The sequence below is a fragment of the Oryctolagus cuniculus genome, chromosome 6 (genome assembly GCF_051225735.1).
Source record: "Oryctolagus cuniculus isolate XC-2025 breed Fujian yellow rabbit chromosome 6, ASM5122573v1, whole genome shotgun sequence".
Lineage (NCBI taxonomy): Eukaryota > Metazoa > Chordata > Mammalia > Lagomorpha > Leporidae > Oryctolagus > Oryctolagus cuniculus.
Window position 1 is genome coordinate 71,589,271 of NC_142872.1, and position 144,179 is coordinate 71,733,449.

Sequence of the window (144,179 nt, forward strand, 5' to 3'; positions counted from 1 at the left end):
CTTTCATAAAACACCAAGCAAACCAGACCTGGAAGGAGTCTATTTCCTCAGGCATCCTTAGTATTGCACTCTTCTAAAGAGGCTGGACAATTTGAATGAGCTCAGACCTATTTTCAAATGGATGCCACTCTCTGTGGTCACAATGAAGCTTCCTAGCCAGTATTTGATCCCCCAGCCCTAGTGATTTTCTGTGAGGTCTTTTGCTCTATCGATAAGGTGGCCTGTTTCTGGGGCCCTGCATGCTGAAGATGGGAGATCTGATGCCAATTTGGGAGCATGGCTTTCAGGTGAGCTCTCTCACCTTCTTCTGGAGTTCTTGGGCATGGCTGCTATCATAGCCAGAGACACTGAACCCGTATTCGGGGAAGATGCGCTTTAAGCTGTGACCTCAACATCTCCCGAAGGGGCAGGATCCACGACTCAAGATGCAGTTTAGAGTCTGTTGGGTCCCTAACCTTGGCTTTTCATGGGTCTCCATACCTTGCTTGTTTCTTAGGGGTTTTCCCGAAGGAACATGCTAGAGTGTTTGGAAATGATACGAAAAGGAGGTTTGGGACCCAGCTGTCTGTCTGTCCGCAGGCTTAGGGCCCTGTCTACATTCAAGTCTCTTGAGGGAGCTGAGGAATGGCACTGTGTTTGTCTCCTTGTGTACAGTTAAGGGGATGATATTGTGGCAGCAGCCCAGAGGGGCCTTGGCATATCTTCTTAAGGGAAAGGCTCCACAGAATGGAACTTTGAAGATGTGACCTCACTTCCTTGGTGATAGAACTTACACTCTGATAGCAACAGTCCTTAGCGGCTCACTTGATGGGAGACGTTCAGGAGAAGACCATGTTCTCTCGTTGCTGCCAATCGTTGCCAGGCTCTGGCCTTTTCCGGCGCTTGAGACATTGGCTCCGCTCTCACACTGGGTGTCTGTGGCCTCTTACTGCAAGGCCACCCCAGGGAACAGAACAGCCCAGGAGGCAGCCCCAGGTAGCGGAACAGGCCCGTCCTGGCAGGGGATCACCTGTGACCCCATCTGGGTCTTCTTTGCCCCTCCCTTCACCATGACAGTGGCAGAAGAAGAGGGGCTCTTGCTGCCCAGCAACACGATTCACGTGTTGGAGCCTCCTGTGTCTTGCGTGTTCATATGCTATTTTGTGGACAGCTGGTTGGGCAAGTGGGTGTTGGGGGACCTCCTCTTGTCTTCTGGAGACCTCTCTGGCTGCACAAGGGTACAGAGGCCCTTACTTTCCCGACCTGGGTAACAGAATGCCTCATGGGGGGAATTATTCTCTGTGGGGACAGCCAAGCACGACACTGATGCCTCCGGTCTGGGCTGCCACACACTCTCTTTGCAGAGCTCCACACTCGAGTCCACAGACAGAACACATGAGGAAGCCACAGGCATCGTCAATGGACACGTGAGTCAGGCCAACAACGTGGCTAATGCCGGTGTGGAGGGAGCGAGGGGCCCAGGAGTACCCACATGTTGGGGCACGAGATGACCACGGTGTGCCTAGAACCACATCCTGAAGGGAGGAACGCCCCTGGCTTTTGGCCTCGTGATCTCCCACTCAGTGACTGACCCCCATCCCACTCTCAAAGAAATCTCAGCCCCTTGGCAACTGGGTGTTGGGAAACTCCCTGTTCACACAAGCATCGTGTGTGGCCATGGTGCTGAATGTTTGCCCACCTAGTCCAAGAATCCTGTGCAGTCCTTAGTCAGCTCCACTGCCTTCCAGGTCTTCTCCAAGCTTTAGGACTCAGTGATCCTACCAGGAAGGTTTTCCCACACAAAAGGGCAGAGGGTTCAACCAAAAGGCTGAAGATACCACACAGGACTGGAGCCTGGCCCCCACCTGTTCTATTCCATGGGACGACATTGCCCCTGTGGCCACACTTGCATGGCTGCTGGGAAGCACTGGGATTCAGCTGCATTGCCACGGCAGCGGTGCTGTAGGACACAGACTCACTGTCTCTCACGGAGCACAGTCAGCTAGGCTGCTCAAAGCACAGGAGCCCAGGTTGGGCAGCTCTCCCAACAGGAGTCGCTGTTCCCATTTCTGGTGGCTGCATGTCAGGGCATGGCCAAGGTGATTTCTCAGGAGGGCTCATTGCCATCTCCATTCCCAGTTTCATTTCCTATGCTCCCCTGGGCTTCTCTGTGCTCCTGTCGCATCTGCCAATGAGCACAGCAAGGTAATGGGATGGGGCCCACGCCATTTCTGGGGGTAAGGTCAATCACCTCCTTGCGGACTACTGGCCCAACTGCAGCAGTCACACTCAAGTGCTCTGGTGTCAGAACAACCCCACGTGTGTGTTGGGGATGGGGGCCACAATTCGGCTCTGAAAAGGCAGTGATGCCCTGCTGAGGACAAACTCCAAGGACCAGGCTGGCTGGGGACTGGCTCTACACATGTGTCGTTGTAATGCCTCAAGTCAGGTCACTTGGCAGAACGCCTGTGGTCATTACGCCACAGGCAGACACCTCTGACTATGGCTCTTTTCAGGATCTAGCCTCCCCTGGGGCTTCATATCCTACTCCGCCCACTTGTTTCCATTCTGCAGTCTGGTGGCAAAGCAAATCACACAGTTGCCCTCATTTCTAGCTCCCCCAAGGGGCACGGAATCATCTTTCACTGCTGGCCCCCTCAGAGGACTTTCTCATCCCTCAGTCCCTGTTCAGCCTCTTGGCCCCAACTGGGGTTTTCTCCCAACCCGGGTGTCTGCTCCCCTGTGCTCCCTGGAACTGCCACTGACTCACGTCCTTTCTGGTCCTCCCTAGTATGGAAATGGGTCCATGCTCTACTTGGCAGAGGTCTGTGCCATGCGGACCCTACAGCCAGACACTAAAGAGATGCTGCTGGATGCCCTGGTCCCGGGCCCCCTGGGAAAAAGGATCTGCTACTTCAACACCTTCCTGTGTACATACAGCGACTTCTCCACCATTCCGTATTACTTAGACCAGATATTCGACAGGTGGGTAGCTGCCTTTCAGCACTGCGGTGATGCAGAGATGAATCTTACATGTTTTAGATGACCTAAGCGACTTAAGACATGGCGGGCATGGAACGGGTGCCTTTCTCTGTGGACAGGGCTACTGGCACACTGCGTCACACCTCTTGATTTCCTTTCTCTGCACCCTCACGAACCAATGTTTCTACTCAGGTGGGAACCGGCCATGTGCCTCTATGGTTGGAAAACCTCCCAGATGGCAATCCTGCTTTCCCCTTTTTCAAGAATCAGAAATGTTTTCTTTCACAGGCAGAGTTAGACTGAGAGAAAGAGAGAATGCGTCCTTCTATCTGCTGGGTCACTCCCCAAATGGCTGCAAAAAGCAGGGCTCTGGGAAGCCGGGCTGAGGAGCCTGAAGCTCTATCTGGCCCCCTCAGGGGTGCCAGGGGTCCAACTACTTAGGCCATCATCCGGCACTTCCCCAGGCTCATTAGCAGGGAGCTGGACACCAAGGACAACAGCCAAGACTTGAACTGGCCAACCCTGATATGTCTTGCCAGCATCACATGTGGGCAGGGGCATTGGAAGCTGCTATGCCTTCGTACCGGCCACATTTCCTACTTGTTCCAGCTGCTCCTGTCCTCGATATATGCACAGAACAGCTGCCCTCAGGGTTGGTAGCAGTTGCCCAGACCCCTCATCGACCTGGCAGGTCTGCAAGGAATCATTCACTCTACACATATATGGGAAGCCCTTCCCTTGTGCACTTTTCCAGACACTTGCCACAAATCCAGTGAACAAAGCATTCAAGGGCCTCACAGTTGTGGGGAATCCGACCCTCACAGCCGAGATCCTATACAAGTCCTGTCCTGCAGCGGCAGAGCTGAGGCTTGCTGACCTCCTCAGGGAGTAGCTGCAACGTCCCCTACTCTGATCACAAGGAGAACCCCATGTCACACTAAGATGCAGGGAGATTGGGGTGCAGATGTGGCCTTCTGTCACTCGAAAGAGTGGCAGGAAAATGAGGGCTGAGGCAAGGCAGAGGCAGACAGTAGGTGCAACTCCAACTTCTGGCCCCAGCACATGCAAAGGAAGTGCTGAAGAGCAGTGCTATGGATAGGAGCAGACACGTTCTGCAGAGGAGCGGGCATGTTGGGGCTCACAGACAACACCCACATAGCCATGCCCAGGGCAGTTGCTTCCAGCTTTGCCTACCCTCCCTGACCACCCAACCCAACCCACCATCCCAGGAGCAACCTACTCCCAAGTCTGCTCAGAGCCAGAGCCTAGGGGCCTCCACCTGAGAAAACCATGGGAATGAATGGGAAGGCACTGAAAGGAACATGAGAAGGAAGCCATCCAAAGGAAAGCTACTGCCGGCAATGCCAGAATCCCTTGTGGGTGTTGGTTGGTGTCCCTGTTGTTGCAGTCCAGATTCAGCACCCTGCTCGGGGTCTGGGAAAACCAGGGGAACATGGTCCAAGCATTTGGACCTCTGCCACCCATGTGGGAGACCTGGATGGAGCTCCTCACTCCCCGCATGAGCCTGGCCCAGTGCTGTCCACTGCCCATCCGGGGAGTCAAGCAGTGGATGCAAGACCTCTGCCCCGGTGTGTGTCTCTCCCTCTCTCTCTGTAACTCTTGGGATTCACAGTCAAGAAATCGCCTTGGAAAACAGCAAAGCATGGCATTGTCTTTAAGAAGCTAGAGTTCACCGGCAGGCTCCGTGCCCCACCCCACACAGGGAGTCCTGGAAGGGCAGCAAGCAGGGTAAGGTCAAGTCTGACTCTGCTGCCCACTCTCCTTCCCCAGGAACATGGCTTCCTGTTTGCAAAGCTGCAAAGCCAAGTACAAGGCCGAATTCTGCGATCGCACGGATCTCCCGCTTCTAAAGATGAAGGTCGGATCCAAGCAGGTCCGCTTGCCCAGAGGAGACCTGCAGACCCATGCGTGCTTTCTGCGTGTCAGGATGGCCTACCCAAGTCCCACACAGGCAGAAGCAGTCGATAAGATGCACTGCACTCCGCGAGATTCTCTCGGTGGGCTTTGGGGCTGGAGCCCCTTTAGAGGCAATGGGATCGCGCCTGGCTTTGGAGAGGCCATTGGAAAGTGCTTGATGTTGCTGACCCTTTCTCTTCTCCCAGCTCCTGCTCTATTTGCCAGGCTGCAGTCATGCCAAACACTGGCTTTAGAGCCAGATCCCCCACTGCTCACAGAGCTAGAACCTCTTCTGGAGACAGGATCCATTTCAAAACTGAGGCTGCCACCATGCGCAGAATCAGCACCAAAGACAACTACCAAAGTCTCCTGCGCATGTCCGGGACCTGCAAACAACCAGCCTCGCAAGATGGCTAGCATCACCACATTCCCCGCCAAGCTGCTGGCGGAACAGTTCACACTGATGGACGCGGTGAGCAGCGGGCTTGTCTCGGCAGGGCCAGGCCCGAACACCCCTTTGGCACCAGCCTCCCCACAGCTGCCCTGACCAGAATCCAGTGGCCTGGCTGCAGTTCAGGCTTCAGGTCCCACCACCTATGTGACTGGACCAATGTCTTCACTCCCAAGGCTGCCTTTCTCCCATGGCTGGCAGAGAGGGCACCCAAACCACACCAGCTGCACAGTGACTCTGCAGATCAACTGACATGGGCCTGGCAGAAAGTAGGGCTGGATCTGACCCACAGGGTACTGGACGGGCCTAGGTGGAGGGCATCCAGGTCCACCCACTGCCTTCCCATCTGCCTGCGATGCCACAGCTGTCCTGGGTCCTAGCACACATATCCCAAACAGCAAGCACCTTGTTGGAGTTGTCACAGGGAGCAGCACTGGCACAGGGACAAGGACTCCAGGGCAGATGCCGAGAGAGCAGAAGGATGAGATACTGGGCGGGATGCCTGGGAGCACACACCTCTGTCTCTTTCCTCAAGGCTTGGGAGGGTTGGGATCTGGGCTGGCAGGAGTGAGGCGACCTCAGTGGCAGAACACATAGCCCAGCTGCTCCCATGTTGGGGAGCTGCATGCCAAACTACCTGAGCTGCAGCTTCGAGCACTGTCACTTGCCGGGGTGGCTGGGCTTCACTGCATTCGAGCTAGGCTGGCTGTGCCCATGGGATACCCTCTTGCCCCCAGGAGCTCTTCCAGAATGTGGTCCCCTATCAGTGCCACAGCTCCATCCGGATCCAGCAGAACAAGGAGGTCAATGCGCAGCTGCCCCCTACTGTTCTCGCTGTCATCATCCACTACCACCACGTGGCCCATTGTGTTACTACCACGTGCTTGGGGGACCCCAGCATGAAGGCAGCGGACAGGGCACGCGTGGTGGAACACTGGATCAAGGTGGCCAAGGTAAGCTGAGGCTGTCCCAGGGGCTCCCTCTCTGCACGGCAGGGACGTGCCACTTTGCTTCCTCAGCTCTCAGGTGTACAGTCTGTGGTCACAGATCCTGCCCAATCCCTGGGCTCTTGGGATCCACGAGGTGGCCTGATCTCACTCACTTGTCCCAGAACTACATGCTCACTTCCCGCCTAGGCCCCTGACATGGGTTGAAACCAATCTAGCCCATGTGAGCGTGGCTCAAGGGGGTCCCATCACTGACCTGCTCTGGCTCCCTGGCCAACTCTCTGATGCATGAGGGGGATGTCAGCACAGCTGGCTGAGCCTGGCTCAGGTGGGGCTCCAAGCCACCTACCTGCCATTCATCCGCTCCCTGCCCTAGGAGTGCCTGGCTCTCCGGAACTACTGCTCGGTCCACACCATCCTCTGCGCTCTGCAGAGCCACCCGGTACGCCAGCTGAAAACAACGTGGGGAGAAGTCTCCAGGTGGGTGTGCATCCCTCAAAGCACCTGGTGGACCCGGGACTACCCTCAGGCCTAAGCACTAATCCTCCAAGACTCACAGAGGCTGGTATCCTGGGACACAGGGAGAGGCGTGGACTGCCGGGGGCAGGGGTGGGGAGCACCATCTTTCAGCGGCCCTGGGACATGAGGACTGGGTTTCTGCCTCAGGATGACATTTCCATTAGTCAGGCACATGTGGCTTCCAAACTACATACTTGCGCCTGTGCACCACGCAGCACTGGACCTGCCTGGGCACTCCAACTCTGTAAACACTCACACACACACACACACACACACACACATACACACACACAATCGAAACAGAAGATACTACCAGGCAGGGTGGATCCTCTGATCTTTGTTCTTAAACCAAAGGGGTTTGATCCACCACCTCACCATTCCATCCAAATATCTCCTGGTTTTCCCCTCACAACAGAAAAAGTGCCAGGAAATTTCAGCGTCTTTGCACACAGGACAAAAAAGTCAACAGAGATGTGCCCATGAAGGTAAAGTGGGGGCTCAGGGACAGGGGTGAGGGCTTGGCAGGAGGGGAAGGGGTGTGGCTGTAAGGGCATCAGGGCAGAGGGGAGTTTTTGGTGTCACTGAAAGTGTGCTTGAAAAGAAAACCTGGGGTGTGCCTGCTAGGACAACAGGCCAAGAGAGGGCTGTCTTCACAGGTCGTGGGATGCAGTCGGGCTCAGAGGGCAATGGGAATGGGCTGCAGCGAGAGCAGCTTGGCTCTCAGAGGGGGCTGTGAGCACCCACAGGTCTCTGGCTCCCATGCTGTTCCTGCTTCCCCCAGGCTGTGAGGTGGATGCGGCAGCAAGGGCTTCCTTCCATCTGTGCTGGGGCCCTAGAGGTCCTTTGGAAACCAGGCCTGCTACAGGGTTCTCTGTTGCAGCCTTCCATGGGGAGGGCTGCCAAGCCTGCCCCACACATTGCACAGCTTGGGAATGCCAGGGGCTGAGCAGTCGAGTGGGATGCCAAGCATTGGGTCTTACTGGCTGCCCTGGGAGCAGAACTTCTGTCTTCTCGAGGAGAGAAGCAAGCAGCATGAGCCTGTCTCTCAGTCTGCACAGGGAGCCTCATGTGCATCCAGGGAGGCAGGGTATGGGGTGCTGGGCCTGACTTCCTCTCAGGGACACGCTGAGGCACAGGTCAGTCAAAGGATACTTAGCGCAAGGGGGACCTGAGGTGGGAGGGGAGGCCAGCACCCTCTCCAGCTGAGGAGCAGGCACAGGGAGGCGTGGTCAATCCCCCAAAGCCACCTTCCCAGTGGGAGCTGCATGAATCCATACAGAGCACGTTGTGGGAGGAGGGGAGTGCAGGGTGGGCATTATACCAATGGAAGTGAGCCAGACATGCAGGGCTCAAGTTGGTTTGCACAAATGTGGGCCGGTCAGGAAAGGACTATCTCCCTGAACGTGACCCTGACCCTGGCAGATGGCGATCTGCAGGTTGCCCGCCCGGGAGCAGAACCCCCAGAGAACACAGATGCGGCAGCGGCTGCAGAAGAAGGCAAGTGTGCCTGGGGAGGGGGGGGCAGGGGCTCCTGTCTCCCACTGGGGGCCCATGTCAAGGGAGCAGGGCCTTCTGCCTCCCTTGTTTGCCCACGCCCATCACCACAGTAGCTGAGAGAGCCCAGTTGAGAGACCAGAGCTGAGGGCCTGAGCTGAAGGGCTCCCAGCAGACTTGGGCCTGAGCTGGGGCTGGCACCCCACAAGCTGACTTGTTATCATGCCATCAGGGCTCCCAGGGTTGTCCGATTCTAGAGGCAGTTGGCTGGATGCAGGGAGAATTGGGAAAGGCACTTTAGGGGCGGGGAGCTTCCCAATGGGGAATGTGGCCAGGGCTCCAGCAGCTGGGGTGGAGTGCATCTCAGGGGCCGGGCCTTGGTGGCACCTGAGAACAGCTGCTCACCACCACCACCACCTCATGGCACAGGGAGCCGTCCCCTTCCTTGGCACTTTCATCATGTATCTGGATAGGCTGGACATCGCCATGAAGGACTTCGTAGATGTGAGTGAACTTGCCATGGGTGGGACAGGCTCCAGGACCCTGAGGCTTGGGGGGAGGGTCCTGGGCTGAGCTCTCAGCCCCCAGCTCCTTGCTGCCCATGTCTCCGGAGGCCTCACAAGCTGTCCCAGGGAGGAGGGCTCACCTGCATATCCCCTCTGAGTGCGGGAGCCTGCAACCAGGTGCCCATCCCTGTCCCCCAAGGGTTGAAGCTGCATAGCCAGAGTCCCTGACTGCAAAGCTGCACAAGGTCTTGGCTGAGCCTGCTCAGCCTCTGAGTTGGGTGGCACCCAAGGGAAGGAGAGAAATTGGGCCCCTGTGAGGTCAGGCAGCACCCACATGCCTCAGTGCACCCATCCATTCCCAGGCCTCACTTTCCCTGCCTGCCATCAGACATGGTGGGGACAGCAGTTCCCTGAGCCTCAGCCACCATGTCCCCTTCTGCAGAGCTAACAGCCTGTCCCAGGGACACCTTCTTTTCCTTCCTCTTACCCAGAGGGGAGGGCCAGGGGCTAGTCACAGGCCAGGGGCTGTTCTGATGGACTCTGCCTTCCAGGGAAAAAACAACATGCTGAAAATGACAAAGGTGAGCAGCTCTGCCCTATCTTCCAGGCACAGAGGGGATGGAGGGGTCAGAGATGCCCTGGGCAGAAAGCCCAGGCTCCAGCCCATGCGTGTCTGTCTGCTCTCTCCACTGGGATGGATACACACAGAAGGAGGAGAGCATCCCTAGGGAGGCTGTGGCTAAGGGACTGGAATCCAGGAGAACTTCCTTCCTGGGCGAGGGGCTGTGTGTATGCTACTCAGAAGACAGCTTGGAGCCTGGAAGGGATGGCCAGGGAAGGCTTCTCTAGCTAAAAGACCCAGAGGCCAGCCCCCTGCCCCTGCCACAGTCTGCCCCTCCAGCAGTCCCAGTGCAGGCCTGTCAGCATCCTCTCTGCCCCTCTTGCCCCAGGAGATAAAAGTTCTCCAAGAAATGCAGCGGCTCCAGGTGGCAGCCGGTCAATATACTTTGCTGCGCGACGCAGAGTTTGCACTGTGGTTCCAATCCATGGAGAGGCTCAGTGACACTAAGAGGTGAGTGCTGGGCAGGGATTGCGGGATGTCCAGGGTGGCAGATGGGGAAGGTTCTCCTGTTGTGCACTGAGGAGAGGGCTACCCATGGCTCCTTGGTCAGCAGAGGGCCTTACCCATGGGCAGTGCGGGGCTCCAGGACTGCGGCTGCAGGGCGGGCCCTGGAGGGAGCCTGAGATGAGCAAGAGTGCACTCATGGCTGCTTCTGTGTCCTGCAGCTACAACCTGTCCTGCCTACTCCAGCCCCTCTGCTAGAATGTCCACCTCATCCTCAAGGCCAAGAACATCAGGCCTTGGAGAACATCAGCATGACTGAGTCCCCCATGCAGGCAGAGAGTGGGGGCTGCAGAGTTCATCTGTGGGCTCGGGGACTGCACCGTGACACTCGCTCCGTTCCCCGCCGACCAAGCAACAACCCAGTGCCTGGGAGACTGGCCTCCCTCTCTCAGATGGGTGGTCACATCATCACCAATTTCATGGATTCCTCCTAGATTTTCCTATGTATATAGTTCACCATGATTAGTACCAGTTGGTTAGGCCTTTCATTAAAGTAGTATACATGGTAGACCATGAGTGTCCTTCTTCCTCTTTATCCCTTCCCTGCCCTGCTAATTAGAGACCATTCTCTAGATCCACAGACAAAGACATTCATGCAGATTCGAGAGGGGTGTGTCTCCCCATGCAAGGATGCCACACCATGAGTGCTCTTTCAGTTCTGAGGCTCCTACATGGAGCCCCATGCTGTCTCGTGGAGAGAGTCCCTCAGGGTCTGTTCTGAAGCGCAATTCATACATCCATCGGTATCTGGCGAGAACAACGCTCTCACTGCTTCTACACTTGCTCCCACGAGCTTTGGGAGTTTGCTGCTTAGGGCCCTTTAGGCTCAGATGGTGGTCCCCTCTATACAGTGTTTTCCAAATGATGTGTGTCACCAGTGACCAGCAAAATGTCCCAAGAACACAACTCAGCCCTAGTCACTAGAGAGAATTCCCTGTGAGATTCAGTGGGAAATGCACATAATAAAAGTGCACAATCTTGGGAAGCCAACACTGACAAAAATTTCATCGATGTATACATATATATACACAGAGATTTGTATGTATTCAGGTGAAGTATCCACCTGCAGCAAAGGCATCCCACATGGGTGCCCGTTTGAGTCCCAGCTGCTCTGCTTCCTACCCAGCTCCCTGCTAATGGCCAGGGAGAGACATGCAGCCTGGGAGACAGGAAGTGATATTTCAAACACCTGGGTCCCTGCCCCGCAGGTTGGAGACACATGCTGCGTTGGAGACACTGTACTTGACTCAAGTATTTGGGGACCGAACCAGCAGCTGGAACATCTCTGTGTCTCTGCCTTCCAACCAATGAGTCAGAATTCTTTCAAACATGAAAGCACAGGGGCTGCCACTGTGGCATAGCAGGGAAAGGTGATGCCTACAGTGCCGACATCCCATGGGGCCGCCTGTTCGAGGCCCGGCTGCTCCTCTTCTGATCCAGTACTCTGCTATGGCCTGGGAAAGCAGTAGGGTTTGGCACAAATGGTTTGGCCCCTGCACACTTGTAAGAGACAAGGCATAATCAACTGGCTCCTGGCTTTTGATCGGCTCACTCCCAGCCATTGCAGCCATTTGCAGAGGGAACCTGCAGATTGGAGGTCGCTCTCTCACTCTCCCAGCCTCCCTGTCACTCTGCCTTTAATAAATATATCTTGAAAATAATTGAAACACAAATAATGTACTAAAGGAGTAACTTGAGCCAAGAAAACCAAAGATCAGTCTAGTGGTCATGGTAAAACACTACTACAGAAACCACAGGTGCTCTAAATATATGCCATGATCATGGGAAAGGTATCTCATGTTCCTGTTTAGACAAATAAACAAACGTTTGACAATGTATGCCGAAACTGCAAAAATGTACAGTTTATACTGATATGGATTTGCCTTCTGGAAGCCTGGGATTCTAGGACAGGGTAGGAAGAAAGAACACCGAGTAGGAGCCCCAGTCAAAACCTGCCCTTTGAATAGCTAGAGCTCTCCAAGAAGAGCACAACTTCCATAGCTTGTCCATGTTAGGTGAATCTACTGGGAGACGAGCATGGGGAATTGATGACACAGCTTCCTCTCCTTTCCCTATAGCCCTGAGATGCCTCTACACCACATCTCCAGTGTCCTACAGATGAGCAAACCTGGGGGTGGTCCTGGCGACACCTAGAACCCCACAGATCCAAAACACTTGACAAACGCTAAGCAGAAAAACATACCAAAGCACGTCCCAATTAACTGCTGAAAACCACTAGCAACACCAAAACCTTCAAAGATCAAAAATGAGAAGCTTCAGCCTGACTCACAAAATCCTTGAGCTGAAAGACAATGCATCAGTGCCTTCAGAACTTGGGAAAAACCATTTCCAACCTAAAAGTACATACATGTTTTCAATCCTACATTACAGGACAGTAAGATCAAAGCATAGTTAGAGATGCCAAGCATCAAAAACGCTTCTGTATGCCATTGCTCAGAACCTGCCAGAAGATGTGCTCCAGAAAATCAAGCGTGGAGGGGCCTGCACCCTAGCTCACTTGGTTATTCCTCTGCCTGCGGTGCCAGCTTCCCATATGTATGCTGGGTTCTAGTCCCGGTTGCCCTCTTCCAGTCCAGCTCTCTGCTGTGGCCCGGGAGGGCAGTGAAGAATGGCCCAAGTGCTTGGGCCCTGCACCCGCATGGGAGACCTGGAAGAAGCACCTGGCTCCTGGCTTCAGATCAGCACAGCGCAGGCCATGGGGGCCATTTGGGGAGTGAACCAACAGAAGGAAGACCTTTCTCTCTGTCTCTGTCTCTCTCACTGTCGATAACTCTACCTGTCAACTAAATAAATATAAATAAATACATAAAACTTTTTACAAAATCAAGCGTGGAAAAAAAACTCTGAGGAAAACATGAAATGCAAGATCAAGGAGCACCATCAGCAAAGAAGTGAACACATTCCTAGAATGATGGGGAACAGAAACCCCAGGGTGACAACATCCACAAAGAGAAAAGCATCTTGAATCCACATTGGAGCAACTAGGAGGTGGTAGGGAAACATTCACCAAGAAAATGAAACTGAGAGAAAGTCTGTTAAGTATAGAAATGTTTATGAGACTGTAAGACAATGAAGAAATATGAGGATTCTATGAATGTTCAGCAAAATGACCTAAGAAAGGGTCAATATGGGGAGCAGGTGTTTCACGCATTGGTCAAGATGCCACTTGGGGATGCATACACCCCAGGGCAGAGGGCATGGGTTTGAGTCCTGGCTCCAATTCAGATTCCACCTTCTTGCTCATGTGCACCCAGAGAGGTGGTCAGAGAAGCCTCAAGTACCTGGAGCCCTGGCACACGAGTGCTAGACCCAAATGCAGTTTCAGGCTCCTGGATTCAGCCTGACCCAGCCCTTGGCTGCTGCGAGCATTCAGGGAATGAACCCAGCAGATGGACAATCTCTGGGCCCCACTGCCTTTCACACCAATACGTTTTTTTAAAAAATCCAAGTAACACAACTCATTGTTCAAGAGCATCATGATAATTAGCACTGGTCTTGATGATCAAGAGTCCTTATGGAATTACAATGATGTAAATGCTGCATTCTCAACTAAGCAAACCCTGACATATCTGTACTAGGGCCCTGGAGGGACAACCAAAGTTCATTGCCTAGTTGGCAGTGGAGAGTCAGGGGGGAGAGAGCTCCATATTTCCCCATGTTGAGAAGCACAGCACCAGCATGTGAGTTAAGGACCAAGGTGTGGAGCTCAAAAGAAAGCTCTGAGAGTGAAAAGGATGATCCCTGAGAAGGAACGGTGGGAGAAACACCAAAAGGCCTTGATGAACATATGTTATAAAAGAATAGGAGTTTCTGAAACGATCCATTCTTACCTTAGCAAACTCAGAGAGCCTGTCATCACTCGTCAAAGACTGCCGACTTGCACAAGAAGCACAGTCTGAGGGACCCACGGCACCCTTGCCATCTTCAAGCTCGTTACATTCACCAGCACCTTCCCTGTCCCTGTCGAGCTCCCAGTCAGGGAAATGCAATTCACCTAAAAAGGCACAAGTTGCAACTTACTTCATTTCAAATCATTAAATGGTTTACAACTATTTGTATTCTCAGTAGTTATCATAGCCCTGTTCCTGAATAAAGGTTAAAACTACATTCAGACAGTGAAAAAGTTATCCCTGGCCTCTTTTCTAGTCACTTGGTTTCTCGCATCTCGTAACCCCACCCAATCAAAGTTAACCACATTTGTTAGCTCTTGGATACCCTTGCCGAGTCTCCATTGCCTGTGCAAGTAACTAGCTTACTGTGCATGTTGTATTTACCTCCTTTCGTACAAACCATGATCTTTTTCACTTCACATCATTAAGGTGATTTTCCTTACCACTAAACAGGGAATGCCCTCAGTCCCAAATGTCCTTGTAAAAGGAGGATATTTTCAGCTCAGAAGACCCAGCAGATATCAAAGGAAATAACTCAGCCAAGTGCAAAAGAAAAAAGAATATTGGCCATCTTCTAGAGAGGCTGTCTGTACAAACCTAACTTGTTCATATTAAGCGTAAGTCGCTAATAGGAACGGTGAGGATGAAAAGTTACCAGCTTACTTTGAGTGCATTAAGATGTCTAAATAGTCTAGTTAAGCTATCTCTTTTAAGATTTGGAAAAGTACATGATTTCTACAATTCTTGTCTGTGTCTATCAACTGGGGTGTGTCCTTCAGGGGATGCCTCACCTCAGAAGACCTCTTTGGGAGTGTCCATGGGGACTGATGCTGTCACTGTAATGTACTGGGGAGACGTTGGAGAAACTCTAAAACTTTCTGCAACACACAGGAACGTCCACCTCCTCACGACAGAGGTATCTGGACCCAAGCGATAACAGTGCCAAGACTGAGAAACCCTATTTTCAACTGTCTAAACCATGAGGCAACACAAACTACTCACAGCAAACAAAACTGGTGAAAGTTACACTCCCATCACACATGCACTGTTCTAGTCTTGCCCAATAACCACAAGTTAGCCAGGCAGTAGTGTGGGTGTAGCATTCGGTAGGAGTTCAGAGAACTGGCTTTGAACTCAAGGGGATCTAACAATGAACCCCAACAGAGTTTACACATCCAAACTCAAGTTGTTACCAATAATACCAGTCCTAGCTCTTAGTCGTTACTGTAAGAAACATTACATCAGAAAGCATTTCGAAAGGCTTGGCACACAGGCTAAGCCTCACAAAAACATCAAAACCTATAATAACTTTGAGAATGAATTCTTTGCCCAATAATGAATCCAATATGGAACAAAACCTGACTTTCTGACAACATTAGAAACTTACCATCACTGGCCCCATCTTCTGGACCCAAAATATCCCCGTTCCAAAGCCTCTACATTCTAGAACCGTGTCCATTATCCCTATGTGATTCAGAGTGTGTCTTCACTTCATTTGACACATCGCTTCCATTGGAACTCCAAGTTACGTCAGTCAACACACTGTTACTCTTCGAAGTGAGAGTTTCTGACAATGAAAAAAGAAAACACATCAGTATGTCAGCCACTGTGGTCATTTATCTAAAGGAAATTGTAAGCATGCTACTTGCCACAATCACAAAGATACAAAACTCTGACAATACTGAAAGCAATGTCTTATGTCCAATCCTCTTGCCTCAAGTTTGAAGAACAACCTAAGATTCTTTGAGTTAAGGCCAAGTTACAACAAGAAAAAAAAGGAGAACTGGCTGAGATAGATTATCAATTGATAGTAGAAATGAAAGATCTCCGTGAGTGAGATCCCAGGGGAAAGAAGGAGCCATCCAAGAAGGAGGTACCTTCTTTCTCTGAATGCTGGAGAGAAATTCCGCTTGAAGGATGGCCTTATCTAAACAAGGGCAGAGTTTGTGAACTCAAGAGGCATCCATACCCTTAGCAGCTCGTCACAAGAGCCTCGGCTGATCACTGACATCATAAATAAGAGTGTCAATTGTTAAATCAACAACAGAAGTCACTGTGCACTTGCTCCTCCTGTAGGACCTCTGTCCTTAACGTGGTGTACTATGAGAATTCACGGTAACACTAGCCTTCAAACATTACTTTCCACTTTGCATGTCAGTGTGGGTGCAAGCTGTGAAAATCTTTACTGAGTATAGAGTTGGTCTCTATATAAAGATAATTAAAAATGAATCTTCATGAAGAATGGGATGTGAGAGGGAGTAGGGGGTGGGGTGGTTTGGGGGTGGGAGGGCAGGTAGGTGGGAAGAACAGCTACAATCTGAAAGCTGTACTTATGTAATTTATCTAGTAAATAAAAGCTTTCTATAAAAATAGATACTAGATATTAATAAGTAGAGCACAGATATAATAACAATAATAATAACAATAATAATAATAGAAAGAATCAAAACAGACTGAATGCTCCAACATGGGAAGTATTGCATATAGCAGCCTCCCAGAATGACAATGACCTCAAATAACACCCTGGCTCAGAATCAACCCTGAAGACATTCTGATGTGGCTAAAACACCTATGAGAGCATGTCAGGCATGGGAAGACAAAACACTGTGGCACACAGGGTTCCCCATGAAGCACTTCTGTGGGTAGACCCCAAGAGAAAGAAGTGGTCATCCACAAAGGATACACTTTATTCAGAAGGCACAAAAGAACTTCCTCTTCCCCGTGGCCCTGTCTAAATATGGAAGGAGTCAGTGGATTCCACAGGCTTCCACAGCTGAGGCAGCTCAGGTCAAGATCCTCAGGTGTTCGCTGATGTGCTAATTCTGAAATTCTCAACAGGGGTCACTGTGCACTGACTTCCCATGCAGGACCTCTCTGCTCAAAGAGTTGAGGTATGTGAGTTAACAGTACCACTTGGTCACAAAGATCTACCACACTTTCACGTGAATGACACCATCTATGGATTATAAGCTAGAAGAATGTCTCATGCTCGCAAAAGTCACACCGCCCTTGGGTTCTTCTCCAAAGTTAACTCACTCCACCGCAACAGATACTATAGACATACGTAAGTCAAATCGCAGAAAGCCTTACTTTCATTGAATTCAAAAGCACTTTCATCTCTTGTTTGTTGTAAAAACAAGCCTGCCGGTGTTCTAGTGCATAGTAGGGTAATAATACTTCACCAAACATACAGTCTTTTCTCAAAAGCTAGAAGAAAGACTTCTGAATGTACATACTACAAAGAAACCTTGAATAGGGAAGCGGTGGATGCGGATGACCTAATATGATCATTTAAATGTATGCATGTAGGGCAATATTACATTATACCACATCAATATGTACAGCTACTCTTTGTCAACAAATAGAGAAACACATCAAAAAGGAAATACATCATTGTTCAGTGAAATGCATCTCCAAATGCTCACTCTTTTTCATAGAAGTATATGCCATTCCAAAGTTTCCAAATACGTATAGTATTCAGCCCGTCATGTTTTGTTAATAAGTTCTAGGTAAATTCTACTCCTGTCAGAGAAGATGCCCCTAAAGGAGACAGAGGAGGAAGAGAGGTGGGAGGGCTGCTGTGAAGTTAGGTATGGTGGGAGAATCACTATGTTCCAAAAGCCGTGTTTAGGAAATGCATCAAGTTGGTATAGCTTCCATAAAAGGTGTCTGGGAAAAACTGGAAATAAAATAATCCAGGATTCCATGGCTGGCTGTGCACTGTGTAGAGAAAATCAGTGTCTACAGGGGCTCTTTGCTGTACACCCAGGGCAACGCTCTTTCCGTCTTTTCTCTAGAAGATCCCACTTGGGAAGAAATTATGGACATCTAGTAGTCTATTTTCCTGTCTCGTCTAGTAGTAGAGGGTGCACTGCGCTTCCAACAAATCCAAGGCTGATGCTTGCTTTTGTGGAGTGGGAAGTAAGGGTGTGACAGTCAAGGGATACTCTTAACAAAAGAAACATGGGTTGAGAAGGAATTTAGCCTAATGGCTTAGATGCTTTGATGGTGAGTTCCGATGCCCATTTCTCATATCAGAGTACCTGGTTTTGATACTCATCTCTGGAGCCTAACTCCAGTTTCTTACTAAAATACCTCTGGGGAAACAATGGTTCCTATAACAAGTTCCATGCTATTCACATGGGCGACCTGGGTGGAATTGCCAGTTCCCAGTTGCAGTCTGGCACATCTCAAGGCACTTGCAGGACTGGGAAGTGAATTAGCAGTTGGGAGCTCCTCTCCTCTCTCTCTGTCTCTGTTCCTTTATAATGTTAAGTTGGATAGAGTGGCAAAGGCCCTGCGAACTCGGAAACAAAATGCGTTAGTTATAAATGAAAAGGCTGTTATATTCAGCCACACACAAACCTTAATTCATGCATGGCAAACCAAGATAAAGGAAAAACAAATACCAACTAGGAAAGTGTAGTTGGTCTGCCTAGTATATCAAAACGAAAGAAACCTAACGTACACATTGTTCTTGGAAACGAGGGAGAAATGGCCAACATTCCAACAGAAAGATGGGCAAAGGACAAGGACAGTTGACAGGAAAAGGGACACAAGTGGCTTTTCTTCCAATGGAAAGAGCGCCACCTTTCTCCTGTGCAGGGCAATGCAAATAGAAACTGCACATCTCTCATTTGGCTACAATTCAAGTACTTGGCAGCATATATTGGAATAAGAAGACACTCCTCGAGGAGTGGTAATGAACATGCGAAACCATGCAACCTCTATCAAAGGGGAATCTAGCAATAGAGTTCTACAGTAGATCTGCCATTTGCACTGGCACTGTCACTTCTGGGAGTTAACTCCACAAGTATAGGGGCATATGTGGTTTCTGTGTTTGTGTTGCTAACACTCAATGCCTGAGACTGGATAATCTGTGAAGACCAGAAATTTATAGTTCTCACACCTAGAGCGCCTGGGAAGTCCAACATCAGGGCATCAGCATGCTTTGTCTGATGAAGGTCTTACTATTGCATTGTCACATGGTGCAAGGCTGAAGGCAGAAGGGCCAGAGAGCAAATCAGCTGAACACCACATGGAGCCTGTTTGACAGGGACCTCAATCCCCGGTTTCAGTAAGGCCCAGCCACGACCGTTGTGGGTATTTGGAGAGTGAATTAGTGGATAGAGATTCTCTCTCTCTCCGTTACTTTGCTTGTGTCTGTCAATGTGTGTGTGTGTGTGTGTGTTGTGTTTCCACATCTCAAGAAAACTGAACGAAGAATCCATCAAAGCCAACCATTATTCTACAGTGAATACTCTAAAATAGACAAAATTCACAGTCTGCTCAGTTCTTTAGAGGTGGACTAAATGCTGATATCATTTAAAGATGATGGTCCTCTTTCTAGAACACAGAAGGAAACAAACTCACCCAAAGCCTAATGACCCTCATTGTATTTTTATTTTTTAATATCTTTCCTGATTTCCTTGGAAGATTTCTGGGTTCATATTTCATATTTCTTGATTTAGTATAGAAAGGTAGAGTGACAGCGAGGGAAAGACAGAGTAGTTTCCATTCCCTGGTTCACTTCCCAAATCCTGCAACAGCCAGGGCTGGCTGGACTAAGCCAAAGCCAGGAGCCAGCACTTCAATCTGGGTCTTGGAATTGTGTGGCATTTTGTCATCCGTTGGGGCATAGTCTGTTTCACAGGTGTATCTGCAGGCTCTCTATCAGAAGCACAGAGGAACAAGGACTCCAAAAGGGGATATGAATGCCCCTTGTGGTACTTTAATCACTGGACCAGATGCCCACCACAAGAGTGATGATTTATTCCAGTCGATGTCTGCTAAGTCCTTTGTATGAGAGCAAATTAGGAAAACCTAACGTACACATTGTTCTTGGAAACGAGGGAGAAATGGCCAACATTCCAACAGAAAGATGGGCAAAGGACAAGGACAGTTGACAGGAAAAGGGACACAAGTGGCTTTTCTTCCAATGGAAAGAGCGCCACCTTTCTCCTGTGCAGGGCAATGCAAATAAAAACTGCACATCTCTCATTTGGCTACAAAGCAAAAGGAGAGAAGTCACTTTCCCAAAACTGGCTTAACGCACAGCATCACAATGTTCACCCACAACTTCACTTCAACAATGGCCAAGGGCAAGGACAGACATTTCTCCAAAGACGAACAGCACAAGAGCTATATTGAAAGGACACACTATTATTGGTCATTGGCCATCGCAAATCAAGTCTGCAATGAGATAGATACCCCTTCCAAACCACCTCGAGGCTATTCAAATTAACGTGAACCTGCTGTTGCATTCTCAACGAGCTATCTAAAAGAACCGGAAACAAGTTTGAAAAATATTTACCCAGAAGACTTCACAGGATTCACACTAGCCAAAACACAACCACAGCTCCAGTGTCCATCAGTAGATGAATGAATAAACACAATATGGTCTACTCGTATGATGGAATTCAGCATGAAGTAGAATACAAGTACTGATACGGGCTACCGCATAGGCAAAACTTGAAACCATGGTGCAAGTTGAGGGAATCCAGATACAGCAGAGAATAGTTTATAATGCTAGCTCTATGAAACATCTAGAGCATACTCACAGACCGAGAACTAATTGGCAGTTGCAATTGCTGGGGGAAGGGAGACTGGAAACTGGCTACTACTGGGTTTCGAGCTTGCTTTGCAGGTGATGTGATTCACTATTAGATGGTGGCCGAGGCGGTGGTGGGCAGGACTAAAGCTCTCAATAAACTTGCATACAGCCTTTTGGGAAAATTTTTCTGACTGCACCCACCAGTGAACTAGGGCCTCTCTGCTGCTATAGATTGGCTGGTCAAATTATTTTACTGTTTGAAAGGCAGAGTGCCAGAGAGACAGGCAGGGAGGAGGGAGACAGGGAGGTTGATCCAGTGAAACACACGAAAACCCCTTCAGCTGAAACCCCACAGTATCCACTGTGAACCAGACATGTCCTGTCCCCACAGCAAGTAGGAACAAAGTACAGCAGGTGGTATTGAACACACAGCAGGCCATCAGTACCTTTAGAGCACACCGCAAGTTGGGGGTGCACAGGATGTGTAGAAAATCACTCTCTAGGCATGACTGGTAGAAAGGGATACTTTGGTGACTTCAGTGGAAGAACATCTACCAGAGTTGACCAGGATTTCCTTCTCAAGAATTCTAGGTCTTGAATCCTCCCCCAGAGAATTATCAAAAGCGATGCATGAGAATCTACAAATTCGGTAAGACGATCAGGTTTCTCACAAGAAACTTTACAGGCCTGAAGCGTGTGAAAGCTTATCTTCATATAACTGAAGGAATAAACTTCCAACCAAAATGACATCTTCTTATGGACAAGTTAAGGGACAGCATCAGCATTAGACCTGCCTGACAGGGAAGCTCTATTGCCCTCTCCTGGAAGCAAATCGACACTACATGGCAGCAACACAGAACAACCAAAAAGTGGCAAAGCGCCCCAGGGTAAGAGAAAAGGAAAAGACACATACAGGATCTTCACTACCGCCATGGAATAGAAATCACTTTTACAACTTGGAATGAAATTTAAAGTAAAATCACAGAACTTGCAATGACTATACGGATCTCATGTGTATTTTGTAGCAAGTCATTTGGAACTACATTGCTTCTATGTGGATGAAGTGGAAGTCTAAACTAAATGTTTATAGGTGTGAATAGTTTATAGATTCCCATTGCAATGTGTCAGTAGATACCTGTAGATGATGCACAAAAGAAAATGAGAGATAAGAAGTCATTAGGAGGGGCTGGCACTGTAGTGTAGTAGGTTAAGCGCCCGCCTGCATCAATGGCATCGCATATGGGCACCAGTTTGAGGCCCGGCTGCTCCACTGCCTATCCAGCTCCCTGCTAATGGCCTGGGAAAGACGTACAGCCTGGAAAGACAGTCAGTGATGATTCAAATCCTTGGGTTCCTGCCACACAGGTTGTTGACCCAAATGGAGTCTGAGGCACTTTATTTGACTTAAGTTTTGGGGGACTGAACCAGCAGATGGAAAATCTCTGTGTCCCTGCCTTTCAAACAAATACATAGGAATTCTTTGAAAACAGAAAGCGCAATGGATGGCATGGCGACATCATAGGTCAAGGCACCTCCTGCAGTGCTGGCATCCCGTATGGGTGCAGGTCTGAGTCCCGGCTGCTCCTCTCCTGATCCAGCTCTCTACTGGGCCCAGGGAAAGCAGTGGATGATGGCCCAAATGCTTGGGCTCTGGCACCCGGTTGGGAGACCCAGAGCAGGCTCCTGGCTGCTGGAATTGCATCGGCACAGCTCCAATCATTGCGGCCATCTAGGGACTGAATCAAGGGATGGAAGAACTCTATTATCTATCTATCTATCTATCTATCTATCTATCTATCTATCTCTCTATCTATCTATCTATCTATTTATCTACCTAACTACCTACCTACGTACCTACCTACCTATCTATCTCTGTCTGTCTTCTTCTGCCTCCCTGTAACACTGACTTGAAATTAAATAAATAAATCTTACAAATGTACCCAAATGACTCCTGGCCTCGTTCATGACTTTCTTAATTCCCCAGTCTTATCGGTTGAAGCAGGGAGGACTAGGGCTCTTCCTATTGCTTGGAGGACATGGAAAAGAAAGCAGCTCACCCAAAACTCTAGGGATTACAAGCTAAGTCTAATGCCAAGTCCCTCACTTGACTCCCTAGCGAGGAAAATGATTTCGCCCATGTCCTCTGAGATTCTTTCATAAAACACCAAGCAAACCAGACCTGGAAGGAGTCTATTTCCTCAGGCATCCTTAGTATTGCACTCTTCTAAAGAGGCTGGACAATTGGAATGAGCTCAAACCTATTTTCAAATGGATGCCACTCTCTGTGGTCAGAATGAAGCTTCCTAGCCAGTATTTAATCCCCAGCCCTAGTGATTTTCTGTGAGGTCTTTTGCTCTATCGATAAGGTGGCCTGTTTCTGGGGCCCTGCATGCTGAAGATGGGAGATCTGATGCCAATTTGGGGACATGGCTTTCAGGTGAGCTCTCTCACCTTCTCCTGGAGTTCTTGGACATGGCTGCTATCATAGCCAGAGACACTGAACCCGTATTCGGGGAAGATGCGCTTTAAGCTGTGACCTCAACATCTCCCGAAGGGGCAGGATCCACGACTCAAGATGCAGTTTAGAGTCTGTTGGGTCCCTAACCTTGGCTTTTCATGGGTCTCCATACCTTGCTTGTTTCTTAGGGGTTTTCCCGAAGGAACATGCTAGAGTGTTTGGAAATGATACGAAAAGGAGGTTTGGGACCCAGCTGTCTGTCTGTCCGCAGGCTTAGGGCCCTGTCTACATTCAAGTCTCTTGAGGGAGCTGAGGAATGGCACTGTGTTTGTCTCCTTGTGTACAGTTAAGGGGATGATATTGTGGCAGCAGCCCAGAGGGGCCTTGGCATATCTTCTTAAGGGAAAGGCTCCACAGAATGGAACTTTGAAGATGTGACCTCACTTCCTTGGTGATAGAACTTACACTCTGATAGCAACAGTCCTTAGCGGCTCACTTGATGGGAGACGTTCAGGAGAAGACCATGTTCTCTCGTTGCTGCCAATCGTTGCCAGGCTCTGGCCTTTTCCGGCGCTTGAGACATTGGCTCCGCTCTCACACGGGGTGTCTGTGGCCTCTTACTGCAAGGCCACCCCAGGGAACAGAACAGCCCAGGAGGCAGCCCCAGGTAGCGGAACAGTCCCGTCCTGGCAGGGGATCACCTGTGACCCCATCTGGGTCTTCTTTGCCCCTCCCTTCACCATGACAGTGGCAGAAGAAGAGGGGCTCTTGCTGCCCAGCAACACGATTCACGTGTTGGAGCCTCCTGTGTCTTGCGTGTTCATACCCTATTTTGTGGACAGCTGGTTGGGCAAGTGGGTGTTGGGGGACCTCCTCTTGTCTTCTGGAGACCTCTCTGGCTGCACAAGGGTACAGAGGCCCTTACTTTCCCGACCTGGGTAACAGAATGCCTCATGGGGGGAATTATTCTCTGTGGGGACAGCCAAGCACAACACTGATGCCTCCGGTCTGGGCTGCCACACACTCTCTTTGCAGAGCTCCACACTCGAGTCCACAGACAGAACACATGAGGAAGCCACAGGCATCGTCAATGGACACGTGAGTCAGGCCAACAACGTGGCTAATGCTGGTGTGGAGTGAGCGAGGGGCCCAGGAGCACCCACGTGTTGGGGCACGAGATGACCACGGTGTGCCTAGAACCACATCCTGAAGGGAGGAACGCCCCTGGATTTTGGCCTCGTGATCTCCCACTCAGTGACTGACCCCCATCCCACTCTCAAAGAAATCTCAGCCCCTTGGCAACTGGGTGTTGGGAAACTCCCTGTTCACACAAGCATCGTGTGTGGCCATGGTGCTGAATGTTTGCCCACCTAGTCCAAGAATCCTGTGCAGTCCTTAGTCAGCTCCACTGCCTTCCAGGTCTTCTCCAAGCTTTAGGACTCAGTGATCCCACCAGGAAGGTTTTCCCACACAAAAGGGCAGAGGGTTCAACCAAAAGGCTGAAGATACCACACAGGACTGGAGCCTGGCCCCCACCTGTTCTATTCCATGGGACGACATTGCCCCTGTGGCCACACTTGCATGGCTGCTGGGAAGCACTGGGATTCAGCTGCATTGCCACGGCAGCGGTGCTGTAGGACACAGACTCACTGTCTCTCACGGAGCACAGTCAGCTAGGCTGCTCAAAGCACAGGAGCCCAGGTTGGGCAGCTCTCCCAACAGGAGTCGCTTGTTCCCATTTCTGGTGGCTGCATGTCAGGGCATGGCCAAGGTGATTTCTCAGGAGGGCTCATTGCCATCTCCATCCCCAGTTTCATTTCCTATGCTCCCCTGGGCTTCTCTGTGCCCCTGTCGCATCTGCCAATGAGCACAGCAAGGTAATGGGATGGGGCCCACGCCATTTCTGGGGGTAAGGTCAATCACCTCCTTGCGGACTACTGGCCCAACTGCAGCAGTCACACTCAAGTGCTCTGGTGTCAGAACAACCCCACGTGTGTGTTGGGGATGGGGGCCACAATTCGGCTCTGAAAAGGCAGTGATGCCCTGCTGAGGACAAACTCCAAGGACCAGGCTGGCTGGGGACTGGCTCTACACATGTGTCGTTGTAATGCCTCAAGTCAGGTCACTTGGCAGAACGCCTGTGGTCATTACGCCACAGGCAGACACCTCTGACTATGGCTCTTTTCAGGATCTAGCCTCCCCTGGGGCTTCATATCCTACTCCGCCCACTTGTTTCCATTCTGCAGTCTGGTGGCAAAGCAAATCACACAGTTGCCCTCATTTCTAGCTCCCCCAAGGGGCACGGAATCATCTTTCACTGCTGGCCCCCTCGCAGGACTTTCTCATCCCTCAGTCCCTGTTCAGCCTCTTGGCCCCAACTGGGGTTTTCTCCCAACCCGGGTGTCTGCTCCCCTGTGCTCCCTGGAACTGCCACTGACTCACGTCCTTTCTGGTCCTCCCTAGTATGGAAATGGGTCCATGCTCTACTTGGCAGAGGTCTGTGCCATGCGGACCCTACAGCCAGACACTAAAGAGATGCTGCTGGATGCCCTGGTCCCGGGCCCCCTGGGAAAAAGGATCTGCTACTTCAACACCTTCCTGTGTACATACAGCGACTTCTCCACCATTCCGTATTACTTAGACCAGATATTCGACAGGTGGGTAGCTGCCTTTCAGCACTGCGGTGATGCAGAGATGAATCTTACATGTTTTAGATGACCTAAGCGACTTAAGACATGGCGGGCATGGAACGGGTGCCTTTCTCTGTGGACAGGGCTACTGGCACACTGCGTCACACCTCTTGATTTCCTTTCTCTGCACCCTCACGAACCAATGTCTCTACTCAGGTGGGAACCGGCCATGTGCCTCTATGGTTGGAAAACCTCCCAGATGGCGATCCTGCTTTCCCCTTTTTCAAGAATCAGAAATGTTTTCTTTCACAGGCAGAGTTAGACTGAGAGAAAGAGAGAATGCGTCCTTCTATCTGCTGGGTCACTCCCCAAATGGCTGCAAAAAGCAGGGCTCTGGGAAGCCGGGCTGAGGAGCCTGAAGCTCTATCTGGCCCCCTCAGGGGTGCCAGGGGTCCAACTACTTAGGCCATCATCCGGCACTTCCCCAGGCTCATTAGCAGGGAGCTGGACACCAAGGACAACAGCCAAGACTTGAACTGGCCAACCCTGATATGGCTTGCCAGCATCACATGTGGGCAGGGGCATTGGAAGCTGCTATGCCTTCATACCGGCCACATTTCCTACTTGTTCCAGCTGCTCCTGTCCTCGATATATGCACAGAACAGCTGCCCTCAGGGTTGGTAGCAGTTGCCCAGACCCCTCATCGACCTGGCAGGTCTGCAAGGAATCATTCACTCTACACATATATGGGAAGCCCTTCCCTTGTGCAGTTTTCCAGACACTTGCCACAAATCCAGTGAACAAAGCATTCAAGGGCCTCACAGTTGTGGGGAATCAGACCCTCACAGCCAAGATCCTATACAAGTCCTGTCCTGCAGCGGCAGAGCTGAGGCTTGCTGACCTCCTCGGGGAGTAGCTGCAACGTCCCCTACTCTGATCACAAGGAGAACCCCATGTCACACTAAGATGCAGGGAGATTGGGGTGCAGATGTGGCCTTCTGTCACTCGAAAGAGTGGCAGGAAAATGAGGGCTGAGGCAAGGCAGAGGCAGACAGTAGGTGCAACTCCAACTTCTGGCCCCAGCACATGCAAAGGAAGTGCTGAAGAGCAGTGCTATGGATAGGAGCAGACACGTTCTGCAGAGGAGCGGGCATGTTGGGGCTCACAGACAACACCCACATAGCCATGCCCAGGGCAGTTGCTTCCAGCTTTGCCTACCCTCCCTGACCACCCAACCCAACCCACCATCCCAGGAGCAACCTACTCCCAAGTCTGCTCAGAGCCAGAGCCTAGGGGCCTCCACCTGAGAAAACCATGGGAATGAATGGGAAGGCACTGAAAGGAACATGAGAAGGAAGCCATCCAAAGGAAAGCTACTGCCGGCAATGCCAGAATCCCTTGTGGGTGTTGGTTGGTGTCCCTGTTGTTGCAGTCCAGATTCAGGACCCTGCTCGGGGGTCTGGGAAAACCAGGGGAACATGGTCCAAGCATTTGGACCTCTGCCACCCATGTGGGAGACCTGGATGGAGCTCCTCACTCCCCACATGAGCCTGGCCCAGTGCTGTCCACTGCCCATCCGGGGAGTCAAGCAGTGGATGCAAGACCTCTGCCCCGGTGTGTGTCTCTCCCTCTCTCTCTGCAACTCTTGGGATTCACAGTCAAGAAATCGCCTTGGAAAACAGCAAAGCATGGCATTGTCTTTAAGAAGCTAGAGTTCACCGGCAGGCTCCGTGCCCCACCCCACACAGGGAGTCCTGGAAGGGCAGCAAGCAGGGTAAGGTCAAGTCTGACTCTGCTGCCCACTCTCCTTCACCAGGAACATGGCTTCCTGTTTGCAAAGCTGCAAAGCCAAGTACAAGGCCGAATTCTGCGATCGCACGGATCTCCCGCTTCTAAAGATGAAGGTCGGATCCAAGCAGGTCCGCTTGCCCAGAGGAGACCTGCAGACCCATGCGTGCTTTCTGCGTGTCAGGATGGCCTACCCAAATCCCACACAGGCAGAAGCAGTCGGTAAGATGCACTGCACTCTGCGAGATTCTCTCGGTGGGCTTTGGGGCTGGAGCCCCTTTAGAGGCAATGGGATCGCGCCTGGCTTTGGAGAGGCCATTGGAAAGTGCTTGATGTTGCTGACCCTTTCTCTTCTCCCAGCTCCTGCTCTATTTGCCAGGCTGCAGTCATGCCAAACACTGGCTTTAGAGCCAGATTCCCCACTGCTCACAGAGCTAGAACCTCTTCTGGAGACAGGATCCATTTCAAAACTGAGGCTGCCACCATGCACAGAATCAGCACCAAAGACAACTACCAAAGTCTCCTGCGCATGTCCGGGACCTGCAAACAACCAGCCTCGCAAGATGGCTAGCATCACCACATTCCCCGCCAAGCTGCTGGCGGAACAGTTCACACTGATGGACGCGGTGAGCAGCGGGCTTGTCTCGGCAGGGCCAGGCCCGAACACCCCTTTGGCACCAGCCTCCCCACAGCTGCCCCGACCAGAATCCAGTGGCCTGGCTGCAGTTCAGGCTTCAGGTCCCACCACCTATGTGACTGGACCAATGTCTTCACTCCCAAGGCTGCCTTTCTCCCATGGCTGGCAGAGAGGGCACCCAAACCACACCAGCTGCACAGTGACTCTGCAGATCAACTGACATGGGCCTGGCAGAAAGTAGGGCTGGATCTGACCCACAGGGTACTGGACGGGCCTAGGTGGAGGGCATCCAGGTCCACCCACTGCCTTCCCATCTGCCTGCGATGCCACAGCTGTCCTGGGTCCTAGCACACATATCCCAAACAGCAAGCACCTTGTTGGAGTTGTCACAGGGAGCAGCACTGGCACAGGGACAAGGACTCCAGGGCAGATGCCGAGAGAGCAGAAGGATGAGATACTGGGCGGGATGCCTGGGAGCACACACCTCTGTCTCTTTCCTCAAGGCTTGGGAGGGTTGGGATCTGGGCTGGCAGGAGCGAGGCGACCTCAGTGGCAGAACACATAGCCCAGCTGCTCCCATGTTGGGGAGCTGCATGCCAAACTACCTGAGCTGCAGCTTCGAGCACTGTCACTTGCCGGGGTGGCTGGGCTTCACTGCATTCGAGCTAGGCTGGCTGTGCCCATGGGATACCCTCTTGCCCCCAGGAGCTCTTCCAGAATGTGGTCCCCTATCAGTGCCACAGCTCCATCCGGATCCAGCAGAACAAGGAGGTCAATGCGCAGCTGCCCCCTACTGTTCTCGCTGTCATCATCCACTACCACCACGTGGCCCATTGTGTTACTACCACGTGCTTGGGGGACCCCAGCATGAAAGCAGAGGACAGGGCCCGCGTGGTGGAACACTGGATCAAGGTGGCCAAGGTAAGCCGAGGCTGTCCCAGGGGCTCCCTCTCTGCACGGCAGGGACGTGCCACTTTGCTTCCTCAGCTCTCAGGTGTACAGTCTGTGGTCACAGATCCTGCCCAATCCCTGGGCTCTTGGGATCCACGAGGTGGCCTGATCTCACTCACTTGTCCCAGAACTACATGCTCACTTCCCGCCTAGGCCCCTGACATGGGTTGAAACCAATCTAGCCCATGTGAGCGTGGCTCAAGGGGGTCCCATCACTGACCTGCTCTGGCTCCCTGGCCAACTCTCTGATGCATGAGGGGGATGTCAGCACAGCTGGCTGAGCCTGGCTCAGGTGGGGCTCCAAGCCACCTACCTGCCATTCATCCGCTCCCTGCCCTAGGAGTGCCTGGCTCTCCGGAACTACTGCTCGGTCCACACCATCCTCTGCGCTCTGCAGAGCCACCCGGTACGCCAGCTGAAAACAACGTGGGGAGAAGTCTCCAGGTGGGTGTGCATCCCTCAAAGCACCTGGTGGACCCGGGACTACCCTCGGGCCTAAGCACTAATCCTCCAAGACTCACAGAGGCTGGTATCCTGGGACACAGGGAGAGGCGTGGACTGCCGGGGGCAGGGGTGGGGAGCACCATCTTTCAGCGGCCCTGGGACATGAGGACTGGGTTTCTGCCTCAGGATGACATTTCCATTAGTCAGGCACATGTGGCTTCCAAACTACATACTTGCGCCTGTGCACCACGCAGCACTGGACCTGCCTGGGCACTCCAACTCTGTAAACACTCACACACACACACACACACACACACACACATACACACACACAATCAAAACAGAAGATACTACCAGGCAGGGTGGATCCTCTGATCTTTGTTCTTAAACCAAAGGGGTTTGATCCACCACCTCACCATTCCATCCAAATATCTCCTGGTTTTCCCCTCACAACAGAAAAAGTGCCAGGAAATTTCAGCGTCTTTGCACACAGGACAAAAAAGTCAACAGAGATGTGCCCATGAAGGTAAAGTGGGGGCTCAGGGACAGGGGTGAGGGCTTGGCAGGAGGGGAAGGGGTGTGGCTGTAAGGGCATCAGGGCAGAGGGGAGTTTTTGGTGTCACTGAAAGTGTGCTTGAAAAGAAAACCTGGGGTGTGCCTGCTAGGACAACAGGCCAAGAGAGGGCTGTCTTCACAGGTCGTGGGATGCAGTCGGGCTCAGAGGGCAATGGGAATGGGCTGCAGCGAGAGCAGCTTGGCTCTCAGAGGGGGCTGTGAGCACCCACAGGTCTCTGGCTCCCATGCTGTTCCTGCTTCCCCCAGGCTGTGAGGTGGATGCGGCAGCAAGGGCTTCCTTCCATCTGTGCTGGGGCCCTAGAGGTCCTTTGGAAACCAGGCCTGCTACAGGGTTCTCTGTTGCAGCCTTCCATGGGGAGGGCTGCCAAGCCTGCCCCACACATTGCACAGCTTGGGAATGCCAGGGGCTGAGCAGTCGAGTGGGATGCCAAGCATTGGGTCTTACTGGCTGCCCTGGGAGCAGAACTTCTGTCTTCTCGAGGAGAGAAGCAAGCAGCATGAGCCTGTCTCTCAGTCTGCACAGGGAGCCTCATGTGCATCCAGGGAGGCAGGGTATGGGGTGCTGGGCCTGGCTTCCTCTCAGGGACACGCTGAGGCACAGGTCAGTCAAAGGATACTTAGCGCAAGGGGGACCTGAGGTGGGAGGGGAGGCCAGCACCCTCTCCAGCTGAGGAGCAGGCACAGGGAGGCGTGGTCAATCCCCCAAAGCCACCTTCCCAGTGGGAGCTGCATGAATCCATACAGAGCACGTTGTGGGAGGAGGGGAGTGCAGGGTGGGCATTATACCAATGGAAGTGAGCCAGACAGGCAGGGCTCAAGGTGGTTTGCACAAATGTGGGCCGGTCAGGAAAGGACTATCTCCCTGAACGTGACCCTGACCCTGGCAGATGGCGATCTGCAGGTTGCCCGCCCGGGAGCAGAACCCCCAGAGAACACAGATGCGGCAGTGGCTGCAGAAGAAGGCAAGTGTGCCTGGGGAGGGGGGGGCAGGGGCTCCTGTCTCCCACTGGGGGCCCATGTCAAGGGAGCAGGGCCTTCTGCCTCCCTTGTTTGCCCACGCCCATCACCACAGTAGCTGAGAGACCCCAGTTGAGAGACCAGAGCTGAGGGCCTGAGCTGAAGGGCTCCCAGCAGACTTGGGCCTGAGCTGGGGCTGGCACCCCACAAGCTGACTTGTTATCATGCCATCAGGGCTCCCAGGGTTGTCCGATTCTAGAGGCAGTTGGCTGGATGCAGGGAGAATTGGGAAAGGCACTTTAGGGGCGGGGAGCTTCCCAATGGGGAATGTGGCCAGGGCTCCAGCAGCTGGGGTGGAGTGCATCTCAGGGGCCGGGCCTTGGTGGCACCTGAGAACAGCTGCTCACCACCACCACCACCTCATGGCACAGGGAGCTGTCCCCTTCCTTGGCACTTTCATCATGTATCTGGATAGGCTGGACATCGCCATGAAGGACTTCGTAGATGTGAGTGAACTTGCCATGGGTGGGGCAGGCTCCAGGACCCTGAGGCTTGGGGGGAGGGTCCTGGGCTGAGCTCTCAGCCCCCAGCTCCTTGCTGCCCATGTCTCCGGAGGCCTCACAAGCTGTCCCAGGGAGGAGGGCTCACCTGCATATCCCCTCTGAGTGCGGGAGCCTGCAACCAGGTGCCCACCCCTGTCCCCCAACGGTTAAAGCTGCATAGCCAGAGTCCCTGACTGCAAAGCTGCACAAGGTCTTGGCTGAGCCTGCTCAGCCTCTGAGTTGGGTGGCACCCAAGGGAAGGAGAGAAATTGGGCCCCTGTGAGGTCAGGCAGCACCCACATGCCTCAGTGCACCCATCCATTCCCAGGCCTCACTTTCCCTGCCTGCCATCAGACATGGTGGGGACAGCAGTTCCCTGAGCCTCAGCCACCATGTCCCCTTCTGCAGAGCTAACAGCCTGTCCCAGGGACACCTTCTTTTCCTTCCTCTTACCCAGAGGGGAGGGCCAGGGGCTAGTCACAGGCCAGGGGCTGTTCTGATGGACTCTGCCTTCCAGGGAAAAAACAACATGCTGAAAATGACAAAGGTGAGCAGCTCTGCCCTATCTTCCAGGCACAGAGGGGATGGAGGGGTCAGAGATGCCCTGGGCAGAAAGCCCAGGCTCCAGCCCATGCGTGTCTGTCTGCTCTCTCCACTGGGATGGATACACACAGAAGGAGGAGAGCATCCCTAGGGAGGCTGTGGCTAAGGGACTGGAATCCAGGAGAACTTCCTTCCTGGGCGAGGGGCTGTGTGTATGCTACTCAGAAGACAGCTTGGAGCCTGGAAGGGATGGCCAGGGAAGGCTTCTCTAGCTAAAAGACCCAGAGGCCAGCCCCCTGCCCCTGCCACAGTCTGCCCCTCCAGCAGTCCCAGTGCAGGCCTGTCAGCATCCTCTCTGCCCCTCTTGCCCCAGGAGATAAAAGTTCTCCAAGAAATGCAGCGGCTCCAGGTGGCAGCCAGTCAATATACTTTGCTGCGCGACGCAGAGTTTGCACTGTGGTTCCAATCCATGGAGAGGCTCAGTGACACTAAGAGGTGAGTGCTGGGCAGGGATTGCGGGATGTCCAGGGTGGCAGATGGGGAAGGTTCTCCTGTTGTGCACTGAGGAGAAGGCTACCCATGGCTCCTTGGTCAGCAGAGGGCCTTACCCATGGGCAGTGCGGGGCTCCAGGACTGCGGCTGCAGGGCGGGCCCTGGAGGGAGCCTGAGATGAGCAAGAGTGCACTCATGGCTGCTTCTGTGTCCTGCAGCTACAACCTGTCCTGCCTACTCCAGCCCCTCTGCTAGAATGTCCACCTCATCCTCAAGGCCAAGAACATCAGGCCTTGGAGAACATCAGCATGACTGAGTCCCCCATGCAGGCAGAGAGTGGGGGCTGCAGAGTTCATCTGTGGGCTCGGGGACTGCACCGTGACACTCGCTCCGTTCCCCGCCGACCAAGCAACAACCCAGTGCCTGGGAGACTGGCCTCCCTCTCTCAGATGGGTGGTCACATCATCACCAATTTCACGGATTCCTCCTAGATTTTCCTATGTATATAGTTCACCATGATTAGTACCAGTTGGTTAGGCCTTTCATTAAAGTAGTATACATGGTAGACCATGAGTGTCCTTCTTCCTCTTTATCCCTTCCCTGCCCTGCTAATTAGAGACCATTCTCTAGATCCACAGACAAAGACATTCATGCAGATTCGAGAGGGGTGTGTCTCCCCATGCAAGGATGCCACACCATGAGTGCTCTTTCAGTTCTGAGGCTCCTACATGGAGCCCCATGCTGTCTCGTGGAGAGAGTCCCTCAGGGTCTGTTCTGAAGCGCAATTCATACATCCATCGGTATCTGGCGAGAACAACGCTCTCACTGCTTCTACACTTGCTCCCACGAGCTTTGGGAGTTTGCTGCTTAGGGCCCTTTAGGCTCAGATGGTGGTCCCCTCTATACAGTGTTTTCCAAATGATGTGTGTCACCAGTGACCAGCAAAATGTCCCAAGAACACAACTCAGCCCTAGTCACTAGAGAGAATTCCCTGTGAGATTCAGTGGGAAATGCACATAATAAAAGTGCACAATCTTGGGAAGCCAACACTGACAAAAATTTCATCGATGTATACATATATATACACAGAGATTTGTATGTATTCAGGTGAAGTATCCACCTGCAGCAAAGGCATCCCACATGGGTGCCCGTTTGAGTCCCAGCTGCTCTGCTTCCTACCCAGCTCCCTGCTAATGGCCAGGGAGAGACATACAGCCTGGGAGACAGGAAGTGATATTTCAAACACCTGGGTCCCTGCCCCGCAGGTTGGAGACACATGCTGCGTTGGAGACACTGTACTTGACTCAAGTATTTGGGGACCGAACCAGCAGCTGGAACATCTCTGTGTCTCTGCCTTCCAACCAATGAGTCAGAATTCTTTCAAACATGAAAGCACAGGGGCTGCCACTGTGGCATAGCAGGGAAAGGTGATGCCTACAGTGCCGACATCCCATGGGGCCGCCTGTTCGAGGCCCGGCTGCTCCTCTTCTGATCCAGTACTCTGCTATGGCCTGGGAAAGCAGTAGGGTTTGGCACAAATGGTTTGGCCCCTGCACACTTGTAGGCTTTCGATCAGCTCACTCCCAGCCATTGCAGCCATTTGCAGAGGGAACCTGCAGATTGGAGGTCACTCTCTCACTCTCCCAGCCTCCCTGTCACTCTACTTTAATAAATATATCTTGAAAACAATTAAAATACAAATAATGTTCTAAAGGAGTAACTTGAGCCAAGAAAACCAAAGATCGGTCCAGTGGTCATGGTAAAACACTACCACAGAAACCACAGGTGCTCTAAATATATGCCATGATCATGGGAAAGATATCTCATGTTCCTATTTAGACAAATGAACAGACATTGGACAATGTATGCCGAAACTGCAAAAATGTACAGTTTATACTGATATGGATTTGCCTTCTGGAAGCCTGGGATTCTAGGACAGGGTAGGAAGAGAGAACACTGAGTAGGAGCCCAGTCAAAACCTGCCCATTGAATAGCTAGAGCTCTCCAAGAAGAGCACAACTTCCATAGCTTGTCCATGTTAGGTGAATCTACTGGGAGACGAGCATGGGGAATTGATGACACAGCTTCCTCTCCTTTCCCTATAGCCCTGAGATGCCTCTACACCACATCTCCAGTGTCCTACAGATGAGCAAACCTGGGGGTGGTCCTGGCGACACCTAGAACCCCACAGATCCAAAACACTTGACAAACGCTAAGCAGAAAAACATACCAAAGCACGTCCCAATTAACTGCTGAAAACCACTAGCAACACCAAAACCTTCAAAGATCAAAAATGAGAAGCTTCAGCCTGACTCACAAAATCCTTGAGCTGAAAGACAATGCATCAGTGCCTTCAGAACTTGGGAAAAACCATTTCCAACCTAAAAGTACATACATGTTTTCAATCCTACATTACAGGACAGTAAGATCAAAGCATAGTTAGAGATGCCAAGCATCAAAAATGCTTCTGTATGCCATTGCTCAGAACCTGCCAGAAGATGTGCTCCAGAAAATCAAGCGTGGAGGGGCCTGCACCCTAGCTCACTTGGTTATTCCTCTGCCTGCTGTGCCGGCTTCCCATATGTATGCTGGGTTCTAGTCCCGGTTGCCCTCTTCCAGTCCAGCTCTCTGCTGTGGCCCGGGAGGGCAGTGAAGAATGGCCCAAGTGCTTGGGCCCTGCACCCGCATGGGAGACCTGGAAGAAGCACCTGGCTCCTGGCTTCAGATCAGCACAGCGCAGGCCATGGGGGCCATTTGGGGAGTGAACCAACAGAAGGAAGACCTTTCTCTCTGTCTCTGTCTCTCTCACTGTCGATAACTCTACCTGTCAAATAAATAAATATAAATAAATACATAAAACTTTTTACAAAATCAAGCGTGGAAAAAAAAACTCTGAGGAAAACATGAAATGCAAGATCAAGGAGCACCATCAGCAAAGAAGTGAACACATTCCTAGAATGATGGGGAACAGAAACCCCAGGGTGACAACATCCACAAAGAGAAAAGCATCTTGAATCCACATTGGAGCAACTAGGAGGTGGTAGGGAAACATTCACCAAGAAAATGAAACTGAGAGAAAGTCTGTTAAGTATAGAAATGTTTATGAGACTGTAAGACAATGAAGAAATATGAGGATTCTATGAATGTTCAGCAAAATGACCTAAGAAAGGGTCAATATGGGGAGCAGGTGTTTCACGCATTGGTCAAGATGCCACTTGGGGATGCATACACCCCAGGGCAGAGGGCATGGGTTTGAGTCCTGGCTCCAATTCAGATTCCACCTTCTTGCTCATGTGCACCCAGAGAGGTGGTCAGAGAAGCCTCAAGTACCTGGAGCCCTGGCACACGAGTGCTAGACCCAAATGCAGTTTCAGGCTCCTGGATTCAGCCTGACCCAGCCCTTGGCTGCTGCGAGCATTCAGGGAATGAACCCAGCAGATGGACAATCTCTGGGCCCCACTGCCTTTCACACCAATACGTTTTTTTAAAAAATCCAAGTAACACAACTCATTGTTCAAGAGCATCATGATAATTAGCACTGGTCTTGATGATCAAGAGTCCTTATGGAATTACAATGATGTAAATGCTGCATACTCAACTAAGCAAACCCTGACATATCTGTACTAGGGCCCTGGAGGGACAACCAAAGTTCATTGCCTAGTTGGCAGTGGAGAGTCAGGGGGGAGAGAGCTCCATATTTCCCCATGTTGAGAAGCACAGCACCAGCATGTGAGTTAAGGACCAAGGTGTGGAGCTCAAAAGAAAGCTCTGAGAGTGAAAAGGATGATCCCTGAGAAGGAACGGTGGGAGAAACACCAAAAGGCCTTGATGAACATATGTTATAAAAGAATAGGAGTTTCTGAAACGATCCATTCTTACCTTAGCAAACTCAGAGAGCCTGTCATCACTCGTCAAAGACTGCCGACTTGCACAAGAAGCACAGTCTGAGGGACCCACGGCACCCTTGCCATCTTCAAGCTCGTTACATTCACCAGAACCTTCCCTGTCCCTGTCGAGCTCCCAGTCAGGGAAATGCAATTCACCTAAAAAGGCACAAGTTGCAACTTACTTCATTTCAAATCATTAAATGGTTTACAACTATTTGTATTCTCAGTAGTTAGTATAGCCCTGTTCCTGAATAAAGGTTAAAACTACATTCAGACAGTGAAAAAGTTATCCCTGGCCTCTTTTCTAGTCACTTGGTTTCTCGCATCTCGTAACCCCACCCAACCAAACTTAACCACATTTGTTAGCTCTTGGATACCCTTGCCGAGTCTCCATTGCCTGTGCAAGTAACTAGCTAACTGTGCATGTTGTATTTACCTCCTTTCGTACATACCATGATCTTTTTCACTTCACATCATTAAGGTGATTGTCCTTACCACTAAACAGGGAATGCCCTCAGTCCCAAATGTCCTTGTAAAAGGAGGATATTTTCAGCTCAGAAGACCCAGCAGATATCAAAGGAAATAACTCAGCCAAGTGCAAAAGAAAAAAAGAATATTGGCCATCTTCTAGAGAGGCTGTCTCTACAAACCTAACTTGTTCATATTAAGCATAAGTCGCTAATAGGAACGGTGAGGATGAAAAGTTACCAGCTTACTTTGAGTGCATTAAGATGTCTAAATAGTCTAGTTAAGCTATCTCTTTTAAGATTTGGAAAAGTACATGATTTCTACAATTCTTGTCTGTGTCTATCAACTGGGGTGTGTCCTTCAGGGGATGCCTCACCTCAGAAGACCTCTTTGGGAGTGTCCACGGGGACTGATGCTGTCACTGTAATGTACTGGGGAGACGTTGGAGAAACTCTAAAACTTTCTGCAACACACAGGAACGTCCACCTCCTCACGACAGAGGTATCTGGACCCAAGCGATAACAGTGCCAAGACTGAGAAACCCTATTTTCAACTGTCTAAACCATGAGGCAACACAAACTACTCACAGCAAACAAAACTGGTGAAAGTTACACTCCCATCACACATGCACTGTTCTAGTCTTGTCCCAATAACCACAAGTTAGCCAGGCAGTAGTGTGGGTGTAGCATTCGGTAGAAGTTCAGAGAACTGGCTTTGAACTCAAGGGGATCTAACAATGAACCCCAACAGAGTTTACACATCCAAACTCAAGTTGTTACCAATAATACCAGTCCTAGCTCTTAGTCGTTACTGTAAGAAACATTACATCAGAAAGCATTTCGAAAGGCTTGGCACAGAGGCTAAGCCTCACAAAAACATCAAAACCTATAATAACTTTGAGAATGAATTCTTCGCCCAATAATGAATCCAATATGGAACAAAACCTGACTTTCTGACAACATTAGAAACTTACCATCACTGGCCCCATCTTCTAGACCCAAAATATCCCCGTTCCAAAGCCTCTACATTCTAGAACCGTGTCCATTATCCCTATGTGATTCAGAGTGTGTCTTCACTTCATTTGACACATCGCTTCCATTGGAACTCCAAGTTACGTCAGTCAACACACTGTTACTCTTCGAAGTGAGAGTTTCTGACAATGAAAAAAGAAAACACATCAGTATGTCAGCCACTGTGGTCATTTATCTAAAGGAAATTGTAAGCATGCTACTTGCCACAATCACAAAGATACAAAACTCTGACAATACTGAAAGCAATGTCTTATGTCCAATCCTCTTGCCTCAAGTTTGAAGAACAACCTAAGATTCTTTGAGTTAAGGCCAAGTTACAACAAGAAAAAAAAGGAGAACTGGCTGAGATAGATTATCAATTGATAGTAGAAATGAAAGCTCTCCGTGAGTGAGATCCCAGGGGAAAGAAGGAGCCATCCAAGAAGGAGGTACCTTCTTTCTCTGAATGCTGGAGAGAAATTCCGCTTGAAGGATGGCCTTATCTAAACGAGGGCAGAGTTTGTGAACTCAAGAGGCATCCATACCCTTAGCAGCTCGTCACAAGAGCCTCAGCTGATCACTGACATCATAAATAAGAGTGTCAATTGTTAAATCAACAACAGAAGTCACTGTGCACTTGCTCCTCCTGTAGGACCTCTGTCCTTAACGTGGTGTACTATGAGAATTCACGGTAACACTAGCCTTCAAACATTACTTTCCACTTTGCATGTCAGTGTGGGTGCAAGCTGTGAAAATCTTTACTGAGTATAGAGTTGGTCTCTATATAAAGATAATTAAAAATGAATCTTCATGAAGAATGGGATGTGAGAGGGAGTAGGGGGTGGGGTGGTTTGGGGGTGGGAGGGCAGGTAGGTGGGAAGAACAGCTACAATCTGAAAGCTGTACTTATGTAATTTATCTAGTAAATAAACGCTTTCTATAAAAATAGATACTAGATATTAATAAATAGAGCACAGATATAATAACAATAATAATAACAATAATAATAATAGAAAGAATCAAAACAGACTGAATGCTCCAACATGGGAAGTATTGCATATAGCAGCCTCCCAGAATGACAATGACCTCAAATAACACCCTGGCTCAGAATAAACCCTGAAGACATTCTGATGTGGCTAAAACACCTATGAGAGCATGTCAGGCATGGGAAGACAAAACACTGTGGCACACAGGGTTCCCCATGAAGCACTTCTGTGGGTAGACCCCAAGAGAAAGAAGTGGTCATCCACAAAGGATACACTTTATTCAGAAGGCACAAAAGAACTTCCTCTTCCCCGTGGCCCTGTCTAAATATGGAAGGAGTCAGTGGATTCCACAGGCTTCCACAGCTGAGGCAGCTCAGGTCAAGATCCTCAGGTGTTCGCTGATGTGCTAATTCTGAAATTCTCAGCAGGGGTCACTGTGCACTGACTTCCCATGCAGGACCTCTCTGCTCAAAGAGTTGAGGTATGTGAGTTAACAGTACCACTTGGTCACAAAGATCTACCACACTTTCACGTGAATGACACCATCTATGGATTATAAGCTAGAAGAATGTCTCATGCTCGCAAAAGTCACACCGCCCTTGGGTTCTTCTCCAAAGTTAACTCACTCCACCGCAACAGATACTATAGACATACGTAAGTCAAATCTCAGAAAGCCTTACTTTCATTGAATTCAAAAGCACTTTCATCTCTTGTTTGTTGTAAAAACAAGCCTGCCGGTGTTCTAGTGCATAGTAGGGTAATAATACTTCACCAAACATACAGTCTTTTCTCAAAAGCTAGAAGAAAGACTTCTGAATGTACATACTACAAAGAAACCTTGAATAGGGAAGCGGTGGATGCGGATGACCTAATATGATCATTTAAATGTATGCATGTAGGGCAATATTACATTATACCACATCAATATGTACAGCTACTCTTTGTCAACAAATAGAGAAACACATCAAAAAGGAAATACATCATTGTTCAGTGAAATGCATCTCCAAATGCTCACTCTTTTTCATAGAAGTATATGCCATTCCAAAGTTTCCAAATACGTATAGTATTCAGCCCGTCATGTTTTGTTAATAAGTTCTAGGTAAATTCTACTCCTGTCAGAGAAGATGCCCCTAAAGGAGACAGAGGAGGAAGAGAGGTGGGAGGGCTGCTGTGAAGTTAGGTATGGTGGGAGAATCACTATGTTCCGAAAGCCGTGTTTAGGAAATGCATCAAGTTGGTATAGCTTCCATAAAAGGTGTCTGGGAAAAACTGGAAATAAAATAATCCAGGATTCCATGGCTGGCTGTGCACTGTGTAGAGAAAATCAGTGTCTACAGGGGCTCTTTGCTGTACACCCAGGGCAACGCTCTTTCCGTCTTTTCTCTAGAAGATCCCACTTGGGAAGAAATTATGGACATCTAGTAGTCTATTTTCCTGTCTCGTCTAGTAGTAGAGGGTGCACTGCGCTCCCAACAAATCCAAGGCTGATGCTTGCTTTTGTGGAGTGGGAAGTAAGGGTGTGACAGTCAAGGGATACTCTTAACAAAAGAAACATGGGTTGAGAAGGAATTTAGCCTAATGGCTTAGATGCTTTGATGGTGAGTTCCGATGCCCATTTCTCATATCAGAGTACCTGGTTTTGATACTCATCTCTGGAGCCTAACTCCAGTTTCTTACTAAAATACCTCTGGGGAAACAATGGTTCCTATAACAAGTTCCATGCTATTCACATGGGCGACCTGGGTGGAATTGCCAGTTCCCAGTTGCAGTCTGGCACATCTCAAGGCACTTGCAGGACTGGGAAGTAAATTAGCAGTTGGGAGCTCCTCTCCTCTCTCTCTGTCTCTGTTCCTTTATAATGTTAAGATGGGAAGCGTGGCAAAGGCCCTGCGAACTCGGAAACAAAATGCGTTAGTTATAAATGAAAAGGCTGTTATATTCAGCCACACACAAACCTTAATTCATGCATGGCAAACCAAGATAAAGGAAAAACAAATACCAACTAGGAAAGTGTAGGTGGTCTGCCTAGTATATCAAAACGAAAGAAACCTAACGTACACATTGTTCTTGGAAACGAGGGAGAAATGGCCAACATTCCAACAGAAAGATGGGCAAAGGACAAGGACAGTTGACAGGAAAAGGGACACAAGTGGCTTTTCTTCCAATGGAAAGAGCGCCACCTTTCTCCTGTGCAGGGCAATGCAAATAGAAACTGCACATCTCTCATTTGGCTACAATTCAAGTACTTGGCAGCATATATTGGAATAAGAAGACACTCCTCGAGGAGTGGTAATGAACATGCGAAACCATGCAACCTCTATCAAAGGGGAATCTAGCAATAGAGTTCTACAGTAGATCTGCCATTTGCACTGGCACTGTCACTTCTGGGAGTTAACTCCACAAGTATAGGGGCATATGTGGTTTCTGTGTTTGTGTTGCTAACACTCAATGCCTGAGACTGGATAATCTGTGAAGACCAGAAATTTATAGTTCTCACACCTAGAGCGCCTGGGAAGTCCAACATCAGGGCATCAGCATGCTTTGTCTGATGAAGGTCTTACTATTGCATTGTCACATGGTGCAAGGCTGAAGGCAGAAGGGCCAGAGAGCAAATCAGCTGAACACCACATGGAGCCTGTTTGACAGGGACCTCAATCCCCGGTTTCAGTAAGGCCCAGCCACGACCGTTGTGGGTATTTGGAGAGTGAATTAGTGGATAGAGATTCTCTCTCTCTCCGTTACTTTGCTTGTGTCTGTCAATGTGTGTGTGTGTGTGTGTGTGTGTTGTGTGTGTTTCCACATCTCAAGAAAACTGAACGAAGAATCCATCAAAGCCAACCATTATTCTACAGTGAATACTCTAAAATAGACAAAATTCACAGTCTGCTCAGTTCTTTAGAGGTGGACTAAATGCTGATATCATTTAAAGATGATGGTCCTCTTTCTAGAACACAGAAGGAAACAAACTCACCCAAAGCCTAATGACCCTCATTGTATTTTTATTTTTTAATATCTTTCCTGATTTCCTTGGAAGATTTCTGGGTTCATATTTCATATTTCTTGATTTAGTATAGAAAGGTAGAGTGACAGCGAGGGAAAGACAGAGTAGTTTCCATTCCCTGGTTCACTTCCCAAATCCTGCAACAGCCAGGGCTGGCTGGACTAAGCCAAAGCCAGGAGCCAGCACTTCAATCTGGGTCTTGGAATTGTGTGGCATTTTGTCATCCGTTGGGGCATAGTCTGTTTCACAGGTGCATCTGCAGGCTCTTCTATCAGAAGCAGAGAGGAACAAGGACTCCAAAAGGGGATATGAATGCCCCTTGTGGTACTTTAATCACTGGACCAGATGCCCACCACAAGAGTGATGATTTATTCCAGCCGATGTCTGCTAAGTCCTTTGTATGAGAGCAAATTAGGAAAACCTAACGTACACATTGTTCTTGGAAACGAGGGAGAAATGGCCAACATTCCAACAGAAAGATGGGCAAAGGACAAGGACAGTTGACAGGAAAAGGGACACAAGTGGCTTTTCTTCCAATGGAAAGAGTGCCACCTTTCTCCTGTGCAGGGCAATGCAAATAGAAACTGCACATCTCTCATTTGGCTACAATTCAAGTACTTGGCAGCATATATTGGAATAAGAAGACACTCCTCGAGGAGTGGTAATGAACATGCGAAACCATGCAACCTCTATCAAAGGGGAATCTAGCAATAGAGTTCTACAGTAGATCTGCCATTTGCACTGGCACTGTCACTTCTGGGAGTTAACTCCACAAGTATAGGGGCATATGTGGTTTCTGTGTTTGTGTTGCTAACACTCAATGCCTGAGACTGGATAATCTGTGAAGATCAGAAATTTATAGTTCTCACACCTAGAGCGCCTGGGAAGTCCAACATCAGGGCATCAGCATGCTTTGTCTGATGAAGGTCTTACTATTGCATTGTCACATGGTGCAAGGCTGAAGGCAGAAGGGCCAGAGAGCAAATCAGCTGAACACCACATGGAGCCTGTTTGACAGGGACCTCAATCCCCGGTTTCAGTAAGGCCCAGCCACGACCGTTGTGGGTATTTGGAGAGTGAATTAGTGGATAGAGATTCTCTCTCTCTCCGTTACTTTGCTTGCGTCTGTCAATGTGTGTGTGTGTGTGTGTTGTGTGTGTTTCCACATCTCAAGGAAACTGAACGAAGAATCCATCAAAGCCAACCATTATTCTACAGTGAATACTCTAAAATAGACAAAATTCACAGTCTGCTCAGTTCTTTAGAGGTGGACTAAATGCTGATATCATTTAAAGATGATGGTCCTCTTTCTAGAACACAGAAGGAAACAAACTCACCCAAAGCCTAATGACCCTCATTGTATTTTTATTTTTTAATATCTTTCCTGATTTCCTTGGAAGATTTCTGGGTTCATATTTCATATTTCTTGATTTAGTATAGAAAGGTAGAGTGACAGCGAGGGAAAGACAGAGTAGTTTCCATTCCCTGGTTCACTTCCCAAATCCTGCAACAGCCAGGGCTGGCTGGACTAAGCCAAAGCCAGGAGCCAGCACTTCAATCTGGGTCTTGGAATTGTGTGGCATTTTGTCATCCGTTGGGGCATAGTCTGTTTCACAGGTGCATCTGCAGGCTCTTCTATCAGAAGCACAGAGGAACAAGGACTCCAAAAGGGGATATGAATGCCCCTTGTGGTACTTTAATCACTGGACCAGATGCCCACCACAAGAGTGATGATTTATTCCAGTCGATGTCTGCTAAGTCCTTTGTATGAGAGCAAATTAGGAAAACCTAACGTACACATTGTTCTTGGAAACGAGGGAGAAATGGCCAACATTCCAACAGAAAGATGGACAAAGGACAAGGACAGTTGACAGGAAAAGGGACACAAGTGGCTTTTCTTCCAATGGAAAGAGCGCCACCTTTCTCCTGTGCAGGGCAATGCAAATAAAAACTGCACATCTCTCATTTGGCTACAAAGCAAAAGGAGAGAAGTCACTTTCCCAAAACTGGCTTAACGCACAGCATCACAATGTTCACCCACAACTTCACTTCAACAATGGCCAAGGGCAAGGACAGACATTTCTCCAAAGACGAACAGCACAAGAGCTATATTGAAAGGACACACTATTATTGGTCATTGGCCATCACAAATCAAGTCTGCAATGAGATAGATACCCCTTACAAACCACCTCGAGGCTATTCAAATAACCATGAACCTGCAGTTGCATTCTCAACGAGCTATCTAAAAGAACCGGAAACAAGTTTGAAAAATATTTATCCAGAAGACTTCACAGGATTCACACTAGCCAAAACACAACCACAGCTCCAGTGTCCATCAGTAGATGAATGAATAAACACAATATGGTCTACTCGTATGATGGAATTCAGCATGAAGTAGAATACAAGTACTGATACGGGCTACCGCATAGGCAAAACTTGAAACCATGGTGCAAGTTGAGGGAATCCAGACACAGCAGAGAATAGTTTATAATGCTAGCTCTATGAAACATCTAGAGCATACTCACAGACCGAGAACTAATTGGCAGTTGCAATTGCTGGGGGAAGGGAGACTGGAAACTGGCTACTACTGGGTTTCGAGCTTGCTTTGCAGGTGATGTGATTCACTATTAGATGGTGGCCGAGGCGGTGGTGGGCAGGACTAAAGCTCTCAATAAACTTGCATACAGCCTTTTGGGAAAATTTTTCTGACTGCACCCACCAGTGAACTAGGGCCTCTCTGCTGCTATAGATTGGCTGGTCAAATTATTTTACTGTTTGAAAGGCAGAGTGCCAGAGAGACAGGCAGGGAGGAGGGAGACAGGGAGGTTGATCCAGTGAAACACACGAAAACCCCTTCAGCTGAAACCCCACAGTATCCACTGTGAACCAGACATGTCCTGTCCCCACAGCAAGTAGGAACAAAGTACAGCAGGTGGTATTGAACACACAGCAGGCCATCAGTACCTTTAGAGCACACCGCAAGTTGGGGGTGCACAGGATGTGTAGAAAATCACTCTCTAGGCATGACTGGTAGAAAGGGATACTTTGGTGACTTCAGTGGAAGAACATCTACCAGAGTTGACCAGGATTTCCTTCTCAAGAATTCTAGGTCTTGAATCCTCCCCCAGAGAATTATCAAAAGCGATGCATGAGAATCTACAAATTCGGTAAGACGATCAGGTTTCTCACAAGAAACTTTACAGGCCTGAAGCGTGTGAAAGCTTATCTTCACATAACTGAAGGAATAAACTTCCAACCAAAATGACATCTTCTTATGGACAAGTTAAGGGACAGCATCAGCATTAGACCTGCCTGACAGGGAAGCTCTATTGCCCTCTCCTGGAAGCAAATCGACACTACATGGCAGCAACACAGAACAACCAAAAAGTGGCAAAGCGCCCCAGGGTAAGAGAAAAGGAAAAGACACATACAGGATCTTCACTACCGCCATGGAATAGAAATCACTTTTACAACTTGGAATGAAATTTAAAGTAAAATCACAGAACTTGCAATGACTATACGGATCTCATGTGTATTTTGTAGCAAGTCATTTGGAACTACATTGCTTCTATGTGGATGAAGTGGAAGTCTAAACTAAATGTTTATAGGTGTGAATAGTTTATAGATTCCCATTGCAATGTGTCAGTAGATACCTGTAGATGATGCACAAAAGAAAATGAGAGATAAGAAGTCATTAGGAGGGGCTGGCACTGTAGTGTAGTAGGTTAAGCGCCCGCCTGCATCAATGGCATCGCATATGGGCACCAGTTTGAGGCCCGGCTGCTCCACTGCCTATCCAGCTCCCTGCTAATGGCCTGGGAAAGACGTACAGCCTGGAAAGACAGTCAGTGATGATTCAAATCCTTGGGTTCCTGCCACACAGGTTGTTGACCCAAATGGAGTCTGAGGCACTTTATTTGACTTAAGTTTTGGGGGACTGAACCAGCAGATGGAAAATCTCTGTGTCCCTGCCTTTCAAACAAATACATAGGAATTCTTTGAAAACAGAAAGCGCAATGGATGGCATGGCGACATCATAGGTCAAGGCACCTCCTGCAGTGCTGGCATCCCGTATGGGTGCAGGTCTGAGTCCCGGCTGCTCCTCTCCTGATCCAGCTCTCTACTGGGCCCAGGGAAAGCAGTGGATGATGGCCCAAATGCTTGGGCTCTGGCACCCGGTTGGGAGACCCAGAGCAGGCTCCTGGCTGCTGGAATTGCATCGGCACAGCTCCAATCATTGTGGCCATCTAGGGACTGAATCAAGGGATGGAAGAACTCTATTATCTATCTATCTATCTACCTGCCTACCTACGTACCTACCTACCTATCTATCTCTGTCTGTCTTCTTCTGCCTCCCTGTAACACTGACTTGAAATTAAATAAATAAATCTTACAAATGTACCCAAATGACTCCTGGCCTCGTTCATGACTTTCTTAATTCCCCAGTCTTATCGCTTGAAGCAGGGAGGACTAGGGCTCTTCCTATTGCTTGGAGGACATGGAAAAGAAAGCAGCTCACCCAAAACTCTAGGGATTACAAGCTAAGTCTAATGCCAAGTCCCTCACTTGACTCCCTAGCGAGGAAAATGATTTCACCCATGTCCTCTGAGATTCTTTCATAAAACACCAAGCAAACCAGACCTGGAAGGAGTCTATTTCCTCAGGCATCCTTAGTATTGCACTCTTCTAAAGAGGCTGGACAATTGGAATGAGCTCAGACCTATTTTCAAATGGATGCCACTCTCTGTGGTCACAATGAAGCTTCCTAGCCAGTATTTGATCCCCCAGCCCTAGTGATTTTCTGTGAGGTCTTTTGCTCTATCGATAAGGTGGCCTGTTTCTGGAGCCCTGCATGTTGAAGATGGGAGATCTGATGCCAATTTGGGGGCATGGCTTTCAGGTGAGCTCTCTCACCTTCTTCTGGAGTTCTTGGACATGGCTGCTATCATAGCCAGAGACACTGAACCCGTATTCGGGGAAGATGTGCTTTAAGCTGTGACCTCAACATCTCCCGAAGGGGCAGGATCCACGACTCAAGATGCAGTTTAGAGTCTGTTGGGTCCCTAACCTTGGCTTTTCATGGGTCTCCATACCTTGCTTGTTTCTTAGGGGTTTTCCCGAAGGAACATGCTAGAGTGTTTGGAAATGATACGAAAAGGAGGTTTGGGACCCAGCTGTCTGTCTGTCCGCAGGCTTAGGGCCCTGTCTACATTCAAGTCTCTTGAGGGAGCTGAGGAATGGCACTGTGTTTGTCTCCTTGTGTACAGTTAAGGGGATGATATTGTGGCAGCAGCCCAGAGGGGCCTTGGCATATCTTCTTAAGGGAAAGGCTCCACAGAATGGAACTTTGAAGATGTGACCTCACTTCCTTGGTGATAGAACTTACACTCTGATAGCAACAGTCCTTAGCGGCTCACTTGATGGGAGACGTTCAGGAGAAGACCATGTTCTCTCGTTGCTGCCAATCGTTGCCAGGCTCTGGCCTTTTCCGGCGCTTGAGACATTGGCTCCGCTCTCACACGGGGTGTCTGTGGCCTCTTACTGCAAGGCCACCCCAGGGAACAGAACAGCCCAGGAGGCAGCCACAGGTAGCGGAACAGTCCCGTCCTGGCAGGGGATCACCTGTGACCCCATCTGGGTCTTCTTTGCCCCTCCCTTCACCATGACAGTGGCAGAAGAAGAGGGGCTCTTGCTGCCCAGCAACACGATTCACGTGTTGGAACCTCCTGTGTCTTGCGTGTTCATACCCTATTTTGTGGACAGCTGGTTGGGCAAGTGGGTGTTGGGGGACCTCCTCTTGTCTTCTGGAGACCTCTCTGGCTGCACAAGGGTACAGAGGCCCTTACTTTCCCGACCTGGGTAACAGAATGCCTCATGGGGGGAATTATTCTCTGTGGGGACAGCCAAGCACGACACTGATGCCTCCGGTCTGGGCTGCCACACACTCTCTTTGCAGAGCTCCACACTCGAGTCCACAGACAGAACACATGAGGAAGCCACAGGCATCGTCAATGGACACGTGAGTCAGGCCAACAACGTGGCTAATGCCGGTGTGGAGGGAGCGAGGGGCCCAGGAGTACCCACATGTTGGGGCACGAGATGACCACGGTGTGCCTAGAACCACATCCTGAAGGGAGGAACGCCCCTGGCTTTTGGCCTCGTGATCTCCCACTCAGTGACTGACCCCCATCCCACTCTCAAAGAAATCTCAGCCCCTTGGCAACTGGGTGTTGGGAAACTCCCTGTTCACACAAGCATCGTGTGTGGCCATGGTGCTGAATGTTTGCCCACCTAGTCCAAGAATCCTGTGCAGTCCTTAGTCAGCTCCACTGCCTTCCAGGTCTTCTCCAAGCTTTAGGACTCAGTGATCCTACCAGGAAGGTTTTCCCACACAAAAGGGCAGAGGGTTCAACCAAAAGGCTGAAGATACCACACAGGACTGGAGCCTGGCCCCCACCTGTTCTATTCCATGGGATGACATTGCCCCTGTGGCCACACTTGCATGGCTGCTGGGAAGCACTGGGATTCAGCTGCATTGCCACGGCAGCGGTGCTGTAGGACACAGACTCACTGTCTCTCACGGAGCACAGTCAGCTAGGCTGCTCAAAGCACAGGAGCCCAGGTTGGGCAGCTCTCCCAACAGGAGTCGCTTGTTCCCATTTCTGGTGGCTGCATGTCAGGGCATGGCCAAGGTGATTTCTCAGGAGGGCTCATTGCCATCTCCATCCACAGTTTCATTTCCTATGCTCCCCTGGGCTTCTCTGTGCTCCTGTCACATCTGCCAATGAGCACAGCAAGGTAATGGGATGGGGCCCACGCCATTTCTGGGGGTAAGGTCAATCACCTCCTTGCGGACTACTGGCCCAACTGCAGCAGTCACACTCAAGTGCTCTGGTGTCAGAACAACCCCACGTGTGTGTTGGGGATGGGGGCCACAATTCGGCTCTGAAAAGGCAGTGATGCCCTGCTGAGGACAAACTCCAAGGACCAGGCTGGCTGGGGACTGGCTCTACACATGTGTCGTTGTAATGCCTCAAGTCAGGTCACTTGGCAGAACGCCTGTGGTCATTACGCCACAGGCAGACACCTCTGACTATGGCTCTTTTCAGGATCTAGCCTCCCCTGGGGCTTCATATCCTACTCCGCCCACTTGTTTCCATTCTGCAGTCTGGTGGCAAAGCAAATCACACAGTTGCCCTCATTTCTAGCTCCCCCAAGGGGCACGGAATCATCTTTCACTGCTGGCCCCCTCGCAGGACTTTCTCATCCCTCAGTCCCTGTTCAGCCTCTTGGCCCCAACTGGGGTTTTCTCCCAACCCGGGTGTCTGCTCCCCTGTGCTCCCTGGAACTGCCACTGACTCACGTCCTTTCTGGTCCTCCCTAGTATGGAAATGGGTCCATGCTCTACTTGGCAGAGGTCTGTGCCATGCGGACCCTACAGCCAGACACTAAAGAGATGCTGCTGGATGCCCTGGTCCCGGGCCCCCTGGGAAAAAGGATCTGCTACTTCAACACCTTCCTGTGTACATACAGCGACTTCTCCACCATTCCGTATTACTTAGACCAGATATTCGACAGGTGGGTAGCTGCCTTTCAGCACTGCGGTGATGCAGAGATGAATCTTACATGTTTTAGATGACCTAAGCGACTTAAGACATGGCGGGCATGGAACGGGTGCCTTTCTCTGTGGACAGGGCTACTGGCACACTGCGTCACACCTCTTGATTTCCTTTCTCTGCACCCTCACGAACCAATGTTTCTACTCAGGTGGGAACCGGCCATGTGCCTCTATGGTTGGAAAACCTCCCAGATGGCGATCCTGCTTTCCCCTTTTTCAAGAATCAGAAATGTTTTCTTTCACAGGCAGAGTTAGACTGAGAGAAAGAGAGAATGCGTCCTTCTATCTGCTGGGTCACTCCCCAAATGGCTGCAAAAAGCAGGGCTCTGGGAAGCCGGGCTGAGGAGCCTGAAGCTCTATCTGGCCCCCTCAGGGGTGCCAGGGGTCCAACTACTTAGGCCATCATCCGGCACTTCCCCAGGCTCATTAGCAGGGAGCTGGACACCAAGGACAACAGCCAAGACTTGAACTGGCCAACCCTGATATGTCTTGCCAGCATCACATGTGGGCAGGGGCATTGGAAGCTGCTATGCCTTCGTACCGGCCACATTTCCTACTTGTTCCAGCTGCTCCTGTCCTCGATATATGCACAGAACAGCTGCCCTCAGGGTTGGTAGCAGTTGCCCAGACCCCTCATCGACCTGGCAGGTCTACAAGGAATCATTCACTCTACACATATATGGGAAGCCCTTCCCTTGTGCACTTTTCCAGACACTTGCCACAAATCCAGTGAACAAAGCATTCAAGGGCCTCAGAGTTGTGGGGAATCCGACCCTCACAGCCGAGATCCTATACAAGTCCTGTCCTGCAGCGGCAGAGCTGAGGTTTGCTGACCTCCTCTGGGAGTAGCTGCAACGTCCCCTACTCTGATCACAAGGAGAACCCCATGTCCCACTAAGATGCGGGGAGATTGGGGTGCAGATGCGGCCTTCTGTCACTCGAAAGAATGGCAGGAAAATGAGGGCTGAGGCAAGGCAGAGGCAGACAGTAGGTGCAACTCCAACTTCTGGCCCCAGCACATGCAAAGGAAGTGCTGAAGAGCAGTGCTATGGATAGGAGCAGACACGTTCTGCAGAGGAGCGGGCATGTTGGGGCTCACAGACAACACCCACATAGCCATGCCCAGGGCAGTTGCTTCCAGCTTTGCCTACCCTCCCTGACCACCCAACCCAACCCACCATCCCAGGAGCAACCTACTCCCAAGTCTGCTCAGAGCCAGAGCCTAGGGGCCTCCACCTGAGAAAACCATGGGAATGAATGGGAAGGCACTGAAAGGAACATGAGAAGGAAGCCATCCAAAGGAAAGCTACTGCCGGCAATGCCAGAATCCCTTGTGGGTGTTGGTTGGTGTCCCTGTTGTTGCAGTCCAGATTCAGGACCCTGCTCGGGGGTCTGGGAAAACCAGGGGAACATGGTCCAAGCATTTGGACCTCTGCCACCCATGTGGGAGACCTGGATGGAGCTCCTCACTCCCCGCATGAGCCTGGCCCAGTGCTGTCCACTGCCCATCCGGGGAGTCAAGCAGTGGATGCAAGACCTCTGCCCCGGTGTGTGTCTCTCCCTCTCTCTCTGTAACTCTTGGGATTCACAGTCAAGAAATCGCCTTGGAAAACAGCAAAGCATGGCATTGTCTTTAAGAAGCTAGAGTTCACCGGCAGGCTCCGTGCCCCACCCCACACAGGGAGTCCTGGAAGGGCAGCAAGCAGGGTAAGGTCAAGTCTGACTCTGCTGCCCACTCTCCTTCCCCAGGAACATGGCTTCCTGTTTGCAAAGCTGCAAAGCCAAGTACAAGGCCGAATTCTGCGATCGCACGGATCTCCCGCTTCTAAAGATGAAGGTCGGATCCAAGCAGGTCCGCTTGCCCAGAGGAGACCTGCAGACCCATGCGTGCTTTCTGCGTGTCAGGATGGCCTACCCAAATCCCACACAGGCAGAAGCAGTCGGTAAGATGCACTGCACTCCGCGAGATTCTCTCGGTGGGCTTTGGGGCTGGAGCCCCTTTAGAGGCAATGGGATCGCGCCTGGCTTTGGAGAGGCCATTGGAAAGTGCTTGATGTTGCTGACCCTTTCTCTTCTCCCAGCTCCTGCTCTATTTGCCAGGCTGCAGTCATGCCAAACACTGGCTTTAGAGCCAGATTCCCCACTGCTCACAGAGCTAGAACCTCTTCTGGAGACAGGATCCATTTCAAAACTGAGGCTGCCACCATGCACAGAATCAGCACCAAAGACAACTACCAAAGTCTCCTGCGCATGTCTGGGACCTGCAAACAACCAGCCTCGCAAGATGGCTAGCATCACCACATTCCCCGCCAAGCTGCTGGCGGAACAGTTCACACTGATGGACGCGGTGAGCAGCGGGCTTGTCTCGGCAGGGCCAGGCCCGAACACCCCTTTGGCACCAGCCTCCCCACAGCTGCCCCGACCAGAATCCAGTGGCCTGGCTGCAGTTCAGGCTTCAGGTCCCACCACCTATGTGACTGGACCAATGTCTTCACTCCCAAGGCTGCCTTTCTCCCATGGCTGGCAGAGAGGGCACCCAAACCACACCAGCTGCACAGTGACTCTGCAGATCAACTGACATGGGCCTGGCAGAAAGTAGGGCTGGATCTGACCCACAGGGTACTGGACGGGCCTAGGTGGAGGGCATCCAGGTCTACCCACTGCCTTCCCATCTGCCTGCGATGCCACAGCTGTCCTGGGTCCTAGCACACATATCCATATCAAACAGCAAGCACCTTGTTGGAGTTGCCACAGGGAGCAGCACTGGCACAGGGACAAGGACTCCAGGGCAGATGCTGTGAGAGCAGAAGGATGAGATACTGGGCGGGATGCCTGGGAGCACACACCTCTGTCTCTTTCCTCAAGGCTTGGGAGGGTTGGGATCTGGGCTGGCAGGAGCGAGGCGACCTCAGTGGCAGAACACATAGCCCAGCTGCTCCCATGTTGGGGAGCTGCATGCCAAACTACCTGAGCTGCAGCTTCGAGCACTGTCACTTGCCGGGGTGGCTGGGCTTCACTGCATTCGAGCTAGGCTGGCTGTGCCCATGGGATACCCTCTTGCCCCCAGGAGCTCTTCCAGAATGTGGTCCCCTATCAGTGCCACAGCTCCATCCGGATCCAGCAGAACAAGGAGGTCAATGCGCAGCTGCCCCCTACTGTTCTCGCTGTCATCATCCACTACCACCACGTGGCCCATTGTGTTACTACCACGTGCTTGGGGGACCCCAGCATGAAGGCAGAGGACAGGGCCCGCGTGGTGGAACACTGGATCAAGGTGGCCAAGGTAAGCTGAGGCTGTCCCAGGGGCTCCCTCTCTGCACGGCAGGGACGTGCCACTTTGCTTCCTCAGCTCTCAGGTGTACAGTCTGTGGTCACAGATCCTGCCCAATCCCTGGGCTCTTGGGATCCACGAGGTGGCCTGATCTCACTCACTTGTCCCAGAACTACATGCTCACTTCCCGCCTAGGCCCCTGACATGGGTTGAAACCAATCTAGCCCATGTGAGCGTGGCTCAAGGGGGTCCCATCACTGACCTGCTCTGGCTCCCTGGCCAACTCTCTGATGCATGAGGGGGATGTCAGCACAGCTGGCTGAGCCTGGCTCAGGTGGGGCTCCAAGCCACCTACCTGCCATTCATCCGCTCCCTGCCCTAGGAGTGCCTGGCTCTCCGGAACTACTGCTCGGTCCACACCATCCTCTGCGCTCTGCAGAGCCACCCGGTACGCCAGCTGAAAACAACGTGGGGAGAAGTCTCCAGGTGGGTGTGCATCCCTCAAAGCACCTGGTGGACCCGGGACTACCCTCAGGCCTAAGCACTAATCCTCCAAGACTCACAGAGGCTGGTATCCTGGGACACAGGGAGAGGCGTGGACTGCCGGGGGCAGGGGTGGGGAGCACCATCTTTCAGCGGCCCTGGGACATGAGGACTGGGTTTCTGCCTCAGGATGACATTTCCATTAGTCAGGCACATGTGGCTTCCAAACTACATACTTGCGCCTGTGCACCACGCAGCACTGGACCTGCCTGGGCACTCCAACTCTGTAAACACTCACACACACACACACACACACACACATACACACACACAATCGAAACAGAAGATACTACCAGGCAGGGTGGATCCTCTGATCTTTGTTCTTAAACCAAAGGGGTTTGATCCACCACCTCACCATTCCATCCAAATATCTCCTGGTTTTCCCCTCACAACAGAAAAAGTGCCAGGAAATTTCAGCGTCTTTGCACACAGGACAAAAAAGTCAACAGAGATGTGCCCATGAAGGTAAAGTGGGGGCTCAGGGACAGGGGTGAGGGCTTGGCAGGAGGGGAAGGGGTGTGGCTGTAAGGGCATCAGGGCAGAGGGGAGCTTTTGGTGTCACTGAAAGTGTGCTTGAAAAGAAAACCTGGGGTGTGCCTGCTAGGACAACAGGCCAAGAGAGGGCTGTGTTCACAGGTCGTGGGATGCAGTCGGGCTCAGAGGGCAATGGGAATGGGCTGCAGCAAGAGCAGCTTGGCTCTCAGAGGGGGCTGTGAGCACCCACAGGTCTCTGGCTCCCATGCTGTTCCTGCTTCCCCCAGGCTGTGAGGTGGATGCGGCAGCAAGGGCTTCCTTCCATCTGTGCTGGGGCCCTAGAGGTCCTTTGGAAACCAGGCCTGCTACAGGGTTCTCTGTTGCAGCCTTCCATGGGGAGGGCTGCCAAGCCTGCCCCACACATTGCACAGCTTGGGAATGCCAGGGGCTGAGCAGTCGAGTGGGATGCCAAGCATTGGGTCTTACTGGCTGCCCTGGGAGCAGAACTTCTGTCTTCTCGAGGAGAGAAGCAAGCAGCATGAGCCTGTCTCTCAGTCTGCACAGGGAGCCTCATGTGCATCCAGGGAGGCAGGGTATGGGGTGCTGGGCCTGGCTTCCTCTCAGGGACACGCTGAGGCACAGGTCAGTCAAAGGATACTTAGGGCAAGGGGGACCTGAGGTGGGAGGGGAGGCCAGCACCCTCTCCAGCTGAGGAGCAGGCACAGGGAGGCGTGGTCAATCCCCCAAAGCCACCTTCCCAGTGGGAGCTGCATGAATCCATACAGAGCACGTTGTGGGAGGAGGGGAGTGCAGGGTGGGCATTATACCAATGGAAGTGAGCCAGACAGGCAGGGCTCAAGGTGGTTTGCACAAATGTGGGCCGGTCAGGAAAGGACTATCTCCCTGAACGTGACCCTGACCCTGGCAGATGGCGATCTGCAGGTTGCCCGCCCGGGAGCAGAACCCCCAGAGAACACAGATGCGGCAGCGGCTGCAGAAGAAGGCAAGTGTGCCTGGGGAGGGGGGGGCAGGGGCTCCTGTCTCCCACTGGGGGCCCATGTCAAGGGAGCAGGGCCTTCTGCCTCCCTTGTTTGCCCACGCCCATCACCACAGTAGCTGAGAGAGCCCAGTTGAGAGACCAGAGCTGAGGGCCTGAGCTGAAGGGCTCCCAGCAGACTTGGGCCTGAGCTGGGGCTGGCACCCCACAAGCTGACTTGTTATCATGCCATCAGGGCTCCCAGGGTTGTCCGATTCTAGAGGCAGTTGGCTGGATGCAGGGAGAATTGGGAAAGGCACTTTAGGGGCGGGGAGCTTCCCAATGGGGAATGTGGCCAGGGCTCCAGCAGCTGGGGTGGAGTGCATCTCAGGGGCCGGGCCTTGGTGGCACCTGAGAACAGCTGCTCACCACCACCACCACCTCATGGCACAGGGAGCCGTCCCCTTCCTTGGCACTTTCATCATGTATCTGGATAGGCTGGACATCGCCATGAAGGACTTCGTAGATGTGAGTGAACTTGCCATGGGTGGGGCAGGCTCCAGGACCCTGAGGCTTGGGGGGAGGGTCCTGGGCTGAGCTCTCAGCCCCCAGCTCCTTGCTGCCCATGTCTCCGGAGGCCTCACAAGCTGTCCCAGGGAGGAGGGCTCACCTGCATATCCCCTCTGAGTGCGGGAGCCTGCAACCAGGTGCCCATCCCTGTCCCCCAAGGGTTGAAGCTGCATAGCCAGAGTCCCTGACTGCAAAGCTGCACAAGGTCTTGGCTGAGCCTGCTCAGCCTCTGAGTTGGGTGGCACCCAAGGGAAGGAGAGAAATTGGGCCCCTGTGAGGTCAGGCAGCACCCACATGCCTCAGTGCACCCATCCATTCCCAGGCCTCACTTTCCCTGCCTGCCATCAGACATGGTGGGGACAGCAGTTCCCTGAGCCTCAGCCACCATGTCCCCTTCTGCAGAGCTAACAGCCTGTCCCAGGGACACCTTCTTTTCCTTCCTCTTACCCAGAGGGGAGGGCCAGGGGCTAGTCACAGGCCAGGGGCTGTTCTGATGGACTCTGCCTTCCAGGGAAAAAACAACATGCTGAAAATGACAAAGGTGAGCAGCTCTGCCCTATCTTCCAGGCACAGAGGGGATGGAGGGGTCAGAGATGCCCTGGGCAGAAAGCCCAGGCTCCAGCCCATGCGTGTCTGTCTGCTCTCTCCACTGGGATGGATACACACAGAAGGAGGAGAGCATCCCTAGGGAGGCTGTGGCTAAGGGACTGGAATCCAGGAGAACTTCCTTCCTGGGCGAGGGGCTGTGTGTATGCTACTCAGAAGACAGCTTGGAGCCTGGAAGGGATGGCCAGGGAAGGCTTCTCTAGCTAAAAGACCCAGAGGCCAGCCCCCTGCCCCTGCCACAGTCTGCCCCTCCAGCAGTCCCAGTGCAGGCCTGTCAGCATCCTCTCTGCCCCTCTTGCCCCAGGAGATAAAAGTTCTCCAAGAAATGCAGCGGCTCCAGGTGGCAGCCGGTCAATATACTTTGCTGCGCGACGCAGAGTTTGCACTGTGGTTCCAATCCATGGAGAGGCTCAGTGACACTAAGAGGTGAGTGCTGGGCAGGGATTGCGGGATGTCCAGGGTGGCAGATGGGGAAGGTTCTCCTGTTGTGCACTGAGGAGAGGGCTACCCATGGCTCCTTGGTCAGCAGAGGGCCTTACCCATGGGCAGTGCGGGGCTCCAGGACTGCGGCTGCAGGGCGGGCCCTGGAGGGAGCCTGAGATGGGCAAGAGTGCACTCATGGCTGCTTCTGTGTCCTGCAGCTACAACCTGTCCTGCCTACTCCAGCCCCTCTGCTAGAATGTCCACCTCATCCTCAAGGCCAAGAACATCAGGCCTTGGAGAACATCAGCATGACTGAGTCCCCCATGCAGGCAGAGAGTGGGGGCTGCAGAGTTCATCTGTGGGCTCGGGGACTGCACCGTGACACTCGCTCCGTTCCCCGCCGACCAAGCAACAACCCAGTGCCTGGGAGACTGGCCTCCCTCTCTCAGATGGGTGGTCACATCATCACCAATTTCACGGATTCCTCCTAGATTTTCCTATGTATATAGTTCACCATGATTAGTACCAGTTGGTTAGGCCTTTCATTAAAGTAGTATACATGGTAGACCATGAGTGTCCTTCTTCCTCTTTATCCCTTCCCTGCCCTGCTAATTAGAGACCATTCTCTAGATCCACAGACAAAGACATTCATGCAGATTCGAGAGGGGTGTGTCTCCCCATGCAAGGATGCCACACCATGAGTGCTCTTTCAGTTCTGAGGCTCCTACATGGAGCCCCATGCTGTCTCGTGGAGAGAGTCCCTCAGGGTCTGTTCTGAAGCGCAATTCATACATCCATCGGTATCTGGCGAGAACAACGCTCTCACTGCTTCTACACTTGCTCCCACGAGCTTTGGGAGTTTGCTGCTTAGGGCCCTTTAGGCTCAGATGGTGGTCCCCTCTATACAGTGTTTTCCAAATGATGTGTGTCACCAGTGACCAGCAAAATGTCCCAAGAACACAACTCAGCCCTAGTCACTAGAGAGAATTCCCTGTGAGATTCAGTGGGAAATGCACATAATAAAAGTGCACAATCTTGGGAAGCCAACACTGACAAAAATTTCATCGATGTATACATATATATACACAGAGATTTGTATGTATTCAGGTGAAGTATCCACCTGCAGCAAAGGCATCCCACATGGGTGCCCGTTTGAGTCCCAGCTGCTCTGCTTCCTACCCAGCTCCCTGCTAATGGCCAGGGAGAGACATACAGCCTGGGAGACAGGAAGTGATATTTCAAACACCTGGGCCCCTGCCCCGCAGGTTGGAGACACGTGCTGCGTTGGAGACACTGTACTTGACTCAAGTATTTGGGGACCGAACCAGCAGCTGGAACATCTCTGTGTCTCTGCCTTCCAACCAATGAGTCAGAATTCTTTCAAACATGAAAGCACAGGGGCTGCCACTGTGGCATAGCAGGGAAAGGTGATGCCTACAGTGCCGACATCCCATGGGGCCGCCTGTTCGAGGCCCGGCTGCTCCTCTTCTGATCCAGTACTCTGCTATGGCCTGGGAAAGCAGTAGGGTTTGGCACAAATGGTTTGGCCCCTGCACACTTGTAGGCTTTCGATCGGCTCACTCCCAGCCATTGCAGCCATTTGCAGAGGGAACCTGCAGATTGGAGGTCGCTCTCTCACTCTCCCAGCCTCCCTGTAACTCTGCCTTTAATAAATATATCTTGAAAACAATTAAAATACAAATAATGTACTAAAGGAGTAACTTGAGCCAAGAAAACCAAAGATCGGTCTAGTGGTCATGGTAAAACACTACCACAGAAACCACAGGTGCTCTAAGTATATGCCATGATCATGGGAAAGATATCTCATGTTCCTATTTAGACAAATGAACAGACATTGGACAATGTATGCCGAAACTGCGAAAATGTACAGTTTATACTGATATGGATTTGCCTTCTGGAAGCCTGGGATTCTAGGACAGGGTAGGAAGAGAGAACACCGAGTAGGAGCCCCAGTCAAAACCTGCCCATTGAATAGCTAGAGCTCTCCAAGAAGAGCACAACTTCCATAGCTTGTCCATGTTAGGTGAATCTACTGGGAGACGAGCATGGGGAATTGATGACACAGCTTCCTCTCCTTTCCCTATAGCCCTGAGATGCCTCTACACCACATCTCCAGTGTCCTACAGATGAGCAAACCTGGGGGTGGTCCTGGCGACACCTAGAACCCCACAGATCCAAAACACTTGACAAACGCTAAGCAGAAAAACATACCAAAGCACGTCCCAATTAACTGCTGAAAACCACTAGCAACACCAAAACCTTCAAAGATCAAAAATGAGAAGCTTCAGCCTGACTCACAAAATCCTTGAGCTGAAAGACAATGCATCAGTGCCTTCAGAACTTGGGAAAAACCATTTCCAACCTAAAAGTACATACATGTTTTCAATCCTACATTACAGGACAGTAAGATCAAAGCATAGTTAGAGATGCCAAGCATCAAAAACGCTTCTGTATGCCATTGCTCAGAACCTGCCAGAAGATGTGCTCCAGAAAATCAAGGGTGGAGGGGCCTGCACCCTAGCTCACTTGGTTATTCCTCTGCCTGCGGTGCCGGCTTCCCATATGTATGCTGGGTTCTAGTCCCGGTTGCCCTCTTCCAGTCCAGCTCTCTGCTGTGGCCCGGGAGGGCAGTGAAGAATGGCCCAAGTGCTTGGGCCCTGCACCCGCATGGGAGACCTGGAAGAAGCACCTGGCTCCTGGCTTCAGATCAGCACAGCGCAGGCCATGGGGGCCATTTGGGGAGTGAACCAACAGAAGGAAGACCTTTCTCTCTGTCTCTGTCTCTCTCACTGTCGATAACTCTACCTGTCAACTAAATAAATATAAATAAATACATAAAACTTTTTACAAAATCAAGCGTGGAAAAAAAAAACTCTGAGGAAAACATGAAATGCAAGATCAAGGAGCACCATCAGCAAAGAAGTGAACACATTCCTAGAATGATGGGGAACAGAAACCCCAGGGTGACAACATCCACAAAGAGAAAAGCATCTTGAATCCACATTGGAGCAACTAGGAGGTGGTAGGGAAACATTCACCAAGAAAATGAAACTGAGAGAAAGTCTGTTAAGTATAGAAATGTTTATGAGACTGTAAGACAATGAAGAAATATGAGGATTCTATGAATGTTCAGCAAAATGACCTAAGAAAGGGTCAATATGGGGAGCAGGTGTTTCACGCATTGGTCAAGATGCCACTTGGGGATGCATACACCCCAGGGCAGAGGGCATGGGTTTGAGTCCTGGCTCCAATTCAGATTCCACCTTCTTGCTCATGTGCACCCAGAGAGGTGGTCAGAGAAGCCTCAAGTACCTGGAGCCCTGGCACACGAGTGCTAGACCCAAATGCAGTTTCAGGCTCCTGGATTCAGCCTGACCCAGCCCTTGGCTGCTGCGAGCATTCAGGGAATGAACCCAGCAGATGGACAATCTCTGGGCCCCACTGCCTTTCACACCAATACGTTTTTTTAAAAAATCCAAGTAACACAACTCATTGTTCAAGAGCATCATGATAATTAGCACTGGTCTTGATGATCAAGAGTCCTTATGGAATTACAATGATGTAAATGCTGCATACTCAACTAAGCAAACCCTGACATATCTGTACTAGGGCCCTGGAGGGACAACCAAAGTTCATTGCCTAGTTGGCAGTGGAGAGTCAGGGGGGAGAGAGCTCCATATTTCCCCATGTTGAGAAGCATAGCACCAGCATGTGAGTTAAGGACCAAGGTGTGGAGCTCAAAAGAAAGCTCTGAGAGTGAAAAGGACGATCCCTGAGAAGGAACGGTGGGAGAAACACCAAAAGGCCTTGATGAACATATGTTATAAAAGAATAGGAGTTTCTGAAACGATCCATTCTTACCTTAGCAAACTCAGAGAGCCTGTCATCACTCGTCAAAGACTGCCGACTTGCACAAGAAGCACAGTCTGAGGGACCCACGGCACCCTTGCCATCTTCAAGTTCGTTACATTCACCAGCACCTTCCCTGTCCCTGTCGAGCTCCCAGTCAGGGAAATGCAATTCACCTAAAAAGGCACAAGTTGCAACTTACTTCATTTCAAATCATTAAATGGTTTACAACTATTTGTATTCTCAGTAGATAGTATAGCCCTGTTCCTGAATAAAGGTTAAAACTACATTCAGACAGTGAAAAAGTTATCCCTGGCCTCTTTTCTAGTCACTTGGTTTCTCGCATCTCTTAACCCCACCCAATCAAAGTTAACCACATTTGTTAGCTCTTGGATACCCTTGCCGAGTCTCCATTGCCTGTGCAAGTAACTAGCTAACTGTGCATGTTGTATTTACCTCCTTTCGTACAAACCATGATCTTTTTCACTTCACATCATTAAGGTGATTGTCCTTACCACTAAACAGGGAATGCCCTCAGTCCCAAATGTCCTTGTAAAAGGAGGATATTTTCAGCTCAGAAGACCCAGCAGATATCAAAGGAAATAACTCAGCCAAGTGCAAAAGAAAAAAGAATATTGGCCATCTTCTAGAGAGGCTGTCTCTACAAACCTAACTTGTTCATATTAAGCGTAAGTCACTAATAGGAACGGTGAGGATGAAAAGTTACCAGCTTACTTTGAGTGCATTAAGATGTCTAAATAGTCTAGTTAAGCTATCTCTTTTAAGATTTGGAAAAGTACATGATTTCTACAATTCTTGTCTGTGTCTATCAACTGGGGTGTGTCCTTCAGGGGATGCCTCACCTCAGAAGACCTCTTTGGGAGTGTCCACGGGGACTGATGCTGTCACTGTAATGTACTGGGGAGACGTTGGAGAAACTCTAAAACTTTCTGCAACACACAGGAACGTCCTCCTCCTCACGACAGAGGTATCTGGACCCAAGCGATAACAGTGCCAAGACTGAGAAACCCTATTTTCAACTGTCTAAACCATGAGGCAACACAAACTACTCACAGCAAACAAAACTGGTGAAAGTTACACTCCCATCACACATGCACTGTTCTAGTCTTGTCCCAATAACCACAAGTTAGCCAGGCAGTAGTGTGGGTGTAGCATTCGGTAGGAGTTCAGAGAACTGGCTTTGAACTCAAGGGGATCTAACAATGAACCCCAACAGAGTTTACACATCCAAACTCAAGTTGTTACCAATAATACCAGTCCTAGCTCTTAGTCGTTACTGTAAGAAACATTACATCAGAAAGCATTTCGAAAGGCTTGGCACACAGGCTAAGCCTCACAAAAACATCAAAACCTATAATAACTTTGAGAATGAATTCTTTGCCCAATAATGAATCCAATATGGAACAAAACCTGACTTTCTGACAACATTAGAAACTTACCATCACTGGCCCCATCTTCTAGACCCAAAATATCCCCGTTCCAAAGCCTCTACATTCTAGAACCGTGTCCATTATCCCTATGTGATTCAGAGTGTGTCTTCACTTCATTTGACACATCGCTTCCATTGGAACTCCAAGTTACGTCAGTCAACACACTGTTACTCTTCGAAGTGAGAGTTTCTGACAATGAAAAAAGAAAACACATCAGTATGTCAGCCACTGTGGTCATTTATCTAAAGGAAATTGTAAGCATGCTACTTGCCACAATCACAAAGATACAAAACTCTGACAATACTGAAAGCAATGTCTTATGTCCAATCCTCTTGCCTCAAGTTTGAAGAACAACCTAAGATTCTTTGAGTTAAGGCCAAGTTACAACAAGAAAAAAAAGGAGAACTGGCTGAGATAGATTATCAATTGATAGTAGAAATGAAAGATCTCCGTGAGTGAGATCCCAGGGGAAAGAAGGAGCCATCCAAGAAGGAGGTACCTTCTTTCTCTGAATGCTGGAGAGAAATTCCGCTTGAAGGATGGCCTTATCTAAACAAGGGCAGAGTTTGTGAACTCAAGAGGCATCCATACCCTTAGCAGCTCGTCACAAGAGCCTCGGCTGATCACTGACATCATAAATAAGAGTGTCAATTGTTAAATCAACAACAGAAGTCACTGTGCACTTGCTCCTCCTGTAGGACCTCTGTCCTTAACGTGGTGTACTATGAGAATTCACGGTAACACTAGCCTTCAAACATTACTTTCCACTTTGCATGTCAGTGTGGGTGCAAGCTGTGAAAATCTTTACTGAGTATAGAGTTGGTCTCTATATAAAGATAATTAAAAATGAATCTTCATGAAGAATGGGATGTGAGAGGGAGTAGGGGGTGGGGTGGTTTGGGGGTGGGAGGGCAGGTAGGTGGGAAGAACAGCTACAATCTGAAAGCTGTACTTATGTAATTTATCTAGTAAATAAAAGCTTTCTATAAAAATAGATACTAGATATTAATAAATAGAGCACAGATATAATAACAATAATAATAACAATAATAATAATAGAAAGAATCAAAACAGACTGAATGCTCCAACACGGGAAGTATTGCATATAGCAGCCTCCCAGAATGACAATGACCTCAAATAACACCCTGGCTCAGAATCAACCCTGAAGACATTCTGATGTGGCTAAAACACCTATGAGAGCATGTCAGGCATGGGAAGACAAAACACTGTGGCACACAGGGTTCCCCATGAAGCACTTCTGTGGGTAGACCCCAAGAGAAAGAAGTGGTCATCCACAAAGGATACACTTTATTCAGAAGGCACAAAAGAACTTCCTCTTCCCCGTGGCCCTGTCTAAATATGGAAGGAGTCAGTGGATTCCACAGGCTTCCACAGCTGAGGCAGCTCAGGTCAAGATCCTCAGGTGTTCGCTGATGTGCTAATTCTGAAATTCTCAGCAGGGGTCACTGTGCACTGACTTCCCATGCAGGACCTCTCTGCTCAAAGAGTTGAGGTATGTGAGTTAACAGTACCACTTGGTCACAAAGATCTACCACACTTTCACGTGAATGACACCATCTATGGATTATAAGCTAGAAGAATGTCTCATGCTCGCAAAAGTCACACCGCCCTTGGGTTCTTCTCCAAAGTTAACTCACTCCACCGCAACAGATACTATAGACATACGTAAGTCAAATCTCAGAAAGCCTTACTTTCATTGAATTCAAAAGCACTTTCATCTCTTGTTTGTTGTAAAAACAAGCCTGCCGGTGTTCTAGTGCATAGTAGGGTAATAATACTTCACCAAACATACAGTCTTTTCTCAAAAGCTAGAAGAAAGACTTCTGAATGTACATACTACAAAGAAACCTTGAATAGGGAAGCGGTGGATGCGGATGACCTAATATGATCATTTAAATGTATGCATGTAGGGCAATATTACATTATACCACATCAATATGTACAGCTACTCTTTGTCAACAAATAGAGAAACACATCAAAAAGGAAATACATCATTGTTCAGTGAAATGCATCTCCAAATGCTCACTCTTTTTCATAGAAGTATATGCCATTCCAAAGTTTCCAAATACGTATAGTATTCAGCCCGTCATGTTTTGTTAATAAGTTCTAGGTAAATTCTACTCCTGTCAGAGAAGATGCCCCTAAAGGAGACAGAGGAGGAAGAGAGGTGGGAAGGCTGCTGTGAAGTTAGGTATGGTGGGAGAATCACTATGTTCCGAAAGCCGTGTTTAGGAAATGCATCAAGTTGGTATAGCTTCCATAAAAGGTGTCTGGGAAAAACTGGAAATAAAATAATCCAGGATTCCATGGCTGGCTGTGCACTGTGTAGAGAAAATCAGTGTCTACAGGGGCTCTTTGCTGTACACCCAGGGCAACGCTCTTTCCGTCTTTTCTCTAGAAGATCCCACTTGGGAAGAAATTATGGACATCTAGTAGTCTATTTTCCTGTCTCGTCTAGTAGTAGAGGGTGCACTGCGCTTCCAACAAATCCAAGGCTGATGCTTGCTTTTGTGGAGTGGGAAGTAAGGGTGTGACAGTCAAGGGATACTCTTAACAAAAGAAACATGGGTTGAGAAGGAATTTAGCCTAATGGCTTAGATGCTTTGATGGTGAGTTCCGATGCCCATTTCTCATATCAGAGTACCTGGTTTTGATACTCATCTCTGGAGCCTAACTCCAGTTTCTTACTAAAATACCTCTGGGGAAACAATGGTTCCTATAACAAGTTCCACGCTATTCACATGGGCGACCTGGGTGGAATTGCCAGTTCCCAGTTGCAGTCTGGCACATCTCAAGGCACTTGCAGGACTGGGAAGTGAATTAGCAGTTGGGAGCTCCTCTCCTCTCTCTCTGTCTCTGTTCCTTTATAATGTTAAGATGGGAAGCGTGGCAAAGGCCCTGCCAACTCGGAAACAAAATGCGTTAGTTATAAATGAAAAGGCTGTTATATTCAGCCACACACAAACCTTAATTCATGCATGGCAAACCAAGATAAAGGAAAAACAAATACCAACTAGGAAAGTGTAGGTGGTCTGCCTAGTATATCAAAATGAAAGAAACCTAACGTACACATTGTTCTTGGAAACGAGGGAGAAATGGCCAACATTCCAACAGAAAGATGGGCAAAGGACAAGGACAGTTGACAGGAAAAGGGACACAAGTGGCTTTTCTTCCAATGGAAAGAGCGCCACCTTACTCCTGTGCAGGGCAATGCAAATAGAAACTGCACATCTCTCATTTGGCTACAATTCAAGTACTTGGCAGCATATATTGGAATAAGAAGACACTCCTCGAGGAGTGGTAATGAACATGCGAAACCATGCAACCTCTATCAAAGGGGAATCTAGCAATAGAGTTCTACAGTAGATCTGCCATTTGCACTGGCACTGTCACTTCTGGGAGTTAACTCCACAAGTATAGGGGCATATGTGGTTTCTGTGTTTGTGTTGCTAACACTCAATGCCTGAGACTGGATAATCTGTGAAGACCAGAAATTTATAGTTCTCACACCTAGAGCGCCTGGGAAGTCCAACATCAGGGCATCAGCATGCTTTGTCTGATGAAGGTCTTACTATTGCATTGTCACATGGTGCAAGGCTGAAGGCAGAAGGGCCAGAGAGCAAATCAGCTGAACACCACATGGAGCCTGTTTGACAGGGACCTCAATCCCCGGTTTCAGTAAGGCCCAGCCACGACCGTTGTGGGTATTTGGAGAGTGAATTAGTGGATAGAGATTCTCTCTCTCTCCGTTACTTTGCTTGTGTCTGTCAATGTGTGTGTGTGTGTGTGTGTGTGTGTTGTGTGTGTTTCCACATCTCAAGAAAACTGAACGAAGAATCCATCAAAGCCAACCATTATTCTACAGTGAATACTCTAAAATAGACAAAATTCACAGTCTGCTCAGTTCTTTAGAGGTGGACTAAATGCTGATATCATTTAAAGATGATGGTCCTCTTTCCAGAACACAGAAGGAAACAAACTCACCCAAAGCCTAATGACCCTCATTGTATTTTTATTTTTTAATATCTTTCCTGATTTACTTGGAAGATTTCTGGGTTCATATTTCATATTTCTTGATTTAGTATAGAAAGGTAGAGTGACAGCGAGGGAAAGACAGAGTAGTTTCCATTCCCTGGTTCACTTCCCAAATCCTGCAACAGCCAGGGCTGGCTGGACTAAGCCAAAGCCAGGAGCCAGCACTTCAATCTGGGTCTTGGAATTGTGTGGCATTTTGTCATCCGTTTGGGCATAGTCTGTTTCACAGTGCATCTGCAGGCTCTTCTATCAGAAGCACAGAGGAACAAGGACTCCAAAAGGGGATATGAATTCCCCTTGTGGTACTATAATCACTGGACCAGATGCCCACCACAAGAGTGATGATTTATTCCAGTCGATGTCTGCTAAGTCCTTTGTATGAGAGCAAATTAGGAAAACCTAACGTACACATTGTTCTTGGAAACGAGGGAGAAATGGCCAACATTCCAACAGAAAGATGGACAAAGGACAAGGACAGTTGACAGGAAAAGGGACACAAGTGGCTTTTCTTCCAATGGAAAGAGCGCCACCTTTCTCCTGTGCAGGGCAATGCAAATAAAAACTGCACATCTCTCATTTGGCTACAAAGCAAAAGGAGAGAAGTCACTTTCCCAAAACTGGCTTAACGCACAGCATCACAATGTTCACCCACAACTTCACTTCAACAATGGCCAAGGGCAAGGACAGACATTTCTCCAAAGACGAACAGCACAAGAGCTATATTGAAAGGACACACTATTATTGGTCATTGGCCATCACAAATCAAGTCTGCAATGAGATAGATACCCCTTACAAACCACCTCGAGGCTATTCAAATAACCATGAACCTGCAGTTGCATTCTCAACGAGCTATCTAAAAGAACCGGAAACAAGTTTGAAAAATATTTATCCAGAAGACTTCACAGGATTCACACTAGCCAAAACACAACCACAGCTCCAGTGTCCATCAGTAGATGAATGAATAAACACAATATGGTCTACTCGTATGATGGAATTCAGCATGAAGTAGAATACAAGTACTGATACGGGCTACCGCATAGGCAAAACTTGAAACCATGGTGCAAGTTGAGGGAATCCAGACACAGCAGAGAATAGTTTATAATGCTAGCTCTATGAAACATCTAGAGCATACTCACAGACCGAGAACTAATTGGCAGTTGCAATTGCTGGGGGAAGGGAGACTGGAAACTGGCTACTACTGGGTTTCGAGCTTGCTTTGCAGGTGATGTGATTCACTATTAGATGGTGGCCGAGGCGGTGGTGGGCAGGACTAAAGCTCTCAATAAACTTGCATACAGCCTTTTGGGAAAATTTTTCTGACTGCACCCACCAGTGAACTAGGGCCTCTCTGCTGCTATAGATTGGCTGGTCAAATTATTTTACTGTTTGAAAGGCAGAGTGCCAGAGAGACAGGCAGGGAGGAGGGAGACAGGGAGGTTGATCCAGTGAAACACACGAAAACCCCTTCAGCTGAAACCCCACAGTATCCACTGTGAACCAGACATGTCCTGTCCCCACAGCAAGTAGGAACAAAGTACAGCAGGTGGTATTGAACACACAGCAGGCCATCAGTACCTTTAGAGCACACCGCAAGTTGGGGGTGCACAGGATGTGTAGAAAATCACTCTCTAGGCATGACTGGTAGAAAGGGATACTTTGGTGACTTCAGTGGAAGAACATCTACCAGAGTTGACCAGGATTTACTTCTCAAGAATTCTAGGTCTTGAATCCTCCCCCAGAGAATTATCAAAAGCGATGCATGAGAATCTACAAATTCGGTAAGACGATCAGGTTTCTCACAAGAAACTTTACAGGCCTGAAGCGTGTGAAAGCTTATCTTCACATAACTGAAGGAATAAACTTCCAACCAAAATGACATCTTCTTATGGACAAGTTAAGGGACAGCATCAGCATTAGACCTGCCTGACAGGGAAGCTCTATTGCCCTCTCCTGGAAGCAAATCGACACTACATGGCAGCAACACAGAACAACCAAAAAGTGGCAAAGCGCCCCAGGGTAAGAGAAAAGGAAAAGACACATACAGGATCTTCACTACCGCCATGGAATAGAAATCACTTTTACAACTTGGAATGAAATTTAAAGTAAAATCACAGAACTTGCAATGACTATACGGATCTCATGTGTATTTTGTAGCAAGTCATTTGGAACTACATTGCTTCTATGTGGATGAAGTGGAAGTCTAAACTAAATGTTTATAGGTGTGAATAGTTTATAGATTCCCATTGCAATGTGTCAGTAGATACCTATAGATGATGCACAAAAGAAAATGAGAGATAAGAAGTCATTAGGAGGGGCTGGCACTGTAGTGTAGTAGGTTAAGCGCCCGCCTGCATCAATGGCATCGCATATGGGCACCAGTTTGAGGCCCGGCTGCTCCACTGCCTATCCAGCTCCCTGCTAATGGCCTGGGAAAGACGTACAGCCTGGAAAGACAGTCAGTGATGATTCAAATCCTTGGGTTCCTGCCACACAGGTTGTTGACCCAAATGGAGTCTGAGGCACTTTATTTGACTTAAGTTTTGGGGGACTGAACCAGCAGATGGAAAATCTCTGTGTCCCTGCCTTTCAAACAAATACATAGGAATTCTTTGAAAACAGAAAGCGCAATGGATGGCATGGTGACATCATAGGTCAAGGCACCTCCTGCAGTGCTGGCATCCCGTATGGGTGCAGGTCTGAGTCCCGGCTGCTCCTCTCCTGATCCAGCTCTCTACTGGGCCCAGGGAAAGCAGTGGATGATGGCCCAAATGCTTGGGCTCTGGCACCCGGTTGGGAGACCCAGAGCAGGCTCCTGGCTGCTGGAATTGCATCGGCACAGCTCCAATCATTGCGGCCATCTAGGGACTGAATCAAGGGATGGAAGAACTCTATTATCTATCTATCTACCTATCTATCTATCTACCTACCTACCTACGTACCTACCTACCTATCTATCTCTGTCTGTCTTCTTCTGCCTCCCTGTAACACTGACTTGAAATTAAATAAATAAATCTTACAAATGTACCCAAATGACTCCTGGCCTCGTTCATGACTTTCTTAATTCCCCAGTCTTATCGCTTGAAGCAGGGAGGACTAGGGCTCTTCCTATTGCTTGGAGGACATGGAAAAGAAAGCAGCTCACCCAAAACTCTAGGGATTACAAGCTAAGTCTAATGCCAAGTCCCTCACTTGACTCCCTAGCGAGGAAAATGATTTCACCCATGTCCTCTGAGATTCTTTCATAAAACACCAAGCAAACCAGACCTGGAAGGAGTCTATTTCCTCAGGCATCCTTAGTATTGCACTCTTCTAAAGAGGCTGGACAATTGGAATGAGCTCAGACCTATTTTCAAATGGATGCCACTCTCTGTGGTCAGAATGAAGCTTCCTAGCCAGTATTTGATCCCCCAGCCCTAGTGATTTTCTGTGAGGTCTTTTGCTCTATCGATAAGGTGGCCTGTTTCTGGGGCCCTGCATGCTGAAGATGGGAGATCTGATGCCAATTTGGGGGCATGGCTTTCAGGTGAGCTCTCTCACCTTCTCCTGGAGTTCTTGGACATGGCTGCTATCATAGCCAGAGACACTGAACCCATATTCGGGGAAGATGCGCTTTAAGCTGTGACCTCAACATCTCCCGAAGGGGCAGGATCCACGACTCAAGATGCAGTTTAGAGTCTGTTGGGTCCCTAACCTTGGCTTTTCATGGGTCTCCATACCTTGCTTGTTTCTTAGGGATTTTCCCGAAGGAACATGCTAGAGTGTTTGGAAATGATACGAAAAGGAGGTTTGGGACCCAGCTGTCTGTCTGTCCGCAGGCTTAGGGCCCTGTCTACATTCAAGTCTCTTGAGGGAGCTGAGGAATGGCACTGTGTTTGTCTCCTTGTGTACAGTTAAGGGGATGATATTGTGGCAGCAGCCCAGAGGGGCCTTGGCATATCTTCTTAAGGGAAAGGCTCCACAGAATGGAACTTTGAAGATGTGACCTCACTTCCTTGGTGATAGAACTTACACTCTGATAGCAACAGTCCTTAGCGGCTCACTTGATGGGAGACGTTCAGGAGAAGACCATGTTCTCTCGTTGCTGCCAATCGTTGCCAGGCTCTGGCCTTTTCCGGCGCTTGAGACATTGGCTCCGCTCTCACACGGGGTGTCTGTGGCCTCTTACTGCAAGGCCACCCCAGGGAACAGAACAGCCCAGGAGGCAGCCCCAGGTAGTGGAACAGTCCCGTCCTGGCAGGGGATCACCTGTGACCCCATCTGGGTCTTCTTTGCCCCTCCCTTCACCATGACAGTGGCAGAAGAAGAGGGGCTCTTGCTGCCCAGCAACACGATTCACGTGTTGGAGCCTCCTGTGTCTTGCGTGTTCATACCCTATTTTGTGGACAGCTGGTTGGGCAAGTGGGTGTTGGGGGACCTCCTCTTGTCTTCTGGAGACCTCTCTGGCTGCACAAGGGTACAGAGGCACTTACTTTCCCAACCTGGGTAACAGAATGCCTCATGGGGGGAATTATTCTCTGTGGGGACAGCCAAGCACGACACTGATGCCTCCGGTCTGGGCTGCCACACACTCTCTTTGCAGAGCTCCACACTCGAGTCCACAGACAGAACACATGAGGAAGCCACAGGCATCGTCAATGGACACGTGAGTCAGGCCAACAACGTGGCTAATGCCGGTGTGGAGGGAGTGAGGGGCCCAGGAGTACCCACATGTTGGGGCACGAGATGACCACGGTGTGCCTAGAACCACATCCTGAAGGGAGGAACGCCCCTGGCTTTTGGCCTCGTGATCTCCCACTCAGTGACTGACCCCCATCCCACTCTCAAAGAAATCTCAGCCCCTTGGCAACTGGGTGTTGGGAAACTCCCTGTTCACACAAGCATCGTGTGTGGCCATGGTGCTGAATGTTTGCCCACCTAGTCCAAGAATCCTGTGCAGTCCTTAGTCAGCTCCACTGCCTTCCAGGTCTTCTCCAAGCTTTAGGACTCAGTGATCCTACCAGGAAGGTTTTCCCACACAAAAGGGCAGAGGGTTCAACCAAAAGGGTGAAGATACCACACAGGACTGGAGCCTGGCCCCCACCTGTTCTATTCCATGGGATGACATTGCCCCTGTGGCCACACTTGCATGGCTGCTGGGAAGCACTGGGATTCAGCTGCATTGCCATGGCAGCGGTGCTGTAGGACACAGACTCACTGTCTCTCACGGAGCACAGTCAGCTAGGCTGCTCAAAGCACAGGAGCCCAGGTTGGGCAGCTCTCCCAACAGGAGTCGCTGTTCCCATTTCTGGTGGCTGCATGTCAGGGCATGGCCAAGGTGATTTCTCAGGAGGGCTCATTGCCATTTCCATCCACAGTTTCATTTCCTATGCTCCCCTGGGCTTCTCTGTGCTCCTGTCGCATCTGCCAATGAGCACAGCAAGGTAATGGGATGGGGCCCACGCCATTTCTGGGGGTAAGGTCAATCACCTCCTTGCGGACTACTGGCCCAACTGCAGCAGTCACACTCAAGTGCTCTGGTGTCAGAACAACCCCACGTGTGTGTTGGGGATGGGGGCCACAATTCGGCTCTGAAAAGGCAGTGATGCCCTGCTGAGGACAAACTCCAAGGACCAGGCTGGCTGGGGACTGGCTCTACACATGTGTCGTTGTAATGCCTCAAGTCAGGTCACTTGGCAGAACGCCTGTGGTCATTACGCCACAGGCAGACACCTCTGACTATGGCTCTTTTCAGGATCTAGCCTCCCCTGGGGCTTCATATCCTACTCCGCCCACTTGTTTCCATTCTGCAGTCTGGTGGCAAAGCAAATCACACAGTTGCCCTCATTTCTAGCTCCCCCAAGGGGCACGGAATCATCTTTCACTGCTGGCCCCCTCGCAGGACTTTCTCATCCCTCAGTCCCTGTTCAGCCTCTTGGCCCCAACTGGGGTTTTCTCCCAACCCGGGTGTCTGCTCCCCTGTGCTCCCTGGAACTGCCACTGACTCACGTCCTTTCTGGTCCTCCCTAGTATGGAAATGGGTCCATGCTCTACTTGGCAGAGGTCTGTGCCATGCGGACCCTACAGCCAGACACTAAAGAGATGCTGCTGGATGCCCTGGTCCCGGGCCCCCTGGGAAAAAGGATCTGCTACTTCAACACCTTCCTGTGTACATACAGCGACTTCTCCACCATTCCGTATTACTTAGACCAGATATTCGACAGGTGGGTAGCTGCCTTTCAGCACTGCGGTGATGCAGAGATGAATCTTACATGTTTTAGATGACCTAAGCGACTTAAGACATGGCGGGCATGGAACGGGTGCCTTTCTCTGTGGACAGGGCTACTGGCACACTGCGTCACACCTCTTGATTTCCTTTCTCTGCACCCTCACGAACCAATGTTTCTACTCAGGTGGGAACCGGCCATGTGCCTCTATGGTTGGAAAACCTCCCAGATGGCAATCCTGCTTTCCCCTTTTTCAAGAATCAGAAATGTTTTCTTTCACAGGCAGAGTTAGACTGAGAGAAAGAGAGAATGCGTCCTTCTATCTGCTGGGTCACTCCCCAAATGGCTGCAAAAAGCAGGGCTCTGGGAAGCCGGGCTGAGGAGCCTGAAGCTCTATCTGGCCCCCTCAGGGGTGCCAGGGGTCCAACTACTTAGGCCATCATCCGGCACTTCCCCAGGCTCATTAGCAGGGAGCTGGACACCAAGGACAACAGCCAAGACTTGAACTGGCCAACCCTGATATGTCTTGCCAGCATCACATGTGGGCAGGGGCATTGGAAGCTGCTATGCCTTCGTACCGGCCACATTTCCTACTTGTTCCAGCTGCTCCTGTCCTCGATATATGCACAGAACAGCTGCCCTCAGGGTTGGTAGCAGTTGCCCAGACCCCTCATCGACCTGGCAGGTCTACAAGGAATCATTCACTCTACACATATATGGGAAGCCCTTCCCTTGTGCACTTTTCCAGACACTTGCCACAAATCCAGTGAACAAAGCATTCAAGGGCCTCACAGTTGTGGGGAATCCGACCCTCACAGCCGAGATCCTATACAAGTCCTGTCCTGCAGCGGCAGAGCTGAGGCTTGCTGACCTCCTCTGGGAGTAGCTGCAACGTCCCCTACTCTGATCACAAGGAGAACCCCATGTCCCACTAAGATGCGGGGAGATTGGGGTGCAGATGCGGCCTTCTGTCACTCGAAAGAATGGCAGGAAAATGAGGGCTGAGGCAAGGCAGAGGCAGACAGTAGGTGCAACTCCAACTTCTGGCCCCAGCACATGCAAAGGAAGTGCTGAAGAGCAGTGCTATGGATAGGAGCAGACACGTTCTGCAGAGGAGCGGGCATGTTGGGGCTCACAGACAACACCCACATAGCCATGCCCAGGGCAGTTGCTTCCAGCTTTGCCTACCCTCCCTGACCACCCAACCCAACCCACCATCCCAGGAGCAACCTACTCCCAAGTCTGCTCAGAGCCAGAGCCTAGGGGCCTCCACCTGAGAAAACCATGGGAATGAATGGGAAGGCACTGAAAGGAACATGAGAAGGAAGCCATCCAAAGGAAAGCTACTGCCGGCAATGCCAGAATCCCTTGTGGGTGTTGGTTGGTGTCCCTGTTGTTGCAGTCCAGATTCAGGACCCTGCTCGGGGGTCTGGGAAAACCAGGGGAACATGGTCCAAGCATTTGGACCTCTGCCACCCATGTGGGAGACCTGGATGGAGCTCCTCACTCCCCGCATGAGCCTGGCCCAGTGCTGTCCACTGCCCATCCGGGGAGTCAAGCAGTGGATGCAAGACCTCTGCCCCGGTGTGTGTCTCTCCCTCTCTCTGTAACTCTTGGGATTCACAGTCAAGAAATCGCCTTGGAAAACAGCAAAGCATGGCATTGTCTTTAAGAAGCTAGAGTTCACCGGCAGGCTCCGTGCCCCACCCCACACAGGGAGTCCTGGAAGGGCAGCAAGCAGGGTAAGGTCAAGTCTGACTCTGCTGCCCACTCTCCTTCCCCAGGAACATGGCTTCCTGTTTGCAAAGCTGCAAAGCCAAGTACAAGGCCGAATTCTGCGATCGCACGGATCTCCCGCTTCTAAAGATGAAGGTCGGATCCAAGCAGGTCCGCTTGCCCAGAGGAGACCTGCAGACCCATGCGTGCTTTCTGCGTGTCAGGATGGCCTACCCAAATCCCACACAGGCAGAAGCAGTCGGTAAGATGCACTGCACTCCGCGAGATTCTCTCGGTGGGCTTTGGGGCTGGAGCCCCTTTAGAGGCAATGGGATCGCGCCTGGCTTTGGAGAGGCCATTGGAAAGTGCTTGATGTTGCTGACCCTTTCTCTTCTCCCAGCTCCTGCTCTATTTGCCAGGCTGCAGTCATGCCAAACACTGGCTTTAGAGCCAGATTCCCCACTGCTCACAGAGCTAGAACCTCTTCTGGAGACAGGATCCATTTCAAAACTGAGGCTGCCACCATGCACAGAATCAGCACCAAAGACAACTACCAAAGTCTCCTGCGCATGTCCGGGACCTGCAAACAACCAGCCTCGCAAGATGGCTAGCATCACCACATTCCCCGCCAAGCTGCTGGCGGAACAGTTCACACTGATGGATGCGGTGAGCAGCGGGCTTGTCTCGGCAGGGCCAGGCCCGAACACCCCTTTGGCACCAGCCTCCCCACAGCTGCCCCGACCAGAATCCAGTGGCCTGGCTGCAGTTCAGGCTTCAGGTCCCACCACCTATGTGACTGGACCAATGTCTTCACTCCCAAGGCTGCCTTTCTCCCATGGCTGGCAGAGAGGGCACCCAAACCACACCAGCTGCACAGTGACTCTCCAGATCAACTGACATGGGCCTGGCAGAAAGTAGGGCTGGATCTGACCCACAGGGTACTGGACGGGCCTAGGTGGAGGGCATCCAGGTCCACCCACTGCCTTCCCATCTGCCTGCGATGCCACAGCTGTCCTGGGTCCTAGCACACATATCCATATCAAACAGCAAGCACCTTGTTGGAGTTGCCACAGGGAGCAGCACTGGCACAGGGACAAGGACTCCAGGGCAGATGCTGTGAGAGCAGAAGGATGAGATACTGGGCGGGATGCCTGGGAGCACACACCTCTGTCTCTTTCCTCAAGGCTTGGGAGGGTTGGGATCTGGGCTGGCAGGAGCGAGGCGACCTCAGTGGCAGAACACATAGCCCAGCTGCTCCCATGTTGGGGAGCTGCATGCCAAACTACCTGAGCTGCAGCTTCGAGCACTGTCACTTGCCGGGGTGGCTGGGCTTCACTGCATTCGAGCTAGGCTGGCTGTGCCCATGGGATACCCTCTTGCCCCCAGGAGCTCTTCCAGAATGTGGTCCCCTATCAGTGCCACAGCTCCATCCGGATCCAGCAGAACAAGGAGGTCAATGCGCAGCTGCCCCCTACTGTTCTCGCTGTCATCATCCACTACCACCACGTGGCCCATTGTGTTACTACCACGTGCTTGGGGGACCCCAGCATGAAGGCAGAGGACAGGGCCCGCGTGGTGGAACACTGGATCAAGGTGGCCAAGGTAAGCCGAGGCTGTCCCAGGGGCTCCCTCTCTGCACGGCAGGGACGTGCCACTTTGCTTCCTCAGCTCTCAGGTGTACAGTCTGTGGTCACAGATCCTGCCCAATCCCTGGGCTCTTGGGATCCACGAGGTGGCCTGATCTCACTCACTTGTCCCAGAACTACATGCTCACTTCCCGCCTAGGCCCCTGACATGGGTTGAAACCAATCTAGCCCATGTGAGCGTGGCTCAAGGGGGTCCCATCACTGACCTGCTCTGGCTCCCTGGCCAACTCTCTGATGCATGAGGGGGATGTCAGCACAGCTGGCTGAGCCTGGCTCAGGTGGGGCTCCAAGCCACCTACCTGCCATTCATCCGCTCCCTGCCCTAGGAGTGCCTGGCTCTCCGGAACTACTGCTCGGTCCACACCATCCTCTGCGCTCTGCAGAGCCACCCGGTACGCCAGCTGAAAACAACGTGGGGAGAAGTCTCCAGGTGGGTGTGCATCCCTCAAAGCACCTGGTGGACCCGGGACTACCCTCGGGCCTAAGCACTAATCCTCCAAGACTCACAGAGGCTGGTATCCTGGGACACAGGGAGAGGCGTGGACTGCCGGGGGCAGGGGTGGGGAGCACCATCTTTCAGCGGCCCTGGGACATGAGGACTGGGTTTCTGCCTCAGGATGACATTTCCATTAGTCAGGCACATGTGGCTTCCAAACTACATACTTGCGCCTGTGCACCACGCAGCACTGGACCTGCCTGGGCACTCCAACTCTGTAAACACTCACACACACACACACACACACACACACACACACACAATCAAAACAGAAGATACTACCAGGCAGGGTGGATCCTCTGATCTTTGTTCTTAAACCAAAGGGGTTTGATCCACCACCTCACCATTCCATCCAAATATCTCCTGGTTTTCCCCTCACAACAGAAAAAGTGCCAGGAAATTTCAGCGTCTTTGCACACAGGACAAAAATGTCAACAGAGATGTGCCCATGAAGGTAAAGTGGGGGCTCAGGGACAGGGGTGAGGGCTTGGCAGGAGGGGAAGGGGTGTGGCTGTAAGGGCATCAGGGCAGAGGGGAGCTTTTGGTGTCACTGAAAGTGTGCTTGAAAAGAAAACCTGGGGTGTGCCTGCTAGGACAACAGGCCAAGAGAGGGCTGTGTTCACAGGTCGTGGGATGCAGTCGGGCTCAGAGGGCAATGGGAATGGGCTGCAGCAAGAGCAGCTTGGCTCTCAGAGGGGGCTGTGAGCACCCACAGGTCTCTGGCTCCCATGCTGTTCCTGCTTCCCCCAGGCTGTGAGGTGGATGCGGCAGCAAGGGCTTCCTTCCATCTGTGCTGGGGCCCTAGAGGTCCTTTGGAAACCAGGCCTGCTACAGGGTTCTCTGTTGCAGCCTTCCATGGGGAGGGCTGCCAAGCCTGCCCCACACATTGCACAGCTTGGGAATGCCAGGGGCTGAGCAGTCGAGTGGGATGCCAAGCATTGGGTCTTACTGGCTGCCCTGGGAGCAGAACTTCTGTCTTCTCGAGGAGAGAAGCAAGCAGCATGAGCCTGTCTCTCAGTCTGCACAGGGAGCCTCATGTGCATCCAGGGAGGCAGGGTATGGGGTGCTGGGCCTGGCTTCCTCTCAGGGACACGCTGAGGCACAGGTCAGTCAAAGGATACTTAGCGCAAGGGGGACCTGAGGTGGGAGGGGAGGCCAGCACCCTCTCCAGCTGAGGAGCAGGCACAGGGAGGCGTGGTCAATCCCCCAAAGCCACCTTCCCAGTGGGAGCTGCATGAATCCATACAGAGCACGTTGTGGGAGGAGGGGAGTGCAGGGTGGGCATTATACCAATGGAAGTGAGCCAGACAGGCAGGGCTCAAGGTGGTTTGCACAAATGTGGGCCGGTCAGGAAAGGACTATCTCCCTGAACGTGACCCTGACCCTGGCAGATGGCGATCTGCAGGTTGCCCGCCCGGGAGCAGAACCCCCAGAGAACACAGATGCGGCAGCGGCTGCAGAAGAAGGCAAGTGTGCCTGGGGAGGGGGGGGCAGGGGCTCCTGTCTCCCACTGGGGGCCCATGTCAAGGGAGCAGGGCCTTCTGCCTCCCTTGTTTGCCCACGCCCATCACCACAGTAGCTGAGAGAGCCCAGTTGAGAGACCAGAGCTGAGGGCCTGAGCTGAAGGGCTCCCAGCAGACTTGGGCCTGAGCTGGGGCTGGCACCCCACAAGCTGACTTGTTATCATGCCATCAGGGCTCCCAGGGTTGTCCGATTCTAGAGGCAGTTGGCTGGATGCAGGGAGAATTGGGAAAGGCACTTTAGGGGCGGGGAGCTTCCCAATGGGGAATGTGGCCAGGGCTCCAGCAGCTGGGGTGGAGTGCATCTCAGGGGCCGGGCCTTGGTGGCACCTGAGAACAGCTGCTCACCACCACCACCACCTCATGGCACAGGGAGCCGTCCCCTTCCTTGGCACTTTCATCATGTATCTGGATAGGCTGGACATCGCCATGAAGGACTTCGTAGATGTGAGTGAACTTGCCATGGGTGGGGCAGGCTCCAGGACCCTGAGGCTTGGGGGGAGGGTCCTGGGCTGAGCTCTCAGCCCCCAGCTCCTTGCTGCCCATGTCTCCGGAGGCCTCACAAGCTGTCCCAGGGAGGAGGGCTCACCTGCATATCCCCTCTGAGTGCGGGAGCCTGCAACCAGGTGCCCATCCCTGTCCCCCAAGGGTTGAAGCTGCATAGCCAGAGTCCCTGACTGCAAAGCTGCACAAGGTCTTGGCTGAGCCTGCTCAGCCTCTGAGTTGGGTGGCACCCAAGGGAAGGAGAGAAATTGGGCCCCTGTGAGGTCAGGCAGCACCCACATGCCTCAGTCCACCCATCCATTCCCAGGCCTCACTTTCCCTGCCTGCCATCAGACATGGTGGGGACAGCAGTTCCCTGAGCCTCAGCCACCATGTCCCCTTCTGCAGAGCTAACAGCCTGTCCCAGGGACACCTTCTTTTCCTTCCTCTTACCCAGAGGGGAGGGCCAGGGGCTAGTCACAGGCCAGGGGCTGTTCTGATGGACTCTGCCTTCCAGGGAAAAAACAACATGCTGAAAATGACAAAGGTGAGCAGCTCTGCCCTATCTTCCAGGCACAGAGGGGATGGAGGGGTCAGAGATGCCCTGGGCAGAAAGCCCAGGCTCCAGCCCATGCGTGTCTGTCTGCTCTCTCCACTGGGATGGATACACACAGAAGGAGGAGAGCATCCCTAGGGAGGCTGTGGCTAAGGGACTGGAATCCAGGAGAACTTCCTTCCTGGGCGAGGGGCTGTGTGTATGCTACTCAGAAGACAGCTTGGAGCCTGGAAGGGATGCCAGGGAAGGCTTCTCTAGCTAAAAGACCCAGAGGCCAGCCCCCTGCCCCTGCCACAGTCTGCCCCTCCAGCAGTCCCAGTGCAGGCCTGTCAGCATCCTCTCTGCCCCTCTTGCCCCAGGAGATAAAAGTTCTCCAAGAAATGCAGCGGCTCCAGGTGGCAGCCAGTCAATATACTTTGCTGCGCGACGCAGAGTTTGCACTGTGGTTCCAATCCATGGAGAGGCTCAGTGACACTAAGAGGTGAGTGCTGGGCAGGGATTGCGGGATGTCCAGGGTGGCAGATGGGGAAGGTTCTCCTGTTGTGCACTGAGGAGAGGGCTACCCATGGCTCCTTGGTCAGCAGAGGGCCTTACCCATGGGCAGTGCGGGGCTCCAGGACTGCGGCTGCAGGGCGGGCCCTGGAGGGAGCCTGAGATGAGCAAGAGTGCACTCATGGCTGCTTCTGTGTCCTGCAGCTACAACCTGTCCTGCCTACTCCAGCCCCTCTGCTAGAATGTCCACCTCATCCTCAAGGCCAAGAACATCAGGCCTTGGAGAACATCAGCATGACTGAGTCCCCCATGCAGGCAGAGAGTGGGGGCTGCAGAGTTCATCTGTGGGCTCGGGGACTGCACCGTGACACTCGCTCCGTTCCCCGCCGACCAAGCAACAACCCAGTGCCTGGGAGACTGGCCTCCCTCTCTCAGATGGGTGGTCACATCATCACCAATTTCACGGATTCCTCCTAGATTTTCCTATGTATATAGTTCACCATGATTAGTACCAGTTGGTTAGGCCTTTCATTAAAGTAGTATACATGGTAGACCATGAGTGTCCTTCTTCCTCTTTATCCCTTCCCTGCCCTGCTAATTAGAGACCATTCTCTAGATCCACAGACAAAGACATTCATGCAGATTCGAGAGGGGTGTGTCTCCCCATGCAAGGATGCCACACCATGAGTGCTCTTTCAGTTCTGAGGCTCCTACATGGAGCCCCATGCTGTCTCGTGGAGAGAGTCCCTCAGGGTCTGTTCTGAAGCGCAATTCATACATCCATCGGTATCTGGCGAGAACAACGCTCTCACTGCTTCTACACTTGCTCCCATGAGCTTTGGGAGTTTGCTGCTTAGGGCCCTTTAGGCTCAGATGGTGGTCCCCTCTATACAGTGTTTTCCAAATGATGTGTGTCACCAGTGACCAGCAAAATGTCCCAAGAACACAACTCAGCCCTAGTCACTAGAGAGAATTCCCTGTGAGATTCAGTGGGAAATGCACATAATAAAAGTGCACAATCTTTGGAAGCCAACACTGACAAAAATTTCATCGATGTATACATATATATACACAGAGATTTGTATGTATTCAGGTGAAGTATCCACCTGCAGCAAAGGCATCCCACATGGGTGCCCGTTTGAGTCCCAGCTGCTCTGCTTCCTACCCAGCTCCCTGCTAATGGCCAGGGAGAGACATACAGCCTGGGAGACAGGAAGTGATATTTCAAACACCTGGGTCCCTGCCCCGCAGGTTGGAGACACATGCTGCGTTGGAGACACTGTACTTGACTCAAGTATTTGGGGACCGAACCAGCAGCTGGAACATCTCTGTGTCTCTGCCTTCCAACCAATGAGTCAGAATTCTTTCAAACATGAAAGCACAGGGGCTGCCACTGTGGCATAGCAGGGAAAGGTGATGCCTACAGTGCCGACATCCCATGGGGCCGCCTGTTCGAGGCCCGGCTGCTCCTCTTCTGATCCAGTACTCTGCTATGGCCTGGGAAAGCAGTAGGGTTTGGCACAAATGGTTTGGCCCCTGCACACTTGTAGGCTTTCGATCGGCTCACTCCCAGCCATTGCAGCCATTTGCAGAGGGAACCTGCAGATTGGAGGTCGCTCTCTCACTCTCCCAGCCTCCCTGTAACTCTGCCTTTAATAAATATATCTTGAAAACAATTAAAATACAAATAATGTACTAAAGGAGTAACTTGAGCCAAGAAAACCAAAGATCGGTCTAGTGGTCATGGTAAAACACTACCACAGAAACCACAGGTGCTCTAAGTATATGCCATGATCATGGGAAAGATATCTCATGTTCCTATTTAGACAAATGAACAGACATTGGACAATGTATGCCGAAACTGCGAAAATGTACAGTTTATACTGATATGGATTTGCCTTCTGGAAGCCTGGGATTCTAGGACAGGGTAGGAAGAGAGAACACCGAGTAGGAGCCCCAGTCAAAACCTGCCCATTGAATAGCTAGAGCTCTCCAAGAAGAGCACAACTTCCATAGCTTGTCCATGTTAGGTGAATCTACTGGGAGACGAGCATGGGGAATTGATGACACAGCTTCCTCTCCTTTCCCTATAGCCCTGAGATGCCTCTACACCACATCTCCAGTGTCCTACAGATGAGCAAACCTGGGGGTGGTCCTGGCGACACCTAGAACCCCACAGATCCAAAACACTTGACAAACGCTAAGCAGAAAAACATACCAAAGCACGTCCCAATTAACTGCTGAAAACCACTAGCAACACCAAAACCTTCAAAGATCAAAAATGAGAAGCTTCAGCCTGACTCACAAAATCCTTGAGCTGAAAGACAATGCATCAGTGCCTTCAGAACTTGGGAAAAACCATTTCCAACCTAAAAGTACATACATGTTTTCAATCCTACATTACAGGACAGTAAGATCAAAGCATAGTTAGAGATGCCAAGCATCAAAAACGCTTCTGTATGCCATTGCTCAGAACCTGCCAGAAGATGTGCTCCAGAAAATCAAGGGTGGAGGGGCCTGCACCCTAGTTCACTTGGTTATTCCTCTGCCTGCGGTGCCGGCTTCCCATATGTATGCTGGGTTCTAGTCCCGGTTGCCCTCTTCCAGTCCAGCTCTCTGCTGTGGCCCGGGAGGGCAGTGAAGAATGGCCCAAGTGCTTGGGCCCTGCACCCGCATGGGAGACCTGGAAGAAGCACCTGGCTCCTGGCTTCAGATCAGCACAGCGCAGGCCATGGGGGCCATTTGGGGAGTGAACCAACAGAAGGAAGACCTTTCTCTCTGTCTCTGTCTCTCTCACTGTCGATAACTCTACCTGTCAACTAAATAAATATAAATAAATACATAAAACTTTTTACAAAATCAAGCGTGGAATAAAAAAACTCTGAGGAAAACATGAAATGCAAGATCAAGGAGCACCATCAGCAAAGAAGTGAACACATTCCTAGAATGATGGGGAACAGAAACCCCAGGGTGACAACATCCACAAAGAGAAAAGCATCTTGAATCCACATTGGAGCAACTAGGAGGTGGTAGGGAAACATTCACCAAGAAAATGAAACTGAGAGAAAGTCTGTTAAGTATAGAAATGTTTATGAGACTGTAAGACAATGAAGAAATATGAGGATTCTATGAATGTTCAGCAAAATGACCTAAGAAAGGGTCAATATGGGGAGCAGGTGTTTCACGCATTGGTCAAGATGCCACTTGGGGATGCATACACCCCAGGGCAGAGGGCATGGGTTTGAGTCCTGGCTCCAATTCAGATTCCACCTTCTTGCTCATGTGCACCCAGAGAGGTGGTCAGAGAAGCCTCAAGTACCTGGAGCCCTGGCACACGAGTGCTAGACCCAAATGCAGTTTCAGGCTCCTGGATTCAGCCTGACCCAGCCCTTGGCTGCTGCGAGCATTCAGGGAATGAACCCAGCAGATGGACAATCTCTGGGCCCCACTGCCTTTCACACCAATACGTTTTTTTAAAAAATCCAAGTAACACAACTCATTGTTCAAGAGCATCATGATAATTAGCACTGGTCTTGATGATCAAGAGTCCTTATGGAATTACAATGATGTAAATGCTGCATACTCAACTAAGCAAACCCTGACATATCTGTACTAGGGCCCTGGAGGGACAACCAAAGTTCATTGCCTAGTTGGCAGTGGAGAGTCAGGGGGGAGAGAGCTCCATATTTCCCCATGTTGAGAAGCACAGCACCAGCATGTGAGTTAAGGACCAAGGTGTGGAGCTCAAAAGAAAGCTCTGAGAGTGAAAAGGACGATCCCTGAGAAGGAACGGTGGGAGAAACACCAAAAGGCCTTGATGAACATATGTTATAAAAGAATAGGAGTTTCTGAAACGATCCATTCTTACCTTAGCAAACTCAGAGAGCCTGTCATCACTCGTCAAAGACTGCCGACTTGCACAAGAAGCACAGTCTGAGGGGCCCACGGCACCCTTGCCATCTTCAAGCTCGTTACATTCACCAGCACCTTCCCTGTCCCTGTCGAGCTCCCAGTCAGGGAAATGCAATTCACCTAAAAAGGCACAAGTTGCAACTTACTTCATTTCAAATCATTAAATGGTTTACAACTATTTGTATTCTCAGTAGTTAGTATAGCCCTGTTCCTGAATAAAGGTTAAAACTACATTCAGACAGTAAAAAGTTATCCCTGGCCTCTTTTCTAGTCACTTGGTTTCTCGCATCTCTTAACCCCACCCAATCAAAGTTAACCACATTTGTTAGCTCTTGGATACCCTTGCCGAGTCTCCATTGCCTGTGCAAGTAACTAGCTAACTGTGCATGTTGTATTTACCTCCTTTCGTACAAACCATGATCTTTTTCACTTCACATCATTAAGGTGATTGTCCTTACCACTAAACAGGGAATGCCCTCAGTCCCAAATGTCCTTGTAAAAGGAGGATATTTTCAGCTCAGAAGACCCAGCAGATATCAAAGGAAATAACTCAGCCAAGTGCAAAAGAAAAAAGAATATTGGCCATCTTCTAGAGAGGCTGTCTCTACAAACCTAACTTGTTCATATTAAGCGTAAGTCACTAATAGGAACGGTGAGGATGAAAAGTTACCAGCTTACTTTGAGTGCATTAAGATGTCTAAATAGTCTAGTTAAGCTATCTCTTTTAAGATTTGGAAAAGTACATGATTTCTACAATTCTTGTCTGTGTCTATCAACTGGGGTGTGTCCTTCAGGGGATGCCTCACCTCAGAAGACCTCTTTGGGAGTGTCCACGGGGACTGATGCTGTCACTGTAATGTACTGGGGAGACGTTGGAGAAACTCTAAAACTTTCTGCAACACACAGGAACGTCCTCCTCCTCACGACAGAGGTATCTGGACCCAAGCGATAACAGTGCCAAGACTGAGAAACCCTATTTTCAACTGTCTAAACCATGAGGCAACACAAACTACTCACAGCAAACAAAATTGGTGAAAGTTACACTCCCATCACACATGCACTGTTCTAGTCTTGTCCCAATAACCACAAGTTAGCCAGGCAGTAGTGTGGGTGTAGCATTCGGTAGGAGTTCAGAGAACTGGCTTTGAACTCAAGGGGATCTAACAATGAACCCCAACAGAGTTTACACATCCAAACTCAAGTTGTTACCAATAATACCAGTCCTAGCTCTTAGTCGTTACTGTAAGAAACATTACATCAGAAAGCATTTCGAAAGGCTTGGCACAGAGGCTAAGCCTCACAAAAACATCAAAACCTATAATAACTTTGAGAATGAATTCTTCGCCCAATAATGAATCCAATATGGAACAAAACCTGACTTTCTGACAACATTAGAAACTTACCATCACTGGCCCCATCTTCTAGACCCAAAATATCCCCGTTCCAAAGCCTCTACATTCTAGAACCGTGTCCATTATCCCTATGTGATTCAGAGTGTGTCTTCACTTCCTTTGACACATCGCTTCCATTGGAACTCCAAGTTACGTCAGTCAACACACTGTTACTCTTCGAAGTGAGAGTTTCTGACAATGAAAAAAGAAAACACATCAGTATGTCAGCCACTGTGGTCATTTATCTAAAGGAAATTGTAAGCATGCTACTTGCCACAATCACAAAGATACAAAACTCTGACAATACTGAAAGCAATGTCTTATGTCCAATCCTCTTGCCTCAAGTTTGAAGAACAACCTAAGATTCTTTGAGTTAAGGCCAAGTTACAACAAGAAAAAAAAGGAGAACTGGCTGAGATAGATTATCAATTGATAGTAGAAATGAAAGATCTCCGTGAGTGAGATCCCAGGGGAAAGAAGGAGCCATCCAAGAAGGAGGTACCTTCTTTCTCTGAATGCTGGAGAGAAATTCCGCTTGAAGGATGGCCTTATCTAAACAAGGGCAGAGTTTGTGAACTCAAGAGGCATCCATACCCTTAGCAGCTCGTCACAAGAGCCTCGGCTGATCACTGACATCATAAATAAGAGTGTCAATTGTTAAATCAACAACAGAAGTCACTGTGCACTTGCTCCTCCTGTAGGACCTCTGTCCTTAACGTGGTGTACTATGAGAATTCACGGTAACACTAGCCTTCAAACATTACTTTCCACTTTGCATGTCAGTGTGGGTGCAAGCTGTGAAAATCTTTACTGAGTATAGAGTTGGTCTCTATATAAAGATAATTAAAAATGAATCTTCATGAAGAATGGGATGTGAGAGGGAGTAGGGGGTGGGGTGGTTTGGGGGTGGGAGGGCAGGTAGGTGGGAAGAACAGCTACAATCTGAAAGCTGTACTTATGTAATTTATCTAGTAAATAAAAGCTTTCTATAAAAATAGATACTAGATATTAATAAATAGAGCACAGATATAATAACAATAATAATAACAATAATAATAATAGAAAGAATCAAAACAGACTGAATGCTCCAACACGGGAAGTATTGCATATAGCAGCCTCCCAGAATGACAATGACCTCAAATAACACCCTGGCTCAGAATCAACCCTGAAGACATTCTGATGTGGCTAAAACACCTATGAGAGCATGTCAGGCATGGGAAGACAAAACACTGTGGCACACAGGGTTCCCCATGAACCACTTCTGTGGGTAGACCCCAAGAGAAAGAAGTGGTCATCCACAAAGGATACACTTTATTCAGAAGGCACAAAAGAACTTCCTCTTCCCCGTGGCCCTGTCTAAATATGGAAGGAGTCAGTGGATTCCACAGGCTTCCACAGCTGAGGCAGCTCAGGTCAAGATCCTCAGGTGTTCGCTGATGTGCTAATTCTGAAATTCTCAGCAGGGGTCACTGTGCACTGACTTCCCATGCAGGACCTCTCTGCTCAAAGAGTTGAGGTATGTGAGTTAACAGTACCACTTGGTCACAAAGATCTACCACACTTTCACGTGAATGACACCATCTATGGATTATAAGCTAGAAGAATGTCTCATGCTCGCAAAAGTCACACCGCCCTTGGGTTCTTCTCCAAAGTTAACTCACTCCACCGCAACAGATACTATAGACATACGTAAGTCAAATCGCAGAAAGCCTTACTTTCATTGAATTCAAAAGCACTTTCATCTCTTGTTTGTTGTAAAAACAAGCCTGCCGGTGTTCTAGTGCATAGTAGGGTAATAATACTTCACCAAACATACAGTCTTTTCTCAAAAGCTAGAAGAAAGACTTCTGAATGTACATACTACAAAGAAACCTTGAATAGGGAAGCGGTGGATGCGGATGACCTAATATGATCATTTAAATGTATGCATGTAGGGCAATATTACATTATACCACATCAATATGTACAGCTACTCTTTGTCAACAAATAGAGAAACACATCAAAAAGGAAATACATCATTGTTCAGTGAAATGCATCTCCAAATGCTCACTCTTTTTCATAGAAGTATATGCCATTCCAAAGTTTCCAAATACGTATAGTATTCAGCCCGTCATGTTTTGTTAATAAGTTCTAGGTAAATTCTACTCCTGTCAGAGAAGATGCCCCTAAAGGAGACAGAGGAGGAAGAGAGGTGGGAGGGCTGCTGTGAAGTTAGGTATGGTGGGAGAATCACTATGTTCCGAAAGCCGTGTTTAGGAAATGCATCAAGTTGGTATAGCTTCCATAAAAGGTGTCTGGGAAAAACTGGAAATAAAATAATCCAGGATTCCATGGCTGGCTGTGCACTGTGTAGAGAAAATCAGTGTCTACAGGGGCTCTTTGCTGTACACCCAGGGCAACGCTCTTTCCGTCTTTTCTCTAGAAGATCCCACTTGGGAAGAAATTATGGACATCTAGTAGTCTATTTTCCTGTCTCGTCTAGTAGTAGAGGGTGCACTGCGCTCCCAACAAATCCAAGGCTGATGCTTGCTTTTGTGGAGTGGGAAGTAAGGGTGTGACAGTCAAGGGATACTCTTAACAAAAGAAACATGGGTTGAGAAGGAATTTAGCCTAATGGCTTAGATGCTTTGATGGTGAGTTCCGATGCCCATTTCTCATATCAGAGTACCTGGTTTTGATACTCATCTCTGGAGCCTAACTCCAGTTTCTTACTAAAATACCTCTGGGGAAACAATGGTTCCTATAACAAGTTCCACGCTATTCACATGGGCGACCTGGGTGGAATTGCCAGTTCCCAGTTGCAGTCTGGCACATCTCAAGGCACTTGCAGGACTGGGAAGTGAATTAGCAGTTGGGAGCTCCTCTCCTCTCTCTCTGTCTCTGTTCCTTTATAATGTTAAGTTGGGAAGAGTGGCAAAGGCCCTGCCAACTCGGAAACAAAATGCGTTAGTTATAAATGAAAAGGCTGTTATATTCAGCCACACACAAACCTTAATTCATGCATGGCAAACCAAGATAAAGGAAAAACAAATACCAACTAGGAAAGTGTAGGTGGTCTGCCTAGTATATCAAAATGAAAGAAACCTAACGTACACATTGTTCTTGGAAACGAGGGAGAAATGGCAAACATTCCAACAGAAAGATGGGCAAAGGACAAGGACAGTTGACAGGAAAAGGGACACAAGTGGCTTTTCTTCCAATGGAAAGAGCGCCACCTTTCTCCTGTGCAGGGCAATGCAAATAGAAACTGCACATCTCTCATTTGGCTACAATTCAAGTACTTGGCAGCATATATTGGAATAAGAAGACACTCCTCGAGGAGTGGTAATGAACATGCGAAACCATGCAACCTCTATCAAAGGGGAATCTAGCAATAGAGTTCTACAGTAGATCTGCCATTTGCACTGGCACTGTCACTTCTGGGAGTTAACTCCACAAGTATAGGGGCATATGTGGTTTCTGTGTTTGTGTTGCTAACACTCAATGCCTGAGACTGGATAATCTGTGAAGACCAGAAATTTATAGTTCTCACACCTAGAGCGCCTGGGAAGTCCAACATCAGGGCATCAGCATGCTTTGTCTGATGAAGGTCTTACTATTGCATTGTCACATGGTGCAAGGCTGAAGGCAGAAGGGCCAGAGAGCAAATCAGCTGAACACCACATGGAGCCTGTTTGACAGGGACCTCAATCCCCGGTTTCAGTAAGGCCCAGCCACGACCGTTGTGGGTATTTGGAGAGTGAATTAGTGGATAGAGATTCTCTCTCTCTCCGTTACTTTGCTTGTGTCTGTCAATGTGTGTGTGTGTGTGTGTGTTGTGTTTCCACATCTCAAGAAAACTGAACGAAGAATCCATCAAAGCCAACCATTATTCTACAGTGAATACTCTAAAATAGACAAAATTCACAGTCTGCTCAGTTCTTTAGAGGTGGACTAAATGCTGATATCATTTAAAGATGATGGTCCTCTTTCTAGAACACAGAAGGAAACAAACTCACCCAAAGCCTAATGACCCTCATTGTATTTTTATTTTTTAATATCTTTCCTGATTTACTTGGAAGATTTCTGGGTTCATATTTCATATTTCTTGATTTAGTATAGAAAGGTAGAGTGACAGCGAGGGAAAGACAGAGTAGTTTCCATTCCCTGGTTCACTTCCCAAATCCTGCAACAGCCAGGGCTGGCTGGACTAAGCCAAAGCCAGGAGCCAGCACTTCAATCTGGGTCTTGGAATTGTGTGGCATTTTGTCATCCGTTGGGGCATAGTCTGTTTCACAGGTGCATCTGCAGGCTCTCTATCAGAAGCACAGAGGAACAAGGACTCCAAAAGGGGATATGAATGCCCCTTGTGGTACTTTAATCACTGGACCAGATGCCCACCACAAGAGTGATGATTTATTCCAGTCGATGTCTGCTAAGTCCTTTGTATGAGAGCAAATTAGGAAAACCTAACGTACACATTGTTCTTGGAAACGAGGGAGAAATGGCAAACATTCCAACAGAAAGATGGGCAAAGGACAAGGACAGTTGACAGGAAAAGGGACACAAGTGGCTTTTCTTCCAATGGAAAGAGCGCCACCTTTCTCCTGTGCAGGGCAATGCAAATAAAAACTGCACATCTCTCATTTGGCTACAAAGCAAAAGGAGAGAAGTCACTTTCCCAAAACTGGCTTAACGCACAGCATCACAATGTTCACCCACAACTTCACTTCAACAATGGCCAAGGGCAAGGACAGACATTTCTCCAAAGACGAACAGCACAAGAGCTATATTGAAAGGACACACTATTATTGGTCATTGGCCATCACAAATCAAGTCTGCAATGAGATAGATACCCCTTCCAAACCACCTCGAGGCTATTCAAATTAACGTGAACCTGCTGTTGCATTCTCAACGAGCTATCTAAAAGAACCGGAAACAAGTTTGAAAAATATTTACCCAGAAGACTTCACAGGATTCACACTAGCCAAAACACAACCACAGCTCCAGTGTCCATCAGTAGATGAATGAATAAACACAATATGGTCTACTCGTATGATGGAATTCAGCATGAAGTAGAATACAAGTACTGATACGGGCTACCGCATAGGCAAAACTTGAAACCATGGTGCAAGTTGAGGGAATCCAGACACAGCAGAGAATAGTTTATAATGCTAGCTCTATGAAACATCTAGAGCATACTCACAGACCGAGAACTAATTGGCAGTTGCAATTGCTGGGGGAAGGGAGACTGGAAACTGGCTACTACTGGGTTTCGAGCTTGCTTTGCAGGTGATGTGATTCACTATTAGATGGTGGCCGAGGCGGTGGTGGGCAGGACTAAAGCTCTCAATAAACTTGCATACAGCCTTTTGGGAAAATTTTTCTGACTGCACCCACCAGTGAACTAGGGCCTCTCTGCTGCTATAGATTGGCTGGTCAAATTATTTTACTGTTTGAAAGGCAGAGTGCCAGAGAGACAGGCAGGGAGGAGGGAGACAGGGAGGTTGATCCAGTGAAACACACGAAAACCCCTTCAGCTGAAACCCCACAGTATCCACTGTGAACCAGACATGTCCTGTCCCCACAGCAAGTAGGAACAAAGTACAGCAGGTGGTATTGAACACACAGCAGGCCATCAGTACCTTTAGAGCACACCGCAAGTTGGGGGTGCACAGGATGTGTAGAAAATCACTCTCTAGGCATGACTGGTAGAAAGGGATACTTTGGTGACTTCAGTGGAAGAACATCTACCAGAGTTGACCAGGATTTCCTTCTCAAGAATTCTAGGTCTTGAATCCTCCCCCAGAGAATTATCAAAAGCGATGCATGAGAATCTACAAATTCGGTAAGACGATCAGGTTTCTCACAAGAAACTTTACAGGCCTGAAGCGTGTGAAAGCTTATCTTCACATAACTGAAGGAATAAACTTCCAACCAAAATGACATCTTCTTATGGACAAGTTAAGGGACAGCATCAGCATTAGACCTGCCTGACAGGGAAGCTCTATTGCCCTCTCCTGGAAGCAAATCGACACTACATGGCAGCAACACAGAACAACCAAAAAGTGGCAAAGCGCCCCAGGGTAAGAGAAAAGGAAAAGACACATACAGGATCTTCACTACCGCCATGGAATAGAAATCACTTTTACAACTTGGAATGAAATTTAAAGTAAAATCACAGAACTTGCAATGACTATACGGATCTCATGTGTATTTTGTAGCAAGTCATTTGGAACTACATTGCTTCTATGTGGATGAAGTGGAAGTCTAAACTAAATGTTTATAGGTGTGAATAGTTTATAGATTCCCATTGCAATGTGTCAGTAGATACCTGTAGATGATGCACAAAAGAAAATGAGAGATAAGAAGTCATTAGGAGGGGCTGGCACTGTAGTGTAGTAGGTTAAGCGCCCGCCTGCATCAATGGCATCGCATATGGGCACCAGTTTGAGGCCCGGCTGCTCCACTGCCTATCCAGCTCCCTGCTAATGGCCTGGGAAAGACGTACAGCCTGGAAAGACAGTCAGTGATGATTCAAATCCTTGGGTTCCTGCCACACAGGTTGTTGACCCAAATGGAGTCTGAGGCACTTTATTTGACTTAAGTTTTGGGGGACTGAACCAGCAGATGGAAAATCTCTGTGTCCCTGCCTTTCAAACAAATACATAGGAATTCTTTGAAAACAGAAAGCGCAATGGATGGCATGGCGACATCATAGGTCAAGGCACCTCCTGCAGTGCTGGCATCCCGTATGGGTGCAGGTCTGAGTCCCGGCTGCTCCTCTCCTGATCCAGCTCTCTACTGGGCCCAGGGAAAGCAGTGGATGATGGCCCAAATGCTTGGGCTCTGGCACCCGGTTGGGAGACCCAGAGCAGGCTCCTGGCTGCTGGAATTGCATCGGCACAGCTCCAATCATTGCGGCCATCTAGGGACTGAATCAAGGGATGGAAGAACTCTATTATCTATCTATCTACCTATCTATCTATCTACCTACCTACCTACGTACCTACCTACCTATCTATCTCTGTCTGTCTTCTTCTGCCTCCCTGTAACACTGACTTGAAATTAAATAAATAAATCTTACAAATGTACCCAAATGACTCCTGGCCTCGTTCATGACTTTCTTAATTCCCCAGTCTTATCGCTTGAAGCAGGGAGGACTAGGGCTCTTCCTATTGCTTGGAGGACATGGAAAAGAAAGCAGCTCACCCAAAACTCTAGGGATTACAAGCTAAGTCTAATGCCAAGTCCCTCACTTGACTCCCTAGCGAGGAAAATGATTTCACCCATGTCCTCTGAGATTCTTTCATAAAACACCAAGCAAACCAGACCTGGAAGGAGTCTATTTCCTCAGGCATCCTTAGTATTGCACTCTTCTAAAGAGGCTGGACAATTGGAATGAGCTCAGACCTATTTTCAAATGGATGCCACTCTCTGTGGTCAGAATGAAGCTTCCTAGCCAGTATTTGATCCCCCAGCCCTAGTGATTTTCTGTGAGGTCTTTTGCTCTATCGATAAGGTGGCCTGTTTCTGGGGCCCTGCATGCTGAAGATGGGAGATCTGATGCCAATTTGGGGGCATGGCTTTCAGGTGAGCTCTCTCACCTTCTCCTGGAGTTCATGGACATGGCTGCTATCATAGCCAGAGACACTGAACCCGTATTCAGGGAAGATGCGCTTTAAGCTGTGACCTCAACATCTCCCGAAGGGGCAGGATCCACGACTCAAGATGCAGTTTAGAGTCTGTTGGGTCCCTAACCTTGGCTTTTCATGGGTCTCCATACCTTGCTTGTTTCTTAGGGGTTTTCCCGAAGGAACATGCTAGAGTGTTTGGAAATGATACGAAAAGGAGGTTTGGGACCCAGCTGTCTGTCTGTCCACAGGCTTAGGGCCCTGTCTACATTCAAGTCTCTTGAGGGAGCTGAGGAATGGCACTGTGTTTGTCTCCTTGTGTACAGTTAAGGGGATGATATTGTGGCAGCAGCCCAGAGGGGCCTTGGCATATCTTCTTAAGGGAAAGGCTCCACAGAATGGAACTTTGAAGATGTGACCTCACTTCCTTGGTGATAGAACTTACACTCTGATAGCAACAGTCCTTAGCGGCTCACTTGATGGGAGACGTTCAGGAGAAGACCATGTTCTCTCGTTGCTGCCAATCGTTGCCAGGCTCTGGCCTTTTCCGGCGCTTGAGACATTGGCTCCGCTCTCACACGGGGTGTCTGTGGCCTCTTACTGCAAGGCCACCCCAGGGAACAGAACAGCCCAGGAGGCAGCCCCAGGTAGCGGAACAGGCCCGTCCTGGCAGGGGATCACCTGTGACCCCATCTGGGTCTTCTTTGCCCCTCCCTTCACCATGACAGTGGCAGAAGAAGAGGGGCTCTTGCTGCCCAGCAACACGATTCACGTGTTGGAGCCTCCTGTGTCTTGCGTGTTCATACCCTATTTTGTGGACAGCCGGTTGGGCAAGTGGGTGTTGGGGGTCCTCCTCTTGTCTTCTGGAGACCTCTCTGGCTGCACAAGGGTACAGAGGCCCTTACTTTCCCGACCTGGGTAACAGAATGCCTCATGGGGGGAATTATTCTCTGTGGGGACAGCCAAGCACGACACTGATGCCTCTGGTCTTTGCTGCCACACACTCTCTTTGCAGAGCTCCACACTCGAGTCCACAGACAGAACACATGAGGAAGCCACAGGCATCGTCATTGGACACGTGAGTCAGGCCAACAACATGGCTAATGCCGGTGTGGAGGGAGCGAGGGGCCCAGGAGTACCCACATGTTGGGGCACGAGATGACCACGGTGTGCCTAGAACCACATCCTGAAGGGAGGAACGCCCCTGGCTTTTGGCCTCGTGATCTCCCACTCAGTGACTGACCCCCATCCCACTCTCAAAGAAATATCAGCCCCTTGGCAACTGGGTGTTGGGAAACTCCCTGTTCACACAAGCATCGTGTGTGGCCATGGTGCTGAATGTTTGCCCACCTAGTCCAAGAATCCTGTGCAGTCCTTAGTCAGCTCCACTGCCTTCCAGGTCTTCTCCAAGCTTTAGGACTCAGTGATCCTACCAGGAAGGTTTTCCCACACAAAAGGGCAGAGGGTTCAACCAAAAGGGTGAAGATACCACACAGGACTGGAGCCTGGCCCCCACCTGTTCTATTCCATGGGATGACATTGCCCCTGTGGCCACACTTGCATGGCTGCTGGGAAGCACTGGGATTCAGCTGCATTGCCACGGCAGCGGTGCTGTAGGACACAGACTCACTGTCTCTCACGGAGCACAGTCAGCTAGGCTGCTCAAAGCACAGGAGCCCAGGTTGGGCAGCTCTCCCAACAGGAGTCGCTGTTCCCATTTCTGGTGGCTGCATGTCAGGGCATGGCCAAGGTGATTTCTCAGGAGGGCTCATTGCCATCTCCATCCCCAGTTTCATTTCCTATGCTCCCCTGGGCTTCTCTGTGCCCCTGTCGCATCTGCCAATGAGCACAGCAAGGTAATGGGATGGGGCCCACGCCATTTCTGGGGGTAAGGTCAATCACCTCCTTGCGGACTACTGGCCCAACTGCAGCAGTCACACTCAAGTGCTCTGGTGTCAGAACAACCCCACGTGTGTGTTGGGGATGGGGGCCACAATTCGGCTCTGAAAAGGCAGTGATGCCCTGCTGAGGACAAACTCCAAGGACCAGGCTGGCTGGGGACTGGCTCTACACATGTGTCGTTGTAATGCCTCAAGTCAGGTCACTTGGCAGAACGCCTGTGTTCATTACGCCACAGGCAGACACCTCTGACTATGGCTCTTTTCAGGATCTAGCCTCCCCTGGGGCTTCATATCCTACTCCGCCCACTTGTTTCCATTCTGCAGTCTGGTGGCAAAGCAAATCACACAGTTGCCCTCATTTCTAGCTCCCCCAAGGGGCACGGAATCATCTTTCACTGCTGGCCCCCTCGCAGGACTTTCTCATCCCTCAGTCCCTGTTCAGCCTCTTGGCCCCAACTGGGGTTTTCTCCCAACCCGGGTGTCTGCTCCCCTGTGCTCCCTGGAACTGCCACTGACTCACGTCCTTTCTGGTCCTCCCTAGTATGGAAATGGGTCCATGCTCTACTTGGCAGAGGTCTGTGCCATGCGGACCCTACAGCCAGACACTAAAGAGATGCTGCTGGATGCCCTGGTCCCGGGCCCCCTGGGAAAAAGGATCTGCTACTTCAACACCTTCCTGTGTACATACAGCGACTTCTCCACCATTCCGTATTACTTAGACCAGATATTCGACAGGTGGGTAGCTGCCTTTCAGCACTGCGGTGATGCAGAGATGAATCTTACATGTTTTAGATGACCTAAGCGACTTAAGACATGGCGGGCATGGAACGGGTGCCTTTCTCTGTGGACAGGGCTACTGGCACACTGCGTCACACCTCTTGATTTCCTTTCTCTGCACCCTCACGAACCAATGTTTCTACTCAGGTGGGAACCGGCCATGTGCCTCTATGGTTGGAAAACCTCCCAGATGGCAATCCTGCTTTCCCCTTTTTCAAGAATCAGAAATGTTTTCTTTCACAGGCAGAGTTAGACTGAGAGAAAGAGAGAATGCGTCCTTCTATCTGCTGGGTCACTCCCCAAATGGCTGCAAAAAGCAGGGCTCTGGGAAGCCGGGCTGAGGAGCCTGAAGCTCTATCTGGCCCCCTCAGGGGTGCCAGGGGTCCAACTACTTAGGCCATCATCCGGCACTTCCCCAGGCTCATTAGCAGGGAGCTGGACACCAAGGACAACAGCCAAGACTTGAACTGGCCAACCCTGATATGGCTTGCCAGCATCACATGTGGGCAGGGGCATTGGAAGCTGCTATGCCTTCGTACCGGCCACATTTCCTACTTGTTCCAGCTGCTCCTGTCCTCGATATATGCACAGAACAGCTGCCCTCAGGGTTGGTAGCAGTTGCCCAGACCCCTCATCGACCTGGCAGGTCTACAAGGAATCATTCACTCTACACATATATGGGAAGCCCTTCCCTTGTGCACTTTTCCAGACACTTGCCACAAATCCAGTGAACAAAGCATTCAAGGGCCTCACAGTTGTGGGGAATCCGACCCTCACAGCCGAGATCCTATACAAGTCCTGTCCTGCAGCGGCAGAGCTGAGGTTTGCTGACCTCCTCTGGGAGTAGCTGCAACGTCCCCTACTCTGATCACAAGGAGAACCCCATGTCCCACTAAGATGCGGGGAGATTGGGGTGCAGATGCGGCCTTCTGTCACTCGAAAGAATGGCAGGAAAATGAGGGCTGAGGCAAGGCAGAGGCAGACAGTAGGTGCAACTCCAACTTCTGGCCCCAGCACATGCAAAGGAAGTGCTGAAGAGCAGTGCTATGGATAGGAGCAGACACGTTCTGCAGAGGAGCGGGCATGTTGGGGCTCACAGACAACACCCACATAGCCATGCCCAGGGCAGTTGCTTCCAGCTTTGCCTACCCTCCCTGACCACCCAACCCAACCCACCATCCCAGGAGCAACCTACTCCCAAGTCTGCTCAGAGCCAGAGCCTAGGGGCCTCCACCTGAGAAAACCATGGGAATGAATGGGAAGGCACTGAAAGGAACATGAGAAGGAAGCCATCCAAAGGAAAGCTACTGCCGGCAATGCCAGAATCCCTTGTGGGTGTTGGTTGGTGTCCCTGTTGTTGCAGTCCAGATTCAGGACCCTGCTCGGGGGTCTGGGAAAACCAGGGGAACATGGTCCAAGCATTTGGACCTCTGCCACCCATGTGGGAGACCTGGATGGAGCTCCTCACTCCCCGCATGAGCCTGGCCCAGTGCTGTCCACTGCCCATCCGGGGAGTCAAGCAGTGGATGCAAGACCTCTGCCCCGGTGTGTGTCTCTCCCTCTCTCTGTAACTCTTGGGATTCACAGTCAAGAAATCGCCTTGGAAAACAGCAAAGCATGGCATTGTCTTTAAGAAGCTAGAGTTCACCGGCAGGCTCCGTGCCCCACCCCACACAGGGAGTCCTGGAAGGGCAGCAAGCAGGGTAAGGTCAAGTCTGACTCTGCTGCCCACTCTCCTTCCCCAGGAACATGGCTTCCTGTTTGCAAAGCTGCAAAGCCAAGTACAAGGCCGAATTCTGCGATCGCACGGATCTCCCGCTTCTAAAGATGAAGGTCGGATCCAAGCAGGTCCGCTTGCCCAGAGGAGACCTGCAGACCCATGCGTGCTTTCTGCGTGTCAGGATGGCCTACCCAAATCCCACACAGGCAGAAGCAGTCGGTAAGATGCACTGCACTCCGCGAGATTCTCTCGGTGGGCTTTGGGGCTGGAGCCCCTTTAGAGGCAATGGGATCGCGCCTGGCTTTGGAGAGGCCATTGGAAAGTGCTTGATGTTGCTGACCCTTTCTCTTCTCCCAGCTCCTGCTCTATTTGCCAGGCTGCAGTCATGCCAAACACTGGCTTTAGAGCCAGATTCCCCACTGCTCACAGAGCTAGAACCTCTTCTGGAGACAGGATCCATTTCAAAACTGAGGCTGCCACCATGCACAGAATCAGCACCAAAGACAACTACCAAAGTCTCCTGCGCATGTCCGGGACCTGCAAACAACCAGCCTCGCAAGATGGCTAGCATCACCACATTCCCCGCCAAGCTGCTGGCGGAACAGTTCACACTGATGGATGCGGTGAGCAGCGGGCTTGTCTCGGCAGGGCCAGGCCCGAACACCCCTTTGGCACCAGCCTCCCCACAGCTGCCCCGACCAGAATCCAGTGGCCTGGCTGCAGTTCAGGCTTCAGGTCCCACCACCTATGTGACTGGACCAATGTCTTCACTCCCAAGGCTGCCTTTCTCCCATGGCTGGCAGAGAGGGCACCCAAACCACACCAGCTGCACAGTGACTCTGCAGATCAACTGACATGGGCCTGGCAGAAAGTAGGGCTGGATCTGACCCACAGGGTACTGGACGGGCCTAGGTGGAGGGCATCCAGGTCCACCCACTGCCTTCCCATCTGCCTGCGATGCCACAGCTGTCCTGGGTCCTAGCACACATATCCATATCAAACAGCAAGCACCTTGTTGGAGTTGCCACAGGGAGCAGCACTGGCACAGGGACAAGGACTCCAGGGCAGATGCTGTGAGAGCAGAAGGATGAGATACTGGGCGGGATGCCTGGGAGCACACACCTCTGTCTCTTTCCTCAAGGCTTGGGAGGGTTTGGATCTGGGCTGGCAGGAGCGAGGCGACCTCAGTGGCAGAACACATAGCCCAGCTGCTCCCATGTTGGGGAGCTGCATGCCAAACTACCTGAGCTGCAGCTTCGAGCACTGTCACTTGCCGGGGTGGCTGGGCTTCACTGCATTCGAGCTAGGCTGGCTGTGCCCATGGGATACCCTCTTGCCCCCAGGAGCTCTTCCAGAATGTGGTCCCCTATCAGTGCCACAGCTCCATCCGGATCCAGCAGAACAAGGAGGTCAATGCGCAGCTGCCCCCTACTGTTCTCGCTGTCATCATCCACTACCACCACGTGGCCCATTGTGTTACTACCACGTGCTTGGGGGACCCCAGCATGAAGGCAGAGGACAGGGCCCGCGTGGTGGAACACTGGATCAAGGTGGCCAAGGTAAGCTGAGGCTGTCCCAGGGGCTCCCTCTCTGCACGGCAGGGACGTGCCACTTTGCTTCCTCAGCTCTCAGGTGTACAGTCTGTGGTCACAGATCCTGCCCAATCCCTGGGCTCTTGGGATCCACGAGGTGGCCTGATCTCACTCACTTGTCCCAGAACTACATGCTCACTTCCCGCCTAGGCCCCTGACATGGGTTGAAACCAATCTAGCCCATGTGAGCGTGGCTCAAGGGGGTCCCATCACTGACCTGCTCTGGCTCCCTGGCCAACTCTCTGATGCATGAGGGGGATGTCAGCACAGCTGGCTGAGCCTGGCTCAGGTGGGGCTCCAAGCCACCTACCTGCCATTCATCCGCTCCCTGCCCTAGGAGTGCCTGGCTCTCCGGAACTACTGCTCGGTCCACACCATCCTCTGCGCTCTGCAGAGCCACCCGGTACGCCAGCTGAAAACAACGTGGGGAGAAGTCTCCAGGTGGGTGTGCATCCCTCAAAGCACCTGGTGGACCCGGGACTACCCTCGGGCCTAAGCACTAATCCTCCAAGACTCACAGAGGCTGGTATCCTGGGACACAGGGAGAGGCGTGGACTGCCGGGGGCAGGGGTGGGGAGCACCATCTTTCAGCGGCCCTGGGACATGAGGACTGGGTTTCTGCCTCAGGATGACATTTCCATTAGTCAGGCACATGTGGCTTCCAAACTACATACTTGCGCCTGTGCACCACGCAGCACTGGACCTGCCTGGGCACTCCAACTCTGTAAACACTCACACACACACACACACACACACACACATACACACACACAATCGAAACAGAAGATACTACCAGGCAGGGTGGATCCTCTGATCTTTGTTCTTAAACCAAAGGGGTTTGATCCACCACCTCACCATTCCATCCAAATATCTCCTGGTTTTCCCCTCACAACAGAAAAAGTGCCAGGAAATTTCAGCGTCTTTGCACACAGGACAAAAAAGTCAACAGAGATGTGCCCATGAAGGTAAAGTGGGGGCTCAGGGACAGGGGTGAGGGCTTGGCAGGAGGGGAAGGGGTGTGGCTGTAAGGGCATCAGGGCAGAGGGGAGCTTTTGGTGTCACTGAAAGTGTGCTTGAAAAGAAAACCTGGGGTGTGCCTGCTAGGACAACAGGCCAAGAGAGGGCTGTGTTCACAGGTCGTGGCATGCAGTCGGGCTCAGAGGGCAATGGGAATGGGCTGCAGCAAGAGCAGCTTGGCTCTCAGAGGGGGCTGTGAGCACCCACAGGTCTCTGGCTCCCATGCTGTTCCTGCTTCCCCCAGGCTGTGAGGTGGATGCGGCAGCAAGGGCTTCCTTCCATCTGTGCTGGGGCCCTAGAGGTCCTTTGGAAACCAGGCCTGCTACAGGGTTCTCTGTTGCAGCCTTCCATGGGGAGGGCTGCCAAGCCTGCCCCACACATTGCACAGCTTGGGAATGCCAGGGGCTGAGCAGTCGAGTGGGATGCCAAGCATTGGGTCTTACTGGCTGCCCTGGGAGCAGAACTTCTGTCTTCTCGAGGAGAGAAGCAAGCAGCATGAGCCTGTCTCTCAGTCTGCACAGGGAGCCTCATGTGCATCCAGGGAGGCAGGGTATGGGGTGCTGGGCCTGGCTTCCTCTCAGGGACACGCTGAGGCACAGGTCAGTCAAAGGATACTTAGGGCAAGGGGGACCTGAGGTGGGAGGGGAGGCCAGCACCCTCTCCAGCTGAGGAGCAGGCACAGGGAGGCGTGGTCAATCCCCCAAAGCCACCTTCCCAGTGGGAGCTGCATGAATCCATACAGAGCACGTTGTGGGAGGAGGGGAGTGCAGGGTGGGCATTATACCAATGGAAGTGAGCCAGACATGCAGGGCTCAAGGTGGTTTGCACAAATGTGGGCCAGTCAGGAAAGGACTATCTCCCTAAACGTGACCCTGACCCTGCCAGATGGCGATCTGCAGGTTGCCCGCCCGGGAGCAGAACTCCCAGAGAACACAGATGCGGCAGCGGCTGCAGAAGAAGGCAAGTGTGCCTGGGGAGGGGGGGGCAGGGGCTCCTGTCTCCCACTGGGGGCCCATGTCAAGGGAGCAGGGCCTTCTGCCTCCCTTGTTTGCCCACGCCCATCACCACAGTAGCTGAGAGACCCCAGTTGAGAGACCAGAGCTGAGGGCCTGAGCTGAAAGGCTCCCAGCAGACTTGGGCCTGAGCTGGGGCTGGCACCCCACAAGCTGACTTGTTATCATGCCATCAGGGCTCCCAGGGTTGTCCGATTCTAGAGGCAGTTGGCTGGATGCAGGGAGAATTGGGAAAGGCACTTTAGGGGCGGGGAGCTTCCCAATGGGGAATGTGGCCAGGGCTCCAGCAGCTGGGGTGGAGTGCATCTCAGGGGCCGGGCCTTGGTGGCACCTGAGAACAGCTGCTCACCACCACCACCACCTCATGGCACAGGGAGCCGTCCCCTTCCTTGGCACTTTCATCATGTATCTGGATAGGCTGGACATCGCCATGAAGGACTTCGTAGATGTGAGTGAACTTGCCATGGGTGGGGCAGGCTCCAGGACCCTGAGGCTTGGGGGGAGGGTCCTGGGCTGAGCTCTCAGCCCCCAGCTCCTTGCTGCCCATGTCTCCGGAGGCCTCACAAGCTGTCCCAGGGAGGAGGGCTCACCTGCATATCCCCTCTGAGTGCGGGAGCCTGCAACCAGGTGCCCACCCCTGTCCCCCAACGGTTAAAGCTGCATAGCCAGAGTCCCTGACTGCAAAGCTGCACAAGGTCTTGGCTGAGCCTGCTCAGCCTCTGAGTTGGGTGGCACCCAAGGGAAGGAGAGAAATTGGGCCCCTGTGAGGTCAGGCAGCACCCACATGCCTCAGTGCACCCATCCATTCCCAGGCCTCACTTTCCCTGCCTGCCATCAGACATGGTGGGGACAGCAGTTCCCTGAGCCTCAGCCACCATGTCCCCTTCTGCAGAGCTAACAGCCTGTCCCAGGGACACCTTCTTTTCCTTCCTCTTACCCAGAGGGGAGGGCCAGGGGCTAGTCACAGGCCAGGGGCTGTTCTGATGGACTCTGCCTTCCAGGGAAAAAACAACATGCTGAAAATGACAAAGGTGAGCAGCTCTGCCCTATCTTCCAGGCACAGAGGGGATGGAGGGGTCAGAGATGCCCTGGGCAGAAAGCCCAGGCTCCAGCCCATGCGTGTCTGTCTGCCCTCTCCACTGGGATGGATACACACAGAAGGAGGAGAGCATCCCTAGGGAGGCTGTGGCTAAGGGACTGGAATCCAGGAGAACTTCCTTCCTGGGCGAGGGGCTGTGTGTATGCTACTCAGAAGACAGCTTGGAGCCTGGAAGGGATGGCCAGGGAAGGCTTCTCTAGCTAAAAGACCCAGAGGCCAGCCCCCTGCCCCTGCCACAGTCTGCCCCTCCAGCAGTCCCAGTGCAGGCCTGTCAGCATCCTCTCTGCCCCTCTTGCCCCAGGAGATAAAAGTTCTCCAAGAAATGCAGCGGCTCCAGGTGGCAGCCGGTCAATATACTTTGCTGCGCGACGCAGAGTTTGCACTGTGGTTCCAATCCATGGAGAGGCTCAGTGACACTAAGAGGTGAGTGCTGGGCAGGGATTGCGGGATGTCCAGGGTGGCAGATGGGGAAGGTTCTCCTGTTGTGCACTGAGGAGAGGGCTACCCATGGCTCCTTGGTCAGCAGAGGGCCTTACCCATGGGCAGTGCGGGGCTCCAGGACTGCGGCTGCAGGGCGGGCCCTGGAGGGAGCCTGAGATGAGCAAGAGTGCACTCATGGCTGCTTCTGTGTCCTGCAGCTACAACCTGTCCTGCCTACTCCAGCCCCTCTGCTAGAATGTCCACCTCATCCTCAAGGCCAAGAACATCAGGCCTTGGAGAACATCAGCATGACTGAGTCCCCCATGCAGGCAGAGAGTGGGGGCTGCAGAGTTCATCTGTGGGCTCGGGGACTGCACCGTGACACTCGCTCCGTTCCCCGCCGACCAAGCAACAACCCAGTGCCTGGGAGACTGGCCTCCCTCTCTCAGATGGGTGGTCACATCATCACCAATTTCACGGATTCCTCCTAGATTTTCCTATGTATATAGTTCACCATGATTAGTACCAGTTGGTTAGGCCTTTCATTAAAGTAGTATACATGGTAGACCATGAGTGTCCTTCTTCCTCTTTATCCCTTCCCTGCCCTGCTAATTAGAGACCATTCTCTAGATCCACAGACAAAGACATTCATGCAGATTCGAGAGGGGTGTGTCTCCCCATGCAAGGATGCCACACCATGAGTGCTCTTTCAGTTCTGAGGCTCCTACATGGAGCCCCATGCTGTCTCGTGGAGAGAGTCCCTCAGGGTCTGTTCTGAAGCGCAATTCATACATCCATCGGTATCTGGCGAGAACAACGCTCTCACTGCTTCTACACTTGCTCCCACGAGCTTTGGGAGTTTGCTGCTTAGGGCCCTTTAGGCTCAGATGGTGGTCCCCTCTATACAGTGTTTTCCAAATGATGTGTGTCACCAGTGACCAGCAAAATGTCCCAAGAACACAACTCAGCCCTAGTCACTAGAGAGAATTCCCTGTGAGATTCAGTGGGAAATGCACATAATAAAAGTGCACAATCTTGGGAAGCCAACACTGACAAAAATTTCATCGATGTATACATATATATACACAGAGATTTGTATGTATTCAGGTGAAGTATCCACCTGCAGCAAAGGCATCCCACATGGGTGCCCGTTTGAGTCCCAGCTGCTCTGCTTCCTACCCAGCTCCCTGCTAATGGCCAGGGAGAGACATACAGCCTGGGAGACAGGAAGTGATATTTCAAACACCTGGGTCCCTGCCCCGCAGGTTGGAGACACATGCTGCGTTGGAGACACTGTACTTGACTCAAGTATTTGGGGACCGAACCAGCAGCTGGAACATCTCTGTGTCTCTGCCTTCCAACCAATGAGTCAGAATTCTTTCAAACATGAAAGCACAGGGGCTGCCACTGTGGCATAGCAGGGAAAGGTGATGCCTACAGTGCCGACATCCCATGGGGCCGCCTGTTCGAGGCCCGGCTGCTCCTCTTCTGATCCAGTACTCTGCTATGGCCTGGGAAAGCAGTAGGGTTTGGCACAAATGGTTTGGCCCCTGCACACTTGTAGGCTTTCGATCGGCTCACTCCCAGCCATTGCAGCCATTTGCAGAGGGAACCTGCAGATTGGAGGTCGCTCTCTCACTCTCCCAGCCTCCCTGTAACTCTGCCTTTAATAAATATATCTTGAAAACAATTAAAATACAAATAATGTACTAAAGGAGTAACTTGAGCCAAGAAAACCAAAGATCGGTCTAGTGGTGTGGGGAGCAAACCGGACTAGACTGTTACTGGAATTAAGACTTATTCTATGCATCTGCTCTCCCACAATATGGCGCTGGGAGAGAAGTAAACAGCTTCCGCACAGCTGCCTCCAGTTCAACTGATAAACTGTAGGACTTGCTCCTGATTGGAGGAGAGCAGCGTACTCGGCGTGTGGGCAGCCGAGTTGGGATTGGCGGAGGACTATAAAGGAGGAGAGAGACGGCATGCAAAAAAAACATCTATGGGGAACATCTAAGGGAACCCGTGCAGCCCCCGAGAGAACCAGCCGGCGGTGTGCCGCTCCCCTGCGGAAGTGGGGAATGCGGCCGGGGGAACTGCCCTTCCACGGAGGTGGAAGGGATAGTAGCCAACCCGGGAAGAACCAGCAGCAAACCCGGGGAGGGCCGAGCAGACGAAAGAACAGCGCAGGGTTCAGTGTTGCTCCTCCACGAAGAGGGGGAGCGACATAATGGTGCCGTGACTCGGATATGAAGCCTAGGCAGGGCTTAGTGTCGTTCCTCCATGAAGAGGGGGAGCGACATAATGGTGCCGTGACTCGGATAGGAAACCTAGAACGGATAGCAAACTTAGGAGGGAAGAAACGGGAAGAAATGGGAAAATACCGGAGAGAGAAACTAGCAAACAGCCTAGGGAAAAGCCGGACGAAAAAGGAGCCGGAAGAAGCTATTGAAAGCCTAGGCATAGACTCGAAACAGCCTAGGGAAAAACCGGACGAAAAAGGAGCCGGAAGAAGCTATTGAAAGCCTAGGCATAGACTCGAAACAGCCTAGGGAAAAACCGGACGAAAAAGGAGCCGGAAGAAGCTATTGAAAGCCTAGGCATAGACTCGAATACGGACTACGGGGGGAAGCTGGGAGAAATCTCTAAGGTCGAAAGCGAAAGTGAAAGCTAGAACAAACAGACTCGGATGCGGACTGTGGGGAGAGGCCAGGAGAAATGAGGGAGGAGTATTGTTGGAGGAAAGCTTGGGGAAACATACCGGGTAGAGAAAAATGTTAGGGAAATTGAAGCCGCGGGGGGCAGGCCGAGGCGGAGACGAAAGCCACTTTGGGGTTCTCAAGTTAGCCCGGGAATAGGGGGCGAAAAGTTGAAACCAGAAGCTGAGACGTAAGCCAGATTGGGATCCGTCTGATTAGCCCGGGGAGCAAAGGACGGGAAGCCAAATCGTGGGGCGGAGACGTACGCTGGGTTGAATTCGCCAGGCTAGCCCGGGGAACTTGGATTGAATGCTAGTGGTGGAGACGCAAGCTACGCTGTGTTACTCGCGGAAGCCGCCGCGTGCAGAGAGAGCACGGGGCGTGAATAGATAGGGAACGGGGCTGGCGTAGGCCGTGGTTCAGACGCGAAAGGGTTAAGCGTGGAGCCCGGGGAGCGCGCGAAGCCGAGCCGCGCAAAGCCGGGAAGCTGCGCAGATGAGAGAGGCGCGCGGGCTGAAGCGGCGCAGAGCCGGGAACCCGCCGGCGGGGCGAGGTGCCGGAAAGCCGCAGGGATAAGAGAAACAGAAGTTTTAGAAGTAAAGTGAGAAAAATAGGAATGCTGGAAGATAGAAGTAAAATGGGAGAAATAGAAATGCCCGGAGATAGAGAAATAGAGAAAAATAAGGCCTCCCCTCAACATGCCAATTAGAAGGCTTGGATTCGGTCTGCCCGATTAGTGAGGCGGTGAGCACCTGGGCGGCTAGCCGCAGGTCACCGAAGACAGGCACGAATTAACATCAGTAAAGCTTCCCCACAATGCAACAATTAGGAGGCTTGGATTCGGTCTGCCTGATTTAAGGCGGTAAGCGCCAGCAAAGCTCGACCAGAGTATGAGCTGCAGGTCACCGAAGATAGGCACGAACCAACACTAATAAGTCTCCCCCACAATAAGGCAATGAGAAGGCTTGGATTCGGTTTGCCCGATAGGTTTTGTAAGCCCCTGCGGGCAGAGCAGAGCATGCGCTGCAGGGCACCGAACACAGGCACGCATCAGCGCCTAAAAACCTCCTTACAATGGCGAAGAGAGGACCCGGATTCGGTTTGCCTGATAGGACTTGTAAGAGCCTGTGGCAACTCTAGCAAGTAGAGCAGAGTGTATGCCGTGGGACACCGAAGACAGGCGCGTATCAACGCCAAAAAATAAAAAGAAAGGGGGATCTGTGGGGAGCAAACCGGACTAGACTGTTACTGGAATTAAGACTTATTCTATGCATCTGCTCTCCCACAATATGGCGCTGGGAGAGAAGTAAACAGCTTCCGCACAGCTGCCTCCAGTTCAACTGATAAACTGTAGGACTTGCTCCTGATTGGAGGAGAGCAGCGTACTCGGCGTGTGGGCAGCCGAGTTGGGATTGGCGGAGGACTATAAAGGAGGAGAGAGACGGCATGCAAAAAAAACATCTATGGGGAACATCTAAGGGAACCCGTGCAGCCCCCGAGAGAACCAGCCGGCGGTGTGCCGCTCCCCTGCGGAAGTGGGGAATGCGGCCGGGGGAACTGCCCTTCCACGGAGGTGGAAGGGATAGTAGCCAACCCGGGAAGAACCAGCAGCAAACCCGGGGAGGGCCGAGCAGACGAAAGAACAGCGCAGGGTTCAGTGTTGCTCCTCCACGAAGAGGGGGAGCGACAAGTGGTCATGGTAAAACACTACCACAGAAACCACAGGTGCTCTAAATATATGCCATGATCATGGGAAAGATATCTCATGTTCCTATTTAGACAAATGAACAGACATTGGACAATGTATGCCGAAACTGCGAAAATGTACAGTTTATACTGATATGGATTTGCCTTCTGGAAGCCTGGGATTCTAGGACAGGGTAGGAAGAGAGAACACCGAGTAGGAGCCCCAGTCAAAACCTGCCCATTGAATAGCTAGAGCTCTCCAAGAAGAGCACAACTTCCATAGCTTGTCCATGTTAGGTGAATCTACTGGGAGACGAGCATGGGGAATTGATGACACAGCTTCCTCTCCTTTCCCTATAGCCCTGAGATGCCTCTACACCACATCTCCAGTGTCCTACAGATGAGCAAACCTGGGGGTGGTCCTGGCGACACCTAGAACCCCACAGATCCAAAACACTTGACAAACGCTAAGCAGAAAAACATACCAAAGCACGTCCCAATTAACTGCTGAAAACCACTAGCAACACCAAAACCTTCAAAGATCAAAAATGAGAAGCTTCAGCCTGACTCACAAAATCCTTGAGCTGAAAGACAATGCATCAGTGCCTTCAGAACTTGGGAAAAACCATTTCCAACCTAAAAGCACATACATGTTTTCAATCCTACATTACAGGACAGTAAGATCAAAGCATAGTTAGAGATGCCAAGCATCAAAAACGCTTCTGTATGCCATTGCTCAGAACCTGCCAGAAGATGTGCTCCAGAAAATCAAGGGTGGAGGGGCCTGCACCCTAGCTCACTTGGTTATTCCTCTGCCTGCGGTGCCGGCTTCCCATATGTATGCTGGGTTCTAGTCCCGGTTGCCCTCTTCCAGTCCAGCTCTCTGCTGTGGCCCGGGAGGGCAGTGAAGAATGGCCCAAGTGCTTGGGCCCTGCACCCGCATGGGAGACCTGGAAGAAGCACCTGGCTCCTGGCTTCAGATCAGCACAGCGCAGGCCATGGGGGCCATTTGGGGAGTGAACCAACAGAAGGAAGACCTTTCTCTCTGTCTCTGTCTCTCTCACTGTCGATAACTCTACCTGTCAACTAAATAAATATAAATAAATACATAAAACTTTTTACAAAATCAAGCGTGGAAAAAAAAAACTCTGAGGAAAACATGAAATGCAAGATCAAGGAGCACCATCAGCAAAGAAGTGAACACATTCCTAGAATGATGGGGAACAGAAACCCCAGGGTGACAACATCCACAAAGAGAAAAGCATCTTGAATCCACATTGGAGCAACTAGGAGGTGGTAGGGAAACATTCACCAAGAAAATGAAACTGAGAGAAAGTCTGTTAAGTATAGAAATGTTTATGAGACTGTAAGACAATGAAGAAATATGAGGATTCTATGAATGTTCAGCAAAATGACCTAAGAAAGGGTCAATATGGGGAGCAGGTGTTTCACGCATTGGTCAAGATGCCACTTGGGGATGCATACACCCCAGGGCAGAGGGCATGGGTTTGAGTCCTGGCTCCAATTCAGATTCCACCTTCTTGCTCATGTGCACCCAGAGAGGTGGTCAGAGAAGCCTCAAGTACCTGGAGCCCTGGCACACGAGTGCTAGACCCAAATGCAGTTTCAGGCTCCTGGATTCAGCCTGACCCAGCCCTTGGCTGCTGCGAGCATTCAGGGAATGAACCCAGCAGATGGACAATCTCTGGGCCCCACTGCCTTTCACACCAATACGTTTTTTTAAAAAATCCAAGTAACACAACTCATTGTTCAAGAGCATCATGATAATTAGCACTGGTCTTGATGATCAAGAGTCCTTATGGAATTACAATGATGTAAATGCTGCATACTCAACTAAGCAAACCCTGACATATCTGTACTAGGGCCCTGGAGGGACAACCAAAGTTCATTGCCTAGTTGGCAGTGGAGAGTCAGGGGGGAGAGAGCTCCATATTTCCCCATGTTGAGAAGCACAGCACCAGCATGTGAGTTAAGGACCAAGGTGTGGAGCTCAAAAGAAAGCTCTGAGAGTGAAAAGGATGATCCCTGAGAAGGAACGGTGGGAGAAACACCAAAAGGCCTTGATGAACATATGTTATAAAAGAATAGGAGTTTCTGAAACGATCCATTCTTACCTTAGCAAACTCAGAGAGCCTGTCATCACTCGTCAAAGACTGCCGACTTGCACAAGAAGCACAGTCTGAGGGACCCACGGCACCCTTGCCATCTTCAAGCTCGTTACATTCACCAGCACCTTCCCTGTCCCTGTCGAGCTCCCAGTCAGGGAAATGCAATTCACCTAAAAAGGCACAAGTTGCAACTTACTTCATTTCAAATCATTAAATGGTTTACAACTATTTGTATTCTCAGTAGTTAGTATAGCCCTGTTCCTGAATAAAGGTTAAAACTACATTCAGACAGTGAAAAAGTTATCCCTGGCCTCTTTTCTAGTCACTTGGTTTCTCGCATCTCGTAACCCCACCCAATCAAAGTTAACCACATTTGTTAGCTCTTGGATACCCTTGCCGAGTCTCCATTGCCTGTGCAAGTAACTAGCTAACTGTGCATGTTGTATTTACCTCCTTTCGTACAAACCATGATCTTTTTCACTTCACATCATTAAGGTGATTGTCCTTACCACTAAACAGGGAATGCCCTCAGTCCCAAATGTCCTTGTAAAAGGAGGATATTTTCAGCTCAGAAGACCCAGCAGATATCAAAGGAAATAACTCAGCCAAGTGCAAAAGAAAAAAGAATATTGGCCATCTTCTAGAGAGGCTGTCTCTACAAACCTAACTTGTTCATATTAAGCGTAAGTCACTAATAGGAACGGTGAGGATGAAAAGTTACCAGCTTACTTTGAGTGCATTAAGATGTCTAAATAGTCTAGTTAAGCTATCTCTTTTAAGATTTGGAAAAGTACATGATTTCTACAATTCTTGTCTGTGTCTATCAACTGGGGTGTGTCCTTCAGGGGATGCCTCACCTCAGAAGACCTCTTTGGGAGTGTCCATGGGGACTGATGCTGTCACTGTAATGTACTGGGGAGACGCTGGAGAAACTCTAAAACTTTCTGCAACACACAGGAACGTCCTCCTCCTCACGACAGAGGTATCTGGACCCAAGCGATAACAGTGCCAAGACTGAGAAACCCTATTTTCAACTGTCTAAACCATGAGGCAACACAAACTACTCACAGCAAACAAAACTGGTGAAAGTTACACTCCCATCACACATGCACTGTTCTAGTCTTGTCCCAATAACCACAAGTTAGCCAGGCAGTAGTGTGGGTGTAGCATTCGGTAGGAGTTCAGAGAACTGGCTTTGAACTCAAGGGGATCTAACAATGAACCCCAACAGAGTTTACACATCCAAACTCAAGTTGTTACCAATAATACCAGTCCTAGCTCTTAGTCGTTACTGTAAGAAACATTACATCAGAAAGCATTTCGAAAGGCTTGGCACAGAGGCTAAGCCTCACAAAAACATCAAAACCTATAATAACTTTGAGAATGAATTCTTCGCCCAATAATGAATCCAATATGGAACAAAACCTGACTTTCTGACAACATTAGAAACTTACCATCACTGGCCCCATCTTCTAGACCCAAAATATCCCCGTTCCAAAGCCTCTACATTCTAGAACCGTGTCCATTATCCCTATGTGATTCAGAGTGTGTCTTCACTTCATTTGACACATCGCTTCCATTGGAACTCCAAGTTACGTCAGTCAACACACTGTTACTCTTCGAAGTGAGAGTTTCTGACAATGAAAAAAGAAAACACATCAGTATGTCAGCCACTGTGGTCATTTATCTAAAGGAAATTGTAAGCATGCTACTTGCCACAATCACAAAGATACAAAACTCTGACAATACTGAAAGCAATGTCTTATGTCCAATCCTCTTGCCTCAAGTTTGAAGAACAACCTAAGATTCTTTGAGTTAAGGCCAAGTTACAACAAGAAAAAAAAGGAGAACTGGCTGAGATAGATTATCAATTGATAGTAGAAATGAAAGATCTCCGTGAGTGAGATCCCAGGGGAAAGAAGGAGCCATCCAAGAAGGAGGTACCTTCTTTCTCTGAATGCTGGAGAGAAATTCCGCTTGAAGGATGGCCTTATCTAAACAAGGGCAGAGTTTGTGAACTCAAGAGGCATCCATACCCTTAGCAGCTCGTCACAAGAGCCTCGGCTGATCACTGACATCATAAATAAGAGTGTCAATTGTTAAATCAACAACAGAAGTCACTGTGCACTTGCTCCTCCTGTAGGACCTCTGTCCTTAACGTGGTGTACTATGAGAATTCACGGTAAAACTAGCCTTCAAACATTACTTTCCACTTTGCATGTCAGTGTGGGTGCAAGCTGTGAAAATCTTTACTGAGTATAGAGTTGGTCTCTATATAAAGATAATTAAAAATGAATCTTCATGAAGAATGGGATGTGAGAGGGAGTAGGGGGTGGGGTGGTTTGGGGGTGGGAGGGCAGGTAGGTGGGAAGAACAGCTACAATCTGAAAGCTGTACTTATGTAATTTATCTAGTAAATAAAAGCTTTCTATAAAAATAGATACTAGATATTAATAAATAGAGCACAGATATAATAACAATAATAATAACAATAATAATAATAGAAAGAATCAAAACAGACTGAATGCTCCAACATGGGAAGTATTGCATATAGCAGCCTCCCAGAATGACAATGACCTCAAATAACACCCTGGCTCAGAATCAACCCTGAAGACATTCTGATGTGGCTAAAACACCTATGAGAGCATGTCAGGCATGGGAAGACAAAACACTGTGGCACACAGGGTTCCCCATGAAGCACTTCTGTGGGTAGACCCCAAGAGAAAGAAGTGGTCATCCACAAAGGATACACTTTATTCAGAAGGCACAAAAGAACTTCCTCTTCCCCGTGGCCCTGTCTAAATATGGAAGGAGTCAGTGGATTCCACAGGCTTCCACAGCTGAGGCAGCTCAGGTCAAGATCCTCAGGTGTTCGCTGATGTGCTAATTCTGAAATTCTCAACAGGGGTCACTGTGCACTGACTTCCCATGCAGGACCTCTCTGCTCAAAGAGTTGAGGTATGTGAGTTAACAGTACCACTTGGTCACAAAGATCTACCACACTTTCACGTGAATGACACCATCTATGGATTATAAGCTAGAAGAATGTCTCATGCTCGCAAAAGTCACACCGCCCTTGGGTTCTTCTCCAAAGTTAACTCACTCCACCGCAACAGATACTATAGACATACGTAAGTCAAATCTCAGAAAGCCTTACTTTCATTGAATTCAAAAGCACTTTCATCTCTTGTTTGTTGTAAAAACAAGCCTGCCGGTGTTCTAGTGCATAGTAGGGTAATAATACTTCACCAAACATACAGTCTTTTCTCAAAAGCTAGAAGAAAGACTTCTGAATGTACATACTACAAAGAAACCTTGAATAGGGAAGCGGTGGATGCGGATGACCTAATATGATCATTTAAATGTATGCATGTAGGGCAATATTACATTATACCACATCAATATGTACAGCTACTCTTTGTCAACAAATAGAGAAACACATCAAAAAGGAAATACATCATTGTTCAGTGAAATGCATCTCCAAATGCTCACTCTTTTTCATAGAAGTATATGCCATTCCAAAGTTTCCAAATACGTATAGTATTCAGCCCGTCATGTTTTGTTAATAAGTTCTAGGTAAATTCTACTCCTGTCAGAGAAGATGCCCCTAAAGGAGACAGAGGAGGAAGAGAGGTGGGAGGGCTGCTGTGAAGTTAGGTATGGTGGGAGAATCACTATGTTCCGAAAGCCGTGTTTAGGAAATGCATCAAGTTGGTATAGCTTCCATAAAAGGTGTCTGGGAAAAACTGGAAATAAAATAATCCAGGATTCCATGGCTGGCTGTGCACTGTGTAGAGAAAATCAGTGTCTACAGGGGCTCTTTGCTGTACACCCAGGGCAACGCTCTTTCCGTCTTTTCTCTAGAAGATCCCACTTGGGAAGAAATTATGGACATCTAGTAGTCTATTTTCCTGTCTCGTCTAGTAGTAGAGGGTGCACTGCGCTCCCAACAAATCCAAGGCTGATGCTTGCTTTTGTGGAGTGGGAAGTAAGGGTGTGACAGTCAAGGGATACTCTTAACAAAAGAAACATGGGTTGAGAAGAAATTTAGCCTAATGGCTTAGATGCTTTGATGGTGAGTTCCGATGCCCATTTCTCATATCAGAGTACCTGGTTTTGATACTCATCTCTGGAGCCTAACTCCAGTTTCTTACTAAAATACCTCTGGGGAAACAATGGTTCCTATAACAAGTTCCACGCTATTCACATGGGCAACCTGGGTGGAATTGCCAGTTCCCAGTTGCAGTCTGGCACATCTCAAGGCACTTGCAGGACTGGGAAGTGAATTAGCAGTTGGGAGCTCCTCTCCTCTCTCTCTGTCTCTGTTCCTTTATAATGTTAAGATGGGAAGAGTGGCAAAGGCCCTGCCAACTCGGAAACAAAATGCGTTAGTTATAAATGAAAAGGTTGTTATATTCAGCCACACACAAACCTTAATTCATGCATGGCAAACCAAGATAAAGGAAAAACAAATACCAACTAGGAAAGTGTAGGTGGTCTGCCTAGTATATCAAAACGAAAGAAACCTAACGTACACATTGTTCTTGGAAACGAGGGAGAAATGGCCAACATTCCAACAGAAAGATGGGCAAAGGACAAGGACAGCTGACAGGAAAAGGGACACAAGTGGCTTTTCTTCCAATGGAAAGAGCGCCACCTTTCTCCTGTGCAGGGCAATGCAAATAGAAACTGCACATCTCTCATTTGGCTACAATTCAAGTACTTGGCAGCATATATTGGAATAAGAAGACACTCCTCGAGGAGTGGTAATGAACATGCGAAACCATGCAACCTCTATCAAAGGGGAATCTAGCAATAGAGTTCTACAGTAGATCTGCCATTTGCACTGGCACTGTCACTTCTGGGAGTTAACTCCACAAGTATAGGGGCATATGTGGTTTCTGTGTTTGTGTTGCTAACACTCAATGCCTGAAACTGGATAATCTGTGAAGATCAGAAATTTATAGTTCTCACACCTAGAGCGCCTGGGAAGTCCAACATCAGGGCATCAGCATGCTTTGTCTGATGAAGGTCTTACTATTGCATTGTCACATGGTGCAAGGCTGAAGGCAGAAGGGCCAGAGAGCAAATCAGCTGAACACCACATGGAGCCTGTTTGACAGGGACCTCAATCCCCGGTTTCAGTAAGGCCCAGCCACGACCGTTGTGGGTATTTGGAGAGTGAATTAGTGGATAGAGATTCTCTCTCTCTCTGTTACTTTGCTTGTGTCTGTCAATGTGTGTGTGTGTGTGTGTGTGTTGTGTGTGTTTCCACATCTCAAGAAAACTGAACGAAGAATCCATCAAAGCCAACCATTATTCTACAGTGAATACTCTAAAATAGACAAAATTCACAGTCTGCTCAGTTCTTTAGAGGTGGACTAAATGCTGATATCATTTAAAGATGATGGTCCTCTTTCTAGAACACAGAAGGAAACAAACTCACCCAAAGCCTAATGACCCTCATTGTATTTTTATTTTTTAATATCTTTCCTGATTTACTTGGAAGATTTCTGGGTTCATATTTCATATTTCTTGATTTAGTATAGAAAGGTAGAGTGACAGCGAGGGAAAGACAGAGTAGTTTCCATTCCCTGGTTCACTTCCCAAATCCTGCAACAGCCAGGGCTGGCTGGACTAAGCCAAAGCCAGGAGCCAGCACTTCAATCTGGGTCTTGGAATTGTGTGGCATTTTGTCATCCGTTGGGGCATAGTCTGTTTCACAGTGCATCTGCAGGCTCTTCTATCAGAAGCACAGAGGAACAAGGACTCCAAAAGGGGATATGAATGCCCCTTGTGGTACTTTAATCACTGGACCAGATGCCCACCACAAGAGTGATGATTTATTCCAGTCGATGTCTGCTAAGTCCTTTGTATGAGAGCAAATTAGGAAAAGCAAGCAAAAGGAGAGAAGTCACTTTCCCAAAACTGGCTTAACGCACAGCATCACAATGTTCACCCACAACTTCACTTCAACAATGGCCAAGGGCAAGGACAGACATTTCTCCAAAGACGAACAGCACAAGAGCTATATTGAAAGGACACACTATTATTGGTCATTGGCCATCACAAATCAAGTCTGCAATGAGATAGATACCCCTTCCAAACCACCTCGAGGCTATTCAAATAACCATGAACCTGCAGTTGCATTCTCAACGAGCTATCTAAAAGAACCGGAAACAAGTTTGAAAAATATTTATCCAGAAGACTTCACAGGATTCACACTAGCCAAAACACAACCACAGCTCCAGTGTCCATCAGTAGATGAATGAATAAACACAATATGGTCTACTCGTATGATGGAATTCAGCATGAAGTAGAATACAAGAACTGATACGGGCTACCGCATAGGCAAAACTTGAAACCATGGTGCAAGTTGAGGGAATCCAGATACAGCAGAGAATAGTTTATAATGCTAGCTCTATGAAACATCTAGAGCATACTCACAGACCGAGAACTAATTGGCAGTTGCAATTGCTGGGGGAAGGGAGACTGGAAACTGGCTACTACTGGGTTTCGAGCTTGCTTTGCAGGTGATGTGATTCACTATTAGATGGTGGCCGAGGCGGTGGTGGGCAGGACTAAAGCTCTCAATAAACTTGCATACAGCCTTTTGGGAAAATTTTTCTGACTGCACCCACCAGTGAACTAGGGCCTCTCTGCTGCTATAGATTGGCTGGTCAAATTATTTTACTGTTTGAAAGGCAGAGTGCCAGAGAGACAGGCAGGGAGGAGGGAGACAGGGAGGGTGATCCAGTGAAACACACGAAAACCCCTTCAGCTGAAACCCCACAGTATCCACTGTGAACCAGACATGTCCTGTCCCCACAGCAAGTAGGAACAAAGTACAGCAGGTGGTATTGAACACACAGCAGGCCATCAGTACCTTTAGAGCACACCGCAAGTTGGGGGTGCACAGGATGTGTAGAAAATCACTCTCTAGGCATGACTGGTAGAAAGGGATACTTTGGTGACTTCAGTGGAAGAACATCTACCAGAGTTGACCAGGATTTCCTTCTCAAGAATTCTAGGTCTTGAATCCTCCCCCAGAGAATTATCAAAAGCGATGCATGAGAATCTACAAATTCGGTAAGACGATCAGGTTTCTCACAAGAAACTTTACAGGCCTGAAGCGTGTGAAAGCTTATCTTCACATAACTGAAGGAATAAACTTCCAACCAAAATGACATCTTCTTATGGACAAGTTAAGGGACAGCATCAGCATTAGACCTGCCTGACAGGGAAGCTCTATTGCCCTCTCCTGGAAGCAAATCGACACTACATGGCAGCAACACAGAACAACCAAAAAGTGGCAAAGCGCCCCAGGGTAAGAGAAAAGGAAAAGACACATACAGGATCTTCACTACCGCCATGGAATAGAAATCACTTTTACAACTTGGAATGAAATTTAAAGTAAAATCACAGAACTTGCAATGACTATACGGATCTCATGTGTATTTTGTAGCAAGTCATTTGGAACTACATTGCTTCTATGTGGATGAAGTGGAAGTCTAAACTAAATGTTTATAGGTGTGAATAGTTTATAGATTCCCATTGCAATGTGTCAGTAGATACCTGTAGATGATGCACAAAAGAAAATGAGAGATAAGAAGTCATTAGGAGGGGCTGGCACTGTAGTGTAGTAGGTTAAGCGCCCGCCTGCATCAATGGCATCGCATATGGGCACCAGTTTGAGGCCCGGCTGCTCCACTGCCTATCCAGCTCCCTGCTAATGGCCTGGGAAAGACGTACAGCCTGGAAAGACAGTCAGTGATGATTCAAATCCTTGGGTTCCTGCCACACAGGTTGTTGACCCAAATGGAGTCTGAGGCACTTTATTTGACTTAAGTTTTGGGGGACTGAACCAGCAGATGGAAAATCTCTGTGTCCCTGCCTTTCAAACAAATACATAGGAATTCTTTGAAAACAGAAAGCGCAATGGATGGCATGGCGACATCATAGGTCAAGGCACCTCCTGCAGTGCTGGCATCCCGTATGGGTGCAGGTCTGAGTCCCGGCTGCTCCTCTCCTGATCCAGCTCTCTACTGGGCCCAGGGAAAGCAGTGGATGATGGCCCAAATGCTTGGGCTCTGGCACCCGGTTGGGAGACCCAGAGCAGGCTCCTGGCTGCTGGAATTGCATCGGCACAGCTCCAATCATTGCGGCCATCTAGGGACTGAATCAAGGGATGGAAGAACTCTATTATCTATCTATCTACCTATCTATCTATCTACCTACCTACCTACCTACGTACCTACCTACCTATCTATCTCTGTCTGTCTTCTTCTGCCTCCCTGTAACACTGACTTGAAATTAAATAAATAAATCTTACAAATGTACCCAAATGACTCCTGGCCTCGTTCATGACTTTCTTAATTCCCCAGTCTTATCGCTTGAAGCAGGGAGGACTAGGGCTCTTCCTATTGCTTGGAGGACATGGAAAAGAAAGCAGCTCACCCAAAACTCTAGGGATTACAAGCTAAGTCTAATGCCAAGTCCCTCACTTGACTCCCTAGCGAGGAAAATGATTTCACCCATGTCCTCTGAGATTCTTTCATAAAACACCAAGCAAACCAGACCTGGAAGGAGTCTATTTCCTCAGGCATCCTTAGTATTGCACTCTTCTAAAGAGGCTGGACAATTGGAATGAGCTCAGACCTATTTTCAAATGGATGCCACTCTCTGTGGTCAGAATGAAGCTTCCTAGCCAGTATTTGATCCCCCAGCCCTAGTGATTTTCTGTGAGGTCTTTTGCTCTATCGATAAGGTGGCCTGTTTCTGGGGCCCTGCATGCTGAAGATGGGAGATCTGATGCCAATTTGGGGGCATGGCTTTCAGGTGAGCTCTCTCACCTTCTCCTGGAGTTCTTGGACATGGCTGCTATCATAGCCAGAGACACTGAACCCATATTCGGGGAAGATGCGCTTTAAGCTGTGACCTCAACATCTCCCGAAGGGGCAGGATCCACGACTCAAGATGCAGTTTAGAGTCTGTTGGGTCCCTAACCTTGGCTTTTCATGGGTCTCCATACCTTGCTTGTTTCTTAGGGGTTTTCCCGAAGGAACATGCTAGAGTGTTTGGAAATGATACGAAAAGGAGGTTTGGGACCCAGCTGTCTGTCTGTCCGCAGGCTTAGGGCCCTGTCTACATTCAAGTCTCTTGAGGGAGCTGAGGAATGGCACTGTGTTTGTCTCCTTGTGTACAGTTAAGGGGATGATATTGTGGCAGCAGCCCAGAGGGGCCTTGGCATATCTTCTTAAGGGAAAGGCTCCACAGAATGGAACTTTGAAGATGTGACCTCACTTCCTTGGTGATAGAACTTACACTCTGATAGCAACAGTCCTTAGCGGCTCACTTGATGGGAGACGTTCAGGAGAAGACCATGTTCTCTCGTTGCTGCCAATCGTTGCCAGGCTCTGGCCTTTTCCGGCGCTTGAGACATTGGCTCCGCTCTCACACTGGGTGTCTGTGGCCTCTTACTGCAAGGCCACCCCAGGGAACAGAACAGCCCAGGAGGCAGCCCCAGGTAGCGGAACAGGCCCGTCCTGGCAGGGGATCACCTGTGACCCCATCTGGGTCTTCTTTGCCCCTCCCTTCACCATGACAGTGGCAGAAGAAGAGGGGCTCTTGCTGCCCAGCAACACGATTCACGTGTTGGAGCCTCCTGTGTCTTGCGTGTTCATATGCTATTTTGTGGACAGCTGGTTGGGCAAGTGGGTGTTGGGGGACCTCCTCTTGTCTTCTGGAGACCTCTCTGGCTGCACAAGGGTACAGAGGCCCTTACTTTCCCGACCTGGGTAACAGAATGCCTCATGGGGGGAATTATTCTCTGTGGGGACAGCCAAGCACGACACTGATGCCTCCGGTCTGGGCTGCCACACACTCTCTTTGCAGAGCTCCACACTCGAGTCCACAGACAGAACACATGAGGAAGCCACAGGCATCGTCAATGGACACGTGAGTCAGGCCAACAACGTGGCTAATGCCGGTGTGGAGGGAGCGAGGGGCCCAGGAGTACCCACATGTTGGGGCACGAGATGACCACGGTGTGCCTAGAACCACATCCTGAAGGGAGGAACGCCCCTGGCTTTTGGCCTCGTGATCTCCCACTCAGTGACTGACCCCCATCCCACTCTCAAAGAAATCTCAGCCCCTTGGCAACTGGGTGTTGGGAAACTCCCTGTTCACACAAGCATCGTGTGTGGCCATGGTGCTGAATGTTTGCCCACCTAGTCCAAGAATCCTGTGCAGTCCTTAGTCAGCTCCACTGCCTTCCAGGTCTTCTCCAAGCTTTAGGACTCAGTGATCCCACCAGGAAGGTTTTCCCACACAAAAGGGCAGAGGGTTCAACCAAAAGGCTGAAGATACCACACAGGGCTGGAGCCTGGCCCCCACCTGTTCTATTCCATGGGATGACATTGCCCCTGTGGCCACACTTGCATGGCTGCTGGGAAGCACTGGGATTCAGCTGCATTGCCACGGCAGCGGTGCTGTAGGACACAGACTCACTGTCTCTCACGGAGCACAGTCAGCTAGGCTGCTCAAAGCACAGGAGCCCAGGTTGGGCAGCTCTCCCAACAGGAGTCGCTGTTCCCATTTCTGGTGGCTGCATGTCAGGGCATGGCCAAGGTGATTTCTCAGGAGGGCTCATTGCCATCTCCATCCCCAGTTTCATTTCCTATGCTCCCCTGGGCTTCTCTGTGCTCCTGTCGCATCTGCCAATGAGCACAGCAAGGTAATGGGATGGGGCCCACGCCATTTCTGGGGGTAAGGTCAATCACCTCCTTGCGGACTACTGGCCCAACTGCAGCAGTCACACTCAAGTGCTCTGGTGTCAGAACAACCCCACGTGTGTGTTGGGGATGGGGGCCACAATTCGGCTCTGAAAAGGCAGTGATGCCCTGCTGAGGACAAACTCCAAGGACCAGGCTGGCTGGGGACTGGCTCTACACATGTGTCGTTGTAATGCCTCAAGTCAGGTCACTTGGCAGAACGCCTGTGTTCATTACGCCACAGGCAGACACCTCTGACTATGGCTCTTTTCAGGATCTAGCCTCCCCTGGGGCTTCATATCCTACTCCGCCCACTTGTTTCCATTCTGCAGTCTGGTGGCAAAGCAAATCACACAGTTGCCCTCATTTCTAGCTCCCCCAAGGGGCACGGAATCATCTTTCACTGCTGGCCCCCTCGCAGGACTTTCTCATCCCTCAGTCCCTGTTCAGCCTCTTGGCCCCAACTGGGGTTTTCTCCCAACCCGGGTGTCTGCTCCCCTGTGCTCCCTGGAACTGCCACTGACTCACGTCCTTTCTGGTCCTCCCTAGTATGGAAATGGGTCCATGCTCTACTTGGCAGAGGTCTGTGCCATGCGGACCCTACAGCCAGACACTAAAGAGATGCTGCTGGATGCCCTGGTCCCGGGCCCCCTGGGAAAAAGGATCTGCTACTTCAACACCTTCCTGTGTACATACAGCAACTTCTCCACCATTCCGTATTACTTAGACCAGATATTCGACAGGTGGGTAGCTGCCTTTCAGCACTGCGGTGATGCAGAGATGAATCTTACATGTTTTAGATGACCTAAGCGACTTAAGACATGGCGGGCATGGAACGGGTGCCTTTCTCTGTGGACAGGGCTACTGGCACATTGCGTCACACCTCTTGATTTCCTTTCTCTGCACCCTCACGAACCAATGTTTCTACTCAGGTGGGAACCGGCCATGTGCCTCTATGGTTGGAAAACCTCCCAGATGGCAATCCTGCTTTCCCCTTTTTCAAGAATCAGAAATGTTTTCTTTCACAGGCAGAGTTAGACTGAGAGAAAGAGAGAATGCGTCCTTCTATCTGCTGGGTCACTCCCCAAATGGCTGCAAAAAGCAGGGCTCTGGGAAGCCGGGCTGAGGAGCCTGAAGCTCTATCTTGCCCCCTCAGGGGTGCCAGGGGTCCAACTACTTAGGCCATCATCCGGCACTTCCCCAGGCTCATTAGCAGGGAGCTGGACACCAAGGACAACAGCCAAGACTTGAACTGGCCAACCCTGATATGGCTTGCCAGTATCACATGTGGGCAGGGGCATTGGAAGCTGCTATGCCTTCATACCGGCCACATTTCCTACTTGTTCCAGCTGCTCCTGTCCTTGATATATGCACAGAACAGCTGCCCTCAGGGTTGGTAGCAGTTGCCCAGACCCCTCATCGACCTGGCAGGTCTGCAAGGAATCATTCACTCTACACATATATGGGAAGCCCTTCCCTTGTGCACTTTTCCAGACACTTGCCACAAATCCAGTGAACAAAGCATCCAAGGGCCTCACAGTTGTGGGGAATCAGACCCTCACAGCCGAGATCCTATACAAGTCCTGTCCTGCAGCGGCAGAGCTGAGGCTTGCCAACCTCCTCTGGGAGTAGCTGCAACATCCCCTACTCTGATCACAAGGAGAACCCCATGTCCCACTAAGATGCGGGGAGGTTGGGGTGCAGATGTGGCCTTCTGTCACTCGAAAGAGTGGCAGGAAAATGAGGGCTGAGGCAAGGCAGAGGCAGACAGTAGGTGCAACTCCAACTTCTGGCCCCACCACATGCAAAGGAAGTGCTGAAGAGCAGTGCTATGGATAGGAGCAGATACGTTCTGCAGAGGAGCGGGCATGTTGGGGCTCACAGACAACACCCACATAGCCATGCCCAGGGCAGTTGCTTCCAGCTTTGCCTACCCTCCCTGACCACCCAACCCAACCCACCATCCCAGGAGCAACCTACTCCCAAGTCTGCTCAGAGCCAGAGCCTAGGGGCCTCCACCTGAGAAAACCATGGGAATGAATGGGAAGGCACTGAAAGGAACATGAGAAGGAAGCCATCCAAAGGAAAGCTACTGCCGGCAATGCCAGAATCCCTTGTGGGTGTTGGTTGGTGTCCCTGTTGTTGCAGTCCAGATTCAGGACCCTGCTCGGGGGTCTGGGAAAACCAGGGGAACATGGTCCAAGCATTTGGACCTCTGCCACCCATGTGGGAGACCTGGATGGAGCTCCTCACTCCCCACATGAGCCTGGCCCAGTGCTGTCCACTGCCCATCCGGGGAGTCAAGCAGTGGATGCAAGACCTCTGCCCCGGTGTGTGTCTCTCCCTCTCTCTCTGCAACTCTTGGGATTCACAGTCAAGAAATCGCCTTGGAAAACAGCAAAGCATGGCATTGTCTTTAAGAAGCTAGAGTTCACCGGCAGGCTCCGTGCCCCACCCCACACAGGGAGTCCTGGAAGGGCAGCAAGCAGGGTAAGGTCAAGTCTGACTCTGCTGCCCACTCTCCTTCCCCAGGAACATGGCTTCCTGTTTGCAAAGCTGCAAAGCCAAGTACAAGGCCGAATTCTGCGATCGCACGGATCTCCCGCTTCTAAAGATGAAGGTCGGATCCAAGCAGGTCCGCTTGCCCAGAGGAGACCTGCAGACCCATGCGTGCTTTCTGCGTGTCAGGATGGCCTACCCAAATCCCACACAGGCAGAAGCAGTCGGTAAGATGCACTGCACTCCGCGAGATTCTCTCGGTGGGCTTTGGGGCTGGAGCCCCTTTAGAGGCAATGGGATCGCGCCTGGCTTTGGAGAGGCCATTGGAAAGTGCTTGATGTTGCTGACCCTTTCTCTTCTCCCAGCTCCTGCTCTATTTGCCAGGCTGCAGTCATGCCAAACACTGGCTTTAGAGCCAGATTCCCCACTGCTCACAGAGCTAGAACCTCTTCTGGAGACAGGATCCATTTCAAAACTGAGGCTGCCACCATGCACAGAATCAGCACCAAAGACAACTACCAAAGTCTCCTGCGCATGTCCGGGACCTGCAAACAACCAGCCTCGCAAGATGGCTAGCATCACCACATTCCCCGCCAAGCTGCTGGCGGAACAGTTCACACTGATGGACGCGGTGAGCAGCGGGCTTGTCTCGGCAGGGCCAGGCCCGAACACCCCTTTGGCACCAGCCTCCCCACAGCTGCCCCGACCAGAATCCAGTGGCCTGGCTGCAGTTCAGGCTTCAGGTCCCACCACCTATGTGACTGGACCAATGTCTTCACTCCCAAGGCTGCCTTTCTCCCATGGCTGGCAGAGAGGGCACCCAAACCACACCAGCTGCACAGTGACTCTGCAGATCAACTGACATGGGCCTGGCAGAAAGTAGGGCTGGATCTGACCCACAGGGTACTGGACGGGCCTAGGTGGAGGGCATCCAGGTCCACCCACTGCCTTCCCATCTGCCTGCGATGCCACAGATGTCCTGGGTCCTAGCACACATATCCCAAACAGCAAGCACCTTGGAGTTTTCACAGGGAGCAGCACTGGCACAGGGACAAGGACTCCAGGGCAGATGCCAAGAGCAGAAGGATGAGATACTGGGCGGGATGCCTGGGAGCACACACCTCTGTCTCTTTCCTCAAGGCTTGGGAGGGTTGGGATCTGGGCTGGCAGGAGCGAGGCGACCTCAGTGGCAGAACACATAGCCCAGCTGCTCCCATGTTGGGGAGCTGCATGCCAAACTACCTGAGCTGCAGCTTCGAGCACTGTCACTTGCCGGGGTGGCTGGGCTTCACTGCATTCGAGCTAGGCTGGCTGTGCCCATGGGATACCCTCTTGCCCCCAGGAGCTCTTCCAGAATGTGGTCCCCTATCAGTGCCACAGCTCCATCCGGATCCAGCAGAACAAGGAGGTCAATGCGCAGCTGCCCCCTACTGTTCTCGCTGTCATCATCCACTACCACCACGTGGCCCATTGTGTTACTACCACGTGCTTGGGGGACCCCAGCATGAAGGCAGAGGACAGGGCCCGCGTGGTGGAACACTGGATCAAGGTGGCCAAGGTAAGCTGAGGCTGTCCCAGGGGCTCCCTCTCTGCACGGCAGGGACGTGCCACTTTGCTTCCTCAGCTCTCAGGTGTACAGTCTGTGGTCACAGATCCTGCCCAATCCCTGGGCTCTTGGGATCCACGAGGTGGCCTGATCTCACTCACTTGTCCCAGAACTACATGCTCACTTCCCGCCTAGGCCCCTGACATGGGTTGAAACCAATCTAGCCCATGTGAGCGTGGCTCAAGGGGGTCCCATCACTGACCTGCTCTGGCTCCCTGGCCAACTCTCTGATGCATGAGGGGGATGTCAGCACAGCTGGCTGAGCCTGGCTCAGGTGGGGCTCCAAGCCACCTACCTGCCATTCATCCGCTCCCTGCCCTAGGAGTGCCTGGCTCTCCGGAACTACTGCTCGGTCCACACCATCCTCTGCGCTCTGCACAGCCACCCGGTACGCCAGCTGAAAACAACGTGGGGAGAAGTCTCCAGGTGGGTGTGCATCCCTCAAAGCACCTGGTGGACCCGGGACTACCCTCGGGCCTAAGCACTAATCCTCCAAGACTCACAGAGGCTGGTATCCTGGGACACAGGGAGAGGCGTGGACTGCCGGGGGCAGGGGTGGGGAGCACCATCTTTCAGCGGCCCTGGGACATGAGGACTGGGTTTCTGCCTCAGGATGACATTTCCATTAGTCAGGCACATGTGGCTTCCAAACTACATACTTGCGCCTGTGCACCACGCAGCACTGGACCTGCCTGGGCACTCCAACTCTGTAAACACTCACACACACACACACACACACACACACACATACACACACACAATCAAAACAGAAGATACTACCAGGCAGGGTGGATCCTCTGATCTTTGTTCTTAAACCAAAGGGGTTTGATCCACCACCTCACCATTCCATCCAAATATCTCCTGGTTTTCCCCTCACAACAGAAAAAGTGCCAGGAAATTTCAGCGTCTTTGCACACAGGACAAAAAAGTCAACAGAGATGTGCCCATGAAGGTAAAGTGGGGGCTCAGGGACAGGGGTGAGGGCTTGGCAGGAGGGGAAGGGGTGTGGCTGTAAGGGCATCAGGGCAGAGGAGAGCTTTTGGTGTCACTGAAAGTGTGCTTGAAAAGAAAACCTGGGGTGTGCCTGCTAGGACAACAGGCCAAGAGAGGGCTGTGTTCACAGGTCGTGGGATGCAGTCGGGCTCAGAGGGCAATGGGAATGGGCTGCAGCAAGAGCAGCTTGGCTCTCAGAGGGGGCTGTGAGCACCCACAGGTCTCTGGCTCCCATGCTGTTCCTGCTTCCCCCAGGCTGTGAGGTGGATGCGGCAGCAAGGGCTTCCTTCCATCTGTGCTGGGGCCCTAGAGGTCCTTTGGAAACCAGGCCTGCTACAGGGTTCTCTGTTGCAGCCTTCCATGGGGAGGGCTGCCAAGCCTGCCCCACACATTGCACAGCTTGGGAATGCCAGGGGCTGAGCAGTCGAGTGGGATGCCAAGCATTGGGTCTTACTGGCTGCCCTGGGAGCAGAACTTCTGTCTTCTCGAGGAGAGAAGCAAGCAGCATGAGCCTGTCTCTCAGTCTGCACAGGGAGCCTCATGTGCATCCAGGGAGGCAGGGTATGGGGTGCTGGGCCTGGCTTCCTCTCAGGGACACGCTGAGGCACAGGTCAGTCAAAGGATACTTAGGGCAAGTGGGACCTGAGGTGGGAGGGGAGGCCAGCACCCTCTCCAGCTGAGGAGCAGGCACAGGGAGGCGTGGTCAATCCCCCAAAGCCACCTTCCCAGTGGGAGCTGCATGAATCCATACAGAGCACGTTGTGGGAGGAGGGGAGTGCAGGGTGGGCATTATACCAATGGAAGTGAGCCAGACATGCAGGGCTCAAGGTGGTTTGCACAAATGTGGGCCGGTCAGGAAAGGACTATCTCCCTGAACGTGACCCTGACCCTGGCAGATGGCGATCTGCAGGTTGCCCGCCCGGGAGCAGAACCCCCAGAGAACACAGATGCGGCAGCGGCTGCAGAAGAAGGCAAGTGTGCCTGGGGGGGGGGGGCAGGGGCTCCTGTCTCCCATTGGGGGCCCATGTCAAGGGAGCAGGGCCTTCTGCCTCCCTTGTTTGCCCACGCCCATCACCACAGTAGCTGAGAGACCCCAGTTGAGAGACCAGAGCTGAGGGCCTGAGCTGAAGGGCTCCCAGCAGACTTGGGCCTGAGCTGGGGCTGGCACCCCACAAGCTGACTTGTTATCATGCCATCAGGGCTCCCAGGGTTGTCCGATTCTAGAGGCAGTTGGCTGGATGCAGGGAGAATTGGGAAAGGCACTTTAGGGGCGGGGAGCTTCCCAATGGGGAATGTGGCCAGGGCTCCAGCAGCTGGGGTGGAGTGCATCTCAGGGGCCGGGCCTTGGTGGCACCTGAGAACAGCTGCTCACCACCACCACCACCTCATGGCACAGGGAGCCGTCCCCTTCCTTGGCACTTTCATCATGTATCTGGATAGGCTGGACATCGCCATGAAGGACTTCGTAGATGTGAGTGAACTTGCCATGGGTGGGGCAGGCTCCAGGACCCTGAGGCTTGGGGGGAGGGTCCTGGGCTGAGCTCTCAGCCCCCAGCTCCTTGCTGCCCATGTCTCCGGAGGCCTCACAAGCTGTCCCAGGGAGGAGGGCTCACCTGCATATCCCCTCTGAGTGCGGGAGCCTGCAACCAGGTGCCCATCCCTGTCCCCCAAGGGTTGAAGCTGCATAGCCAGAGTCCCTGACTGCAAAGCTGCACAAGGTCTTGGCTGAGCCTGCTCAGCCTCTGAGTTGGGTGGCACCCAAGGGAAGGAGAGAAATTGGGCCCCTGTGAGGTCAGGCAGCACCCACATGCCTCAGTGCACCCATCCATTCCCAGGCCTCACTTTCCCTGCCTGCCATCAGACATGGTGGGGACAGCAGTTCCCTGAGCCTCAGCCACCATGTCCCCTTCTGCAGAGCTAACAGCCTGTCCCAGGGACACCTTCTTTTCCTTCCTCTTACCCAGAGGGGAGGGCCAGGGGCTAGTCACAGGCCAGGGGCTGTTCTGATGGACTCTGCCTTCCAGGGAAAAAACAACATGCTGAAAATGACAAAGGTGAGCAGCTCTGCCCTATCTTCCAGGCACAGAGGGGATGGAGGGGTCAGAGATGCCCTGGGCAGAAAGCCCAGGCTCCAGCCCATGCGTGTCTGTCTGCTCTCTCCACTGGGATGGATACACACAGAAGGAGGAGAGCATCCCTAGGGAGGCTGTGGCTAAGGGACTGGAATCCAGGAGAACTTCCTTCCTGGGCGAGGGGCTGTGTGTATGCTACTCAGAAGACAGCTTGGAGCCTGGAAGGGATGGCCAGGGAAGGCTTCTCTAGCTAAAAGACCCAGAGGCCAGCCCCCTGCCCCTGCCACAGTCTGCCCCTCCAGCAGTCCCAGTGCAGGCCTGTCAGCATCCTCTCTGCCCCTCTTGCCCCAGGAGATAAAAGTTCTCCAAGAAATGCAGCGGCTCCAGGTGGCAGCCAGTCAATATACTTTGCTGCGCAACGCAGAGTTTGCACTGTGGTTCCAATCCATGGAGAGGCTCAGTGACACTAAGAGGTGAGTGCTGGGCAGGGATTGCGGGATGTCCAGGGTGGCAGATGGGGAAGGTTCTCCTGTTGTGCACTGAGGAGAGGGCTACCCATGGCTCCTTGGTTAGCAGAGGGCCTTACCCATGGGCAGTGCGGGGCTCCAGGACTGCGGCTGCAGGGCGGGACGTGGAGGGAGCCTGAGATGGGCAAGAGTGCACTCATGGCTGCTTCTGTGTCCTGCAGCTACAACCTGTCCTGCCTACTCCAGCCCCTCTGCTAGAATGTCCACCTCATCCTCAAGGCCAAGAACATCAGGCCTTGGAGAACATCAGCATGACTGAGTCCCCCATGCAGGCAGAGAGTGGGGGCTGCAGAGTTCATCTGTGGGCTCTGGGACTGCACCGTGACACTCGCTCCGTTCCCCGCCGACCAAGCAACAACCCAGTGCCTGGGAGACTGGCCTCCCTCTCTCAGATGGGTGGTCACATCATCACCAATTTCACGGATTCCTCCTAGATTTTCCTATGTATATAGTTCACCATGATTAGTACCAGTTGGTTAGGCCTTTCATTAAAGTAGTATACATGGTAGACCATGAGTGTCCTTCTTCCTCTTTATCCCTTCCCTGCCCTGCTAATTAGAGACCATTCTCTAGATCCACAGACAAAGACATTCATGCAGATTCGAGAGGGGTGTGTCTCCCCATGCAAGGATGCCACACCATGAGTGCTCTTTCAGTTCTGAGGCTCCTACATGGAGCCCCATGCTGTCTCGTGGAGAGAGTCCCTCAGGGTCTGTTCTGAAGCGCAATTCATACATCCATCGGTATCTGGCGAGAACAACGCTCTCACTGCTTCTACACTTGCTCCCACGAGCTTTGGGAGTTTGCTGCTTAGGGCCCTTTAGGCTCAGATGGTGGTCCCCTCTATACAGTGTTTTCCAAATGATGTGTGTCACCAGTGACCAGCAAAATGTCCCAAGAACACAACTCAGCCCTAGTCACTAGAGAGAATTCCCTGTGAGATTCAGTGGGAAATGCACATAATAAAAGTGCACAATCTTGGGAAGCCAACACTGACAAAAATTTCATCGATGTATACATATATATACACAGAGATTTGTATGTATTCAGGTGAAGTATCCACCTGCAGCAAAGGCATCCCACATGGGTGCCCGTTTGAGTCCCAGCTGCTCTGCTTCCTACCCAGCTCCCTGCTAATGGCCAGGGAGAGACATACAGCCTGGGAGACAGGAAGTGATATTTCAAACACCTGGGTCCCTGCCCCGCAGGTTGGAGACACATGCTGCGTTGGAGACACTGTACTTGACTCAAGTATTTGGGGACCGAACCAGCAGCTGGAACATCTCTGTGTCTCTGCCTTCCAACCAATGAGTCAGAATTCTTTCAAACATGAAAGCACAGGGGCTGCCACTGTGGCATAGCAGGGAAAGGTGATGCCTACAGTGCCGACATCCCATGGGGCCGCCTGTTCGAGGCCCGGCTGCTCCTCTTCTGATCCAGTACTCTGCTATGGCCTGGGAAAGCAGTAGGGTTTGGCACAAATGGTTTGGCCCCTGCACACTTGTAGGCTTTCGATCGGCTCACTCCCAGCCATTGCAGCCATTTGCAGAGGGAACCTGCAGATTGGAGGTCGCTCTCTCACTCTCCCAGCCTCCCTGTAACTCTGCCTTTAATAAATATATCTTGAAAACAATTAAAATACAAATAATGTACTAAAGGAGTAACTTGAGCCAAGAAAACCAAAGATCGGTCTAGTGGTCATGGTAAAACACTACCACAGAAACCACAGGTGCTCTAAATATATGCCATGATCATGGGAAAGATATCTCATGTTCCTATTTAGACAAATGAACAGACATTGGACAATGTATGCTGAAACTGCGAAAATGTACAGTTTATACTGATATGGATTTGCCTTCTGGAAGCCTGGGATTCTAGGACAGGGTAGGAAGAGAGAACACCGAGTAGGAGCCCCAGTCAAAACCTGCCCATTGAATAGCTAGAGCTCTCCAAGAAGAGCACAACTTCCATAGCTTGTCCATGTTAGGTGAATCTACTGGGAGACGAGCATGGGGAATTGATGACACAGCTTCCTCTCCTTTCCCTATAGCCCTGAGATGCCTCTACACCACATCTCCAGTGTCCTACAGATGAGCAAACCTGGGGGTGGTCCTGGCGACACCTAGAACCCCACAGATCCAAAACACTTGACAAACGCTAAGCAGAAAAACATACCAAAGCACGTCCCAATTAACTGCTGAAAACCACTAGCAACACCAAAACCTTCAAAGATCAAAAATGAGAAGCTTCAGCCTGACTCACAAAATCCTTGAGCTGAAAGACAATGCATCAGTGCCTTCAGAACTTGGGAAAAACCATTTCCAACCTAAAAGCACATACATGTTTTCAATCCTACATTACAGAACAGTAAGATCAAAGCATAGTTAGAGATGCCAAGCATCAAAAACGCTTCTGTATGCCATTGCTCAGAACCTGCCAGAAGATGTGCTCCAGAAAATCAAGGGTGGAGGGGCCTGCACCCTAGCTCCCTTGGTTATTCCTCTGCCTGCGGTGCCGGCTTCCCATATGTATGCTGGGTTCTAGTCCCGGTTGCCCTCTTCCAGTCCAGCTCTCTGCTGTGGCCCGGGAGGGCAGTGAAGAATGGCCCAAGTGCTTGGGCCCTGCACCCGCATGGGAGACCTGGAAGAAGCACCTGGCTCCTGGCTTCAGATCAGCACAGCGCAGGCCATGGGGGCCATTTGGGGAGTGAACCAACAGAAGGAAGACCTTTCTCTCTGTCTCTGTCTCTCTCACTGTCGATAACTCTACCTGTCAACTAAATAAATATAAATAAATACATAAAACTTTTTACAAAATCAAGCGTGGAAAAAAAAAACTCTGAGGAAAACATGAAATGCAAGATCAAGGAGCACCATCAGCAAAGAAGTGAACACATTCCTAGAATGATGGGGAACAGAAACCCCAGGGTGACAACATCCACAAAGAGAAAAGCATCTTGAATCCACATTGGAGCAACTAGGAGGTGGTAGGGAAACATTCACCAAGAAAATGAAACTGAGAGAAAGTCTGTTAAGTATAGAAATGTTTATGAGACTGTAAGACAATGAAGAAATATGAGGATTCTATGAATGTTCAGCAAAATGACCTAAGAAAGGGTCAATATGGGGAGCAGGTGTTTCACGCATTGGTCAAGATGCCACTTGGGGATGCATACACCCCAGGGCAGAGGGCATGGGTTTGAGTCCTGGCTCCAATTCAGATTCCACCTTCTTGCTCATGTGCACCCAGAGAGGTGGTCAGAGAAGCCTCAAGTACCTGGAGCCCTGGCACACGAGTGCTAGACCCAAATGCAGTTTCAGGCTCCTGGATTCAGCCTGACCCAGCCCTTGGCTGCTGTGAGCATTCAGGGAATGAACCCAGCAGATGGACAATCTCTGGGCCCCACTGCCTTTCACACCAATACGTTTTTTTAAAAAATCCAAGTAACACAACTCATTGTTCAAGAGCATCATGATAATTAGCACTGGTCTTGATGATCAAGAGTCCTTATGGAATTACAATGATGTAAATGCTGCATACTCAACTAAGCAAACCCTGACATATCTGTACTAGGGCCCTGGAGGGACAACCAAAGTTCATTGCCTAGTTGGCAGTGGAGAGTCAGGGGGGAGAGAGCTCCATATTTCCCCATGTTGAGAAGCACAGCACCAGCATGTGAGTTAAGGACCAAGGTGTGGAGCTCAAAAGAAAGCTCTGAGAGTGAAAAGGATGATCCCTGAGAAGGAACGGTGGGAGAAACACCAAAAGGCCTTGATGAACATATGTTATAAAAGAATAGGAGTTTCTGAAACGATCCATTCTTACCTTAGCAAACTCAGAGAGCCTGTCATCACTCGTCAAAGACTGCCGACTTGCACAAGAAGCACAGTCTGAGGGACCCACGGCACCCTTGCCATCTTCAAGTTCGTTACATTCACCAGCACCTTCCCTGTCCCTGTCGAGCTCCCAGTCAGGGAAATGCAATTCACCTAAAAAGGCACAAGTTGCAACTTACTTCATTTCAAATCATTAAATGGTTTACAACTATTTGTATTCTCAGTAGTTAGTATAGCCCTGTTCCTGAATAAAGGTTAAAACTACATTCAGACAGTAAAAAGTTATCCCTGGCCTCTTTTCTAGTCACTTGGTTTCTCGCATCTCGTAACCCCACCCAATCAAAGTTAACTACATTTGTTAGCTCTTGGATACCATTGCCGAGTCTCCATTGCCTGTGCAAGTAACTAGCTAACTGTGCATGTTGTATTTACCTCCTTTCGTACAAACCATGATCTTTTTCACTTCACATCATTAAGGTGATTTTCCTTACCACTAAACAGGGAATGCCCTCAGTCCCAAATGTCCTTGTAAAAGGAGGATATTTTCAGCTCAGAAGACCCAGCAGATATCAAAGGAAATAACTCAGCCAAGTGCAAAAGCAAAAAGAATATTGGCCATCTTCTAGAGAGGCTGTCTGTACAAACCTAACTTGTTCATATTAAGCGTAAGTCGCTAATAGGAACGGTGAGGATGAAAAGTTACCAATTCCTCCACCTTGCGGCGCCGGCACACCGGGTTCTAGTCCCGGTTGGGGCGCCGGATTCTGTCCCGGTTGCCCCTCTTCCAGGCCAGCTCTCTGCTATGGCCAGGGAGTGCAGTGGAGGATGGCCCAGGTGCTTGGGCCCTGCACCCCATAGGCCAGCTCTCTGCTATGGCCAGGGAGTGCAGTGGAGGATGACCCAGGTGCTTGGGCCCTGCACCCCATGGGAGACCAGGAAAAGCACCTGGATCCTGGCTCCTGCCATCGGATCAGCGCGGTGCGCCGGCTGCAGCGGCGGCCATTGGAGGGTGAACCAACGGCAAAGGAGGACCTTTCTCTCTCTGTCTCTCTCTCTCACTGTCCACTCTGCCTGTCAAAAAAAAAAAAAAAAGAAAAAGAAAAGTTACCAGCTTACTTTGAGTGCATTAAGATGTCTAAATAGTCTAGTTAAGCTATCTCTTTTGAGATTTGGAAAAGTACATGATTTCTACAATTCTTGTCTGTGTCTATCAACTGGGGTGTGTCCTTCAGGGGATGCCTCACCTCAGAAGACCTCTTTGGGAGTGTCCACGGGGACTGATGCTGTCACTGTAATGTACTGGGGAGACGTTGGAGAAACTCTAAAACTTTCTGCAACACACAGGAACGTCCACCTCCTCACGACAGAGGTATCTGGACCCAAGCGATAACAGTGCCAAGACTGAGAAACCCTATTTTCAACTGTCTAAACCATGAGGCAACACAAACTACTCACAGCAAACAAAACTGGTGAAAGTTACACTCCCATCACACATGCACTGTTCTAGTCTTGCCCAATAACCACAAGTTAGCCAGGCAGTAGTGTGGGTGTAGCATTCGGTAGGAGTTCAGAGAACTGGCTTTGAACTCAAGGGGATCTAACAATGAACCCCAACAGAGTTTACACATCCAAACTCAAGTTGTTACCAATAATACCAGTCCTAGCTCTTAGTCGTTACTGTAAGAAACATTACATCAGAAAGCATTTCGAAAGGCTTGGCACAGAGGCTAAGCCTCACAAAAACATCAAAACCTATAATAACTTTGAGAATGAATTCTTCACCCAATAATGAATCCAATATGGAACAAAACCTGACTTTCTGACAACATTAGAAACTTACCATCACTGGCCCCATCTTCTGGACCCAAAATATCCCCGTTCCAAAGCCTCTACATTCTAGAACCGTGTCCATTATCCCTATGTGATTCAGAGTGTGTCTTCACTTCATTTGACACATCGCTTCCATTGGAACTCCAAGTTACGTCAGTCAACACACTGTTACTCTTCGAAGTGAGAGTTTCTGACAATGAAAAAAGAAAACACATCAGTATGTCAGCCACTGTGGTCATTTATCTAAAGGAAATTGTAAGCATGCTACTTGCCACAATCACAAAGATACAAAACTCTGACAATACTGAAAGCAATGTCTTATGTCCAATCCTCTTGCCTCAAGTTTGAAGAACAACCTAAGATTCTTTGAGTTAAGGCCAAGTTACAACAAGAAAAAAAGGAAAACTGGCTGAGATAGATTATCAATTGATAGTAGAAATGAAAGATCTCCGTGAGTGAGATCCCAGGGGAAAGAAGGAGCCATCCAAGAAGGAGGTACCTTCTTTCTCTGAATGCTGGAGAGAAATTCTGCTTGAAGGATGGCCTTATCTAAACAAGGGCAGAGTTTGTGAACTCAAGAGGCATCCATACCCTTAGCAGCTCGTCACAAGAGCCTCGGCTGATCACTGACATCATAAATAAGAGTGTCAATTGTTAAATCAACAACAGAAGTCACTGTGCACTTGCTCCTCCTGTAGGACCTCTGTCCTTAACGTGGTGTACTATGAGAATTCACGGTAACACTAGCCTTCAAACATTACTTTCCACTTTGCATGTCAGTGTGGGTGCAAGCTGTGAAAATCTTTACTGAGTATAGAGTTGGTCTCTATATAAAGATAATTAAAAATGAATCTTCATGAAGAATGGGATGCGAGAGGGAGTAGGGGGTGGGGTGGTTTGGGGGTGGGAGGGCAGGTAGGTGGGAAGAACAGCTACAATCTGAAAGCTGTACTTATGTAATTTATCTAGTAAATAAAAGCTTTCTATAAAAATAGATACTAGATATTAATAAATAGAGCACAGATATAATAACAATAATAATAATAGAAAGAATCAAAACAGACTGAATGCTCCAACATGGGAAGTATTGCATATAGCAGCCTCCCAGAATGACAATGACCTCAAATAACACCCTGGCTCAGAATCAACCCTGAAGACATTCTGATGTGGCTAAAACACCTATGAGAGCATGTCAGGCATGGGAAGACAAAACACTGTGGCAAACAGGGTTCCCCATGAAGCACTTCTGTGGGCAGACCCCAAGAGAAAGAAGTGGTCATCCACAAAGGATACACTTTATTCAGAAGGCACAAAAGAACTTCCTCTTCCCCGTGGCCCTGTCTAAATATGGAAGGAGTCAGTGGATTCCACAGGCTTCCACAGCTGAGGCAGCTCAGGTCAAGATCCTCAGGTGTTCGCTGATGTGCTAATTCTGAAATTCTCAACAGGGGTCACTGTGCACTGACTTCCCATGCAGGACCTCTCTGCTCAAAGAGTTGAGGTATGTGAGTTAACAGTACCACTTGGTCACAAAGATCTACCACACTTTCACGTGAATGACACCATCTATGGATTATAAGCTAGAAGAATGTCTCATGCTCGCAAAAGTCACACCGCCCTTGGGTTCTTCTCCAAAGTTAACTCACTCCACCGCAACAGATACTATAGACATACGTAAGTCAAATCTCAGAAAGCCTTACTTTCATTGAATTCAAAAGCACTTTCATCTCTTGTTTGTTGTAAAAACAAGCCTGCCGGTGTTCTAGTGCATAGTAGGGTAATAATACTTCACCAAACATACAGTCTTTTCTCAAAAGCTAGAAGAAAGACTTCTGAATGTACATACTACAAAGAAACCTTGAATAGGGTAGCGGTGGATGCGGATGACCTAATATGATCATTTAAATGTATGCATGTAGGGCAATATTACATTATACCACATCAATATGTACAGCTACTCTTTGTCAACAAATAGAGAAACACATCAAAAAGGAAATACATCATTGTTCAGTGAAATGCATCTCCAAATGCTCACTCTTTTTCATAGAAGTATATGCCATTCCAAAGTTTCCAAATACGTATAGTATTCAGCCCGTCATGTTTTGTTAATAAGTTCTAGGTAAATTCTACTCCTGTCAGAGAAGATGCCCCTAAAGGAGACAGAGGAGGAAGAGAGGTGGGAGGGCTGCTGTGAAGTTAGGTATGGTGGGAGAATCACTATGTTCCGAAAGCCGTGTTTAGGAAATGCATCAAGTTGGTATAGCTTCCATAAAAGGTGTCTGGGAAAAACTGGAAATAAAATAATCCAGGATTCCATGGCTGGCTGTGCACTGTGTAGAGAAAATCAGTGTCTACAGGGGCTCTTTGCTGTACACCCAGGGCAACGCTCTTTCCGTCTTTTCTCTAGAAGATCCCACTTGGGAAGAAATTATGGACATCTAGTAGTCTATTTTCCTGTCTCGTCTAGTAGTAGAGGGTGCACTGCGCTTCCAACAAATCCAAGGCTGATGCTTGCTTTTGTGGAGTGGGAAGTAAGGGTGTGACAGTCAAGGGATACTCTTAACAAAAGAAACATGGGTTGAGAAGGAATTTAGCCTAATGGCTTAGATGCTTTGATGGTGAGTTCCGATGCCCATTTCTCATATCAGAGTACCTGGTTTTGATACTCATCTCTGGAGCCTAACTCCAGTTTCTTACTAAAATACCTCTGGGGAAACAATGGTTCCTATAACAAGTTCCACGCTATTCACATGGGCAACCTGGGTGGAATTGCCAGTTCCCAGTTGCAGTCTGGCACATCTCAAGGCACTTGCAGGACTGGGAAGTGAATTAGCAGTTGGGAGCTCCTCTCCTCTCTCTCTGTCTCTGTTCCTTTATAATGTTAAGATGGGAAGCGTGGCAAAGGCCCTGCCAACTCGGAAACAAAATGCGTTAGTTATAAATGAAAAGGCTGTTATATTCAGCCACACACAAACCTTAATTCATGCATGGCAAACCAAGATAAAGGAAAAACAAATACCAACTAGGAAAGTGTAGGTGGTCTGCCTAGTATATCAAAACGAAAGAAACCTAACGTACACATTGTTCTTGGAAACGAGGGAGAAATGGCCAACATTCCAACAGAAAGATGGGCAAAGGACAAGGACAGCTGACAGGAAAAGGGACACAAGTGGCTTTTCTTCCAATGGAAAGAGCGCCACCTTTCTCCTGTGCAGGGCAATGCAAATAGAAACTGCACATCTCTCATTTGGCTACAATTCAAGTACTTGGCAGCATATATTGGAATAAGAAGACACTCCTCGAGGAGTGGTAATGAACATGCGAAACCATGCAACCTCTATCAAAGGGGAATCTAGCAATAGAGTTCTACAGTAGATCTGCCATTTGCACTGGCACTGTCACTTCTGGGAGTTAACTCCACAAGTATAGGGGCATATGTGGTTTCTGTGTTTGTGTTGCTAACACTCAATGCCTGAGACTGGATAATCTGTGAAGACCAGAAATTTATAGTTCTCACACCTAGAGCACCTGGGAAGTCCAACATCAGGGCATCAGCATGCTTTGTCTGATGAAGGTCTTACTATTGCATTGTCACATGGTGCAAGGCTGAAGGCAGAAGGGCCAGAGAGCAAATCAGCTGAACACCACATGGAGCCTGTTTGACAGGGACCTCAATCCCCGGTTTCAGTAAGGCCCAGCCACGACCGTTGTGGGTATTTGGAGAGTGAATTAGTGGATAGAGATTCTCTCTCTCTCCGTTACTTTGCTTGTGTCTGTCAATGTGTGTGTGTGTGTGTGTGTGTTGTGTGTGTTTCCACATCTCAAGAAAACTGGACGAAGAATCCATCAAAGCCAACCATTATTCTACAGTGAATACTCTAAAATAGACAAAATTCACAGTCTGCTCAGTTCTTTAGAGGTGGACTAAATGCTGATATCATTTAAAGATGATGGTCCTCTTTCTAGAACACAGAAGGAAACAAACTCACCCAAAGCCTAATGACCCTCATTGTATTTTTATTTTTTAATATCTTTCCTGATTTACTTGGAAGATTTCTGGGTTCATATTTCATATTTCTTGATTTAGTATAGAAAGGTAGAGTGACAGCGAGGGAAAGACAGAGTAGTTTCCATTCCCTGGTTCACTTCCCAAATCCTGCAACAGCCAGGGCTGGCTGGACTAAGCCAAAGCCAGGAGCCAGCACTTCAATCTGGGTCTTGGAATTGTGTGGCATTTTGTCATCCGTTGGGGCATAGTCTGTTTCACAGGTGCATCTGCAGGCTCTTCTATCAGAAGCACAGAGGAACAAGGACTCCAAAAGGGGATATGAATGCCCCTTGTGGTACTTTAATCACTGGACCAGATGCCCACCACAAGAGTGATGATTTATTCCAGTCGATGTCTGCTAAGTCCTTTGTATGAGAGCAAATTAGGAAAAGCAAGCAAAAGGAGAGAAGTCACTTTCCCAAAACTGGCTTAACGCACAGCATCACAATGTTCACCCACAACTTCACTTCAACAATGGCCAAGGGCAAGGACAGACATTTCTCCAAAGACGAACAGCACAAGAGCTATATTGAAAGGACACACTATTATTGGTCATTGGCCATCACAAATCAAGTCTGCAAGGAGATAGATACCCCTTCCAAACCACCTCGAGGCTATTCAAATAACCATGAACCTGCAGTTGCATTCTCAACGAGCTATCTAAAAGAACCGGAAACAAGTTTGAAAAATATTTATCCAGAAGACTTCACAGGATTCACACTAGCCAAAACACAACCACAGCTCCAGTGTCCATCAGTAGATGAATGAATAAACACAATATGGTCTACTCGTATGATGGAATTCAGCATGAAGTAGAATACAAGTACTGATACGGGCTACCGCATAGGCAAAACTTGAAACCATGGTGCAAGTTGAGGGAATCCAGACACAGCAGAGAATAGTTTATAATGCTAGCTCTATGAAACATCTAGAGCATACTCACAGACCGAGAACTAATTGGCAGTTGCAATTGCTGGGGGAAGGGAGACTGGAAACTGGCTACTACTGGGTTTCGAGCTTGCTTTGCAGGTGATGTGATTCACTATTAGATGGTGGCCGAGGCGGTGGTGGGCAGGACTAAAGCTCTCAATAAACTTGCATACAGCCTTTTGGGAAAATTTTTCTGACTGCACCCACCAGTGAACTAGGGCCTCTCTGCTGCTATAGATTGGCTGGTCAAATTATTTTACTGTTTGAAAGGCAGAGTGCCAGAGAGACAGGCAGGGAGGAGGGAGACAGGGAGGTTGATCCAGTGAAACACACGAAAACCCCTTCAGCTGAAACCCCACAGTATCCACTGTGAACCAGACATGTCCTGTCCCCACAGCAAGTAGGAACAAAGTACAGCAGGTGGTATTGAACACACAGCAGGCCATCAGTACCTTTAGAGCACACCGCAAGTTGGGGGTGCACAGGATGTGTAGAAAATCACTCTCTAGGCATGACTGGTAGAAAGGGATACTTTGGTGACTTCAGTGGAAGAACATCTACCAGAGTTGACCAGGATTTCCTTCTCAAGAATTCTAGGTCTTGAATCCTCCCCCAGAGAATTATCAAAAGCGATGCATGAGAATCTACAAATTCGGTAAGACGATCAGGTTTCTCACAAGAAACTTTACAGGCCTGAAGCGTGTGAAAGCTTATCTTCACATAACTGAAGGAATAAACTTCCAACCAAAATGACATCTTCTTATGGACAAGTTAAGGGACAGCATCAGCATTAGACCTGCCTGACAGGGAAGCTCTATTGCCCTCTCCTGGAAGCAAATCGACACTACATGGCAGCAACACAGAACAACCAAAAAGTGGCAAAGCGCCCCAGGGTAAGAGAAAAGGAAAAGACACATACAGGATCTTCACTACCGCCATGGAATAGAAATCACTTTTACAACTTGGAATGCAATTTAAAGTAAAATCACAGAACTTGCAATGACTATACGGATCTCATGTGTATTTTGTAGCAAGTCATTTGGAACTACATTGCTTCTATGTGGATGAAGTGGAAGTCTAAACTAAATGTTTATAGGTGTGAATAGTTTATAGATTCCCATTGCAATGTGTCAGTAGATACCTGTAGATGATGCACAAAAGAAAATGAGAGATAAGAAGTCATTAGGAGGGGCTGGCACTGTAGTGTAGTAGGTTAAGCGCCCGCCTGCATCAATGGCATCGCATATGGGCACCAGTTTGAGGCCCGGCTGCTCCACTGCCTATCCAGCTCCCTGCTAATGGCCTGGGAAAGACGTACAGCCTGGAAAGACAGTCAGTGATGATTCAAATCCTTGGGTTCCTGTCGCTCCCCGTCTTCGTGGAGGAACGACACAGGACCCTGCGCTGTTCTTTCGTCTGCTCGGCCCTCCCCGGGTTTGCTGCTGGTTCTTCCCGGGTTGGCTACCGACCCTTCCACCTCCGTGGAAGGGCAGTTCCCCCTGCCACATTCCCCACTTCCGCGGGGGAGCTGCACACCGCCGGCCGGCTCTCTCGGGGGCTGCACAGGTGTTCGCCTTAGATGTTCCCCTTAGATGTTCCTTGTGCATGCCGTCTCTCTCCTCCTTTATAGTCCTCCTCTGCCAATCCCAACTCGGCTGCCCACACGCCGAGTACGCTGCTCTCCTCCAATCAGGAGCGAGTCCTACAGTTTATTGGTTGAACTGGAGGCACCTGTGTAGAAGCTGTTTTCTTCTCTCCCAGCGCCATATTGTGGGAGAGCAGATGCATAGAATAAGTCTTAATTCCAGTAACTCAGTCTAGTCCGGATTGTTCCCCACAGATCCCCCTTTATTTTTATTTTTTGGCGTTGATACGTGCCTGTCTTCGGTGTCCTGCAGCACACACTCTGCTCTACTTGCTAGAGTTGCCACAGGTTCTTACACGTCCTATCAGGCAAACCGAATCCGGGTCCTCTCTTCGCCATGTTGTAAGGAGGTTTTTAGGCGCTGATGCATGCCTGTGTTCGGTGCCCTGCAGCGCATGCTCTGCTCTGCCTGCAGGGGCTTACAAGCCCTAACAATCAGGCAAACCGAATCCAAGCCTTCTCATTACCGTATTGTGGGGGAGGCCTTACTGATGTTAATTCGTGCCTGTCTTCGGTGACCCGCGGCGCATAAGCTGCTAGCTGCCCGCAGGTGCTCATCGCCTCACTTAATCAGGCAGACCGAATCCAAGCTCTCTCATTGCCATGTTGAGGGGAGGCCTTTCTATTTCTCTATTTCTCTATCTCCGGGCATTCCTATTTCTCCCATTCCACTTCTGTCTTCCAGCATTCCTATTTCTCTCACTTTACTTCTAAAACTTCTGTTTCTCTTATCCCCGCAGCTTCCCGGCGCCTCGCCCTGCCGGCAGGCTCCGCCCCGAGGCTATTTCTCCGTGGCTTTCTGGCTGAGCCGCTTCAGCCCGCTTTGCGCACACACTCCGCAGTTTCGCACTTAACCCTTTCGCGTCTGAACCACGGCCTCGCGCCAGCCCCGTTCCCTATCTATTCACGTCCCGTGCTCTCTCTGCACGCGGCGGCTTCCGCGAGTCACACAGCGTAGCTTACGTGTCCGCCACTAGCATTCCATCTAAGTTCCCCGGGCTAGCCTGGCGAATTCAACTCAGCTTACGTCTCCGCCCCACGGTTTGGCTTCCCGTCCTTTGCTCCCCGGGCTAATCAGACGGATCCCAATCTGGCTTACGTTTCAGCTTCTGGTTTTAACTTTTCGCCCCCTATTCCCGGGCTAACTTGAGAATCCCAAAGTGGCTTTCGTTTCAGCCTCAGCCTGCCCCCCGCGGCTTCAATTTCCCTAACATTTTTCTCTACCCGGTATGTTTCCCCAAACTTTCCTCCAACAATACTCCTCCCTCATTTCTCCTGGCCTCTCCCCACAGTCCGCATCCAAGTCTGTTTGTTCTAGCTTTCACTTTCGCTTTCAACCTTAGAGATTTCTCCCAGCTTCCCCCCGTAGTCCGTAGTCCGTATCTGAGTCTATGCCTAGGCTTTCAATAGCTTCTTCCGGCACCTTTTTCGTCCGGCTTTTCCCTAGGCTGTTTGCTAGTCTCTCTCTCTGGTATTTTCCACTTCTTCCCTCCTAGGTTTCCTATCCGTCCTAGGTTTCCTATCCGAGCTAGGTTTCCTATCCGAGTCACGGCACCATTATGTCGCTCCCCGTCTTCGTGGAGGAACGACACAGGACCCTGCGCTGTTCTTTCGTCTGCTCGGCCCTCCCCGGGTTTGCTGCTGGTTCTTCCCGGGTTGGCTACCGACCCTTCCACCTCCGTGGAAGGGCAGTTCCCCCTGCCACATTCCCCACTTCTGCGGGGGAGCTGCACACCGCCGGCCGGCTCTCTCGGGGGCTGCACAGGTGTTCGCCTTAGATGTTCCCCTTAGATGTTCCTTGTGCATGCCGTCTCTCTCCTCCTTTATAGTCCTCCTCCGCCAATCCCAACTCGGCTGCCCACACGCCGAGTACGCTGCTCTCCTCCAATCAGGAGCGAGTCCTACAGTTTATTGGTTGAACTGGAGGCACCTGTGTAAAAGCTGTTTTCTTCTCTCCCAGCGCCATATTGTGGGAGAGCAGATGCATAGAATAAGTCTTAATTCCAGTAACTCAGTCTAGTCCGGATTGTTCCCCACAGGTTCCTGCCACACAGGTTGTTGACCCAAATGGAGTCTGAGGCACTTTATTTGACTTAAGTTTTGGGGGACTGAACCAGCAGATGGAAAATCTCTGTGTCCCTGCCTTTCAAACCAATACATAGGAATTCTTTGAAAACAGAAAGCGCAATGGATGGCATGGCGACATCATAGGTCAAGGCACCTCCTGCAGTGCTGGCATCCCGTATGGGTGCAGGTCTGAGTCCCGGCTGCTCCTCTCCTGATCCAGCTCTCTACTGGGCCCAGGGAAAGCAGTGGATGATGGCCCAAATGCTTGGGCTCTGGCACCCGGTTGGGAGACCCAGAGCAGGCTCCTGGCTGCTGGAATTGCATCGGCACAGCTCCAATCATTGCGGCCATCTAGGGACTGAATCAAGGGATGGAAGAACTCTATTATCTATCTATCTATCTATCTACCTACCTACCTATCTATCTCTGTCTGTCTTCTTCTGCCTCCCTGTAACACTGACTTGAAATTAAATAAATAAATCTTACAAATGTACCCAAATGACTCCTGGCCTCGTTCATGACTTTCTTAATTCCCCAGTCTTATCGCTTGAAGCAGGGAGGACTAGGGCTCTTCCCATTGCTTGGAGGACATGGAAAAGAAAGCAGCTCACCCAAAACTCTAGGGATTACAAGCTAAGTCTAATGCCAAGTCCCTCACTTGACTCCCTAGCGAGGAAAATGATTTCGCCCATGTCCTCTGAGATTCTTTCATAAAACACCAAGCAAACCAGACCTGGAAGGAGTCTATTTCCTCAGGCATCCTTAGTATTGCACTCTTCTAAAGAGGCTGGACAATTGGAATGACCTCAGACCTATTTTCAAATGGATGCCACTCTCTGTGGTCAGAATGAAGCTTCCTAGCCAGTATTTGATCCCCAGCCCTAGTGATTTTCTGTGAGGTCTTTTGCTCTATCGATAAGGTGGCCTGTTTCTGGGGCCCTGCATGCTGAAGATGGGAGATCTGATGCCAATTTGGGGACATGGCTTTCAGGTGAGCTCTCTCACCTTCTCCTGGAGTTCTTGGACATGGCTGCTATCATAGCCAGAGACACTGAACCCGTATTCGGGGAAGATGCGCTTTAAGCTGTGACCTCAACATCTCCCGAAGGGGCAGGATCCACGACTCAAGATGCAGTTTAGAGTCTGTTGGGTCCCTAACCTTGGCTTTTCATGGGTCTCCATACCTTGCTTGTTTCTTAGGGGTTTTCCCGAAGGAACATGCTAGAGTGTTTGGAAATGATACGAAAAGGAGGTTTGGGACCCAGCTGTCTGTCTGTCCGCAGGCTTAGGGCCCTGTCTACATTCAAGTCTCTTGAGGGAGCTGAGGAATGGCACTGTGTTTGTCTCCTTGTGTACAGTTAAGGGGATGATATTGTGGCAGCAGCCCAGAGGGGCCTTGGCATATCTTCTTAAGGGAAAGGCTCCACAGAATGGAACTTTGAAGATGTGACCTCACTTCCTTGGTGATAGAACTTACACTCTGATAGCAACAGTCCTTAGCGGCTCACTTGATGGGAGACGTTCAGGAGAAGACCATGTTCTCTCGTTGCTGCCAATCGTTGCCAGGCTCTGGCCTTTTCCGGCGCTTGAGACATTGGCTCCGCTCTCACACTGGGTGTCTGTGGCCTCTTACTGCAAGGCCACCCCAGGGAACAGAACAGCCCAGGAGGCAGCCCCAGGTAGCGGAACAGTCCCGTCCTGGCAGAGGATCACCTGTGACCCCATCTGGGTCTTCTTTGCCCCTCCCTTCACCATGACAGTGGCAGAAGAAGAGGGGCTCTTGCTGCCCAGCAACACGATTCACGTGTTGGAGCCTCCTGTGTCTTGCGTGTTCATACCCTATTTTGTGGACAGCTGGTTGGGCAAGTGGGTGTTGGGGGACCTCCTCTTGTCTTCTGGAGACCTCTCTGGCTGCACAAGGGTACAGAGGCCCTTACTTTCCCAACCTGGGTAACAGAATGCCTCATGGGGGGAATTATTCTCTGTGGGGACAGCCAAGCACAACACTGATGCCTCCGGTCTGGGCTGCCACACACTCTCTTTGCAGAGCTCCACACTCGAGTCCACAGACAGAACACATGAGGAAGCCACAGGCATCGTCAATGGACACGTGAGTCAGGCCAACAACGTGGCTAATGCTGGTGTGGAGTGAGCGAGGGGCCCAGGAGCACCCACGTGTTGGGGCACGAGATGACCACGGTGTGCCTAGAACCACATCCTGAAGGGAGGAACGCCCCTGGCTTTTGGCCTCGTGATCTCCCACTCAGTGACTGACCCCCATCCCACTCTCAAAGAAATCTCAGCCCCTTGGCAACTGGGTGTTGGGAAACTCCCTGTTCACACAAGCATCGTGTGTGGCCATGGTGCTGAATGTTTGCCCACCTAGTCCAAGAATCCTGTGCAGTCCTTAGTCAGCTCCACTGCCTTCCAGGTCTTCTCCAAGCTTTAGGACTCAGTGATCCCACCAGGAAGGTTTTCCCACACAAAAGGGCAGAGGGTTCAACCAAAAGGCTGAAGATACCACACAGGACTGGAGCCTGGCCCCCACCTGTTCTATTCCATGGGACGACATTGCCCCTGTGGCCACACTTGCATGGCTGCTGGGAAGCACTGGGATTCAGCTGCATTGCCACGGCAGCGGTGCTGTAGGACACAGACTCACTGTCTCTCACGGAGCACAGTCAGCTAGGCTGCTCAAAGCACAGGAGCCCAGGTTGGGCAGCTCTCCCAACAGGAGTCGCTTGTTCCCATTTCTGGTGGCTGCATGTCAGGGCATGGCCAAGGTGATTTCTCAGGAGGGCTCATTGCCATCTCCATCCCCAGTTTCATTTCCTATGCTCCCCTGGGCTTCTCTGTGCTCCTGTCGCATCTGCCAATGAGCACAGCAAGGTAATGGGATGGGGCCCACGCCATTTCTGGGGGTAAGGTCAATCACCTCCTTGCGGACTACTGGCCCAACTGCAGCAGTCACACTCAAGTGCTCTGGTGTCAGAACAACCCCACGTGTGTGTTGGGGATGGGGGCCACAATTCGGCTCTGAAAAGGCAGTGATGCCCTGCTGAGGACAAACTCCAAGGACCAGGCTGGCTGGGGACTGGCTCTACACATGTGTCGTTGTAATGCCTCAAGTCAGGTCACTTGGCAGAACGCCTGTGGTCATTACGCCACAGGCAGACACCTCTGACTATGGCTCTTTTCAGGATCTAGCCTCCCCTGGGGCTTCATATCCTACTCCGCCCACTTGTTTCCATTCTGCAGTCTGGTGGCAAAGCAAATCACACAGTTGCCCTCATTTCTAGCTCCCCCAAGGGGCACGGAATCATCTTTCACTACTGGCCCCCTCGCAGGACTTTCTCATCCCTCAGTCCCTGTTCAGCCTCTTGGCCCCAACTGGGGTTTTCTCCCAACCCGGGTGTCTGCTCCCCTGTGCTCCCTGGAACTGCCACTGACTCACGTCCTTTCTGGTCCTCCCTAGTATGGAAATGGGTCCATGCTCTACTTGGCAGAGGTCTGTGCCATGCGGACCCTACAGCCAGACACTAAAGAGATGCTGCTGGATGCCCTGGTCCCGGGCCCCCTGGGAAAAAGGATCTGCTACTTCAACACCTTCCTGTGTACATACAGCGACTTCTCCACCATTCCGTATTACTTAGACCAGATATT